Source organism: Callorhinus ursinus, unplaced genomic scaffold (assembly GCF_003265705.2).
Source record: "Callorhinus ursinus isolate GAN/ISIS: 27379988/994484 unplaced genomic scaffold, GSC_fseal_2.0 scaffold2, whole genome shotgun sequence".
NCBI lineage: Eukaryota > Metazoa > Chordata > Mammalia > Carnivora > Otariidae > Callorhinus > Callorhinus ursinus.
In genome coordinates, this window is record NW_027397064.1 from 58,516,923 (window position 1) to 58,640,990 (window position 124,068).

Below are 124,068 nucleotides of genomic sequence, written 5' to 3' on the forward strand. Positions count from 1 at the left end.
ACACACACACACACACACACACACACACACACACCCCAGAGTGTACTGTACTTTAGCAAAATGCCAGTCAACAGACTCCTTCCCTGCAGGTATACTTACTCCCATCATTACAGATCGGATGTAATGGAGCAGAAGCTATTATTTTTCTTAAACAAGGAAGAGTATTTCTTTCTATTCTTTTGCCTGGCATAAGGGGGGAATACGTAAATTTGGCTGCTATTAGACAACAGTGTTTCTACAGCATCTGATTTATTTACAGATCTATCACTGTAGAAATGTGTAAATTGGCTTCTGTAGCTACGAATTGGAAATCAGAAATACTCTAGATTAGAATCATACAGGTACAGGGCTCTTAGGAGACCAGTAAACCAATGATGCTTATCTTGAGAGAGTTCTGTACACATTTCCTGCCCTCCGCCCCCAATTTCCATCCTTTTTGGAATTCCTTTTGAGAGCTGAATTTATTAATACTGCTTCTGTCTATATCATCCTTCAGAGATTCCTTGGATTTTTTTTTTTTTTTAATGTTTTGAGTTTGTCTTTTCAAAACAGAACCATTAGGGAAACAAGGGCCAAAGATGGAGTATTCGGCTGGAAGATGAGTATTCAGGTCAAGCCCTGGGCAGGAGAATAGCCTGGGTGACTGACCAAGTTGAGGAAGGTGTTTATTGTTCCTCAGTCACTGAGATGAGCTATCCCTGGGTAGCTTTCTATTCCAGTGGAAACTTCTGCTAAAATAATTTGTCCCAGTTCCCCCAATCCTCTGCTACCCAGGAGTAGTTTCTTTTTCCCATTCCCTAGAATAGTCACCTTTCTTTTCCAGTGTCACTGCCTATAGCTTAACTGGTACTTCATGGGCTCTATGCTGTGTAGATCGAACGGATGAATTGTTAGTTTTGTGGACTGCCTTTGCTGGTTGCTTTGGAATCAAGGTATTAACATTAGGTTCCCAAGTCTGTTCCCACCCATGCCCCTCTCCCTCGCATCCACCAAAGCCACACACAACAAACAGCCTGGAGGTTTGAGAACTGAATTTTTTTTAACCTTAAAATCTGAATCTATATTGCAAATGCCAGAAAATTCTTAGTTCTCAGGATAACATCATTACCCAGTTAACTAACTCTAGGTCTCCAGGGTCCGCCAGCCTTTCTCAAACTTTGAGTCAGGTATATTTCCTATGCCCACCTTGTTCCCCCCTCCCCCCGCCATTTCCATTCCACTCAGTCCCCATGCTGTTTGAGGGAACACTTAAGGCATCCGTTGTGGGCATTCACGGCCCTGTTTACACAACTGTTTTGCATTGTTTCCTCACTTGTGACAGGGTGCCAAAGCGTGTTTCCTCCGAGACATTCCCTTCTCTGCAATCTATTTTCCTGTTTATGCTCATTGCAAACTACTTCTGGCTGATGAAAATGGACACGTGGGAGGTATAAATCTCCTTGCAGCTGGAGCCATGGCAGGTAACTACAATTTTTTTTTTTTTTTTAAGCCAAAGAACCCTACCCCCATTCTCTTTAAGAAGTACACAATTTCTGTGCACTGTCCGCCTTTATTTCTGGGAGGGTTATTGTTTGTATCTGACTTAGTTTAAATATGATCGCTTTTTCTCCTTTGTGGGATGTGCTGTAATTCTGATGAGAGTTAATTACATTTGCATAATGTGGATAAACAGCGTAATGCAGCTTAGCAACTCAGAGCCAAATTAGATCTGCCCATCTAAATTGGGCTTTCATCATTAACATGCTTCTTAGCCTCCCGTGCCCCTGAAACCTTGGGTGCAGCCAAGCTAAGCATAAAGGTGGAAGAGTTCTTCATCAAATCAGTTGCTTCATTGTAACTCATGTGATGCCCAGGTCTAGCATGCCTCACTTGCTATTTCTGCATGATGGAGTCTACATGATTGGCTCAAAATTGAGCTTTCTTCATGATACTGTCAGTGTTCCTTCTGTCATCGTTCTCGTTAGATACAAATAAGCAGTACTTGCCCGGCAAACGACCCTATACTCAATTGGCATCTCTTCTCTGTCCCTTAACACTTTCTTTAGTAATAGTTGTTTGCGTAAGTTTTATTTTCCGTACTAGGCTGGGAGCTTTTTGAGGGCAAGAGTTTCATTTTTTTCATTTTTGCTTTCCCTTCATGGCCAGCATAGTAATAATAGGAGCTCAGATGTCAGTGGAACAAGTGAAAATCTTCATTTGGTCTGAGTTCCCAAGTTAGACACAAAAGAGATTCCATCTGAAAGAGGAGCCTAACAAATGTAGAAAGGTACTAAGTTTTTTCCTTCCAATCTCACAGGTCTAGCCTTCCTCTTGAAGGAGCTAACTTGGGATAGAAGGGGAGGACCAGGTGTTCTTGGCTGCACCAGCTCTCAGAAATGACAGAGGAAGGAAAGGGTGTGTGTTTGCTCCCCATTACTGCTGGTCCAGGATAGAAAGGTGAAGGGTGAACACCCACTCAAACGTAGTATCCAGATGCTCGGTGTCAGTCTGCCTGCCTGGGCTCATGGTACTGTGTAGCTCTCACTGGGTTCATTCTCCTCTGGTGCCCTGGCTGGACAGCCGGACAGCCTGAGCACTTCCAAGAGTGTAGTGTGTATGGTGGGGTTCTGAGGGTGTTGGGATGGACCGTGTTCTTATTCTCACCCATGATGACAGGGAATGACTTGTGATGGTTAAGAAACTCTCCCAAGGGAGCTCTGAGCCCTTATTTGGGGTCTAGCAAATCCCATGTTCTCTGGCATTTGTTACTTCAGTCCTTTAAAAGCCAGAAAAGCTACCTGCTCCATGTTGGCACTGAGTGTTCCTCCAGCCCCTTTTCCGTACTCAGCAAAGTCTCCCACTTTTAAATGGGGCCAGCAAATTTTCCCCCCAAGCGTTTGCCTCTGCTTTCCAGTCAGCAGCAACAAAACAAAACAACACAACAAAACAACAACAACAAAAAACAGCCAAAGAACAGTCTAATTATGGACAGGTATTTTGCCAGTGATTGATGGAACCAAGTAAACATTTTCATGGAACTGTCAGCGCCGTGAAATTTGCCCCCAGATATTTGATGTTGGTTTTCAGAATGAGAGGTGATTTTTTCTAATTTTTACCAGTAAAGCCTTGCTGGCAGGCCCTAAGAACATTTAGAATTCAGAACATTCCAAAGACAGGCAGTTTACCTAGTTTCATCTGACTACGGTGCAGGGCCGCGTGGAGCGGAGGTATTTGCATCCTCCTGCAACAGCGGCTCCCATAGGTCCCACAGGTCCGCCAGCTCCATCTGCCTAGTGATGATTCAGTGATAGTCATAGACCCAACTGAATATCATCCCTCTGAGGAAGGTTATCTTGCTCCTTTGTCCCCAGCTTTGTTTTATAAGGGAAAGATGTGGTTGTGAAATCTGTCTTGGGTGTCCCACTGCTGATCAATCTCAGCATGACCCCAGGGAGCTCCGGCACAGGGGATGGATGATGAAGCCTTTTGATGACCAGTTCCCCTATTGTTCCTTAACTGGTTGCCTGGCCGCCTCAGCTCCTGTTGTAATGACTTCTGTCATGTAAGCATGTCTGAAAAGAGTCCCAGCCAACTCCCGAGTTAGCCCCTCAAACAGGTGAGTGGATATGACTATTGACATTCACCTTGTGCAGTAAGGCAACAAGAATCAGCAAGAAAACACTACGTTTAGCATTCATCAAATGGGCAGTGTCCTCATTTCTTATTATATACAAAAATACTTGTATCTTATTTGCTGAAAAAAAACGAGGTAAAATCATTGAAACCTAAAAGGGAATACTTGGGAATGTCCTAGTAATATTGCTGCATTTTTTCCTCTCCTAGTTCTTTGGGATCACGCAATGTAGAGTGATTTTCCTAATTCAGAAAGAAAAAAGAATTTTGTTCCGCACTGAAGCAGCTAATAGGCTTATGTATCCTTTTTCCAATGAGTGCCCAGGCACCTATTTATTGGAGTTAGAGCAGTTAAAGTTGCCGGTTGTACTGTTGGCTGTTAGCAGTATTTCTGCTCCTTATAAGGTACTTTGGGTGACTTCAGTGTGCCCTTCTCCTGAAAGGTGTGCCTGCTGCTTCCCTGGTGACCCCTGCTGATGTCATCAAGACAAGACTGCAAGTGGCCGCCCGTGCGGGCCAGACGACATACAGTGGTGTCATTGACTGTTTCAGGAAGATACTCCGGGAAGAGGGGCCCTCAGCATTTTGGAAGGGGACTGCAGGTAAGGGCTACGGCCATGCAGAATGGCTCGCTAGTGTTAGGGACCTGCTCCCTTTACTCACCAACTGGCTTTGCCACAGTCATGTTCAGTATCCTCACTCCCGTCTGTTTTTCAGCTCGAGTGTTTCGATCTTCTCCCCAGTTTGGTGTTACCTTGGTCACCTATGAACTTCTCCAGCGATGGTTTTACATTGATTTTGGAGGCCTGTAAGTGCAGCTGTTCAACTCCTTGTAAAAGAAAGCACCGAAACCAAAATAGGTCTTTGTTCGGCCTGCGGAGGCAGTTTTGGAACTCCTAGAACTGGGTAGGACAGAGAACCCTACAGGACCAGTGCATTTAAAACAGTGGGCTCGAGAAGCTTCGGTATGAGGGGACCATCATACGCAGTGTTAAGCAGTGACTTGGGGAAAGTGAAGGCAAGCAGCAAATTAAACTGTTACGTGAATAAATTATCTTTTTTAGTGTAAGCAAATACAGAGCTTCATGGATTTAGGTCCTTATTATTTGAATTCTATTATATGGCCTTTTCACCAGATATAAGGTAAATTTGTTTTAGTAACGTTTTATGAACTTTGTTTCCAAGACTCAATCAAGACTTTTCACACCTCCGAGACTTCATTATTTATTTTTATTTATTATTAGGTAGGTATAGATGTTCTTAGAGCTAACAGAAAAGAAAAAAAACGTTCAGAGAGAGGTTATGCCTATGGACATAATTACTGGTGAAATCTAGGTCAGAAATTGGGCCACTTGAAGCCTGGGAAGTGCTGGGAAGAAAAGGAATTACTTGTTGAATCTACTGGGTGGGCAAGGTTGTACCTAAAGCAATTAATTGTCAGCTTTTCAGCAGGTAATCAAATCCCATTTCTGGGTGTTCCGCTCATAAACCTTTGACCCCCTTCCTTGCATAAAGGCCAAACATGGAATTAGCTGCTGAACCCTAGGAACAGAGAGACTTCTACAAAGTAGGAAGTTAAGAATAGCAATCTTACAATTCTAGGCTTTTCTGTGCTTTCACATTCTTTAAAAGTAAGAATTATATCTGTGTCTCTTTAAATTTAGTAATAACCATCATGAGTCTAGCACTTAAAAAGTTAACTTTTTAACTCCGTCAAAATAAAAGAAAAATGTAAACTTTTTATGACTAATTTATGCTTAATGCAGAAAACTTGGAGAACGTAAAAGTACAAAAGAGAAAATCACTCACAGTCCTACTTCCCTGAGAATGTTAATATTTAAGTGTATTTTCTTCTGATCTTTTCTCTGTGGATCTATTTATAAATTGAGGCCATTTCTCTTCCAAATAAAAAATATGAATGTGTTGCTTTCCAAGCAGCCATAAATCCTAAGAAATGTAGCATAGATGACAAGGAAGTAGCTGGACAAACACTCCTCTTTGGGGCACATGGGTGAGACTGAAAATGTTCTGTCCGCATGTGCCATCCGCATCAGTCTTGAGCACTCTAACCATTGGCTTTTTCCTATCAACAGCAAACCCTCTGGCTCAGAACCAACACCCAAGTCACGCATCGCAGACCTTCCTCCTGCCAATCCCGATCACATCGGTGGATACAGACTTGCCACGGCCACTTTTGCTGGCATTGAAAACAAGTTTGGCCTTTATCTCCCCAAATTTAAATCTCCTAGCATTGCTGTAGTTCAGCCAAAGGCAGTGGCGGCGGCAGCTCAGTGATGAGACAGCCGTTGAGCGTGGCAAAATGGTGCCCTGGAGAGAGAAGCCTAGAAGAGCAGCCCTGTAATGTATCCCGTCAGCTGCATGGTGCTGACTGAGCTGAGGAGTCAAACTATTCTTTCTATATGACATATACATATATTTGTTTATAAAGTAACCATTTGCCCAGGAAAAAGCAACAACACAGTTTTGAGCTTTAGTGTTAAGTGTTGAAATGTTTTCTAAGCCTTGGCATGGATTAGTGTTCTAGACTGCTTTGCACAGCTTGCACTTAGAGTGACTGTACATATTGTACATCTTTGTACAGAGACATCTTGGCACCTCATCCCAGCAAATCACGTTTATAGAATGTACTGCAGTTCTAAGTGGCTTGAAATGTACAGAATGTTTTGAAAGTGTTTTATTAAGAGTCACACAAAAATAAATGTATTAAAATTAAATTCATTCTCTTATTGGTGACTTACAGCAATAAAGCATCAATATTGGATGTATTTAATTCCCAGCTTGTTTTCCATTCTGGAATAAAAAGGTATTTGCTGATAGGAGGCATAATGAGACCAAGTGCTTACACCATTGAATAAGAGATCCTTTGGAAAAGATGCATGCTCGTGGATGCCAGAGGACCAGGATAATGACTTGTGTGTGCTGATGTGTTTCCATTTGTATTTAACATGTGTGTAGATTCTCCTCTGTTCATCAGTCAAAAGGCATTTCCTCGATAGCTCCTCTCCTGTCAGTGTGCATATGGAAAGAGTGGTGTCCCCAGCATTACTGCCTTAGTTTTGCTTTCCTCTGACACAGCAAGGCAAGGGCCTAGCTTTCAAGATTAAAGGATACTTTGGCTATTTTTCTTCATATGGGTATGATTCCAAAAAAAAAAATAAAATGCACACCAAAATGTATACATGTAGTTGGATTTTCCTTCATAAATACACTGATAGTGCTTTTTATTTTGATTCACTACCAGTTCCAAATAACTCATCATTAGGTTTCCCTCTCTCCCACTTCTGTAGGAAATTATTTGATTTGGAAAGGGCTATGGAAGTGAGGGGGGAGGGAAGAAGAAAAAGAGAAGCTGTATCTTGTGATTTTTAGTGGGTCTAGGTTCTTCCTTATGAATCCAAATCCAAATCCAAACTACTTATTCCAAAAGTCACTCACCAAGGGTGTGATTACTAATTTAGATCTAAACATGCATCTTGACAGCCACATCTGCACTTTACTATGGTTGTGATTTGATGTGTACATCACAATTTACTTTAGCAAAGTGCTTTGGGAAAACATTATTGCTATTGCCAATGAGCCAGGATATGAGAATGTATGCAAATATTTTCAAGGGGCAAACTTGGAGACAGACCCAGTCACTTAGAATCCTCCACGGCACTTATCACTTGATGGCTCACAGCCCTGTTAACACAACCACAGGCTCTCAAGCCCTCAAGAAACGAAAGACTTAGCTTTGAAAGCAAGTTATTCCCAAATGTCTTCAGTTCTCATTGGAATGGACTAAATAGTAGTACAGTTGTTTCACTATTACCACCTGTTAAAAATATTCAAGTAGTCCACGGATATGTTCTTACAAAAGATTCATAGAATATCTGTGTATATAATTGACCCTTGAACAACTTGGGGGCAGGGGGCACCAACCCCCAGCACAGTGGAAAACTGGCATATATTGATTCCCCGAAAACTTTACTAATAGCTTACTGTTGACCAGAATCCTTACCAATAACATAACCAGCCACTTAACACATATTTTGTATATGTATTATATACTGTATTCTAATAATAAAGTAAGCTAGAGAAAAGGAAACGTTTAGAAAATCATAAGGAAAATACATTTACAGTACTGTATTAAAAAAAAATCTGCGTATAAGTGGACCGACCACACAGTTTGAGGGTCCACTGTATGGAGTAAGATATGAAAGGCCCCTCTTCACCTTGCCTCTCCCTTCACCACTCCCTGCCTGAGAGGGAATCACTCATAGGTTAAAGTCTAAATTTGTAGTCTGTTTTTCATACATCTCTATAGAAAAAAGTGTGTATATATTTATGTTTTTAAAACAGGGTTATGCTATGTATGTATTGTTCTGTGACTTTTGTTCATCTAATACCTTTGAGATCTTTCCATGCCCATTCATAAAGATTGGTCTTAATTTTTAATAGCTACATAGGACTGCATTGTATGAGTTATGACACTTTTCATAAATACTCCCTATTAACGTTCATTTTTTTCACTGTTGCAAGCACTACCATAGCGAATGGTATACATCTTTTTGTACATATATTTTGAGTATGTGTGCTGGTATTTCATTAGGATATTTAAAATTGGAACTGATGATTCACAAGATATATGGGTTTTACATTTTTGTATATATTGCCACATTGTTCCTCAAAAAGGCTTTACTAATTTACTTTCCTACTGACAGCGTATGAGAATGCCTCTTTCTTTGTAACCTCCGCAAAAATGGGTATTATCAGTCTTACGTTTTAGGTGAATCATGACAGGTGATCACTGTTGTTTTCATTTTCATTTTCCTAGTTACTAGTAAGGTTTGAATGTCTTTTCATATTTACTGGCCATTGTATACTTTCTTATTGTGGAGTATACACAAAGGACATGAGATGTACATGTATGCATGTATATACACACATATTTTAAAATCAGAAAGCGAACATCCATGTAACTACCCATGCCAAAAAATAGAATAGTTCTAACACCTCAGAAATTCCCACATATCCTCCCCATCATACGCCTTCTCTCCTCTTTAACACCAGCCCTACTCTTCATTTCTTTATAGTTTTATACCTATGTATATATCCCTAAATATATCCCTAAATATTTAGTTCCTATTTTTGAAATTTGTGTGACTCAAATTATATTGTAGTCTTTTGAGACTTGTTTCTTTTGCTAAACATGTTTATAAGACTCATCCATATAATCATGTATATCTATACTTTGCTTATTCCATTATATGAATATATTATAATTTTTCCGTTTTACTCTGGACATCTGAGTGGTTTTTTTTTTTTGTTTTGTTTTTGTTTTAAAGATTGTATTTATTTATTTGACAGAGAGAGAGACAGCGAGAGCAGGAACACAAGCAGGGGGAGTGGGAGAGGGAGAAGCAGGCTTCCCGCGGAGCAGGGAGTCCGATGTGGGACCCGACCCCAGGACCCCGGGATCACGACCCGAGCCGAAGGCAGATGCCTAACGACTGAGCCACCCAGGCGCCCCCTGAGTGGTTTTTTAATTTGAGGATACTGCAAACAGTGCTGCTCTGGATATTTTGTATATGTACTCTAGAGTATGCACTTAAAAAAAGTTTATTTAATCTCTACACCCAGCATGGGGCTCGAACTCAGAATCCCAAGATCGAGTCGCATAATCCCCCAGGGACCCCTAGAGTATGCACTTTTAAAAGGACATAAAATCTTTAAAAAAATAAATAAAAATAAATAAAAGGACATATACTTAAGAGTAGAACCACAGAGGCACAGGTTTGTTAGATTCTTGCCAGATCATGCCAAACTTTTCCCAGAGATTCTTGTACTGATTTACATTCCTCCAAGGGTATATTGGCTTCTTAGTTTTTACCAATCTGTTGGGTGTATAATGTTATCTCACTGTGGTTTTACTTAGCATTTTCTTTATGTCAAATTATGTTCATATATATTGCCACGCTGCTCTTCAAAAAGACTTATTTAGCACACAAGAAGGCCAACATGTTCACTGGATATTTCGATTTCATCTTTGAGTGTAGTATGTGTTAAAGTTTTGTGTCCATTTTTTCCCCAGTACTTTGCAGGGGATTCTGATATATATCCTGGATACTACTCCTTTATGAGTTGTGTTTGCAAAAATCTTTCCCCAACTTGTGGCTTGTCTTTTCACAGTGTTTTTGATATGTTAACATTTTAATATGTTCACATATATATTTTTTAAAGATTTTATTTATTTACTTGACACACAGAGATAGCGAGAGAGAGAGGGAGAGAGCACAAGCAGGGGGAGCGGCAGGCAGAGGGAGAAGCAGGCTTCCCGCATGAGCAGGGAGCCCGATGTGGGGCTTGATCCCAGGACCCCGGGATCATGACCTGAGCTGAAGGCAGCGGTTTAACCAACTGAGCCACCCAGGCGCCTGTTCACATATATTTTTACCTTACGGTTAGCATGTTTTAGATTTCACTTAAAAATTATTCTCTCTCTAGGTCATGAATATGGTTGATATTTTCTTCATAAATGCTTTATAGTTTTGCGGCTCACATTGAGATTTCATCCTACTTGGAAATGTCTTCTGCATGTGGTATGAGGTAATTTTTTTTTTTTTTTGCATCTTTATATGGTTAGTCTCTTGTTCCAGCACTGTTTATTGAAAAGACCTTCCTTTCCCTACTGCTTTAAAGTGCCTTCTCTGTTATATATTGAGCATTGATATGTGCAGACATCTCTTTTTGGACTATTTTGTTTTATTGGTCTTTCCTTGTGCCAATATACACTCTCTTCATTACTCTATCTTGAAAAAAGGTTTTGAACTGTAGTATTGCAAGTCTTTTCACCTTGTTATTCTTCAAGAGCTTGTGGCTTTTCTTGGTTCTTTGCTCTTTCATATCCATTTTAGAAACAACTTATGAATTTCCTCCCAAAGACTAAGCAAACCAAACACACTGAGATTTTAATTGGAGTTGCAAAGTCTCTATAGGCCATATGGGGAAAATTTACATCATTATAGTGGACCTTCTAATCTATGAACATGATATATCTCTTATTTAAGTCTTTTTAATGTCTTAATAAAATTTTATTATCACCAAAGAGGTCTTGGACATTGTGTGTAGGTATATTTGTTTCTAGGTGTGTGTATGTATATATACATACACACACCATATATCATATACTATTATACCTTTTTTAAAAAGTCATTCCTGGTACATAGGAATATAATTGAGTTTCCTCCCCACTTCTTATTTTCAAAAATTACAAACCTGAAAAGTTTGAAGAGGTAGTATGAAACTCTTTGAATATGTTTCAACTAGATTCACTTATCTACATTTTTCCATGCTTGCTTTATCTTTGCAAGTAGTTTTGCTGAACCATTCGAAAGTATGTTGCAGGTGACATGGTACTTCATTCCTAAATATTTTAGCAAACATCTCCTAACAGGACATTCTGCAACCAAACACCATTATCACACATAAAAAAAAAAATCCACAATAACTTCATATTATCTGATATTGTCTAAATTCAAACCTTCCCAGCTACTTCAGAAATGTCTGTTTTTCTGATGTGGATTCTAATCAGTACTGATACATTATGCTTGGTTATGCATCTTTAGTTCTTAACTGTGGAATAGTTCCATGCTTTTTCACTTGTTTGTCAGTCCTTAACATTGTAAAGTCATTTGTCTTAGAGTATCTTACATTGTTTATCCAATTGTTTCCTTGTGGTATGGTCTAGCTTGTCCCAATACTATAAACTGGAAGTCTAGTGGTACGGTGGTTAATTTCTCTTTTTCACAGCTTTATTGTTGAGGTATGCTTTAAAGAGCTACGTAACCATCACCACAGTTCAATTTTAGTACATTTCCATCACTCCCCAAATGTAAAGTATATCATATTATATTCCCACCAGTAATTATGGATACAGTTTTTCCACATTCTCACCAATACTTGTTTTTTATTATAGTTACTCAGTGGGTATGTAGTGATACACATTGTGATTTTAACATCCGTCATTATAGCACTGCCCTAAAGATCCTCTGGGTTCCACTTACTCCTCCATTGCCTCCCCTCAGCCCCTTAACACCTGGTAATCACTAATGTTTTAATTTCCATACTTTTGCTTTTTCCCGAATGTCATATATTTAGAATCGTATAGTATGTAGCCTTTTTCAGATTGGCTTAGTAATATGTAATTAAGATTCCTCCATGTCTTTTCATGTCTTGACTACTCATTTCTTTTTAGTCCTAAATATATCATTGTCTGGATAAACCACATATTTATCTCTTCACCTACTGCAGGATATGTTGGTTGCTTCCAGTCTTAGCAATTATAATAGAGCTGCTGCTATAAACATCTAGGTGCAGGACATAAGTTTTCAGCTCCTTTGAGTAAATACCAGGGAGCATTACTGCGGGATCATATGGTAAGAGTATGTTTAGTAGTGTAGGAAACCACTGAACTATCTTCCTAAGTGACTGTACCATTTTGCGTTCCCACCAGCAATTGAATGAGAGTTCTTGTTGCCCCACATCCTCATCAACACCTCATCTGATGTTAGTGTTCCAGATTTGGGTCATTTTAATAGTAGTGGTTCTCACTTTTGTTTTAATATGCATTTTCCTGATGATATATGATGTGGAACATCTTTTCATATGTTTATTTGCCATCTGTATATTTTCTTTGGTGAGGTGTTTAGGTCTTTGGCTTACTTTTTAATTGGATTGTTTACCTATTTTTAAGAGTTCTTTGTATATTTTGGATAACAGCCCTTTGTCAGATGTGGCTTTTGCAAATATTTTTTTCCATTCTCTGGCTTGGCTTGTCATTCCCCTAACATTGTCTTTCACAGAGCATAAGTATTTAATTTTAATGAACTCCAGCTTATCAATTATTTCTTTCATGGATTGTGCCTTTGGTGTTGTATCTAAAAAGTTACCACCACATCCAAGGTCACCTAGGTTTTCTCCTGTGTTACCTTCTAGGAGTTTTATAGTTGCATGTTTTACATTTAGCTCTCTGGATCTATTTTGAATTAATTTTTGTGAAGGGTGGAAGGTCTGTGTCTAGATTTTTTTTTTTTTTTGTATGTGACTGTTCACTTGTTTCAGCACCATTTGTTGAAAAGACCATCTTTGCTCCATTCTTTCCACCTTTGTCAAAGATTGGTTACTGTATTTATACCATTCTGGCTTCTGTATTCTGTTCCGTCTGTTTGCTTGTTTTTGTTTTTTTTTAACAATACTACTGTCTTGACTACTGTGGCTATATACTAAGTCTTTTTTTTTTTTTTTTTAAGATTTTATTTATCCATTTGACAGAGAGACCGCGAGAGAGGGAACACAAGCGGGGGAGTGGGAGAGGGAGAAGCAGGCCTCCTGCCCAGCAGGGAGCCCGATGCGGGGCTCGATCCCAGGACCCTGAGATCACGACCTGAGCCGAAGGCAGTCAGTCGCTCAACCAACTGAGCCACCCAGGCGCCCTATATACTAAGGCTTGAGGAGGGGTGATATCAGTCTTGTTTTTTTTTTTTTTTTTAAGATTTATTTATTTATTTATTTGACAGAGAGGGTGGAGTGGGAGAGGGAGAAGCAGGCTCCCGGCTGAGCAGGGAGCCCGATGCGGGGCTCGATCCCAGGACCCTGGGATCATGATCTGAGCTGAAGGCAGCTGCTTAACTGACTGAGCCACCCAAGCGCCCCTCTTTTGTTCTTTAATATTGTGTTGGCTGTCTTTTGCCTCTCTATATAAACTTTAGATCTGTTTGATGTTATCTACAAAATAACTTACTGGGATTTCAATTGGGATTTCATTGAAATCAATTTATTGGTCAAGGTGGGAAAAACTGACATTTTGATAATGTTGAGTCTTCCCATCCATGAACATGGAATACCTATTTATTTCGTTCTTTCACTTTGTTCATTATTTATAGTTTTCCTCAAGTAGATCTTTGTACATTTTTTGTTATATATAAACATTTCATTTTAGGGGTGCTAATGATAATGGTATTGTGTTTTTAACTTCAAATTCTACTTGTTCATTGCTGGAATATGGTAAAGGATTTGACTTTTGTACATTAGCCCCATATCCTTTAACTTTGCTATAATCATTTATTAGGTCCAGAAAGGGTTTTTTTGTCCCTTCCTTCAGATTTTCTACATAAGCAATTATGCTCATTTTCAAACCAAAAGTTTTTTTTTTGTTTTTGTTTTTTATTTATTTGAGAGAGAGTGTGAGAGAGGGGAGGGTCAAAGGGAGAAGCAGACCCCCCACTGAGCAGGGAGCCCAATGCGGGACTTGATCCCGGGACTCCAGGATCATGACCTGAGATGAAGGCAGTTTTTAACCAACCACCCAGGAACCCTCAAACCAAGTTTTATTCCTTCCTTCGCAATTTGTATATCTTTTATTTCCTTTCTTTGTCTATAGTGCATTAGCTGGTACTTCCAGTACAGTGTTGAAAAGGAGTAGTGAGAGGGGCATCCTTGCCATCTTTCTCTTAATGGGAAAGCTTTTCCTCTTCCATCTTAGTGGGAAAGCTTCATGTTTCTCACCATTAGGTATAATGTTAGGGGTAGGTTTTTTGTAGATTTTTTTTTTTTTTTTTTTTTTTTTTAAATCAGGTTGAGGAGGTTCTTTTCTCTTCCCGGTTTACAATTTTTTTTTTTTTAATCAAGAATGAGTGTTCAGGATTTTAAATGCTTTTTCTGCCTCTGTTGATACGTTCATGTGATTTTTTCTTTAGCCTGTTATGATGGATTACAATGATTTTCAAATATTGACCAGTCTTGCATGCCTGGGAAAAAAAATCCCAATTGGTTGTGGTATGTAATTCTTTTTATACATTGGATTCAATTTCCTAATATTTTATTGAGGATTTTGCATCTGTATTTATGAGAGATAGTAGTCTATACTTTGTTTTCTTGTAATGTCTTTGGCTTTGGTATTAGGGTAATGCTGGCCTCATACGATGAAATACTCCCTCTTCTTCTGTCTTCTGAGATTGTAGAGAACTAGAATTTCTTCCTTATATGTTTGGTAGGATTCACCAGTGAACTATTCTGGGTCTGGTTCTTCTGTTTCAGAGAGTTATTAATTATTGATTCAATTTCTTTGATACGAACCTATTCAGATTATTTCTTGTTTTGTGAGTTTTAGCAATTGTGTCTTTCAAGGCATTAGTCCATTTCATCTAGGTTATCAAATATGTGGGCATAAAGTTGTTCATGGTATTCCTTTATTATCCTTTTAATGTCCTTGGGATCTAAAGTGATGTTCCCATTTTCATTTCTGTTATTAGTAATAATTCCTTTCTTTTTTTAGCCTGGCTAGAGGTTTATCAATATTATTGATCTTTTTAAAGAACCAGCTTTTTGGTTGCATTGATTTTTCTCTATTGATTACCTGTTTTCAATTCATTGATTTCTGCTTTTTTTTTTTAAGATTTTATTTATTTATCTGACAGAGAGAGACACAGCGAGAGAGGGAACACAAGCAGGGGGAGAGGGAGAGGGAGAAGCAGGCTTCCTGCCGAGCAGGGAGCCCGACGCGGGGCTCGATCCCAGGACCCTGGGATCATGACCTGAGCCGAAGGCAGACGCTTAACGACTGAGCCACCCAGGCGCCTAATTTTTCTTTTCTAATGCTTAGCTTTGGATTTAATTTGCTCATTTTCTAGTTTCCTAAGGTGGAAACTTAGATAAATTTTAGATCTTTCTTCCTTTCTAATATATGTATTCAATGCTAAATTTCCTTCCAAGCGCTGCTTTTATTGCATCCCATGAATTCTGGTGTTATCATTTAATTCAAAATATTTTTTATTATGTTATGTTAATCACCATACATTACATCATTAGTTTTTGATGTAGTGTTCCATGATTCATTGTTTGCGTTTAAAATTTGAGATTTCTCTTTTGACTCACATATTATTTGAAGTATGTTGTTTAATCTCCACATATTTGGGGATTTCCAGTTGTCTTTATCTTATTGATTTCTAATTTAATTACATTGTGGTCTGAGGGTAGATATTGTATGATTTCTATTCTTTAAAATTTTCAGTGTTCAGACGAAACCAGAGAGGGAGACAAACCATAAGAGACACTAAATCTCAGGAAACAAACTGAGAGTTGCTGGAGTAGAGGGGGGCGGGAGGGATGGGGTGGCTGGGTGATGGACATTGGGGAGGGTATTACTATGGTGAGCACTATGAATTGTGTAAGACTGATGAATCACAGACCTGTACCCCTGAAACAAATAATACATTATATGTTAATAAAAATAATTTAAATTTTTTTTTCAGTGTTTTAGGACCCAGAATGTGATCTGTCTTGGTGAATGTTCCATGTGAGATTGAGAAGAATGTGTGTTCTGTTGTTTCTGGATAAAGTAGTCTACAGATTATTGATTATATTCAGTTGATTGATGGTGCTTTGAATTCAACAACATCTTTACTGATTTTTCTCCCTGCTGTATCTGTCCCTTTCTGAGAGAGGGATGTTGAAGTCTCCAACTATGATAGTGGTTTTATGTATTTCTCTTTGCAGGTTTATTAGTCTTTACCTCCAGTAGTTTGATGCTCTGTTACGTGCATACACATCGAGGATTATTATTTCTTTTTGAAGAATTGACCCTTTTATCATTATATAAAACCCTTTTTAATCCCCAATAACTTGTCTTGCTTTGAAGTCGGCTCTGTCTGAAATTAATATAGCTACTCCTGCTTTCTTTTGATTAGTGTTGGCATGGTATATTTTTCTCTATCCATTTACTTCTATGTGTCTTTATATTTAAAGTGTGTTTACTATAGACAACACATATTTGAGTCTTCTTTTTTGATCAGATCTGACAATCTTTTTTATTTTTAAAAAAATTTATTTGAGAGAGGTAGTGTGAGTAGGGGGATCTCAACCAGAGTCCCCACTGAGTGCGGAGCCAGCTGTGGGGCTCGATCCCATGACCCATGATCATGACCTGAACCAAAACCAAGAGTCAGATGCTCAGACAACTGAGCCACCCAGGCGCCCCACAATCTGTCTTTTAATTGGTGCATTTGGACCACTGATGCTCAAAGTGATTATTGATATATTAATATCTACCATATTTGTTACTGTTTTCAATTCTTTGCCCTTTTTCTTATTTTTCTGCTTTTTTTTGGCTTTAATTGGGCATTTTATATGATTACATTTTCTCCTTTTTATATTATACTTTTTTTTTTTTTTTACCTTTTTTAGTGGTTCCCATAGAGTTTTCAATATAAACTTACAACTAATCCAGGTTCACTTTCAAGTGATACTATGCCACTTTATGGGTAGTGAGAATACTTTATAATAACAAAATAATCCTAATTCCTCCCTTTTGTCCCTTCATTGTTGTCATTCATTTCACTTGTACATAAGCATACACACACAAAGTATACATAGTTGAATATAGTGTTTCTATTATTTTGAACAAAGTTATCTATTAGATCAGTTAAAAATAAGAAAAATGAAGGTTTTAATTTTACCTTCACTAGTCCCTCTCTGATGCTCTTCCTTTCTCTATGGATCAGAGTGTTTCAAACCTGTATCATTTTCTTCCCTCTAAAGAACTTCTTTTAATATTTTTTGCAAGACAGCTCTCCTGCCAAAAAATTCCTTCAATTTTTGTTTTGAGAAAATCTTTGTCTTCACTTTTGAAGACCACACTCTGGGTCCTAAAACACACTGAAAATTTTTACAGAATCGAAATCATACCATTCCTGCTTACTTTGAGCTGTGCTACAGAATTTTAGGTTGGTGGTTTTCCCCCCTCTCAACACTTAAATATTTACTCCTCTCTCTTCTTCCTTCCATGGTTTCTGCAAAGTTGGATGTTATTCTTAAATTATTTTTCACCTATAAGGTAGGTAGCAATTTGTCAGCTGCTGTTCAGGTTTTCCTACCCTGGCAATGATTCCCTTGGAGGTAACTGCTCCAGTAGGTTGTGGTTTTCTAGATTTGCCTGTCTCTCCCATTTGGGGGACAGTGGCTTGCACTTTGACCTCACTTCCCTTATGGATCTAGGAAGAGCTGTTTGTTCAGCTTTTTGCTTGCTATTAGGACAGAGTAGCAACTTCTAAACTTCTTACATGCAGGACTGGAAACTGGAAGTCTAGAATTCTTAAAGTGATTTTTTTTTTCTGTCTTCATATATTCTTGTCAAAGAGAGGCCTGTTGCCAGTAGTGTTAACTTGTATATAACTTGTTTTCCTTAGCCTCTGGCAGTTTTTAGCATTTGTTCTGTAGTGTTGGTATTTTGAAATTTTCCTTTTCAGACATCATCTGGTTCTATACTGACTGGGGATGATCCCTTTAGAACCCAAGACTCCAGACCAAAGGAATGTCTTCCACTCGGTTTGTCTCTACATTTTCTCATTTATCTCCTTTCTGTTTAGGTAGATGTAATTTTTGAACCTGTCTCAGTACCTTTTAGCTTTCCTTCATACTTTCTCCATCTGTACTTCTAGGTTGAGTAATGGGAAACACCTTGTGATAATCCTGAGAGCTTTGCTCTTCAGCTGTATCCCTTGACTATTTGGTTTTTTTTTTTTTAATTTAATGGCTCTGATATCCTTCTATGCCTCTGGGATATTAAATAGAGTTCTTTATTCTGTGGATTAAAAAAAAATTTTTGTTGTTTGGGCCTTTCATATTATTGGCTTTCTTGAAATATTTCAGTGATTCATGGTTGCAGTTTATTTAGTTGCTCACTTTTGTGTTGCAGAGTTTCTTTTTGTGGATTTTTTCTTAAGATTTTATTTATTTGAGAAAGTACACAGGTGGGGGGGAGCGAGGAGCAGAGGGAGAGGGACAAGCAGACTCCATGCTGACCGTGGAGCCTGACGTAGGGCTTCCTATCAGGACCCTGAAATCATGACCTGAGCCAAAACCGAGTGGGATGCTTAATCGACTGAGCCATCTATTGGTGGATGGGAGCAGTGGGCTGTGCTGCCAGGTGAATATATGCCAGTATTTTGATTCTGGCATAGGGTGTTCTTCTCCTCTTGACAGTAGGCAAGTACCTGGGGGGCACTGCCCTGCTTCTCCAGTTCCAATGGCTTCACTTACTGTTATGTAATAGGCTGGGTATAGACATCCCTTCTACCTACCATTTGGCCCATGGTTGGGGAATGGGACTTACTTAGCTATTCTGCATCAACTCCCTAATGAATCACCCTGCCCAGCACCCATCGGTACCCTCCTACTCTCTGCATCTGTTGGTTCTAGGTTCTAACCCATTCCTCTGTTTGTAGTAGTCTTTACTGGTTTTGTGTTGTAGTTTCCTCATTTTATTTGCCTATAGCTTTGATTCCATCTGCCCTTTTTTAAAGAAATTATACAGTTTTGTAATTTTCTTTGTTGCTTCTTAATTCACTGAAAATAACTTCATAATATAACATTTTTAGGCATCTTTTTTTAATTATTATTTTTAAAGATTTTATTTATTTGACAGAGAGAGACACAGTGAGAGAGGGAACACAAGCAGGGGGAGTAGAAGAGGGAGAAGCAGGCTTTCTGCAGAGCAGGGAGCCCGATGCGGGGCTCCATCCCAGGACCCTGGGATCACGACCTGAGCGGAAGGCAGACACTTAACGACTGAGCCACCCAGGCGCCCCTAGGCATCTTCTTTGTTACTTTCTGTGGTTTCTACTTCTTTAGACAACAATGGCTTGATCTTTAGCAACAAACCTTCACTTGTTGAAGTATGAAGGAAAGCTCGTACCACGAAATGTCCCACGAAAGGTCCCAAACTGAGTGGTCTGTGCTTACAAACATCACTGATAACTGCTGGCAGATTCGCAGCTATCTGGTCACTTAGCGTATCCAGTGCTGCTGTTTTGGTCTCGAGAAAGTTCTCCCTTTCTTCGTCTACTTTAATTTCATGTCTAATTTTAAATAATTCAAGCATTTTGGGTATGTCACGGCCAATGGAATTTCCAGTTAGTTTTGGAAATTTTTTTTTCAGCTTTTTCTTTAATGGATTAAGCTCGGGCATTATTTCTGGAACAGCTACATAAAAGTCTGATTGAATTTCATCATCCAAAATCTTCCAAATTAGATTAATAATTCCTCCTGCAAATGCAGCTCCACTTTCTTCTGCTATTTTAATCTCTGATGAATTCCTTGTAAATATAGCAACTTTACTGATTTCTGAAACGAATGGGTATGGAAAACAACACTGGCAAATGGCTCCACTTTTTTTTCTTCCCCAGTGCCACATCCAGTGTCAAATCAAGATAAACACCTTACTGTAGATTAGTAAACCCTAGAGTTTAAAATTTCTTAAGTAACTGAATAGTTTCTCCACCACCTATATCTGCCTTGGATATAAGTGCTTTAAGTAGACATCATCCTCAGGTTTGCTTTCCATAAAGGAGTAGAACTATTTTTCTATTTCATCTTTTTTCTCATCTGATGCTTTGTCTTTCACACCTTTTTTTTTTTCTTTGCAGGCTTTGCAGCAGCAGCAAAATGTCTGCTGGGCACCTGAACATACACGGAACAAGGATAAAGAGGTGTCTGATAAGCCGTCTTGGAAAGACTATACTTTTGATGATGTATCAAAACTCTACTGAGGCACCTTATGGCGGCCACCATGTTGACCTTTCCCGATTCCATCTGCTTTTGACGTTTCTGGCATTTTTCAAAATGTCTACTTTTGCTAGCTCCTATTTTTCAGTGCTGTAGCAGATTTTATTTTTCTTCTGCTTTAGCACTTTATATAGGATTTAGCATTGAGAGGGATAGTAGGTGGTTCTGTCTGCCATCTTGATCCAGTCTACCACTTTAAGAAAACAGGACAAAAATTCTTTTGTAGCCTTTCTTTTATTCCAGTTAATTTCCTTGAAAATAACTAGTGTTACAGTGGCTCCTGGGATGGTCCTCTAGTTATAAAATATATTGTACTATTATCATTCACAGAAAGTACTGTTTACAAGGAACTACTGAAATATCAGCTCTTTGCTCTCAAACATGCACAACTTTGTGATGCACCTATCAATACTAAAAAGCAGTTCCGAGAATACTCTAAGGGATCATGAAATAGTTTGTGATAATTGATTTTATTTGCATTGAAAGATTAGGGATAATAGAACTATCTTAAAAACTACTCAGTTGATCAGGATCATAGTGTAAAATGTTCTTTTTGTCCTTTTTTAACAATGAATTATTAGACATGCATCCGTGAACAAAAGCACTGTTGTGGGAGTTGTAGAAATGAGCACCATCTGCCAAGGGACCTGGGAGGAGTCTTGCCCACCTGCACATCCAGTAAGAGGCAGGCAGACCTTGTTACAGGCTGTAGGACCAGCAAAACTGCCTCAAAACTTCTTGCTGCAATAAGGGACAAACCTGGAGAGTGCTGTCCTAGGTGGATATGAATGGATGACAAAGAATTCACAAAAATCCAGACTTCCCAAGAGGAGATTCCAGCACAACATGGGAGCAAAAAACACAAGTTTGGTTCAGTTAGGCCTATAAGAGGAACTTTCACAAAGCAACACTGCACAGGGCTGAACTACCCAGCAGTGGTAACTCCTCTCATGGGGGAAAGGAAAGCAGTGAGTGCCTGGCTACCCCAGTGCTGAGGGACCTTTATAACTGGGGCTAGGGTGGTCTGGGAAAGAGCGAAATAAGAATATCAAAGGACATTAAAGGAATGTAGTTCCTGCTGACAGTGCTCAGGAAGTCTGCCCACAAGCCTCTGGGCATGATTCACCCAAGTTTCACCCCACTGGGTCAGGTCCACGGGCACCTCCAATACCCCAAGGGCTAACCCAACATCTCCACCAACCCTGCAGTCAGCTCCTTGTACATGCTGGAGTGCAAATGCAACAGTAAGTTGAGTAAACACCATCAGAAAGACCAGGTTAGGTGGGCTAGGGAGAAACCACAAACTTGAGCTATAGCACCACCTTCTGGAAAATGAGAGGATTCTAGTAGGCACTGGTGAGCGCTAAGAACCAGGGAAGCCACAAAAGCTTAAGAATTCTTCCATAAGAGGGACAAGAAGAGTGTATGTATCCAGGTATATCTATACAAAAGCAGAGAAAACCCCAAATATAACAGCACCAATGAATAGTATACCCCATCTGAAGGCAACTGGTAAAGATTTAAGGAGATGTCAGCTACTTCAAATGTGAAAGGAGCAAGCCAAAATACAGGAACAGGAAAAATCAAGGAAACACATCATCACCAAAAGAAAATAATTTTCCAATAACCATGCTCTCAAAAGTATGGAATTTTGTGATCTGATAATTCAAAATAGCTGTTCTGAAGAAACACAACGAACTACAAGAAAACTCAGACAATTCAATGTAATCATCAGGGGGAAAAAAATACATGAGCAAAATGAGTTATTTACCCAAGGGATAAAAATCATAAGGAACCAAAAAGAAATTCTGAAGGTGAAAAATTCCATGAATGAAATGAAAAAAAATGCAACAGAGAGCATCTGCAGCAGAATAAAAGCAAATGGAAGATGATAGAATAAGTGATTTAGAGGACAGGAATTTTGAAATAACACCGTGTAGAAAAAAAATGAATAAAAAATGAAGAAAGCCTGTGTGATTAATAGGATTCCATCAAAAGAACAAATATTAGAATAACTGGGGTTCCAGAGGAGAAGAGATGTAGAAGGGGGCAGAAAATAAAAGAAATAATGGTCAAGAACTTCCCAAAAATGGGGAGAGATTTGGACATCCACGTTCATGAAGCTAACAGGACACGCTAGGATCTTAAAGCAAAAAGACCTTCTCTAAGACACATTATAATAAAACTGTTAAAAAGCAAAGATAAAGAGAGAATCCTAAAAGCAGCGAGGGGAAAAAGCCTGTAACCTACAGAGAAACACCTGTTAGGCTATGAGCAGATTTCTCAGCAGAACTATAGGTCAGGAAAGAGTGGAATCAAAGTGTTGAAAGAAAAAAATTACCAGCCAAGAACACTCTATCTGGCAAAGTTATACCTCAGGTATGAAGGAGAAATATTTTCACACACAAAAACTGAGGGAGTTCATCACCACTAGTCTAGCCTTGCAGTAAAGAGTAAAACTCCTGAACGGAGTTCTTCAAGCTGAAAAGACACTAATCAGCAACATGAAGACACAGGAAAACACACTGGTAAAGATGTATATGCAGTGTATGTATATACAGTCAGAAAACTCTAATTCTGTAATAGGGTATTTGTTAACCACTTAACTATAGAATAAAGCTTAAAGGCGAAGAGTACTAAAAATGATAGCTACTATAATTTGTTAATAAACATTATAAAGAGTAAATAATGACTTCAAAATATAGAAAGGAAAAGCAAAAGGATGAAGCTTTTTAGGCAATTGAAGTTCAGTTGCTATCAGCTTAAAATGGACTATTTTACCTATGAGACATTTTATGTAAGCCTCATGGTAACCACAAAGCAAAAGCCTAGAATAGATTCACAAAAGATACAGAAAGGGGGAAAGAAAACATACCACCATGAAAGGTCACCAATTTACAAAGGTATGCAGAAACAGGGAAAAAGAAAAAATGGAAATATGAAACAACTGGGAACCAATTAATAAGATGGCATTAGTAAGTCCTTACCTATCAATAATTCTAAATATAAATGGGTTGAATTCCCTAAAAAGGCAGAGCAGCTGGAAGGATTAAAAAAAAAAAAAAACCCCAACTATATGCTGCCTACCAGAGACTCACTTCAGCTTGAAGGACAAAAAAACTCAAAGTTACAGGATAAAAATTAGCATACAGAATCAGTTTCCATGTCTATACACTAATACTGAAACATCTCAAAAAACAAAGCTATCCCATTTACAATAAAATACTTAGGAATAAATTTAACGAAGGATGTGAAAGACCTGTGCAATGAAAACTACAAGACTTTGATGAAAGACACTGAAGTCGCAAACAAATGGAGAGATACCCCATGCTCATGGGTCAGAATTAATATTATTAAAATTCTATGCTCCCCAAAGCCATCTACAGATTGGACACAAACCCTATCAAAATTCCAATGGCATTTTTCAAGAATTTGAATAATCCTAAAATTCGAGACCACAACTAGCCAAAGCAATCCAAAAAAAGAAAGAAACCAGAGGCATCTCACTTCTTGATTTCAAACTCTGCTACAAAGCTATAGTTAAAACAGTAATGGTACTGACGTAAAAACAGACACAGAGACCAGTGGAACAGAGTAGAGAGCTCAGACATAAACCCTTGCGTACACAGTCAACTAATATTTGACAAGGGAGCCAAGAATATTCAGCGGGAAAACAAGTTCAACAAATAGTGTTGGGAAAACTGGATAACCACATGCAGAAAAATGAAATTGGACCCGTTATCTTACACCACTCACAAAAATTACTCAAAATGGATTAAAGTGTTAGAAGATCTGATCCTGTAAAATTCATAGAAGAAAACAGGGAAAAAGCTCCTTCAATTGGTCTGTGCAATGATATTTTGGATATGACCCCAAAAGGACAGGCAGCAGGGGCAAAAACCAACAAGTAGGATTACATCAAACTGAAAAGCTTCTGCATAGCAAACAAATAAAAAAGAAAAGGCAACCTATGGAATGGGAGACATCTGCAAATCATTTATCCAGTAAGAGGTTAATATTCAAAATACATAAAGAACTCATACAATAACAAAACAAAAAAATCCAATTAAAAATGGGCATAGGAACTAAATAGACATTTTTCCAAAGACATAAATGGCCAAAAGGTACATGAAAAGGTGCTCAACATCACGAATCATTAGGGAAATGCAAATGAAAACCACAATGTGGTATCACATACCTTACTAGAATGGCTATCATCAAGAAGACAAGAGACAACAAATGTTGGTGGGGATGTGAGCGTAAAGAAATGCTTGTACATTGTTGGTAGGAATGTAAATGGGTGCAGCCAATATGGAAAAAAATTATGGAGGTTCCTCAAAAATTAAAAATAGAACTACCATATCATCCAGCAATTCCTCTTCTGGATATATATCCAAAGGAAATGAACAAAGGATTTCAAAGAGATATTGCACTACTATGTTTACTGCAGCATTGTTCGCAATAGCCAAGATATGGAAACAATCTGAGAGTCTATCTAAACAGATGAATGGATACAGAAATTATGGTACACACACACAGCAATATTATTCAGCCATGAGAAAGAAGCAAATCCTGCCATTTGTGACAACATGGATGGATACTTGAAGGCATTAATACTAAGTGAGATAAGTCAAACACAAATACTATATGGTATTACTTATATGTCTATTCTAAAAGAGCCAAATTCGTAAAAGCAGAGGGGCGCCTGGGTGGCTCAGTTGGTTAAGCAACTAGTTGACTCTTGGTTTCAGCTCAGGTCATGATCTCATGATCTCAGGGTTGTGAGATCAAGCCCTGTGTGGGGCTCCATGCGTAGCATGGACTCAGCTGGGACTCCCTCTCCCTCTCCGCTCCTACCCCCTGCTCGCTCGCTCTCTAAAATAAATCTTTAAAAAAAAAAAAAAAAGCAGAGGATAGATTGGAGGTTATCAGAGGCTGGAGGGTGGGGTAATTGGGGACATATTACTTAAAGATACAGACTTGGAGATCTAATGTACAGCATAGTGATTACAGACAATACCATATTATAAATTTCAAAGTTGCTAAGAGGTTAGATCTCAATTGTTCCCACCACAAAAAATTATAATTATGGGACTGATAGAGGTATTAGCTACCAGTGTTTATATATATACACACACACACGTTATACCTGTTTATATATTGTAATATATAAGTATTTCAAACACCGTGGACACCTTAAACTTACACAATCTTATATTTTAATTATATCTTTAAAAAAACCCAACAAACTACTCAGTTGACTTTAGGAGAAAAGGCCCAGCACTGCCCTTAGCTGCCTCATCTTAGAGGGCCTCTTAAAAAATCTATGCCTAGGCCCTCCTGTAGCTGTGCCCCTGAGGGCAGAGACTACAGGGCCAACAGGATATCCCCACCTGGAGCCCATCTAATTCCTTTAAAGACCATGTTCAAGGTACCTGAGACAAATTTCCTGCCTGAACAGCTCCGCTTCCAGGGCCTGCATGAGCCTCTTCACCCAGGTCCATCTTCCCTAAAATGCACCCCTAAATCTATAGGGTGGCCAAGAGGTGGCTATTTTCCAGTAGTTCAAAATTTAGGCATGTAGGCTCAAGAGTCCACAAAAGTTCCTTTGAGGCCTGTCATTCACAGAACAGGTAGAAGAGGAGGAGAGGAATGGGCTGTGGGGTGGTTCTCCTCTGCCTGCTACACTTTGACATGGAATCCTGAAAATTCTCAAATCCAAGCTATATGTACATGCTATGAACATAATTTAATAGCTTGTTTTTATAACAGTGAAATCTTTTGACCTACTGCTTCAGGGCCTGCTAATACTAGGGGAGGGCCTAGGAAGGAGAAAAGTAGTGATTGCTAAATGGATTTCAGGTACAGCCCTAGCTAACAGAGATGCCACAAGGGAGCCTGCTCAGTTGTAATTAAGTCACAGCTACTGCCATCATCTTCAGCCAGTGGAAACTTACTTTGTAGATTCCCAGAAGCCTTAATTGCTCTCTTTCTTACAGAGTTCTTTTACGGTCTTTTAATCATGTAGCATCGTAGGCTCATCTGAATAAAAAATGGACTTGTTGATCGGCTAAGATCATAAAGGCAGTGTAGTATAGTGGTTAAGAACACAGCTCTAAAATCAGGCTGCCTTGGTTTAGTGCGTCGAGAGTCACTTAATGTCCCCAGGCCTAGTGATATGCTGGACCCGGCTTGCACCAGCTGAATGAGAGCCCATTATATGTGTATATTCCCAATTCCATGTTCAGTGACAAACCACACTGGTAGTTTGCTACTGGCCCTGTGGGAAGGGAAACTGGCTACAAATCTGATCCACAGAAATTGGTTCAAATTAGTTTCCGCTTTTGTAAATTAGTAATCCTTTAAAATAGTTATAATTAGTAATCCTTTATAATAGTTCCCACATTATAGGGAAGCTAGAATAAATAAGAATATGTGTGTCACATATAATCATTTAGCAAGTACTCAAATGCTACCAGTTATTAATACTACATGGACAGAATGTACAAAGGCCAGTTCTTTATAAGGCAAAGGAAACTTTGGAAACAAAGAGATACATATTTCCATTAAGGATGAAGTGCTGATGCGAGATCTTTGAAAGTCACCTTCCCAATTCCATTTCTTTGAAACTTACTTCCTACTGGTTTTGTGGTCTCTGTCAATAGAGGAAGCAGGAGGGGAAAAAAAGAAGGGAATCCTAAGTGGTCAAGCCAGAAAGCCATGTGCGGTAAAGCAGAGATCTCAGAATTTCTAAGTGCTTGTTTTTAGCCTCTAACAGCCAAGAGCCCATAAACTTGTAGGAGCTACTGAAGAGCAGTTATTAAACCTGTTAAGAGTTACTTACTCATCACCTCCCATAATAGCAATGCCTCATATTTGTATAATTCTTCTTTTTCACACAGATTCTGGTTTAATTCCATAACAGCCCTGTGAAGCAGTAGATGAGGAAATAAGCTTAGAGAGGTGAAACCATTTGCTCAAAGTTATGATTAACTGAGTTTCAACACAGGTTGACTCTAAGTCCAAGACTCTATATTAGAAATACAAATCTCAGGACCACCATGTTTTGAAGGAGTTTCCCAACCAAACATTAGAATTTAGTAGTCAATTGTTTCCTATCAGTTGATAGAATTCCAACTAAGGTGCGACATCCTGATAGTCAGCTATAGCCTTCTTTGGGCTTTGGATCGATGTGGAGGTATTATTCCAGTTATTCTCGTTACACTATTACCACTGCAGCATTCATTTTACAATCGTGAGGATGAAGGTTTAGAGAGATGAGGAAGAAGAAAACCCAGGGCAGTCTTCTATGAATCACACTGTTCTCCTTGTCTGATTTTCAACACAAAATATAAGTCCTTTTTCTCAATTGATACCAATTCTACTCAAGTAGTCCCTGAGTTTCAGGAGGGGTAAGGCCATTTCTCTTGCCTTTGGAAAACTAAAGGTCCTCCAAAGCCATCTAATGACGCTCAATGTACTGACAGGTTCATGACTGAATCAAAAACATTATTGGAAATGAGGCCCCTTAGGAAGGACCTAGTCATTTTACCATGTTTCTTGCTCAACTGGCATTCATTAATGTCAGGTTTTGACTTATTTCAAAATCACATTTTGGACACAAGACAGCAGAGATCTGCCAATCCAGATGTGAGTTAGATAAAAGCTATTCCTGCAGGACTAATCTTAGGGCTTCCCCTAAGCCTAACAGCCACACACAGGTCAGGTCATCAGGACTGAAGCTCCCCCTTCTAGTGATCATCTTCCTACAGGGAGCACAAGTTATTTTCAAGGGGCCTAACCTTAGGGAAGAAGGAATGATACTATGTGAGTTACAACAGCTGAATAATGCTGTTCCCCAGATTTTTGTGGAAGTGATGAATTCCAGTTCTGCTAACATCTAGCTGGGTAGTCATGAACCAACTTTGTTTTCTCACTAACTTGAAAAAGGGGTTTCACGTGTTCTTTTCTAAGTCTCTAGATATCACAACCCATGTTATATGTAAGTAACATAAGAGCAACAGCTGAGTATAGGCTGGAAATTCAGAGTGGGTCATTTTTTTTCTATTTTCATAATTTGTAATTTTATCATAGAATGTAATAAAACATTCCTAGGAAAAGTATCACTGATTAAGGGCAATTTATATCCCTCAGTTCACTGCTACTCCTAAACATCTGAGGGTTAAATTATGCTGTGATGTCTCAGAATTAAAATAATATTTTCTTTAACACCAAGCCACTTAAATCCTTAGAAGATGTGCTCTTATTACATTGCACAGATGGCTACACAACATGGTCTCTCCATTTTTGTATTCTTAAAAAAAAAAATTAATACAATCCCTTATTTGTGTGGTACTTTATAATTTACAAATTTTCACATACACCATATCTCCTATAATCTTCACAGAAAGTGGATATTTTCCTCACTTAATGAGCATATTGACCCTTGTCCCAGGTGACATTACTGGTAATGGTGGTATCAGGAATAGATTTTGGGTCTTTTGAGCCCAGTGTTCTCTTTCTCATATACCAGCCACACTTCAGCATAGGAGATTTTGTTCCAAAGCATTTCTATTACTTTGTTCAGAAAAAACTTTTTTTAAAAATCTAGTACAAAAATTCACAAAAGATAAAATTACTTGCCATCAAAGCCTTACCGGTGGTATACCTGATTTCTGAAGTCACCAGAGGCAGGTCTCTGCATGCTCAGCACCACGTAGGTGTGTTCTACACCCTACACAATCACTGCCCCACAGCTTTCTGACCAAATCAAGTACATTAAAAGACAGGCATGACAATACATTACCAGAGACCTGAATAAATGACCTCACAAAGTGAAACAGACCTTTCTGAAAGCTTACCTGAGTGCAAGCTGTTCCATCCTCTGACTGGGAACTGGTAATGGAATATTAAGAAGCCAAAACTGAGATTCCTGCTATGAAACTAACAACACAAAATACTGTAATTTTAGAAAAGTTTGTAAAAGATGGCTGATTGGCTATGTTGAAACTATCAGTGGTTAGAAACTACATACTGAAAACTTAAAAACCTAAAATCCATTTGAACTTTAAGAAGTTGGGGAATTGCAAACATGGCAGGCAGAACGAATCCATACACCTAAAGTCCAACAAAAGATCCAGGAGCATTGGCCTATTGAGAAAAGCATTGCAATGTGATGACTATTCAAAGTCGTCCCGTTGGCATTCTGAGTTAGGATTGTAACGTCTTTTCAAAAAAATGTGTTTGTTATATGTGAAAAGGATTTTAAAAATACAACATATTAAGTATAAGCAAATTAGTACCTTTTGGGACAGTAAGATTAAAGAGATTGGTTAATGTTCCTAATTGTAATCCCTGAATTCAAAAGACATACTGAACATAGGTGTTCTTTTATTCTTATCTTTGGGGCAACTTTCAAATTCTTTGATAGCACTAGAAGCCCCCAGAATCTGTAAACCAGGTCTTTAACTAAATAATTTCCCAGCACTTTAAATGAGTCAAAAAGAAGAGCCCCACGTCTTTTTCCCAAACCTGTAAGGCCTTATTTGCCTATCAATCAGCAAGATGATAGCAGGAAAGCAAGAACTCCTTTCCTGTTTCTATGTAGATTAGAAAAAAAAAATCTGAGTGGGAATCTCATCACTAAATTATCAAATGAGGCAAAGCCAATGGCTTTTTACCCTAGACTTCGCCCAAGATTCAGACATGACACTAATGCCACCACCTTGGATGCTATGTCATGTTTCAAACAACTCAGTTCTCACAACCATCGAGCAGCTGGAGCTGTAATAGGAGATCCATCCTCTCCAATATATACCTAATTGTAGAGCTTTTCCTATTTAGAAAATATCACAGTACCAATGTTGAAATACCAAGATTGTGGAAAAGATTTAAAAAGGCATTGCCCAGTAGAATGGGACGATGAAAAATCACATGCTTCATATCAGATTTTCTTTCATTCATTCAAGCCCTTCCTTTCCACATGGTTCAAGAGGAAGAGGTTACAGTCTAACAGTTTATTCAGTACTAGTACAAAAGAGAATGAAATCAGCATTCTTAAAATATTGCAAGACTAGGATCACTCCTAATACTACTTTCCTTTAGTTCCTTCCCCCCTAAATTTTAAGTCATCCGTTCCTTCCAAGATACAGTATGTCAGCATTACTGCAACAATATTTTATATCTAAAGATTTTCTAAACTTTGTAGGGAATTGAATCTATAAGCATGTAGACTCTACCAACGAATTTTTGTGGGGTTTTTTTTTGCCTTAATTATACCAAAAATTATTTCTGAGACTTAGTGTAAACTAATTAAACTGAGTATTCTTCCTCAACACAAACAAGAATAACCAATAATCTTTAATTTCTCGTTCAAAAGATAATAACCAAACAATAAACAAAATAAGAAATTAGCCTGAAAGCTATGGCTTGTTTCCCATTCAGCAAAAAAGTATAACTGGTAATGAATAAGGTACAATTTCCATAACTCGATATTTTTGAAAATTTTAAGGTTTTCATTTGTAAAAGAGTAAAGAGCTATGCTACACTTTTCTAAGCCAGCTTGACTTGTCAGAAGATTTTACATCAATATTGACGGTCTTAGTTCTTCCTTTTTGCCCTATCATATACTCAACCTTAAAGGGCAGTTACTCACATTAAATTTATGTGTTCTTAAAAATGTAGACTAAGTTATATGGGCAAAGGTCCACATTGCATTTGGGGGCTGGGGTGGGGAGGGAGAGAAGTTATTCCTCAAAAACAAAAATTCTGGTGCTAAGTATTTTACTTACCAATTTTATTCTTTCACAATTGAACACATCAATTTTAGTCCAATGAGCATCTGATTTGTCACATCTCTTGATTTCCAACCTTAGTTATAATGATGTTTTCCCTTTTCCTAATCCTTTTTACAAACTGATGACAAAACGTAATAACCAGGGGGTACCTGGTGGCTCAGTTGTTTAAGTGTCTGACTTCGGCTCAGGTCATGATCCCGGGGTCCTGGGATAGAGCCCCTCCTCGGGCTCCCTGCTCAGTGGGAGTCTGCCTCTCTCTCTCCCTCTCCCTCTGTGTGTGCTCTCTCTCTCTCTCACATAAATACAATCTTAAAACAAAAAAAAACAAAGACAGTGTGACCGCTGAAATCAAACTTCTGACTCATAGACATTGCTACCATGAGCTAACTTGAGATGTTTGCCTACTAATATAAAAAACTTAGCTTTGATATATAATAGGCAATTATGGGGTGCTAATTTGTGAAAACTGAATATATAAAAATGGAGAATTGCCTGAAGTAATTACAATCAATAATTTTAGAGCTGGAAGGAAATTTAACAATCATCTAATCCAAACTTAATTCCTAGATGAAAAGAATGAGGCACAAACAGATGGAAAGACTTGGCTAAAATCACACTTCTCATGAGTGCCAGAGCTAGAACTAAAGTTGGGTCTAATATTCCTAGGTGATTATTTTTACATTACACAATACTCATATAGTTTAGAAATTTTATTATTTGGAAATTTATCTTCCAACAGATCTTTGTTAGAATTGTAAAACAACAAAAATGTTCAGATTCTGATATCTATTTTTCCTTCCTAGTTCATGTTCTGTTGAATAAACTTTAGAAGGATAAGAGGTTAGGATCAAGGAAATGGACAATTTAAAGTGGATAAAATACAGATCTGATCATGCTTTCCTCTAATTCTGAAATAGGTTGATTTCAACATTCATGCTTAGATATTTGTCACTTACCTTTCAGACTTGCTTATACAAGGTTGTATGGTAACAGATCTCAAGATGTGGAGTTGATTCAATGACAAAGTTCATTTGAACACTTTTCCTTCATAGCTACTATTGCAACCATGAAATCAATTTCTCTCACAGGAGGTTTCAGTCTCAGAGAACTCACACACATAATAATCTCAATCAATGAAAATAATAGGCAGCTTTCTGTTTATTCTTTAGATGAACTACATCTCAGATGGAACGTAAATACGGGAGAAAAGCAAAAGTTAACCTAGGAGACATTTTTTCACTGACAGGTTAAACATCAGTCCATAATTCATCAAGAGATCTACATTATAATGTATGGCATATTTAAGACACAAAACTTCATGAGACTTGAGGTGGCTGCTTACAACAAGAGCTTAAAGAAAGATATGGGAAAAAAGACACTTTATAAAAGGGATGGGAAAATTAAAATCTCAAGGCTAAATCAAAATGAAAATCTGAAAAGTTAAAGCATATTTGTTTTTATTTATAGACAGTTATCACATGAATTATAAAGAAGAAAAAGGATATTAGAATGGAGCTTGGGTAGATGTATGCATGCTATGGCTAAGAATAAGCAATGTTCTCACATGTTATGGTTAGTGAGGACAGTGTCAGTATAACAGGGAATTGTGACTATTTAAAAATATGCAGAACTGATTTAATCTGTACTTTAGAAATAACTTATATAGTGTTATAAGTTGAAAAGAATTCAAAAGAATAATACCAAATATACACCTGTGTATAAGAATTCAGAAAAGGCTGCAATCTGTAAAGTCAATCAGCTGTATTAAAAATGACACAAATCCAGAACAAGATGCATGTTATATAAAAAGGGACATTGTAAGATTTACTTGCTGCATTAAATCCATGGTAAATCCACAAAATTTCCTTTTAATTAACATTTAGACAGAAACATGCAAATAGTCTTAGGTTCTACTTAGAGACTTCCCCAAATCCTCTAAGGCTACAATATCCCCCTTTCAGGAGCTAAGCAGGTATTCGGGTAGCTGCTTCCTCCTCTGCATCAGCTCGGTTTGCATTAATTTCTGCAAGTGTTCGGCCGAACCGTGCCCATTCATCATTTCGGGGGACAGCAATCTGCTGTTAAAAGAAAGACAACGTTTTATGTACACTGAAATAAATGATTATCTTACCCAGTATTTCAGTTTGTTTTCAAATAATTTTTCCATTAAAAAGTAATAATTGATGTAAATGGTCTTTCCATAATTACAGGGACTATAACAATGCTTTACAACACATTTCAAAACAAAAGATGATGTTTGGGAAGTGTGTTGTGACAGCCTCAGAAATGCTTTTGCTGTTATCACCATCAGTACATGAGAGAATAACAATGATACTCTGTAAATATAATTCCTATGTACTATCTCACAGATTTTGCTGGTTGGGAGGAATTCCTTAAAATTTTTTACTTCTTGCACTGTTCAAATATGAAATAGTTTTTGAAGCATGCTTCAAAGAGCTGGTTTCTTAGGAGTATTTATTTTTGTTTGGAGCATAACTGTTTTTGGTATCTTAATCCCTTCATCAGAAGGTACATTATCTCTTACCACTTCAGTGATCTACAAATAGCTAAAGGGGAAAAGAGGCTCATGATGCTTTTGCCTCCATGAAGCATCCAATGACCAAAAGTTTTTGATAATTGTCATCATGATATTGGTGAAATCTCGACACTGCCATGGTAGGGCACAAACCACTCAGTATAGCCAATGAATGTGCCCACTTCTTAATCTACCATATTAGATTAGATTGGATAGTGATATCCAATAGCTACCAGACACAGATGACTATTCACATTTAAGTTACTTAAAATGAAATAAAATATAACTTTAGTTCCTTCGTTGTGCTAGCCACATTTTTTTTTGAAAGATTTTATTTATTTATTTGACAAGAGAGACAGCGAGAGGGGAAACACAAGTAGGGGGAGTGGGAGAGGGAGAAGCAGGCTTCCCACGGAGCAGGGAGCCTGATGTGGGGCTCGATCCCAGGACCCTGAGATCATGACCTGAGCCGAAGGCAGACGCTTAATGACTGAGCCACCCAGGCGCCCCGCTAGCCACATTTTAAGTGTTTGATAGCCATATGTGGCTAGTGACTACTCGATTAGTGCAGATACAGAGCAATTCCATCTGCATGGACTGTTCAATTGGCTATTCTAAATGATTCAATCTACCTCCCTCCAGATCCAATTACTAGAGGCCATAGGGTGTCCAGAGGGGATGGGGAATCATAAGACATAGCAAAAGAAACAGTGACTAAGGCTTCTTTTAGCTAGGGCTAAAAAGAAGGAAACCACTCCTGAACATTGTGTACAGCCAACCCAAGTACAAAAGATGACACAGAGATGCAACTTATCCTGCTGGATTCAATGATAATGGCTTTGCAACAAGGTTCACAAGTCAAGATTCACATTTCACACAGTCATCAAATAACTCTCAAAAATACTACTTTTGATTTCTACTACCTGGCCCAAACAAGTCTACAAATACAGAAAAATAAGAACTTAAATCTGTAAAGCCCCGAAGTCCATAACACAAAGTCTATAACTCAACCATAACTCCAAATTTCTTCTTCTTGAAGAGTTTCTAATTTCTAGTAATTTATGCTTCAAGAAATAGGGTACTTCCAATGTATGATATTATTCTCAAAATCTGTTGCATGGGGACACAGAACATCCAGTTTAGAAAGAAAATTAATCTTAAGAGTTGCTTCTGTCGTGGAAAAAGTTTTATCTTTACAACCATATGGTTTATACCACTCATGAACCTCAAAAGACTAGTTTTAACCACAAAGATACCATAATTACAATGCGCTGAAAGCTAAAAAGATGTATCAAAATTATAGGCAGTGAGCCCCATACCTCTCCCACGTCATATATGACAATCTGTCCTTCAGAGTCACCCACAGCAATCTCTCTTCCAGAATGGGTCCATCTTACACGATTAAGAGCAGGATTCCCCTCCACAGAAATGCTGGCAGTTGGCACCTAAAGTCATTTAAAATATAGTGCAGTGTTAAAAGTTTGATTTCTATAAACATGTAAAACAGTAACTCTTTCCTCCAATCAGGCTACGTTTTTTAAAACAAAGATGAAAATAAAGAATTTTCCCAACTTTCTTCCTGTTCAGTGATACATTATGAATGACATTACAGTCAGTCCTTGAAAATGGTTTGGGAAAATAACTTAAGTTCTTATATAAGAAATTCTCACATGACTGGATACATACATCATTTTGAAAGATCTTCTCTTTAATAAAGGATTCTTTGTTGTTATTTTAACTTTTTTAAGAAATCAAGCTGTTTGAAAACAGATGGCCAAAACCCCATTTTAAAGAAACATTTCAAAAGCCCTCATAAACAGATTAGGATTCAATTTTAGAGGACAGAAATTACTTTTGTAGCTTGTGACTCTGTCAGCTGAAACCTGTGATTTGATCCACAGTTCCTAGAAACAGTTCATACTGAAGGTGCAGTATGGGTTTTTCCAAAGCTCTTGTTCCCTGTAGAACAGGGTAGGATGATAGCACCAAGACAACGGCACCACCTCCCCGGCATCTGACTGTACTTCTCTTATGCCGAAGAAAAAGAGGTTTATTTGCCACACACAGCGCAAACATCCAATGTTTGACTCAGACTGGAAGCACAATAAAATTTTTGAAACCTGATTAAAAATAATCCTTTTAATTGACACTAGTCATCCCCAGATGACTAATTTAACTCCTAGAATGCCAAAACTGTTACAGAGAAAAACTGTAATTTAGACATATTCTTTGAATTAAGGATTATAGAAAAGATCTAAATTTAAGTGTAACCACAAATCTCAAACACCAAAACCCAAACTAAAAAAATGCAATTGGTACCATTCTAGGTAACTATAAAAGTATAATTAAGCTCAACCATCTAGTCAGGGCTTAATACTTTTTCCTAGGAGTATCTGAATGTTCCTCTTCAAACTACTAAACCAGGAGTTAGCACACTTAACTACTCTTACATTTCTAATACATAACTTCCTTGCCCTGTATAACCAACTATTTTACTTCGAGGGATTTGGATGGCTGCCACCAGAAATATGAAGAAATGTGGGAAAGAGTGGGATGTAGGGTAAGGCACCAAGAGACTTTCCCCTCAGTAACTGTTTCTGACAGAACTGCTAAAACATTACTTCTTACCACCTCATATCAACACAGAATTCAAGGAACATTTTAAGCCTAAGTTGGTAAAAATGCACATACCTAAAAATAAGTAATAGTTATAGTTAAATTTCATTGCCAATAAGTGATTTTAGCATAGTAATTAGGAAATTTTGTGGTTTCTATATTCATTTCATAGTAACAATAATACTGTTTTCAATCCTTCATCAAACAAGTCATCAATGCATTTTTCTTTCATTTAAATAAGTCAGGCTAAAACTAATGTTTATGGATGATAATACAATTCTGTCAAGGCTAAGAGATAATTTAGAAATTCAGAATTAAGGTTACCATACTTCAACAGTCTGAAACTATCTGCTTTACAGCCTGCGAGTGAAAACTATCCCAGCTGCCTTATGAATGAGACTTTGCCAGGACATTACAGACATGATAGTGCTTTTCAGAAGTAAAAGGAAATGCCCCAGTACTCTTGGCAACATTATTTCTCCCTTCAGCATGCATGCTGTTTATTATTAAGGGTACAAAGCTTATTTGGTTTCTTTTTGATGAAGCTACAATCACCGAGCCCTTTCACATTCCTTGGGATAAAAGGAATTTCACAAATTATTCAATAAATCTCCAATTTTCTATTTTTCAATGCAATTTTTGTTATTTTCCTGCTCACCTCTGTGTCATTATTGAGATTCCACAAATCCAGCCTCCCCATGCCATCCACACAAGCAAACAGGGCTGGGTGGGTGGGTGACCACATAACATCATAAACATAGTCTGAATTATCTTCAAATGAATACAAAGGCTTGTTATTCTGAAAGGGAAAAGTTGATTCTTAGCATAGTCAAAATACAACACACATTCAATAGGTATGAATAACATTTTATGATATTTAACTCAGCCTAGAAAAAGTTCCTCTTAATTTGTTTCACTACAGAATTACCTGGAGTTATAAACTAAGAATCAACTATTGGATTGCAGTTTCTTTTTAACTTGCAGACACCATACTGTTTTAAAAAAGGAAAAGAATGTGCTTCTGACAGCCAGAGAAGAGAACAGAAGAGCCTCATCGCTGACAGCAGATACTCACTGGACAGTGTCAGGGAACACACTGAGTCTGAGAACAGCAGCAGAAACTAGGAGAGAGTTCCATGCAATTCTATTTATAAATAAGTGCAAGCAGACTCCAATGTGATATAAGTAAGGTCTAATGGTGCAGTTTGAGTTTTATAAACTCTCAAAATTAACAAACCAAAGCTCCCTTTCAAGACAAAGTCTCACCGAAGAGAAACTGCTGGGAGTAGAATCAAAGTTGTAGCAGAGAGCACAGCAGGGATAAAGGGAAAGAGAAGGCTCCAACAAAACTGGTGGAGAAAAGCAGAAAAGACACGTCTCGGAAAGTACAAGTTGGAGAGAGATAAATATTAACTTTGCAAAAAACACAGAAGGGAGAGCTTTAGCCTAGACTACAAAACTAGAAAAACTATCCTATGCCCATTCCCACCCTTCTAAAAGTAGAGAAAAACTCATTTCACTAGAAGACAATAAGCAACAAAAAAGGATCTTGGTCAAATCCCACACAAAGCTATTGTGGCAGATCTTCAATAATGGTGTCATGACAGTTAAATGGGAAAAGAATGGTAGACAAGATGGATTTGCACAAGCACAAGAATGAGGATGAACCCCTCCTTCCTCAAACCATAACACAAAAAGTACCTCAAAATGTACTGGAAGTCCTAGCCACAGCAATCAGACAACAAAGAGAAATAACAGGCATCCAAATCGGTAAGGAAGAAGTAAAACTTCCACTATTTGGCAGATGACATGATACTGTATATAGAAAACCTGAAAGACCACCAAAAAACTGCAAGAAGTGATAAACAAATTCAGTAAATTCACAGGATACAAAATCGATGTACAGAAATCTGTTGTATTTCTATACACCAATAATGAAGCAGCACAAAGAGAAATTAAGAAAGCAATCCCATTTACAATTGCACCCAAAATAGTAAGATACCTAGGAATAAACTTAACCAAAGAGGTAAAAGACCTGTACCCCCAAAACTATAAAACACTGATGAAAGAAACTGAAGATGACAAAGAAATGGAACACATTCCATGCTCATGAATTGGAAGAACAAATATTGTTAAAATGTCTATAATTTGAACCAAAGTAACCTACACACATTCAGTGCAATCCCTATCAAAATACTTTTCACAGAACTAGAACAAACAACTGTAAAATTTATATGGAACCACAAAAGACCCCAAATACCCAAAGATATTTTGAAAAAGAAAAGCAAAGCTGGAGGTATCACCATTCCAGACTCCAAGTTATATTACCAAAGCTGTAGTCACCAAAACAGTATGATACTGGCACAAAAATAGACACACAGATAAATGGAACAAAAACAGAAGACCCAAAATAAACCCCCGATTATATGGCCAATTAGTCTGCAACATACCAAGAAAGAATATCCAATGGGAAAAAGTCTCTTCAACAAATGGCACTGGGAAAACTGGTCAGATACGTGCAAAAGAATGAAACTGGACCACTTTCTCACACCATACACAAAAATAAATTAGAGTGGATTAAAGACCTAAATGTGAGACCTGAAACCATAAAAATCCTAGAAGAGAGCACAGGCAGTAACTTCTCTGACATCAGCTGTAGCAACTTTTTTTCTAGATATGTCTCCTGAGGCAAGGGAAACAAAAGCAAAAATAAACTATTGGGACTACATCAAAATAAAAATCTTCATAGTGAAGGAAACAATCAACAAAACTAAAAGGCAATCTATGGATGGGGTGCCTGGGTTGCTCAGTCGTTAAGTGTCTGCCTTCGGCTCAGGTCATGATCCCAGGGTCCTGGGATCAAGCCCCACATCGGGCTCCTTGCTCAGCAGGAAGCCTGCTTCTCCCTCTCCCACTCCCTCTGCTTGTGTTCCCTCTCTCGCTGTCTCTCTCTCTCTGTCAAAAAATAAATTAAATCTTAAAAAAAAAAAGGCAATCTATGGAATGGGAGAAGATATTTGCAAATGACATATGTGATAAATGGTTAGTATCCAAAATATATAAAGAACTTATACAACTCAACACCAAAAAGCAAATAATCCAATTTAAAAATGCAGAAAACATGAACAGACATTTCTCCAAAGAAGATGTCCATATGGCCAACAGACACATGAAAAGATGCTCATCATGACTTATCAACAGGGAAATAATCAAAGCTACAACGAGGGCCACCTGGGTGGCTCAGTCGGTTAGGCGGTTGACTTCAGCTTGGATCATGATCTCAGGATCCTGGATTGAGCCCCGCATTGGGCTCCTCACTCAGTGGGGAGTCTGCTTATGCGCCCCTCCCTCTGCTTGTGCTCTCTCAAATCAATGAATAAAATCTTAAAAAAAAAAAAAAAACCAAAAACATTGAGATATCACCTCACACCTGTCAGAATGGCTAAAATCAACAACACAAGAAACAGGTGTTGGCGAGGATGTGAAGAAAAAGGAAACCTCTTGCACCGTTGGCAGGAATGCAAACTGGCACAGCCACTGTGGAAAACAGTATGAAGTTTCTTCAAAAAGTTAAAAACAGAGGTAACCCTATGACCCAGCAATGACACTACTGGTATTTTCCCAAAGAATACAAAAACACGAATTCAAAGAGATATGTGCACCATGTTTATAGCAGCATATTTACAGTAGCTAAAATATGGAAGCAGTTCAAGTGTCCATAAATTAATGGATAGACACACACACACAAATATTATTCAGCCATAAAAAAGAATGAAATCTTACCATTTGCAATGACATGGGTGGAGTTAGAGTGTAAAATACTAAGCAAAATCAGTGAGTCAGAAAAAGACAAATACCATATGATTTCACTCATATGTGGAATTTAAGAAACAAAGGGAAAAAAAAGAGACAAACCAAGGAACAGACTCTTAACTACAGAAAACAAACTAATGGTTACTACAGGAAAGGTACATGGGGGGATGGGTTAAACAGGTGATGGGAATTAAGGAGTGCAGTTGTGATGAGCACCAGGTCGTGTATGGAATTGCTGATTCACTATATCATACACCTGAAACTAATATAACACTGTGCTAACTAACTGGGATTAAAATACAAACTTAAAAAAAGAAAAATAACTCAAAATGTATCACAAAACTAAAAGAGGTAAAACTATAACTCTTAGGAGGAAGCATAGGAGTAAGTTGTTGTGAGCTAGGATTTGCCAATGGTTTCTTAGATATGAAACCCAAAGCACAAACAACAAAAGAAAAAGTCAATAAATTGGGCCATATCAAAATTAAATACTCTTGTGCTTCAAAAAATACCTTCAAGAAAGTGAAAAGACAACATATACAATGGAAGAAAATATCTGGAAATCATATATTTGATAAGTAATTTATATCCAGAACACTTACAACTCATTTATTAAAAAAGGAAAATAAGCCAATCAAAAAATTGGGCAAAGAATTTGAACAAACATTTCTCTAAAGGAGATCTACAAACAGCAAATAATCATTTGACAAGATATTCAACATCATTATCCATCAGGGAAATGCAAATTGAATCACAAGGAGAGATCATTTCACACACTAGGATGTCTATAATAAAAAGGACAGATAATAGCAAGTGTTGGTAAGGAGGTGAGAAATCAGAACCCTCATACATGCTGATAGAAATGTAAATTAGTGCAGCTGTGTTGAAAAACAGTTTGTTACTCAAATGCTAATTAGAGTTAACATATGACCCAACAATTCCACTCCTAGGTATATACCCAAGAGAAATGAAAACATATATACACAACAAAAATGTACATGAGTGTTCACAGCAGCATTATTCACAACAGCCCAAAAGGGGAAACCTAAACATTCATTAACTAATGAATGGATAAACAAAAAGTGGTATATACATATAATGGGGATAGTATTTGGCCATAAAAGGAATGAAATACTGATACATGCCACACATGGATGAACCTTGAAAATATGCGAAGTGAAAGAAGCCAGGCACATTTTGTGATGCCATGAAATGTCTATAACAGGAAGTTCCATAGAAACAGAAAGTAGGTCATTTCCAGGAGCTGGGTGGAGGGAAAGGAGGAGTGACTGCTAATGGATTTAAGGTTTCTTTCTGAAATTCGAAAATGTTCTAAAATTAGACAGTGATGATAGTGCATATCTCTGTGAATCTAAGAACTGTACACTTTAAAAGGGTGAATTTTATAGTGTATGAATTATATCTCAATAACAGTTATTTTTAAAAAAGACATAAAGTGAATTTCTTTAAAAGTGATAGAAATTAACAAAGATATACCTATAAAAGCAGCCCCTAAAGAAGAAAACCAAAGCAATACTATAGAATACAAAAAATAGTAACTCAAGAGAACTCTCCTAAAATAAAAGACAGCTTGAAACTACATATTTAAGAGTATCCTGTGCATCTAGGACAATCAACCCTTTAAAGAAAAAGAAAAAGGGACGCCTGGGTGGCTCAGTTGGTTGAGCGTCTGCCTTCGGCTCAGGTCAGGATCCCAGCGTCCTGGGATCGAGTCCCACATTGGGCTCCTTGCTCAGCAGGGAGCCTGTTTCTCCCTCTGCCTGCTGCTCCCCCTGCTTGTGCTCTCTCTCTCTCTCTGACAAATAAATAAAATCTTAAAAAAAAAGAAAGAAAGAAAAAGAAAAAAAATTTGATCACCCAGGTTTTGTAAGACCAGGTCACAATTAAGGAAAAAAAAAATCAGATTGTCATCAGACTTTCTGACAACAATGCTTTTTGCCAGAAGACGACAGAATAATATATTTAAGGTAATAAAAAAAACAGTGTAAGTCATGGATTTTATATACAGCCAAACTGACCTCTGTAACCCAATAGGCTCTTGTGAATATGAGAATAATGCATCCACAAGCATGCTACTGCAAAATGAGCTTCAGATGACCAAAAAAACCTGAGGAGACAACAACATAAGGATAGGGAGATACCAAGTGATTCATGAGGGTAAACTCTTCTTTACAGAACTATAAACAATCTACAACTATACACAGCAGTATGAACAATACAGTAAGAATGCAAAATCTAGACTGTAAGAAACTCTTAACAGGACAACCAACCTGGTTTCTTCCTCAACAACAACAAAGCAAGAAGAGAGGGAAGGAAGCCCTATCTTAAGAGAGGAATTCAAAAGATGTGTCAATTGCAAATATATAGACCTCATTTGGATCTTGGTTCAAACAAATAAATAGTAAAAAAAAAAAAAATTAAATTGAACACTGATTGGCTATTTAATGAAACTAAGAAATCACTGTTTATTTTGGGGGGTGTAATATAGAGTATCCTAGCTATTTTTTAGAGATACATACTGAATATTTGTAGATGACATATCTGGGTTTGCTTTAAAATCCAGGGGTAGAGGGGCGCCTGGGTGGCTCAGTCGTTAAGTGTCTGCCTTCGGCTCAGGTCATGATCCCAGGGTCTTGGAATCAAGCCCCACATCAGGTTCCCTACTCGGCGGGGAGCCTGCTTCTCCCTCTCCCACTCCCCCCACTTGTGTTCCCTCTCTCGCTGTGTCTCTGTCAAAAAAAAAAAAATCTTTAAAAAATAAAATAAAATCTAGGGGTAGGGAGGAAATGTACATGAACTGTCTCAAACAAGATGGGTCATGTGTTGATAACCATGGAAGCTAGGTTGGGTACCATGGCTTCATTATACTCTTCTCTTTGATTTTGTATCTACTTGGAATTTTTCATAAAAAAGACTTTTAAAAATATTTAAAATTTTCATTCAGATATTATAGTAAATGTCAAGAGCATGACTTAATAGCCAAAAATGTTTGCTTGTAATTAAGAAATTTTTCACAAAACTTAAAAGTAAGCTAGAAACTGAAACTAAGAGGTTTTTTTCCCCTCTCAAGATCACTACTTTCTATAACACTCTTTGGCAACAATGCCAAGTGAAGTCTCACTCTGAAGTAGTGGTTTTCAACATAGGATGGGCATCGCATTCATCTGTAGAGCTTTTTAAATTCCAGATGCAGCCACCCCCATCAGACAATTCATCAGTGTTTCTGGTGTTGCTGCACTAGTGATTCTGATGCACACCATGATTAAGAGCCACCATGCTAAGTTATATTATTCCTGAGGTAATAGTGTACTTCCTCAAGAACATCCCATTTTTAGACAATTTTATGGTCTCCAATCAAGGACTTAAAACAGTTGTTCAAAATCAAAATCATGTTCACATGCTCAACTCTGTAAGCATATATACTGGCCTACATAATTTTCTAAAGAAAGGGTTATCAATAGAAAAATGGGTAAAAGATTTGAACAGGAATGTCACAAAATGGTCAAAAAACACATGAAAGGTGTTTAACCTCATTAGTCTCAAGGTAATGCAAAATAAAACCACAATGCAATGCAACTACACCTATCAGAATTATTAAAATAAAAAAAGGTAGAAAATATCAAGTGTTGAGAAGGCTGCAGAACAAGGGGAGATTTCATATGCTACCAGTGGATTACAAACTGTAAAACAATTTTGGAAAATTGTTTGGCAATATCTACTAAAGCAGAATGTAGACATATCTTATGGCCAAGTATTTCACTCCTAGATATATGCCCAATAGAAATGAGTGCTTATGTCCATCAAAAATACATCTACAAGTGATTCATGAGGGTAAACTTTTTTTTTTTCCAAGATTTTATTTATTTATTTGATAGGGAGACAGACACAGCGAGAGAAGGAACACAAGCAGGGGGAGTGGGAGAGGGAGAAGCAGACTTCCTGCTGAGCAGGGAGCCCGATGTGGGGCTTGATTCCAGGACCCTGGGATCATGACCTGAGCTGAAGGCAGACACTTAACGACTGAGCCACCCAGGCGTCCCAGAGGGTAAACTTTACTTTATAGAAGTATAAACAATGCTAGTAGCAGCACTATTCATACAGCCCCAAACTGGAATCAACCCAAATACTATAGCAGTAGAATGGATAAATTGTGATATACTTACATAATGGAATAGTATACAACTGAGAGAACAATCTACAGCTCTACTCAACAATATGAATCTCACAAACATAATGTTAATAAGCAAAAGCAGCCAGCCACCAATAAGTAAATATTATATGATTCCATTTTTATACAATATGAAGCAAGTTGTATGCAAATTAGATTAAACTTATTTATGTCTTCTTTAAAAAAGATTTTATTTTGGGTGGGGGGAGAGAACACAAGCAGGTGGAGCAGCAGAGGGAGGGAGAAGCAGGCTCTCCGCTGAGCAGAGAGCCCGACTCGGGGCTAGATCCCAGGACCCTGGGATCATGACCTGAGAGATGCTTAACCAACTGAGCCACCCAGGCGCCCCAACAGAATCTCTTTAAAAAGAAATAATTCCAAGGTCAAAAATATCTTCCTATATAACCTGACTGAAGATACGAACTTTTTGAGAAGGAATGTTTCTATTAAAAGCAATGGAAATACAAAGAAGCAGAGTCTTAAAAGAAAAATGAAGACAGTACTCAGTTCAAGCATTGTCCAGGAGAGTCTCAGCCAATGGATTCTAAGAATTACCACCCATGGCAAGGCTATCTCCATGTGAAAAATGAATGAATCACACCATCTTTGCTTGATGCCATTAAACATTCAAATTAGAAAACTTCTTTTGTTCCAATTCCTTGCTCACCAAGCAATCTTCTGATTATAATTTGGCTTCCCACGTGGGTTGTCTACAGGGAAACAATGAGCTGGTCAGGCCAGCATGAGTATCTGGGTCTTCTGGCAGTTGTTTCTCATTGTTAAATTAATAAATTGACCCTCTCCATATCAGTGTTTTAGAAGCCTTTTAGTTCCAGTCAGCACTCCCTAGCTAATCACTCTAGAAGACTGACAAGACTAAGTTTCTGAATACTGGCCAGCAGCAGGTTACTATAGTAAATGCTAACATGGAGGACCGGGTCCCAGCCTTCCCCAAGAAACACTCCAAATTTGAAGCATTTTTTCATTTGAACTTGTCTAATATGTGCACCGTTCCTATTCCAAGCATTAGGAAAATCTCTTTAACCCTGTTTTAAATGCTGGTGTTCTCTGAGAATTAAATAATGAAGCTATTAAAATATAAAAGAGGATTTAAGACATCAGGGATTGTGAATTTCTTTTTATTAACATATAATGTATTATTTGTTTCAGGGGTAGAGGTCTGTGATTCATCAGTTTGACACAATTCACAGCGCTCACCATAGCACATACCCTCCCAATGTCCATCACCCAGCCACCCCATCCCTCCCGCCCCACCACCACTCCAGCAAAACTCAGTTTTCTGAGATTAAGAGTCTGTTATGGTTTGTTTCCCTCTCTGGTTTCGTCTTGTTTCATTTTTTCCTCTCTTCCCCTATGATCCTCTACCTTCTCAAATTTCACATACCAGTGAGATCATATGATAAATTGTCTTTCTCTGATTGACTTATTTCACTTAGCTTAATACCCTCTAGTTCCATTCACGTCATTGCAAATGGCAAGATTTCATATTTTTTGATGGCTGCATAATATTCCATTGTGTATATGTACACACACCACATCTTCTTTATCCATTCATCTATCGATGGACATCTAGGCTCTTTCCATAGTTTGGCTATTGTGGACATTGCTGCTATAAACATTGGGGTGCACATGCCCCTTCAATCACTACATTTTGTATCTTTGGGGTAAATACCCAGTAGTGCAATTGCTGGGTCATAAGGTAGCTCTATTTTCAACTTTTTGAGGAACTTCCATACTGTTTTCCAGAGTGGCTGCACGAGCTTGCATTCCCACCAACAGTGTAGGAGAGTTCCCCTTTCTGAAAAAGGAAAAATCTTGTTTTGCTATTAGGGCAGAGCCAGATCTTAAAGGATACAAAGATACAACAATTTTTAGTAACTCGTTCCTTCTAGTTTATGGGGGCTCAATTCCCTGAGTCAGAAAACCTTTAAAAAAGTAGAGGCCAAAAAGAAAAACATTTAAAGCCTGTTAAATTCACGAATGTGAAGATACTGATTTAAAAAGCTTAAAATGGAATTGGAACAATGTTTCTAAAGAGATTGCCTACTGGGGCGCCTGCATGGCTCAGTCAGTTAAAAGACTGACTCTTGGTTTCAGCTCAGGTCATGATCTCAGGGTGAGATCAAGCCCTGTGTTGGGCTCTAGGCTTAGCAGGAGTCTGCTGGAGATTCTCTCTTCCTACTCTACTTCTGCCCCGCCCCCCCCAACGCCGCAGCGCTCCCTCAAATAAACTTTAAAAAATAAATTAAAAAAAACCCACAAAAAAAAACTAAAAAAAAAAAAAATCACCTGCCTATTATTCATAACCATTGTGTTGGAGAGCACAGAGACTCTATCAAGATTTTTGGCAGGGTAGAAATAAATACCAGCAACACAAGTACCATGAAGTATAAATCCAAGATCAAAACAGTAACACTGGGAGCCATGATATAACCGAAAAAAAAAATATTTACTCAGCAGATTGTTGCTGTTCTAGCCTTCATAGAGAATTACTTGTGTGCAGAAAAGTTAGAATAAAAGACAATCTTCCGATAAAGTTTTAGAGGGCCCTTAAACATGTATAAAAAAGCTCTGTTCTATGTTGGCTCATCCTTTGGCCACTAACACTGGAGAGGTATGTACATGTGTATGTGTGTGTGGAGGGAGGAGACACATGTATCACAGTTGAATGAATAAATGAAGCGCACAGAGGGAAGCAATGCCTAGCTCAATTAGCAAAGAAAGAGATATGCCTGCCTGTCATTCTTATTCAGAAGGCAGTTCTATGTTGAAATACAGCAAAATACCAGAACAAAAAATACCAACCACCAATCAACCAGCTGTGTGAGTACCACAAAAGCAAGCATCAATCAGTCTGCTATCACAGACATAAGTTCTGCTCTTGTTTAGGCAATGAAGAGGAATTCTTCACTTTCCAATCCTGCTGGTAATATATGCAAGGATGGAAGCCTCAAATTTAAAGCTAAAGACTGGCAACTAAAGCCCTGAGATATTAAAATAAATCTACAAATTTATAAAAGATTCTTTTCAACTACTGAAAAAGGAAGCTGGCCAAAAACCTAACAAAGTTGGCTTCCGTGTCTATATAAAGGACTACCAAGGTGAAAGCACATCAAGAATTATAGCTACTTGTATGGTTACCTGCAGCCTATGCAGAAATAGTTGGCTTCACCTCTCCTATTCTACACCTTGCTTTGGTTTTACTAGCTAGATTATACGTTTCTTTGCTTGTGGTTGTAAGAATCTTCTTCTACACTTTTCCACTGAAAACTCTCATTAAAAAAAACAAAAATTCAAGAACAATCCAAGAAAGAAAACAGATGATTGATTAAATGCATTCAAGGCTCTGTCTGATCCCCATGAAAGAGGAAGCGAACATTGCTAAGTGCCTATTACATGTTAGACACTGTGTTAAGCACTTTTCTATATATTTCCCTCATTAGCCTTAAGTGCTATTTTTATGCTCACTAATGCCAAACATGAAAACGCTCAAATTTAAAAGGCAAGCTTTTAGAGGCAAAGTTTTGTAACTCACTTCATATTACATTGAAAGAAAGCATCATGAAAGAACAAGAGTGAACAGTAAGTCCATCCTAGATTTCTGAGGCCAACTTTTGATATATAAATATGAGTTCACTGTAACAGTAAAGAACATCTCTTAAGACCACTAGGTTTCCTCAAAGAAGCTGAAGAACCAAATAGGGTTTCTAAACTCTGTCTCATGATAATATATTCAAAAAGTCAACATTTAGAATAAGGCAAATAGAAACATGAAAAAATACAGCTTAAAATTTAACTTCATTTAAATAGAATCTGATATTCTGATTATGCAGCTTTGCCAACTACAATGTAATACTGCAGAAAAGCCAGATAGAAAAGTCAAGCCTTCTTAAATTTAATACTTTTTTTTTTAAGATTTTATTTATTTATTCATGAGAGACAGAGAGAGAGAGAGAGAGGCAGAGGGAGAAGCAGGCTCCCAAGGAGCAGGGAGCCCAATGCGGGACTCGACCCCAGGACCCCGGGATCATGACCCGAAGGGCTTCTTAAATTTAATATGGGGTCAAATGAAACTACAAGGCCTATCACAAGAAGTAACATTCCCTACTTGGATTTGCCTTGAGACTTTCACTGGAGCAGGTCAATGTCACATTTATCTGGAATTGCTAGAGGATCAGGAATCACTTTATAACATAGTAGGTTTTTCAAATAACTGAAGCTAATTAAAAGCAAAACAAACTAATTTTTTTATTATGGAAAACAAAAATATATATTCATCCCTGCCTTTAACAATATTTCCTTAATGACTTAAGTTTGTTATTATAGCCTTATTGTATAGGACTTATTATACATCCATTATCTGTCTTTTCTCCATTTTCCAGCAGCTCCGTGAGCCACTGCAGCCTCTAAAAGCTCTTCCAAGAGCAAATGTATGGCTTTTGTGTTGGGCTATACACAGCTATGTAAGATGCTATGAGAGATTATCAGGTGCTTTTTCCCCAACTCAATTCAGAGTAAACAGTTCTGTGCTTGAAGAGCCTAAAATGGGAAGACTGGTCTTTGGTTACGTGGGGTTAACATATTTGTCAGCACACTTTTATGAAAACTACAACATCCAGTGGCTCACTCGCATTCAGTGTAACTTCTTAGCAGGTTTAATCTATCAGTGGATCATTCTAAGCTATTAGAAAGCTTTTCGTCTTTCCTGTGTAGTATTAGAGCACCACCTTGTGTCAGAAACCCAAGGAAATGAGCAGCCATCTGGTGTTTTTAGATACCTTAGTTGTCCAAAGTTTTACTGTCCAGTCAAATGATGAAGTGACAAAAAGATGTGAGAAGTCCACTGCTCCAACAGCTGCATGACAATGGATACCAGTAATTGGTCCTTGATGTCCCTCAAACATCTCACTGATTCCAGCTTTGCTATTTCATAAAAGTGAAAATATTAGGAAAATCTCTTGGAAGTAGACTGCTTATAAATACATCTTATTAAGGATTATATATCAGATTTTTACATAATTTCAACCAACCTAACTCTGCTCATAACACATCAGAGTAACTTATGTTGAGTGTTACTCAATCCAGATTTGATAACACTACTAAAACAGTAAGTACAGTTTGAACTATAAAAATGCTTGTTGACAATACAACTCACAAGTCCAATTATCTGAGGTGATGGAATAGAGACAAAGGGAGGCTATATGTAAGAGAGAAAATCTGGGCTACTATTTTTATATCAAAAGCTTTGAAGTGAAGGTGATCTGTATTTGAGATGAAATCTGGACACTCCATTTTTCTTTTTTAAGGAAGCAATTGATAAGGTACAGCTAGACAATTTCAAAACAGATTGAACAGCAGGAGAAATACTAGTCAATTTAAAATGTGTATGTGACACTACTACACAATTATCAGGAAGATGAACTAAAGCTCAAAGTCCAAATAAATCAAAATGGAAAAACAGCTGAAAATCTTATTTACAACTTTAAGGGTCAGTATGTGGCATGTGCATATTATATTTGCAACTACTGAAAGCTACTTCCTACCATTAACTTCTGTGAGTACATGCATACATACAAAACCATAACACACCACAACCCATAAGATCCAAAACATATCATGATCCAAAATAACCTTTTATTTTAAAAAGTATTTAAGTTTTAATTTTATATACCTGAACTCAAATACAATTTGTCAAAAATAATGAGTGGCTCTATGACAAATTTCTACTTAAACAAGGGGCAATTTGTTTTAATGAGACTATTAAAGGAAGAAATTTAAATAATTTCAAATTCCAGTTTAGATTTACCTGCCATGGCGGCATGCTGTGTACACTGAACCTTCTTCACTCCCAACAACAAAGTTGTTGACATCTCCAATAGGGAAGGACATAGATGTCACAGCTACTGCCTTTGACTGTTTATGAACCAATTCCATGCTATCCTATGTAGAAAAAATTGAGGAAATTATTTTCTAAGTTTGCAACTTTTAATTTTCTAAGAAACATTTCTAGTTTTAATTGGTTTATAAACAATTCTTTTATTATAATACTTATACAAATTTACTTTGATTGAAATGAAATAGGTTTGGAAATAAAGTATATCATGACAAACTATATCTAACAGGTCAGATTTATAAGCTGTTATCATAATACTATTATAAAACATTTATGAAAAAACATAAGCTGGGATTTACATGGACTTAAAGAATAACATTTGTCTCAAAATTTCAGTTTTCCAAGTTTAACCTACCTGTGGATGGGAAAGCATGTCCAGACTCCATGAACAAATTTTTCCATCAGTAGATATGCTAATCAGATTGTGAGCATTTTGTGTTCCAACAACATTTACACAATATACAGGATGCTAAAGAGATGTTAAAAGACATTTTCTGAGATTATTTTGCCAAAAAGATGGAACCATTTTTACACTAAAATCACAGGTGTTCTGTTTCACATCAAAACAGTCTCCTATCTTGATGGTATTTTTAATGTGACATTTGATGCTATTCTGTTAATTAATAAAAGCTTGTCTCAAGATATATGAGTTTTTAATAAAACAGATTTCTAAAAATACAAAAAAAAAAAGGCCTTCATTTTCGGTGGCCAACTGATGAAGAATTCATACATCAAAGGAAACACATTCTGAGACTTCTCTGATGGACACTACTAAGCATTTAATGGTGAAGCAGCACAGAAATCTAATGGAAATAACCTCTTTACTACTTACTGTGTGTGCAGCAGCTGACAGCGGAGTTCTCTGCACTGGAGTTCTTTTATTGCTACGGTTATCCCACAGCACAATTTGGCCTGAATATGTACCACCAACAACCAGATTTGGATGAAATTTTGCAAACGTAGCAGACATCACAGCTGACTGTAAATAAGTAAGATTTCTATACTTAAGGTTCAAATGGAAGAAGCCTGATAAGTTATAAAAATAAATCTAACACACAAACATTTTCCCTTTTATTGTAAGGTATTAGAGATTATAAAAAGACGTAAATTCGTTTAAAAATTTCATTTTATTTCAGAATATAAAAATATACCTTTAGAATAGTTTTTGCTTAAGTCAAACGTAATGATTGTTTATATAAATGTATTCAATTTATAAAGAAAGTAAAAAAATTATTGTTTGATTACAGTATTAAATCAAAAGACAACTGGCTCTAACAGTAATCTGACAACAGGGTATAAGCTAGTTTTGATTCAGTTAAGCATTTTTTTCAGAATTATGATTATTAAAAGATTATATAACTTATACAACTAGAAAAGGCTTGCAAATTCTAACCTTCCACTAAACTCACTTTAAAAATCTGCATCTGTTTCCTACTTCAAACATATGTTTCTATTTAAAACTATCTAGTTCCAACTCCTCAGGCCATGTATAAGTAATTCAGTGGGCCGACCGTCTAATTGTTTTTTCAGCAAATAAGTTCATGAGAAACTCCCTGTAGAAAAGACATTATATAAAAGATTTCTTTTATATAATCAATCACAATAACAGAAAATCACAACTGCAAAGGACTTCAGGTGTGATTAAACATAAGAGATGTCAGAAAAGCTACAAAAGGCAGATCATGTTGAACTGAAAAGTCTTCAGTTTTCTGTTAACATCTGTTTGCAAATATGAGGTGGTTTAGTAAATGCCAATCCAATGAAATCATTATGTTGACAAGAAAAGAAAAAAGGCACTTGTCTAAATTCACTAATGAATTCTTAAACTTAGGGAAGACTGTAAGATACCTTTACTATCTTACCTGGCAGTGAAACACATATTCTGGGGTAGTTTTTTTGTATTTCATATTCCATACAAGGGCTACACCATCAGGTTCATGAGGAGCATCTTCATTGTTATTATAAGAAGCCACGAGTAGCTCTGGATACTGCTCACAAGAATCAAGTGGAGAAAAAATTGCTACACATAAGAAATGTTTCACACTCTTAGTGACTCAACTATTTTTATCAAATTATTTTGAAAATACAAATATTTAACATTTCTGCAAGAAAGGTGTCACAAGAGTTATGATTACTGAGGTGTTAGTAAAACTCTAAATTAGTATAGTTAATTATTTAAAGTGTTTTAACATTAAAACATTTTATTAAAACACGCTGCAATTTTAACCAAAGAATATGGTGAGCAACTGAAATTAGCAAACCTGGGTTGTGGCATAAATTCAATTTTGAGTTTTAAATTAAATGATGTTTCCAATCCTTTCTTCCAAAGTATTTAAGATAAAATGAATACAATAACAGAACCATCATCCATTATTACTCTAAATGACATACACTGATTTAATTACACAAAATTTCCATAATTAAAAGTGCTTGTTAATTTTAATTTAAAAACGAGTAACCAATTTTGTTACAATTTACCTGAGATGACCAATCCAAACAACTAACAACACGATGCTTTGACCAACGTTCATCAAAAAATTGTCGATTTAATGACAGTTTAGCACCTGCTTGAATCTCTCTACAGAAAAAAACCAAATCCAAAAAAAGATGTTACAACTTCTCACTCTTGATCTGAAAGTAATTTAAGTAATCTTAAAGTAACATTGCTAAAGCCATAATTTTAGCAATTAAACATTACCCTTCTTTGTCTTCCAAATCTCTTCCACTGTAGTCAAAGAAGATGTTAATCTGCTCAGAAAGCGCTCTTTCTACAATTCTTGTAGAATGGTCAAAGAAACTTAAAAATTCCTCTGAGTGTAAGATTTGTTGCTTTTCTTCTTCAGTCAGCTCATGAGGGGGAGCTGGAAAACAAATATTTTCCTGAAGTCAGTCTAATTTACGTCCGTCAAATCCTGTCAATTCACTAACAGTTTGGATCAATGAATGCCACATACTTTTTTCCAACCAGATTCACCTCTTTCATTTAGAGCATTGTAGTCTACTTTAACACATAAATAACAAAAAAAAAAATAAAGTTAATTCTTTAGGATACCTTTACTATCATTTTCTTCATCCTTCTTTAAAGTTTTCTCTTCTTCAGGTTCAATAGGTGGTTTAGGAGTCACCACATCATCTTCTTCCTCTTCATCTGAAAAAAAAAAACAGAAAAACACAAAAATTATTTTTATGAAAATAACTGAACTTTTGAGCAACAGTTCAGAAGGTATACAACTAACTTTACATAAATGCAAAAGTAAACCACTGATAAGACAGAACAAGCAACAACACAATTTTAAAGAAATAAATAAGTGGAACTTCTTGGTGTTTATACATACCTATGTGGTATCTCTAATAGTCATTCCAAATTTTGTAGCTACGTAAACTGAATTAAGATATATAAGCAACTAGGACAAATTCCTCATGGAAATCTCTAAAAGCTTGCAAGCATTTATCATTCTAGACAGAACAACATGCAACTCCTGCATAGTTTTATGTAGCATGCTGACACATTAATGCTGTAGAATGAAGAAAATCAAATGTCTAAAATAGCCTACAGAGCTGGCTGCTTACTTGTGATCTGAAACCATCAGCGTCTAATGGGTCTTCATATGGCATAAAGACGGCTTACATTAACTCTCAGGTTGCTATTTGAGAGGCAGATTTTAAAGATAATAGCTATGAGACCACATTTTCTATTCTGTCATTTTAAATGCAAGTCTCATTATCTACCATTGCATGATGTGCAATAAGCACTTAAAATAATGTTTTCTTAACTTGGAACAAAAATATATATTGAGATAATATACAATGTTTACAAGAAGACTATTACTAAATCTCCTCTCCAAACCAAGAACTAACTTAAAATCACTTACTTTAAAATGTTATAGAGCATACAACTCTGCATACCTTCTCTTTTACTATATACTGAGACAGATTTTATGAAGAAAATGCTTATTTTTATTGCCTAAACAGATGTGTCATTTGTCTATAAGGGAATGGCAGCAGGCGTCTGCAGCAGAGTGCATCTTAAGTAATGAGACCCTATTCAATAAGGGGACTTGTTATTTATAGTCATTTCCCCAACCCATGTTCAAAATTATCTAAAGCACACATACATGCTCCATACACAAAAGAATGGTCAAGGATGGGAACCAGCTGCCAAGTCATGGTCCCAGCAGCCAGGCCAGCTGACTAGATAGCAACAACCAGATGGCACTGCTGGGATTGTGTCTTTCTGCTACAAGGTGGCAAAGGGATGGCACAACATTCTTCCGCCTGGCTGCTTCCAATCCGGTCTCTCCCCAATGGTGAGACTGTGCAATTACCCACACTCCAGGAGGCCTACAGATAAGCCTTTACCCTGCAAACAAAATGCAGCTTGTAGGCCACACCAGCTGCCAAACCACACACGTAGTGTTAGGTTTGGAGAGCTATGAAAATCTTTCAGTCTATAGTATAAGCAATAAAAATATAGCTGTACCTGTAGGAAAGAAAGCTTTAAATGACACTGTATAATGCACACAATGATACAACCTCCAACTTAATCAAAATGATAATGACGTATGCCAATCCTACATTACATGAAATTGAGCGATTTTTACGTTCTGACAAGTTTACAGAACTAGGATAAATGGCACGAATGATTTCAATATATGCTCATACTTTTGAACCAAATGGTGAAGGTTAAAATTTTTCCTTTCAAGGGCCTCAATCAGCCACAAAGGAAAACAGTAATCACTGTCTTTTCAGCCAGCCCAACCGCATTTGTCAGCCCTTTCTCCGTCAATGCAGCCAGAGCAATCAACCTGCCAAACATTCAGAATGGAAAAACAATCTGAAAATACAGGGTATAATGCACCTGCCAGTGAAAATGGCCATTTCAAGAAAAGCTAGTGATCTCAGTGACCCTGCTGAGGAGGCGGTGGTGCAAAGGGGAAAGAACACGTAAAAGAATTCTTAGTGATCGCCACTCTCTTGCACATTGACACTTCCTTACAAAGCATGCCAATTACAGCTTTTGTGCTACTTAAAAAAATGAAAGCTTTTTTTGGGCAAAATAATCACACAGAGAAACAGAAAGACAGTACTCCTTTTTAGATGAATTCTCATATACAACAGATTATTAATCTGAAAACAGTATAACTGGTGACAATTCTATACTGTACCGCTCCAACTTGAAATTCTACCATAAAATCACCTGTAGGTGTAATGTAATAAAACAGTTTAATTACATTTAACTCAGAAGTTGACTTCTTTTAGAATAATGATATATTTACACTTCAATTAAAAATTAAGTCTGAGAATATATATATATTTTTTCATTTTCTGGCTATCAGTTATCCTAATCAATTTTGTTTACTTGCAGGGTTTACGGTATGTAAATCCTAAAATCAAAGAGGGGGATTTTGAGACACCCTGGACAGGTCTTCTTGAGCACTGTGAATTATAAATTACAGCCTCCTAGCCACATTGTATTTTCCTCCCTCAACTTTGTTGCATTATACGGCTTCTAAGTACTATTTCCAATGACAGGTGTCAAATTCCTGTCATAATGCATATGGTCAGCATTTTAGTGCCAAGTGACCTCATAATCTACATATTTAACAGAAAAGATCTTGTTTATAGACCATCTTTTCCTTCTAAAATTTAAAATGTAGATGAAGTATGTTAGACAGTGATCTATATCTGCCTCTTACATGGCATTTGCTATGCCTATTTGCCCATATAGATCAGTTTAGTTGTAGCTGAATGATGGATTACCAACTATTCAGATACATGTTTTCAGGATTTTGTTTTAGAATTAATGTACCTACCTCCCTTTCTACATGGATGAAAAACTGATCTAAAAACTATGACAGGTCAAAAGATTAAGCCAAATAAAATTTCAAGGAACAAAAATGATCTGCTCTTCTTAAAAACTACAAAACATCGAATTTTTATTATAAAGCTGGTCTTAAACAATTATCTATCTATATATATATATCAAATATTTGGCAAAAATGCCCAGCAGTAATACCAGATTAGAGAATGTTCCTCTGAATAAATACACTCTTTTTAAAAACTAATACGATAGCTACTAAAGGACTACTGACACGATCGAAAATATATCGTAATTCTGAAGATTTTCTAAGCCAGTCCTTATTACATGATAAACTATAATGTATTTAAAACAGAAAAAGAATGCAACAGAGCAGGAAGACTGAAAAATGGGACTGCCATGTCACATCAATTTATTGATGAATATTCATTGCAATATGCTAAGTGGTTAACTCCATGCTTTCTCTGACAGGGAATCTAAGGTTATAAGCTGAGCAGCAAAGAATGCATAAAAGTAGCAGTTACTTTTAAAATGACAAATCTCTTGTCAATGAATGCTAAGACTAGGTTTAATGAACCATTGAATTTTTACTTTGAGTTAACATCAAAATTGTGATGTATTTTGGTGAGATGGAAAGAAAAGCTGCTCTGTAAATTAAGCTGCACCTAGAAATAACACCAAAGAGTGAAATTCCAGTTGTCGGAATAATCTGTTACAATGGAGTAGGTTAATCAAAGTTAAATCATCTGTAAAATGGGTGGCTTTTGTTAAGCTGAAGGAAGGAGTCTTCAGAGCAGGTTTTCTCATCTGTATGTCACATTACACTTAAGAGACATCTAAGCCAAGAATAAGCCACAGAGTACACTTTGAACTATTTTAAAATGTTACAACACATATAACAGGTAATATGCAACATCCTAGGAAATCCTCACTAAACACTGATACTTTTAAGTCTATCACTTACCATGATTAATTCTCATTATCAAGTGAAAAACAAGTCCCATCATTAGTGCATTAATGTTGTTCAGAAAATATGTTTGTTGTCTATAAATGTATTATGTAGTTTCATTATATTGGTGTGCCGTATTTTAAGATCGTTTTAATGTCCTATGGAGTATTCCTTATTTACCAAGTATCCTGATTATTTATGGTACAAAGGAAGTAGCCACCAAGTTCTAAAAATCAGAAAATATGTTGCATAAAAAATGATTTAATTTTCAAAAATTCAACTTATGAATAACTTCACAAAATCTTTCATGAGATTAGAGGGAAATGCTTTAATCATTAATTTTAAAAAATAAGTCAGATATGAAGTTTTCCTTTAATATTTTCAAAATAACCCTTTCATTTCTAGATCAAAATCATTTTGAATCACTTCATTTCAATCCAGTTGTCCATAATTTCATCTACTTATACCTTACTCTTTAAAATCAATATTAAGAGAAACTTGTACTGGGACAAAGCTTCATGAATGGATCAATGGACTCCATTCTTTTTATATTTTTAAATATCTAGAATGATGTGCAAGTTCTCTTGGATTTCCTTAATAATTTAGATCTTCAACAAGGGAAAATATGTAGCAGTCTTTTAAATCAGGAAATATTTTGAATACAGATCTAATGCTAACTTGGGGGGAAAAAAGAAAGAAGTAAAATTTCAACTATGCCATTTACTTTAACACAATTTGTTTCTCTATATGGTCTTTTAATACAAAATTCAGATTTATCTAGGCACTACTGGCATCATTGACGTAGACCCTGATATCTGTAATCTCATAAGTATTACATTTTTCTGATGCCATAATTTCAGATATGCTGATTAAAAGTCTTTAAGATTAAGAACAAATGCTTTAATTTTCAATTATATTTATATTCTCACAGATTCTCTGAGGGTTAAAACTCACTTTTATAGGTCTTATTTATTCTAGAATTTTAGAAAATTCCATTTTGGACAAAGGTAATATTAACCAGGGGGCCCAGAAATTTAGTCTACCTGGGAAGCATGGATTACAGACAGATATTAAGATCATGCAAAAAAAAATTTAGAGCTATTTACATGTAATACTTTTCTACACATTATAAATACTAATCAACGTGTTCCTAAGGAAAAATACCTGGCTACTAAACCAATACCAAAAATAATTGTAAAACTCCACACAGATAAGAAATTGGAATAGTGTAAGAACTGCACTTCACTGGAAATCAAAAGCCAGGTTCTGGTTGTAGCCCTATGTCACCCACACTGTGACCACAGGCTCATCACAATTAACTTCTTCAGGCCTCAATTTCTTCAGGTATAAATAAACTGATAATATTAGATAACATAGGATTTCTTCCTCTTTAAAAATCTATCGAAAAATAGCAACAACAAAAATCCATACCAAAAAGGTAGATAAAAAATAATGCCATTTTCAAAAGAGTTAACAGACTTTTAAAAGCTAAAGGAAGAAAGTAACTTTTCCAGGAGTGTATCCGTGGGCACCATGAGAAGCTTTTTACCTGCCGAGAGTGAAATTGACTGAGGTCACATGTTCTTTGTCAATTTCTTTCACAGTAGGTGCTTTAAGACAGCAAAGCACCTCAGTTCAGAAACAGTACTACCAACTTAAAGAGTAAACTTGAAAGAAGATGGCTAGAATGGTTAAAAAGAAAAACAAGGCAGAATAAAAACCACTGCTTTTTTAAAAGATTAAGATTCAGCCATTTAAAAAAAAATGGTAGAAAGATAAGAGTTAAGCCTAAGACCAATTTTTATCTTCAATTTAGTAACTCATATTACTCCTGCACTGATTACACTGCCTACCCAAGTTTAATTTACTGTCTGCTACACTCAAATTGTAATTTCAGCAATTTTGTCTCATAGTGAGTTTTGGAATATGTTACATAATTCTTAAATGGAAACCAACGAGGCAAAGTTTGAGAACCACTGTATTAAAGCAATGGGTAAGTCCAAGTACAGTTAAGCACAAAGTGTTTTTATTATAAAACCTTAATTTCAGGGTTTTTCTTTCCCTCTTTCTAAAACTTCCACAAATTGGGAAAAGAAACTTAATGGTAAGAGCCCTAGACATGAAAATAATTTTAATAATATAGAAAGGAAATGATCTCATTTTTATAAATAGCTTCAAAGGCTAAGGATGGCCCCATGGTACCAGGATAAATTTCTCATTCTCCTTCATTTATATAACTAAAAAAAAAAAGCAAAGAAAGGATGACCTAGTGCCTTTATATATATAGCATATACTCAATAAAATTGTAGAATCATGAATGCTTGTTAGGTTGCAAATGAATAAACATGGACCTTTAAATTAGTATCTAAGTCTAGTCCACAAAGGAAAATTTTAAAGGTAGTGGTGCTGATGCAGACATACTCATTAGAAACTGGGCTGAGTTCACTTATCTTGTCACTTTCACCTGCGATCAGTAAAGATAAGAAAAATTATATTTAGCACTATGAAAGAACAAAGCTGTTTATTCATTAATCTTAAACAATTACTATAAAATATCCTGATGCAGATATACCAATAAATAAGTTAATTAAACCATGCTATCCTTTAACGAAGTGTTTTTCAAACTACTGGTCTAACTAAACCAATGAATTTAGCACATTATGGTCATTTTTCATTTAAAAAATGAAATATAACAAGAGAAGGGGGGGTGCTACTTAATAAAACTTTTGTTTTGGTTATACATCTGTATCCATGCTTACTGTATTACACTATAAATTGAATTTTTTATCATAGGTTAGTACCATAAGAGCACAAAAATGCTGCTTCAGTGGCAGCATGAGAAAGCTCACCTTAAAATCAGACTTGGTTTAGAATCTTAGCTACACCAGCTATGTGACCCTTGATAAACTATCCCTTTGAGTTTTACCTTCTTCTTGCGTAAATAGAACCTATACTTAACTCTTATAGTTTTGGTGAGAGGATTAGAGATTAAATGTAAAGTGCTTCACACTGTACCTGATATGTGAGCACTCCTTGTGGTTAAAATTTTCAGCTGTTAATTTAAACAAAGTTTGAAGAACCATTACAAACAAATAGCTAAAACTGAAAGATGTTAACAGGTTCAATTTTGTTCAAAGCATTCAGAGGGATACATAGAACACAAAATAACAACACATTTGTATCTACAAAGTTTGTCAACATGGAACTCAAGAAGGCTTTAAGGAGAATCTATAATGGTTTCATTTATGGATATAAGAGCAAATAAAGACTAGAATATGATATAGTCATATTAAAACCAAGAACTGAGACTAATCATACTTTTTCACCCAATTACATCAATAATTATACTGTAGCCCATTAACACTTGAAAATAGCCTATTCCCAGTAGTTACTTCCAGAGTAAATGCATGACAATAAACAATGCAAGTAAGCAAAATCATTCTCCTTAGTAGATAAAAGCAATTAATTCCTTCGCCAAATACTATGTTCTTACTACATGTCAGGCACTATTCAACCAGGCAGGCATTACAGCAATGAAGAAGAAACAGTCTCTATACTCAGAGAAAATCTGGCAAAGAAGTTAAAGTTTGGTGATGCTAAAAGCCTTGCCCTAAATAATTTAAAACTGAAAAGAACAGAGTTTATCTTGTGCTTCTGGATCATCAGCTTATCTAACAAATCATGATCTTTCACATTTTTAGTTACTTACAAAATAAAAACAGGAAAAAATTTTTTTAAAAATGCTAGTCTTATACAGCTATACACTCAAATTAGTTCAATGGCAATAAGTTACAAGTTAATATTTAAATATTTACACACATCTCAAAATAAGCAATTAAAAATGCACATTTCAAATAGGATATAAAATCATATGTGTATATATATATTTATGTGTGTATATATACAGAGAAAATTTTTTAAAAAATACATTCTAGAAAACTGGAAACAAAATATTAATAGTGGTTATTACACAATGGAATCATGACATTTCCTTTATATCCTTTCTGTATTTTTTAATTGAAGTATAATTGTCACAAAAATCCTGTTAGTTTCAGGTATACATCATAGAGATTTGGTATTTTTATACATGACAAAATGACCCTAACAATATGTCTAGTTATCTGTCACCATATAAAGTTATTGTAATATTACTGAATATATTCCCTATGCTGTACATCATATCCTCATGACTTACTTATTTTATAACTAGAAGTCTGTACCTCTTAGTCCCCTTCACCCATTTCACCCACCCCCAATGTCTGCTCCCACTCTGGTAACAGCCAACAGTTTGTTTCCTGTATCTATGAATCTTGTTTCTGTTCTGCTTGGTTTTTTGGTTGTTTTTTAGACTCTACATACAGTATTTGTCTTTCTCTATCTGACTTATTTCACTTAGCATAATACCCTCTAGATCCATCCATGTTGTCACACATGGCAATATTTTATTCTTTTTAGGGCTGAGTAAGATTCCATCTCCTTTACCCATTCATCTATCTATGGACACTTAGGCTGCTTCTGTATCTTCAACTATTGGTTGAAGATTGTTTTCTTCAGATAAATACCCAGAAGTGGAATTGCTGGATTGTATGGTGATTCCATTTTAATTTTTTGAGGAACCTCCATACTCTTTTCTAGAGTGGCTGCGCCAATTTACATTCCCACCAACAGTGTACAAGGGTTCCCTTTTCTCTACATCATCATCAAATCTTGTTATTTTTTTTCTTTTTGATACTACCCAATCTGACAGGTATGAGGTAATATCTCACTATAGTTTTGACTTGCATGTCCCTGATGACTAATGATGTTGAGCATCTTTTCATGTGTCTATTGACCATCTGTAGGTCTTCTTTGGAAAGATACCTATTCAAGTTCTCTGCCCATCTTTTAATTGGGTTTTTTTTTTTATATTGTCTAAGTTCTTTATATATTTTGGATATCAACCCCTTCTCAGGTGTATGATTTGCCAAGTTCTTCTCCCATTCAACAGATCGCCTTTTAGTTTGGTGGATGGTTTCACAAAAACTTTTTAGTTTAATCCCATCTGTTTATTTTAGCCTTTGGTGCCCTTGCCTGAGGAAACCGGTCTAAAAAAATAGGTATGGCTAAGACGATGTCAAAGAGCTTACTGCTTATGTTCTCTTCCAGTTTTATGGTTTCAGGTCTTACACTGAAATCTTTAATCCATTTTGAATTTATTTTCGTATTTGATGGAAGATAGTGGCCTAGTTTCATTCTCTGTATTTTCTAAATTCTCCATGATATACTACTCTAATAGTTAGAAAAAAATTATTTAAAAAAAAGGAATTCTTCACTTAAACTGAATATGATAGGCATTACCCCAAATAGCTTCAGAATGCTTTACATTTCAAACAATCCAAAATGCATTGCATAAGTATGATGGAATAACTAAAAATAAATCTCCAAATTACTAGATGAAGAAAACCAGCCAAATATACTTTTTAAATGAGTCATTGTGCCCTCATTTTGGCTATTTTGCTCACTTTTTTGAGTTAACATATATAATAATGTAGCTTCAGAAAGACAGACATTAAAATACTTGAATATACTGAATATACTGATTAATAAAATATTATTTTCCAGAAATTATGGAATCCTGCAGTGTTCTCCATACTGTTAATTCAACACTTCATCTTTCCTTTTTTTTGTTTAAGTTGCTTATGTCTCGTGATTACCATCAGTGGCTTTTTTTCTAGTAAGACGAGGATTTTCCTCCTGTGAAAGCTATTTTACCAATCAATGGAGCAAGTAGGAATGAAAAAAATGTATCCACAGAAATGAACATTCACATGATCAAGTAAAAAAAAAAAAAGAACCTAGATAAAAATGTTACCCTGATTTCCTCAAAATTTTTGAAGTGTAATAGTATGTATGATAATGTCAACTCTTTTTGGGGATCAAGATGAAAGTGAACAGAAAAGTTTAAGGTATTTATTTCACTTCCATCCTTAGTGGACAGGGAAAGGAGAGTTGTTAAAAAGTACATAGATTGTAAATAGGTATAATCCTAATTTCTTTTGAGGGACATATAAAAATGAAAATTTAAAGATTTTCTTTGGTAACAGCTAAAGGTTTCAAGGATTCTTTTGGGGGGTGCAGGAGGGACAGAGAGAGAGAGGGAGAGAGAATCTTAACCAGACTCCATGCTGGGACATGGGCTCGACTGCACAACGCTGAGATCATGACTTGAGCCAAAATCAAGAGTTGGATGCTTAACCAACTGAGCCACCCAGGCGCTCCAAGGATTTTTTTTCTCCTTTTTGCTTACCTGTAATTTTTGGGCTTTCTGAAGTGAATATTGTTTTTGATTCTCCTTAATGGAGAAATGTGGTAATGAAACTGAAATTTTAAAAATAAATTAATTTAAATATTTGATAAACAAAGTTTTAATGTTTGATATTCCATAGTTAAACAGGAATAAATTTTCCTGGCCAAAGAGAAAAAACATTCCTTATGCACAGACTGCTAAAAGGAAAATTTATTATTGGACCACAGTGCAAAATATCAACAACTCTAAAATCCATAGCTCACTTGGTGGTAAACCTTGACATGACCAGAGGTAAAGGTATTTATAATCATTATTTATCTTACTTAGTTTGAATATTCATATCTTCTGCTGCCAAAATATTAATGCCCAAGTTGCTGCTGGAGTGTTTACTTACAGTACATAGACTTTACTAGTAACTTTTCTAAACTCTGACAAATTCTGAATTCAAATACATATGTGGCTTCAAGGGTTTCAGGTAAGGAACTATGGACCTGTATTAGGGCTATTATATAAATCTCTTTTATGTGTGACATAATTTATTAGCCTAACTGGAAAAAAACAAGAGCTATCATACTAACTTTATGCGTGAATCATTAACTATCTGATGAGATTTTAAAAATTAGTCCCTGGGGCGCCTGGGTGGCTCAGTCGGGTAAGCTTCTGCCTTCAGCACAGGTCATGATCCCAGGGTCCTGGGATCGAGCCCCACATCGGGCTCCTTGCTCAGTTGAGGAGTGTGCTTCTCCCTTTCCCTCTCCCTTTGCCCCTCTCCCCAATGGTGCTCTCTCTCTCTCTCAAATAAATAAATAAAATGTTAAAAAAATTAAAATAAAATAAAAATAAAAATTAGTCCCCAATGTAAAAATGGTAACTCCTGGTTTAAGAATCAAAAGACTTGGGGTGCTGGGTGGCTCAGTCGTTAAGCATCTGCCTTCGGCTCAGGTCATGATCTCGGGGTCCTGGGATCGAGCCCTGCATCAGGCTCCCTGCTCAGCGGGAAGCCTGCTTCTCCCTCTCCCACTCCCCCTGCGTTCCCTTTCTCGCTGTGTTTCTCTCTGTCAAATAAATAAATAAAATCTTAAAAAAAAAAGAATCAAAAGACTCCTGGGGCGCCTGGATGGCTCAGTCAGTTAAGTGGTCAACTCTTGATTTCAGCTCAAGTTATGATCTCAGGGTCCTGGGATCGAGCCTCATGTCAGGGTCTGCGCTCAGCAGGGAAACTGCTTGAGGATTCTCTCTCTCCCTTGCCCTACGCCCCTGCTCCTCCTCTCTCTCTCTAAAATAAATAAATAAATCTTAAAAAAAAAGAATAAAAACACTCGACATTCAATATAATGTCTGTGTATACATCTCTCTGTTACACACAAATTAAAGGCTGCTTATGAAATCAACATAATAGAGCCCTTAGATCATAAAAGCAAAAGTTTTAGAATTAGATCTAGATGTGTTCATAAATATGGATAACAACGACAACATATCAGAATATCATACGCTCTAAAGAAAATAATTTACATGGTTTCATTTACTGTGTGATACATTCTTTTAGGAAGGATTGTGCTCAGTGACAGACATAGATCACTCCTAAGCTTTTCTGATTCTAAAGCATCACATATCAATGACAAAATGAAGATTAAAAACTTAAGTTTATGTCAACAAAATTAAAAACCATATATACAGTTTATACTTTCATTAACTTCTAAAAGAAAAAGGTTTAAAACTCTAAGAAACAAATACATCAATACAGAAACCTTAAAGCATTAGTTTTATGATGTTTCCCTTAGAAAATATGCCAAAAAAGAAAGAGAAAAAAAAGAAAGAATCTATTTATTCAATATGGGAATTTAATGATCATCATATTAAGGATAGATATTCACCTTCTTTGGGTTGAGCCATAACTGGAGTCTGAGTTTCCTTTGTATATGTGACGATTTCTCGAGGAGGAAAGTCAACTTGTGTAATTTTAGCCATTCCAAGTTTAATAGGTCCTCGTCTAAATAAAGTGAAGACAAATGTTTTTAAATACAACAAATGAAACATTTTAACTACATCAAACCATGTTTTTTGGAAAATTAAGAATTAAACATTGTGTATCCAACATTGTAATTTAAATCCCTGTTTTATTCAAGAAATTTTAGATGAACAATGAATTGGCTTTATTTTAACAAAAGAATTTAGAAGATAGCAAAAACAAAAGATATTTCTGAATCATTCAAGATGTTTGTTTTTCACTTTAAAAAGGCAAATAATTTAGTTTCTTAGAGCAAATGTGTGGCTAATAATAGACTAGGATGATAGGAATTTCATCAGAGTGGACTACTAAATATGGTTGGTTATGAGAACTCTTCTTAGAAGGGATATTGATTCCAGACTTTTCTGAAGAGGCAGATACATGGATCTCAGACCACGTTTAGTTTCCTTCACCATTAGGAGACTTAAGCTTTAAGAATGAAAAATAAGTTTCTGTTGAAACCCTTTTTCTACTTATACTTTGCATAAATTAAGAATCATAAAGTCAATTTAGATTTTAAAATGAAATATTTAAACTTTTAAATCTCTAATCTCTGCATGGTCAGTACTGTCCTTGATTCATATACGGACAAACTACAATGCAGATATTCTACACCTGAATTAAAGCGACAGATATTTTGAATACAATAAAACTATTAAAGTCACTTCTGTTTTAAATAGAGGGAACACATTCTTCTTTGACAAAGAGAAGAAGAGAATTATAGCTGAGGAAAATCGATCAAAAGAAAAATATTTTTTATTAGATATATGGATCTTTTCTTGATTTATTAGATATCTAAATGCTAAATCAAATAATACAGTATGCTTACAAGCTCCCAAAGAAGTTCTCAATTATAAGACTATCTTAAAAGGATATCTAATAAAAGCATTGCTGTAACTTCAGAATATCAAGCAGGATACCTGAAATATATACATATATGTAATAATAACTATTTTCTTATAAAACATTTTCAAAATCCTATACAAAAAATTATAATAAAATTAGTACATTGAATGGATTAGTTTTCTCTAAGGTCCCAAATGTGGGCTATAATAAATTTTTAATGTGTTTTCCACTTTAGGAATATCTTAGCTTTAAAGGGAAAAAAAGGTGCATTATCAAAGAATTAAATGGGAAAACTTAAGCAGATTTGAAGTAATCTCATATTCTAAGAATAAAATTTAAAATAAGAAACACTGTATTCTAAATTTTAAGATACAAACTACTTAAAAAGTTAAACACTCACATATCTGAGAAAAAATGGCCAAGCCAAGAACATTAAGAATAAGTTACTAACTTGGCTGCATATAGGGTCTAATTAGACAAAAATCACATTAGAACAAACAAACAAATAAGATTTAGGGGTAGAAGGTTAGGGAGGTAATACCTCACTTATCCAAAAGCCACTTTTCCTGAGAATAAAAAAGCAACTAGGAGTGGGGGCAGTCTCAGGGCAGCCAACAGAGAAGCTTCCCGTTAATGTACAAGAAGCTCATATACTTTTCTTATATGCCCTAATTCAAGGCTTATTTACTCTTACTTTAGACATAATTCCAAAAGGTGTTGGTCACATGATTTAGAAGGTGCAAATTACCAAATTACTATCTGAGTAAGGCACAATGGCAGCAACAAACATAATTTGCACTGGAGACTAGAATAAATAAATGAGTGAATAAATGAATTAAAGAATAAATCAATAGCAATCTGGGGCCACAGTTCTGTTCCTCTTAAAAACCTAAGAAAACATCAGGAAATTTTAATACAGGAAAATAAATTAGTATTTATATCAAGTAACCCAGAAAAGGTTCAATTATATGTAGAAAACGTATCAGAAAAAGTCTGGGAAGTTTGTAATACAGCTTAGAAAATTTCACATCAAAAATACAGACATAATCAAAGGACTTTGGACACTTAATGGATAAACTTAGGGAACCTAGAAAATCAGATACATAAAATATTTCTTTCACTAATGATAGAGGATAAATGAGGTGTCACAGTAAAATATTAACTTTTTCCTTTTCCTAATCGTATAATGTACATTAGAAACTTAAATAAAATTAGGACAATTTCACAAAGAATCAAATTAATTATAAAAGAGGGAAGGTAAAAAAATCTATTCAATACCCCAAATCGGAATCTGAGTGAAGCTGAAGAACTGATGGATCTGTATCCCAATGCAGCGTCCTAAATGGTTGTAGGACAACCATGAAGCGTTAGCAAAAAAGGCCATAAGTTAGTCAAGCAAATACATTCTATGAATAGGTAAAGCTAAAATACTGTTCACAATTAAAAACCTCATGTTCTGGTTAATAGAAAAAAACACCAGGTATCATTCAATGCTCTAGTGCACGCCATAAGCAGAAGGTGGTTAAAGATGTAAACATACAACCCAGATTAGTTAAGACAGTATTTTCAGATTACAGGAAACTAATATTGCCTAATAATGGACAAGAACAGCCAAAGCGTCCAACAACACAAATAATACATTATTTTTGGATAACAAGCTAGGCTATAAAAATAGCTAAAATTTTAATTTTCTTAATTAAAAAAGCATTAGTAAAAACATCTTAGTTAACATATTATAATCTTGCCCAAAGCACTAAATGTGTGCAGGAAATTGTCATATTGGTAAAGGAAACGAATCAACACATAAGTCTTTCGGTGAGAAAACCAAAGACTATTCCACTGGGATACAAAAAAGCTAAAGTTTCCAAAATGTGACCCCTATGTAATTTATGGGTTAAGCACTGCCTTGGGCTTACATGTCATCTGCTTTAGAAAACAACTAAAGATTTCTGTCTCTAGGAAAAAATAAATTTTCCCAGGAAAAATATTTTATGTTCAAAGGACTTACCTAAATTAACTAAACTTCTAGAGAGTATCAATTCTAAATAAATATTTGGTTGTGTTTTAGCCTTGCCTACCGGGTAAATAACTTACATAGGATCTTTTCCACTTAAGCCAAATCTTGTATTACTAGAACAAAAGGTGCTTTATCACATGGGCATGCTTACAAGGTAGCAGTATATAAGATAATTATGTACAGTACTGTATGATACTCATAGTTTCTATTAAAAAGTTAAGCACAATATATTCAGTACTACTATTTTTGGTTATCTATATACTCACATAAGTCATAACAAACAACTAAAACAGCTACAATATTTAAATACAACAAATGATTTCTATATTTTACCTGTCTATACAATTTATCAATAAAAACACTCAGATGAATTGAACTAGAGAAATTCTTCATATTAAAAATATAAAGAAAGACTTGGGGATTTAAACAGGATTGCGTATATGCAAAGAAAAGGTCATTCTGAAGATCTACTTTGTATTAAACTATGAACAGCAACAAACTCAGGCTTTGTTAAATCAGAAGGGGTCCTATTAGGTGCTCTCCAACAAATGTTCTGTCCCCAACCTTTACATTATATGAGAGGTATAGCTGCTATTAGTGACCTACAGCTCCTTGCTGAGGATGTCATTTAAGTCTAAAATTAAGCAGGGGCTCCTGGGGGGCTCAGTTGTTAAGCATCTGCCTTCGGCTCAGGTCATGATCGCAGGGTTCCTGGGATCGGGCCCGCATCGGGCTCCCTGCTCGGCAGGAAGCCGGCTTCTCCCTTTCCTACTCCCCCTGCTTGCGTTCCCTCCCTCGCTGTCTCTCTCTTACTGTCAAATAAATAAATAAATAAATAAATAAATAAATAAATAAAATCTTAAAAAAAAAATTAAGCAAAACTTTGCCTAAAAATATAGCCAGTACTGAAAATACATTGTACAACATACAGAATTATGTTTATTAAAGGCATCAGCAGACATACAAAGTAAAATTCCAATATAATCCAAAAGCCTGAGAGATAAACTGATCAAGAATGGAAAAAGGAAGAAACATGGATTACCCAACTGAGTAACTGTCAGCTAAATTGTAGAGATAACAGAAGTGAATGAGAAAGAGAACTAGAAACTTAATGAAATTCAACTCCAAATCTGCAGAGTTAGAGAGATATCACTTTTCATGGCCTTTTAACATTTATTCATAAATTACAACCAGGCCCAACAGAAATTTTTGGCATTCAGATATGTCTTGATACCATATCTGGTAATGTCTAATATATCGTATCCTACTCCCTGAGTGTACTAATCTGGGACTGTCTTGCCCAGTTAACAGAGTGTGTAGGTTCATACATCCCACACATCTTCATGTATTTTCCTGTGATATTTCTTCATATTCTCTTCATTCTTTCATTACCAACACATGCCTGCTCAATTCAAGTTCATTCAGTTTCATTCTCAGATCTTAGCATACTTTTCAAAAGCCATATATTTAGAAATGCTATTATTTCACTGCCAATAGCACCAATTAATCAACAAGATTATCTCTCTACTATGCAATCTGGAGCTGATGTAGTAGAACTCTTAGTTTTTACTCTTGTATGTATACATATATACACAAAAAAGAACATATGCAGCCTTCTTGAAAATTAATGATTAAAACCAAGTCTGTGCTCTCAAAGGAGACAATGTATGTAGTAAGATTAAAAAGATACCAGGTCACCTCATTCAAAAAGAGGAGTATTTTTTGCTCTCCTGTTAAACTGAGAAGAAACTAAATTTTACATTCACTCTCTAATAAGAACAAACCCCTAAAGATATTTAAATACCTGTTTTCTTGTTTTATAACTTATCATTAAAAATTTATACTTTAAACTTAAACAAACACAAGTTAGCTTGGAACTTTTCAGTACAGTGAATAATATCTTTAAATTAACGATGTAATCACTAGAATATAAGTTCCACGAAGGCAAGGACCATGAATATTTCATTTTCTGTGATAATCTACATAGTATTTAACATTAAATTGGCAATTTGATGAATATGTGTTCTACATACAAATAAATATCTTAACAGTATTTACTCCCTGTACCAATTCACAATATTCCAATGGGTCTCTAATAAACTCTAGGTTTCCCAATGAAACTCAGAAGGACATGTTCTAATTCACATTAATTTCAAAAACCAGGTAGATGGAAGTGCCTGGATGGCTGAGTTGGTTGGGCATCCAACTACTGGTTTTGGCTCAGGTCATGATCTCAGGTGTCATGGGATCAAGCCTCATGACAGGGCTCTGTACTCAGTGGGGAGTCTGCTTCAGTTTCTCTCCCTCTGACCCTTCCCCCCCACTTGCACTCCCTCTCTCCCTCTCTCAAATAAATAAATAAATCTTGAAAAAAAGAACAAAATCAAGTAGATGTTACATAGTTTTGAAAGCAAACTTGCTGATGCAACATTTAAAATAATCTTTCTACTATTCAAAATCAAGAACAGAGTTCAAAATGAACACAGTACAATATCTACATAAAAATAATTTATAATACAATTAAATTTAATAAATATAATAATTCTTTGGGTAAATATTTGTACTACAGTAAAGCTGCAGAAGGCGAAAAAAAGCCTTCTCTTGAAAACACCACTTGCTTATTAGCAGAGGAATATAAACATATTTGTACAAAAATAGAGAAGCATGAAGTATGAAACAAATTTAGTCTTAAAAATGAGTTCAGACTAAATAAATTTAGCCTTTAATCTAGAATATATACTATTTTATAAGGTACTATTATTTCTAAAAAAAAGTTTTGATATTTCTTAAATGGTTTTATTATTTACTTCCAATGACAATACAGCTTAGATTTGCAATTTTGGTTCTATTTACAAAACAGTTTTGGAAAATACATCTCAAATTCAAACTGGTGAGACTTTTTTGTCTTCTAATTGTTAATGATAACCTGATTATTCAGGAATTGGTTAAAATATCGAGTTTATTATATAGCTTCCTTGCTTTTTTCTGGCCGTCTTTTAGATACTCATTACTTATTTATAACTTCAATCAGAGGAACTTAGGCACAAAGAAGATGAGACTTCTCAAGTTTATTTCTTATTAAGAGGTATGTTAAGATGTTAAGGTATGTTAAGATATTTTTCTGAGGAGGACATTTAACTTCCTTGCCCAAAATAAGGATTCTGAATAAAGATTTTAACCATGTTTAATCTCATTTCAACTGACACAAAGAATCAAACAGTATGATGCTGTTTTTAAAAGACTTGCTGTTATTGTGTATGTGTGTATGTGCATGTGTGTGTGGGGGTGGTTCGTGTGTGACCAAGAGGAATAAGTAAAAGTACTTTCCCCAAGACAATCTTTGGAGAGAGGCTAAAATCTCACTGAACTTTTGGAAAGCAAGTCCCAACATGTGTACAGGATCCTAAAACAAATATGAAATATAGTTTTACAAGGAAGACATGAGTATGGGAAAACTAGGCAGAAAACATTTTTTTTTAAGTGAGGTATAACTGACATATAACACTATATTACTTTCAGGTGTACAAAATAATGATTTGATATTTGTATATACTGTGAAATGATCACAATTCTAGTTAACATGTGTCAGCATATACAGTTAACAAACATATTTTTTTCTTGTGATAAGAACTTTTAAGATCTACTCTCTCAGCAATCTTCAAATATGCAATATAGTATTATTAACTGTAGTCGCCATGCTGTACATTACATCCCCAGAACTTATTTATTTTATAACTAGAAGTTTGTAACTCTTTTGAAACTCTTCACCCATTTTGACCATTCCCTGTCCTCCACATCTGGCAACCACCAATCTGTTCTCTGTTATCTATGAGCTTGGATTTCTTTGGTTTTTGGGTTTTTTTTTTTCATTACATAAGTGACATAATTCAGTATTTGTCTTTCTCTGACTTCTTTCATTTAGCATAACGCCCTCAAGACAGTAAACACTCCTGTTTCCTTAGCAGTTATCTCTATTTGATATTTTATGCACTATTATTTTCTATCTTAATTATAACTAGTGACTCAATAGAACACAATTGAAGTACTTACCCAAATTGTTTAGATTTTCAATTACTGAATGGACAATTAAGCACAACAGAGGTTTTACATTATTTATAAACTATTTTACACTATATTTATACTATTTTATACTATCATACACTATTTACACACTATTTACATTGTTTATATTATACATACAAAACATTTACACAATAACCTGTGAAGTATGCTTAAACAGAAAAAAATTAAATTAACGTCTTTATTTTAATATAAAATAATTAGTGTGAAATCAGTTAACTATTCAGTCTAAATTAATCAAGAGGGACAGTTAAAATACTATTAAAAAAAATCCCCTAATTTAAAACAAATAATTTCTATGCCACTTAGATTTCAAAATGTTAATTTTAACATAACTATTTAGAGTTCCTCTAAAGCATCAACAGCATATAGGCACTAAATACATTCTATCATTAAACTATTAAAAGAAATTTACTGTACCTAGATCCCACTGCACCATCTCCAGAGTCTTGGCTTCCAGCTTCACTTGGTGTGCTCACAGATTTGGAGGATGGAGACATAGGAGGAGGGACTAAATAGTGAAATAGACAGGTATCCGCTGTTACTACACGGAGAGGTTGCTCAGCTTATGATGTTTCAAAAGTAATTTAACATGAAGTAATTAACAAAAAAGAAAAAATGGCAAACCAAAAAACAAAAATACATGAATGAAAATGAATAGTAGAAAGAAGAGGAGAAAGACAAAGTTAACAATGCATGCTGACGGCTCATGCAATTTCTCTGGCAAAATGCATTTGGGTTTTATATTAAAAAAAAAGCAAGATTATGAAAGGATGCATCTTCATCCCAGCCAACATCAAATGTGGGTACTAATTTTCAAAGGAGAGCATTCCTTCCCCCCCACTTTCTAACTTCTCACTTTTAAGATCACCAGATTATAAATATTACTTATAACTGTTGTCAAAAATCAAAACTCTGAAATATCCTTCAAAAGTCATTTACCCTTGGTTTTCTGAGATTTTTTTTAAATGTTAATTTTTGTCTAACAATTATTTCAGAAATTAATGCCTCAAATGATTTCATTTTCCCCTTGGCCAATTTAGAGAAAATGACCACAGCTAAAGGAATGGCTCCTTTAAAATGTCCATTAGTTTCCAGCAATTTGGGTGAAAAATGCAAACGGGCCATAAAACAGCATGCCTTCTAGACATGATGCATAACATAAAATGATGCATGCAACTTAAACAAGGCAAGACTTATGATAACTTCCTTACCCCAGTATTCAGAAAAAACTGAAGTGTACAGACAAAGATACAGACACCCAAAATATTCTTAATCCCTTCTTATAGAAAAATACACATTTTTCATAGTATATAAAACAAACAGCAAATGCTTTCCCCTAAATCATCACTCTTAACATTATATATCAACAGTTGAACGTGCACATTTCATGCTATTACATTTGTAAAACATTTTGATTACCATTGCAGGAGTATAGGAGGATCATCACTGCCATCTTCTGGTTAAATTTTACCATAAATGTCCCCAATCCCAAGTATCTTTGTAAAATAATCTTTCAGTATATAATATTAAGTGACTAACACATTTTATGCTGAGCTGCAAGCCCTTCTTTTAATAGTCTACTGAAAAGAAGGTAAGTTCCTAATTAGAAATGAACTGATCTAAAGAACTACGTATTTATTTAAAAATCTATGGTTTGGGGATAGTCACATTCATTGAACCCTTAAAATTATATTTAAATGTTTATACATGATACAATAAAAAAGGTAGGTTTGCTAATCTGACAAAATGTACAAGTATAGTATGATGAGTTACATCTTTTGCCTTTTCTTTTCTCTTGGTAATGTAAACTCTACACTCAATGTCAGGAGTGAACTCACAACCCCGAGTCACATGCTGTACTGACTGAGCTAGCCAGGTGCCCCATGGTGAATTACATCTTAAACACAGGTACAAAACTAACCATCCTTATTTTTCCAATGGCAAATTCTACTGGTAACCAATAGTAAGATTAGAAGAAAAAAAATCGTAACTAGAATGTTTCCTGAGATATAGTGAGTAATTCTTGCTTAAGTTCCAAAGGACTATAAAAACTTAATTGAATGTTTCTAATTTTGTGACTACATCTCTCAGAAACAATGATAAAACCAGACCACCTTCACATAGTTCACAGGTGGATGGCACTGTGCTAGGTGCTGCATGTACAACTCAAAGTAGCTAATTATGATTTGTATCTAAAATAAAAGAACATTATGTCCCCTAACTTCCTTTAGGCTATATTCCTCATCTTTTTGTCTGTTTCTCAATGTGAGGCTTTCCCTAGACTAAGTCCCAACTGATGCAAGAATAAATAGTATCTTACTTGGTTAAAACTACTTTATAAAAAAAGTTACCTCAAATTCTTTATGGAAACAGATTAAACAGTAATTATATGTACATAAATACACTAACCTAGCCAATAAAAGTGTCGGAAATAAAAGTTCCCAAGATAAAAAATAAATTACAGGGGTGATGCTACCAAATTATCATAGTTTATCAGCCAGAAGCAAAGTTAATCACCATGGCATCACATTTGTAATTCAATAAAAATCTCCATCCCAGAACTGTATCGTTTCTCACAAAAGATAGTTTTCAAGCCAGTTTATAGAAAGGACTCATTAAAGACTCAAAGTTATTATCTGGCTAACCCACTTCATCTTGCAATAATAAATAATGTATACTACAGAAGAGACAAACCTAGAAAAAGAAAATTACCATTATTGAAAAGGAGTAATATTAACAGAAAAAAAGGTAATGGTAGTATTGTTTGGTCACTACCATATTTCAACCTAATGAGTCTAGAAAAATCAAAGATTACAGTAATTGCACAATAAGGCAATGCCACCATACTCCCAGATTCAACAAACAACCCCCAAGAACAAACAGCATGCATTCAGGGAGGTTAAAAAAACCTCTGAACTCATAGCCCCTCAAATCTCAAAAAAGACTAAATTTTAGAATTCATCTGTAAATCCAAACAGCTTTGAAAATAACAAAAGCCATTACTAATTAGCTTTTGCCAAGTATCTTGAGATATAATCAGCTTAATAAGAACAGTGATTCAATCACATTACTTTTATTCCAGTTATATGTAAATATATATCATTTTATATATATTTTATATCTATAAAAGAGCCTAAAACAAGGTTTTAAAAGGCACAAAATAAAGGATTTAACATTAACACATGTGAATATCTGAACAAATTTAAACTTACTAGAAGTTTAGAGCAAAGATACTTATTTCCTTCTTTGAGAACCAGACGAGAAACATGGAGTAAATTGAAAAATCTACACCATGGCATTCACTGATCACATTAAGTAATATTGAAAGACTGTGACTCTTTAATTATCTGGAACAAAAACCCAATCAAGAAGGCCTTTCCTACCAGTTTAGATCTTGGCCTTCCAAGGATATAAAATCAACATTGCTGCCTTTTGGCCTGCAAAGGAACACCTAGAATATTTTTAAACCAGAAAGCACCTAGGAATCCACCTATATTTATGATTAGAATTAAATTCGAGTTGACTACTCAGAACTACACAAATGTCTTAGAGATGAAGGATGATGCACAGCCCAATTATTTTTCAAGTAGAAGAAAGCCTCTGGCAAGAAGGGGCTTTTGCCAGGAAGAAGAACCTAGAAAAGGTGAACAGTCAAGGAAAGCGAATGTAGGGAGTAGAAGCTGGTAGAGACAGTAAAATGGAAGGAGTGAACTTCTGAGCTAACCCAAAGATGTAAAGCCTCCTCTAGCTAATCTAGGATACTTAATACTCAAACATAGCCCGGACTACAATAATGCCCCCTTGTGGATACTCTTAGCCTGGAATAATAACATTTAAATAACTTTCATAACTTCCTCTTTTTGTCCTCAAAGGTACTGCTTTTTTTTTTAAATTTTATTTATTTATTTGACAGAGAGACACAGCGAGAGCAGGAACACAAGCAGGGGGAGTGGGAGAGGGAGAAGCAGGCTTCCTGCTGAGCAGGGAGCCCGATGTGGGACTCGATCCCAGGACCCTGGGATCATGACCTGAGCCGAAGGCAGAGGCTTAATAACATCTGAGCCACCCAGGCACCCTGAAAGGTACTGCTTTAAACCTTAACTCTCTTAAATATTAATTTCTCCCCTTCGATGGCCTCTTTCTCCTGGTAATGAAGTTTAAATATCCTCCACTAATCTCTAAATGTTTCGTTTCCTTTATTCTCTTCAATGTAATTCAGAGCATCAGATAAATTTTTTTTAAATATTTTATTTATTTATTTGAGAGAGAGAGAATGAGAGAGAGCATGAGAGGGAAGAGGGTCAGAGGGAGAAGCAGACTCCCTACTGAGCAGGGAGCCCGATGTGGGACTCGATCCCGGGACTCCAGGATCATGACCTGAGCCGAAGGCAGTCGCTTAACCAACTGAGCCACCCAGGCGCCCCAGATAAATTTTTTAAAGAAATTAATAAATAAAAATAAAATTCTGTGGTATTAAAATACTATAATGAACAATTTGTTAAAATTAGGCTAAACTGGAAGAAATGACTTGGTGCATGGGAAGCATTCATTCCATCTAAAAATCAGATTTACCAGTTATAAGATAAAATAAGTACTAGGTATACGACATACAACATGAAGACTATAGTTAACACTGTTATATGATACATAAGAAAATTGTTAAAAGTTGTCATCAGAAGAAGAAATATTTTTTCCTGCTTAGTATATCTGTAAAATGATGAATGTTAACTAAACCTATTATATTTATTTTATAATATATGTAAATCAAAACATCATACAACATACCTTAAACTTACATAGTGATATATGTCAATTATTTCTCAATAAAACTAGGAAAAAATGAGATTTAAGGTATTCAAAAGTTACAAGAATGTGAGGGAAATAAATGAAGCAATATTTATTTTTGACTAGCAAAGTTCTTTTGTTTTTTCCTAGTAAAAGAAAATCCAGATAATAAACTATCATACTAATCAATGTTCTGTGCCCTACTGATACAGACTCAGGCTACAGAGTACTTGACAGTGTCTGTTTTCATCTCTTTACAAGATGTTTAAAACAGTAGTTATACATACAAAAGAGATTCACTTTATTTTTTTCAATCATCAATGCTTAAGAACTCCACACTGGATAGAACATGTCTTGAAAGTTGTACCTAAAATTAACTTTCTTAAGACTGGCCACTTAAATTTAGTAAAAAAAAAAAAAAAAAAAAAAAGCCATGCTTCTTTTATGAAATGTTCAAATTTCAATTTCCACTATGTTTTTTTCTGAAATTTAAACAATCAGATTTTCCTTTTGCTTTTAAAGGAGATGGCTTTTATTTGGCCTTACAAGGTAGAAAGGCATACAACCTAATAATAATTGAACAAACATTTAAGTGTCTAGTCTGTGCTGGACACCAGGGATGAAAATGTGATTTTCTCTGCTCTCAAAGATCTCTGACAAAAAGCAGTCAATTACCAAATAAATAAGAATCTACCAATGATGAGAAGCTAAAAGAGATTTTATTAGCTATATCTTCTTTAAAAAACATTCTTTTCAGAATTAAAAAAAAGAAAAAGGTCTGTTTTAGGAAAAGAAGAGATTGATGTTTTTAATAAATCCTCTTGAATATTCTAGCAGTATTCTTACACTGCTATAATTTAAAAATATTTACTAAATACATTCTGTAGTGAAAAGAAAAACAAGTACCCATCCTGGGTCATGATATAAAATGTATTTTTTATTTTGGTTTACTGTCAAGAAAGTTTGGTAGACACTACCTTCCTCTGTATCCTGTATTCTTCAAGCCTAATTAAAAAAAAAAAAATACTGGAAAGATCTTTAGGAATCTGTCAGAGAATAGAAGAAGGTGAAAACCACACAACCTCTTTAATATGGCTACTATAACCACTATATCTATTATAATGGCCAGACAAGATCTAATAAAAGGGAAAAAATTACAGGCATGGTTCTCTTATGAGTATAGATGAAGAACTCCTAAACAAAATACTTGCAAATGAATTCACCAATCCATAAGAAAAAAATCATCTTGTAACTAAGTTGTTTATTCCAGAATGTAAGATGCTTTTACATTAGAAAAGCCATCATTATAAATCATCAAATTAATACATTAAAAGAAAAAAAAAGCATATGATCATCTCAAAATATGAAGAGACCTATGAATTTGTTGCAAATATTCTGGCAGTTTTAAAGAATGTCCATATTCTTTGTGAATTCCAATCAACAGAAGAATGTAGCGGAACTGATGACTCCCAAGAGTAAGCCATAAAAATAATAGCTTTTTCCTGGCTGTCTTTATCTTTGGATTGCTCACTCTGAAGAACCTGACATTCTGCAAGGATACTCCAGCGCTTCTGTGGAGTGGCCCATGTGGATAGGAACTCAGGCCTTCCACCAACAACAGCCAACACCAACTTGCCAGCTATGTGAGTGAAGCACCTTGAAAGCAAATCCTAGCAGCAGGCAAGTCTTCAGATGACTGCAGCTCTGACTGCCATCTTGACTTCAATGCCATGAGACACCCTGAGCCACAACCACTCAGCTAAACCACTACCAAATTCCTGATAGGCAGAAACTGTGAGAGAGAATAAATATTTATTATTGTTTTAAAAAAATCAAACCAATACAAAAATAAATAGAAAACTTGAATAGACTATAATCTTAAAAAGAGACTTGAAATGGTGAATAACCTCTGCTTTCAACTATCCCCTGGAAAAAAAAAGTTGTAATCCCAGGCAGTTTTACGGTTGAATTCTACCAAGTTTTAAAGGAACAGGTTAACATCTATTCTTTACAAGCTGTTCTACAAAATATCAAAAGGGAAAGCCATCGAATTTATTTTAAAATCATAACCATTATGGCCAATGAACGTGGACAGTACAAGAAAATTACATAGAATACAAAGCCATAGTAATTGAAACTGTGGTTTAATAACATAGAATCAAACAAATTAGGTAACAGTGAAAATACAGAGCCCAGAAATATCATGGATACATGGAAACTGTATGACAAAGTTGGCATCAGAATCAGTGAGGGAAAGGATGGACTATTTAATAAACAGTACTGACAAAATTAGCTAACTGTATGGAGAAAAACTAGATTGGATCCCTACCTCATGCTATATTCAAAAATATAACCCAAACGTCTAAAGGTGAAGGCTGAAACTATAAAGCCTAACAGAAAAAATGTAGGAAAATATAATATTGTGTCTTCAAAGAAAGGATTTCTTAAAAGAAAAAAAAAAGACCAAAATGCACAAAAAAGGGTTATAATTGGCAGGCCTGACTATTATCAAAATGAAGGATTTGAACATATTAAAATGAAGAATTAGGTTCAATGAAAGATACTATAAACAGAGTTAACAGGTAATAGACTCGGAGAAGGTTTTTTTTTAAAAAAACTAAAACAAAGAAGTCCTCCTCTAAAATATACAAGGAACTCCTACAGCAAGATAAAAAACTCTTAATTGTAAATGGGCTACAGATATGAATATGCAATTCATAGAAGAGAAAATAATAGATATTTGAGAAATGGTCGACCTCACTGTAAACAGATGAATTTATATTAAAACATTTTGGCATACCACTTTATACCCATCAAGTTGGCAAAAATTGGAAAGTTGGAGAAAATCAGGTGATGATGTGGATATGGTAAAATAGTTACTTTCTCATCACTAGCAATGAGAGGGTAAACTTGTAGTCATTCTTGAGAGTGGTGCTTAGAATCTAATAAATGTAAGTAAGCTTATACACAGTAACACAGCAAGTCAATTCTTAGGCATAAACCCCAGAGAAACTCTTCCACAGTTCTCAAAGGGAAAGTATATATTCTTTGCAGTGATGATTGTGATAGCAAAGAGATGGAAGCAATCTAAATGCCTATATCACTTGGGGAACAGATAAGTAAAATATGGTATATAATGGAATATTATGCATCAGTCAAAAATAAATAACTAGATCTGTATTCAGCAACATGGGCAGGTCTCAAACGCTGCTTGGCAAAAAGATACAAACAGAATGATACATATAACACAATGTCGTTTATGTGTATAAAACATCTATGCACACATATATATATATGAAAACTTGAAATATGTAAACACATGTAGGACAGATCAAAAGGACATGTTAAAAATGCAAGAACGGTACTTAATGCAAGACTGGGAAGTGGAATGGAACTGGAGATGGGGAATGAGGAAGAAACATACACACTCACACACCCGCCCCCGCCCGAAGAACAGTCTTTTAAGACTCGATAATGGAGGAGGGCCATGAACTGAGAAATATGAACAAGTGAATTCAGTGAAACTGAAATCCTAAAAATAGAAAAGGAAAAAAAATTCCTCTGGGAGGAAAACAAAGCCAATGACAGAAAAACTATCAAAGACTATACAACTATTAAGCAACTTGGTTTAGTTACTATGTTATTAACAATACTGTTCTGATGCATTTACTTTTAAAATTGTAATATGAATGTAAACTTATTAAATAAAGACACATAAATATATTTCAATCTTCAAATTCTACCATTAGGCAAAAGGCAAATGAGGTGAAAGAAATAACAATGAAGCAGACCATGAGAGTGACCAGCTTTTTCATCTTGAAACCTTTTAGAAATATCAGCTCTAGAAATAGTTATGTTATAGTTCACAACAGGCAAACAGCAGTTACTACTTCTGGTATTTGTCCCCTGAGCCAGATGGAATTAGTCTAAATGACAAAGGCCATGTCAAATTAAAATACTATGTAACAATATTCAGGTCAGAATTATTTTAAACAAGTGTTTAATGCTTTCTGACATGAACTAGACTGTCTTCAGTACCTCTACTATTTCAGCTTTTTGGTTCAGTACTGTTATCAAAATGAATGGCCCAAAAAAGAACAAGTCAAATTGCTGCCAAAAGAGGCTACCAATATTATTTCCATTATTAGCAGTGAGGGCAGAAGGCTATTTTTTCCTTCCACTCCTATACCTTTGAAACTAATATACTTCTAGAACTTTGATTCATTATACCTCTCTTTAACCTACAGAAAAAATATAGAGTTAAGATCAGGAATCAGTCATCTTTGAGCTAAATACAGTATGGCACAGAAAACTTGTTCAACAAATGTTGAAATAAATTACTGATTTAACAAGAAAAGTCAATTGGTTGTTCAGTGTATGTTAATAAGTGCACTTAATCTTGCAGCTCTCTTAAACAAACAAAATAACCATGTATTGGCACATGTGAAAAAAGATAATTCTGAATAAAGTATAAGATAAATCATTTTTAAGAGACACAAATAAGAAAAATATGCAAAATATATTAAAGTCAACACATTCATCTCAGATATGTCTGAGCTGAATAGCATCTATTCTTGGCTCTTATAAATGGATATATTCTTATCCTTACCAATGGGGGATTCTGGAGTTAGCCCCATGCTTTGAAGCAATGCTTCAGCTTCTCTTCTTTTTTTTTCAAGATCTGATTCTTCTTGCACAGGCGCAACTGCTTCCTTCTTCTGATCAGTCTATTTTTAAAGTTAAAAATTTAAATTTACATAGAATATGAAACATTTCTGCTTGCCAAAAAAGTGTATTTTAAATAATGTGCTAACACTGTTTACTCTGGGGGGGGGTGACTTAGTTTTGAACACATATAATACTCATTAAGTGAAAACCATTCTCAATAGAGTTCTAGTAAGTAATCTCCAAATGATATGTAATCAAGGAGTTCCCACAAAAGTTTTTACCTAATAAATTCAAAAAGTACAGTCAACTTCTATTTATCTACAGTATGAAATTGTTATCCACAGTTAGGAATTGTGGAAACCTCCCCCAGTGGCACAAAAGCTTAGATATAAGTATCACAACACTATAAAAAAATTATTTAACCGGTAACAAATTTTAAGTAAATGGACAATGTGATTTGTTGAAAATCCAGTATGAATACCTCAAACTTCTGTATGAAGTCTTCATTGTATTTATGCAGTTTTATGTAGAGAATGTTTGTCAAAAATTCATCTGGAGAAAGGTTTTTTTGTTTTTAAATTATAGGTCTTATTTTTATAATAAAAACATGGTTGAATTTAGTAAAGTTAAAATTCACTTTTGCACAACACAAAACATTTGTTATCAAAATTATTGCCAGCTTTTATTTCAGTCACCTATAGTTTTAGCAAAATCTTCCAAGTAAACTAGATAAGCCTCAATAACCTCAGATCATCCAAAACATCTCAAATGAAATTTAAGGCTTCAAAGAAAAAGTTTTATATATACAAAATAGGCTCCGATGCCCTGTTTTGCCTAGACAACTATTACTCACACAATTATCTGTAGTGAATTTTGTCAATCATAATATTCTATGGTACCATTTAAAAAAAAGTCATCCGTGAACTTCATCAAAATAGCTAAACAGGCTGTATTATGAAGTTGACACTTTACCTGTATTATATAGCAATGTATTAGTAGACTCATTGTTTAATACTATTAAGTTATCTCTTGTAATGTTTTATAGCTTTTAAATTAGCTGTAAATCATGTAGTAGATATCCCTAGGCTATTTATGCCACTTATGGCCATCCTTAGAAAACAAAAATCAAATATGCTCTCAGCACTGAAGGGTTTAAGGCTGCAGATACTACTTTGGAATGGCTCTGCCTATTGGACTCATGTTTCTATCAGTTAACTTTTAATCAAACAGCTAACTTAAACCTCCAACAGTCTTACAATAATGTATCACAGAAAGGTTCAGAATAAATGAGAAAACTCTTCAAAGGCTTTTACAGCATCATAGCAATGCTGTACAAAAATTGTACTTTCGATTTTTCTTTTTTTTAATTAACATATAATGTATTATTTGTTTCAGGGGTACAGGTCTGTGATTCAATTTTTTCTGATTTTTCTTTTCCCTTAAGAGATTTCTAGAAGTCCTGGCTATTGGCTAGCAAACAGAAACCTTGGTACTAATGTAACACTTAGGAAACATTATCTTACACTGACCATTTAAAACATATCTGTGGTAAAAGTATACAAATCTGTCCAAATAGTTGGGAAAAATGTACATATCAATACAGGAACAAGTAAAATATCTCCAGCTCAGGGTCAATGTATATTTGCCATACATGATGAAATGGTGATGTGAAAAATCAGAAGACATATCTATCTGGTCTATCTTTAAGGTAATATCAAACCTACTGCTTGGCAAAAATATTTCAAGGAAAATATTTCATGATGAAAGAGATAACAAATTCCCTAATCACTTAAATAATCTATTATATATTTCTCTTTTCTATTATTTATTCTGACAAACTGTTAGCAGTGCAGGCTAGCAAAACATTCAGATAAGTAAATTCAAATTCCAAACTAAGTTATGATATATATGCCATGTTTTATGAGCTATTACAAGGCAGATGTCCCTTCCTTTGTATAATAAACATATGCCTAGAAGAGAAATATGTAAATTGAACTTTTATAAACGAAATCCTCAAAATGCATCAATCTATATGAAATATTTTTATTCAGTACCAATAATCCTATTTTATCAATTTTGTCATTTTCACATACCTGGTTTCTTTAAAGTAAAATTCACCTACACTGCTATATTTGCAGTCACAACTGCTGGATTTTTAACTATTCTGAAGGTATTACATAAAGGTATAAGTATTTGATATTAAACCCAATTATTTTACTTGTTTACTTAAAAAAAATAAAACATACTTCCTTTTTCTTCCTTTCTTCTTCTTTTCTCTTCTTTTCCTCTCTAATTTGGGCCAACCGCTGCTTCTTTCGTTCCAACTCTGCCTTTAATTCACTTTTGTCCGACATGTTTGTGACCTTAAAAAACATATAATCATTTATAATCACCATTATAATCATTTAAAATCAATTATAATGATTTTACCAATCATTAGGTTGGTAAAAGTAGCGCTCTTTTAAAAAAAATTAGTCTTCAAGAAGAGAATTATCTCAAGAGGCCTGTAGTTCACTGCTATCGAAAGACAACATATAAATTCTACTTTTTAAATATGGAAGCATAATATATTACTAAGATTTGAATAACATTATAAAGAAATGTATATAAATATTCAGAGTTGAACAAAGTAGCTGGCATACAGCAAGCTCTTTAATGTTCACATGCCCAGATTTAACACAATGTCTCTGACTCTTAAAACAGAGGACATGGGTTGGCATTAAAGAGCTCTTAGGCTATATGACACAGATCAAATCTATAACCAGAGTTTTGCATTCATCCCTAGAAATTTGATTAAAAAATATGCGGTCAGACAAAATTCCCGTAAATAATGTGTAATACTAATAATATTCAGGACAAGCAAAACACAAAATTTACCATCATTAACTATCAAATATATTTAAAGTAAGTATACTTTAAGTCAAAGCCCAACAGCAAAGTCTGACCGGCTCATCCTCCCAGGCCGGAAGCTCCGTGACTGACAAGTTCACTTTCTCAAAACTACAAGGAAGAGAAAGCCTCTGTCATTTTGTTTTATAGCCTCCACGTTCGGGTACTTTCCAACATACACGGGGAGGGAAGGCGCTGTCAACGCCATGTAGGAATGACTTTTATTTATAAAATGGAGCAAGGCGAAAAAGAGTCACTTTTCCTCTGAGGTCACCACTAAGAGGGCGCGGTCCATGATAGGGCGTCTGGGAGAGGGGGGCCACAGGGCGGGCGAGCAAGCCTCGAGGCTCCGCGGGCCATCCTCCGGTGGGTCAAGAAGGGAAGCGAGTGATCTCGTCTCCCGCCCCGCCCCCCCCGGCTTTCCTGAGTCACCGCACCTGTCTCTCCCCGCCTCTCCCCTTCAGGAGCCGGGCCGGGCAGCGCTGTCAGCAGAAACTGCCAAACCGCCCTTTGAGCCGGGACGTGCGACACAGCAGGCAGAAAAGCCTGGAGGGAAGCACAGTCAACCCACCTGTCAGCTGGCGGGATGGGAAAAAGAGTCCGCCCGCCTGCAACGTCCGGGTAACGTCCCTCTCCTTCACTCCCAACTCCCAAGAGTCGCCGCCACCAGCTCCGCGGCTTCGCGAAGCACACAAAGAGGGTTGGGCGGCGGCTACTACGGCGAGAGCTTAGGGACAAATAGCTTCACCAGAACGAGGTCGCTCCCGGAAAGAAGGGTGGGGCCGTGCTGCGTGAATTGCCGCCCCTCCGTAACTTACCTGTGTAGAGTAGAAACCAAAAGATAAGACAAAGAACCCAGTCAGCCTAGGGGCCCGAAGTGTTTCCACTTTGCCAAAAACTGGAAGAATACGCCTGATGTCCTCCGGCTAGGTAAGCAACCACACCACTCTCGCTTTACAGAGTGACACGACCAGAGAGAACTACAATCCCCAGCTACAAGGGAAACCTGCGTGCCTCGAGCAATGCATTCTGGGAGTTACGGTCAATGGTCGTCGCAAAGTATGCTGGGACGTGTAGTGTTTTCTAGGCTTGCGGTTTCCCACTTCAAGGCCTTGTATCTTCAGTATTCCAAAGAGAAGCTTCCAGCACTTCCCTTTAACGTATTCTGGTCCTCTGGTCAGTGCTCACAATGTTGTATGTGTTATATATTAAGATCTCTGACTCAACATTGGCCGGATTTTAAGAAGGGTTATTTTCCGGTGGTGAACTTATGTATTACACTGCACGTGAAGAACATTTTTTTAGATATATACACCAATTTTAAGAAAAAATGCCTTATAGACGTTTCACGTGGCATCTTAGGCAATAGCTAAAATATAAAACTAAATTTTGAAAATGTGTAACGCAGTCTGTCAGAAATGTGACCATTTGTGTTTAATTAGAAAAAGATTTGGAAGTCTTTACTCAGTTTTTACTAGGAATCTCGTGCAATTGTAAACTTGCTTAGCTGGAATGTTAGAGTTATGAAAATTAGCAATAAAAACTTTTTTTAAGTAGGCGTGGAGCCCAATGCTGGACCTGAACTCAGCACCATGAGATCAAGATCTGAGCTAAAGTCTAGAGTCAGGTGGTCCAACCAACTGAGCCACCCAGCACCCCAGCAATAAAGACTTCTAATTACCCTATTTCTCCTTAGTTTCATCATGTACACATGGAATATTCATTTGAGACTACAAATAAAATGATTACTATTGGAATAAATAAATAGATAAATAAATGTTTTTCAGCATTGCAAATAATTCTTCAGAACTTTGTTGCAGTGTGGTAGGTAGCATTTTGATTTTCTCTCAAGAATTTTTGAAAAGAGAATTTTACGCTCTTGAAATCAATCATTTTATACTATTGAAACCAAGCAAGAATGATTTCCACAGTTGTTAGGTGTTTTAATATACAAAAAAGGAAAAGTTATTGGAATATGAATTTACCAGAAATTTATGGGTCAATACACATTTTAAATTTTCTTATTTAAATAAAGCATTATTTGGAAATAATTAAAGCTAACACCAAAGCAATGTCTTTCCTATAGTCTAGAGCGACATTGCCCAAATCTAGGATTAACCTTTAGGATTCAAGTTCTAAGTCCTTAGGCCTGTGCCTAGTCTTTTCCTTATCTTACCCTGCCTACATACAAGATAAATATCTCAGAAATAAATTCAAGAAAGAAAATTCTTTCAATTTCAAGACTTTTCCCCATAACCTAAAATTTCAAAGAGCCCCATAACTGTACTCCTTTTTTTAATTATGTGATGTTAATCACCATACACTGTACTCCTTTTTGTTTTCTTTCTTCTTTTGTAATATTTAGTTTTCATTTATTAATTTGAAAACTTGTTATTGATTGCCTACCATGTGCCAGGAATGGTACTGGGTGCTGTATGTAAGAGCTAAAATGCATATCTCTGTCAGGACGCTCAGTTCAACTAAATATTACAATGAGATTCAGTAGAGAAGTGATGGAAACACTCTGGAAAAGAAAATTTTCAGAAGGAGGTGATTCCAGAGCTCAATCTTTGATTTTGAAAGACTGAATAGTAGTTAACCAAGCAAAGAAGATGCAGAAAGTTGCCTTAGGAAGTGGAAGGAATGTGGCCAGTGTACATAATATGAGAGCATGGACTACTGGAAAATCTGGAAATAATTCAAAATGGCTGTAGGCTAGGGCAAGAACAAGGGAATGAAGTCACAAGCAGTGGCAAAGTCACATATCCCAGTTTAGAGTCCTGAAGATGATGTGAATCCACTGACAGATTTTAAATAGGAGGATGGTAGGATAAGTTTAGCATATTAGACATTGACCTTTCAAAGTGGGTTTGAAGAAAGTCCGATATGATGATATTTTTGGCCCTTAGACTCATTTCCTACCCTTCTTTGCCAAACTTTATGCCTCTGGGGAGTGACCTCAGCTTCTTTGATGACTCCCCTGTAGTTGGGTTTGCCTAATGAGAGGCTTAAGCATCTTCTGCTCTATCAGAAGGCAGATGGAAGGTGAAATTTGGCTTCTCTTCTCTACTTCTTCCCTCCGTTGATATCTCCAATAGTAGCTTCATTCCTTCCTGGCTACAGCTCTTGCAAGTGGCCCCTCCTCCATGGCTCTACCTTTCACTGGGCTCTGGAAACTTTATTTTCTCCTTTTGTCTCTTTAGCATCCCCTCTGTAGCTAGTCTCCAAGTGCCTCGTCAACTCTAATTTGCTCACTTACCTCTGCCAGCCCTTCTGTAACTGGTCCTTTCATCAGAGTATCTTTATTTGAACTCTGGGTGAACTCTGTTTCTTTCTGAGACCCTAATTGATACAGCTTCATTGAAGGGATGGGAGATGGAGAGAAGAGGCAGGGTAGAGACTAGAAGCAGGGAATATACTTGGAAGGTTTTTAGATGGAGCCAGAAACTACTTGTGTATGAGCCAATGCATTTACGGTGGGAATTAAGAAAAATAGACTGGAGAAATGTTAAGGTTTTAGAACAGTAAAGCAGGTTAGGTACCCCAGTTGGCCTTCCTCCTGAAAAGAATTAAAAATGCAGGATAAAGTACCTTCCTTCTTGCTTTAATGAGCTGGCAAGAAAGTAAAGAGTACTTAGGACAAAAGAAGGTGGGAACCTAGATGGCATATACCTAACTTGGTGAATTTTCATAGCTTGTAGGCAGGAGACCACAAGAGACAAAGCCCAAGGCCTACTCTAGACTGCTATCTCAAAAGGAAACCTCAGAATACATCCTTGATGTGAGAAATCTACCGCCACTCCTGAAGAAATGCCTAGCAACTTTGGCACTGATGGAATGGGAATGAGGAGGCAAATTTCTGAGAATGTGCAATCACAGGTGGGCCCTCACATGGCTTTTCAGCCTGAAATTTCAGTACCTGGATGGTTCATAAAAACATGGGCTGAAAATGTGATTTAAAGTTATCCAGACTTATCATGTACTCAGGTGCCTGGGAGAAGCAAACATGAATCTTTTTGGAGGGGCTCCTCTTATTCCAAGCTTTGAAGAAAATTCAACACTTTGAAGAATTCTACATGGATAAATGTCAAGAAATATGAGCTCAAAATCACAAAACACACAAAGGAGGCACCAAAAGCAAGAGCCAACCAACCAAAACAACAGATACCAGAATAAGACCCACAAAGACTTCTGATATTAGAATATCAGACACAGGATATAAAATAAATATGGTTAACTATTATAAAAGATAAAAGAACTAAAAATATGACTAAAACAGCAGATTTTAAAAAGAACCAACTAGCTCAACTGGAAATTAACAATATACTAACTAAAATAAAAGACTCAAGAGATGAGTTGAACATAGCTAAAGAGGGCAGTACTACACTTATACCAAATCTTGGGCCCTGTACTTTGGAGTCAGCTCTGGCCTTTATGCAGCCCCAAGGAATATGAATGGCTAAGGATATGGCCATTCATATGAAATCTATATGCCCCCTTAGAGATCATACTTCTGACATCAGGGACCCTGAAATTACCACCTCAAATCATCCCAGGCCTGCTTCCGGTTCCTTATGGAGACCTCTTCTCCAGGTCTCTCCTCCTGAGGGTAGCCTGCACTCTCAGGGGGTGGCCTGCACTCTCAGGGGGTGGCCAAGAAATGGCTCTCATAGGACTATGATGGGACTTGGATTTGTAGGTCGGCTGCCCAAGTGTGTACATTCAATGGCCGTTGCAGTATGGAATGGAGCTGAGGATAAAAGGAGAGGGGTTTGGAGTTAGCAGTTAGGAGTCAGCATTCCCTGTGCCACCATATTATAGGGCAGAGCTCTAGGTATCCAAGAATTTTAAATTCAAACCTGGTTTTTGTCAAGATAGGAGGAAGGAATATATTTTATTTAATTTTTTGTTAGTTTGATTTCTGACTTTTAAATGTGTCTCTATAGTATGTGTCCTTTCATTTGTACTTTTTTCCAGGGTCCTAGAAATATTAGGGGTAGATCAAGAAGAGAAAATATTTGTATTGGAAGGTAGTACTAAAGAAATTATCCAGAATGCAGTACAGAGAGACAAAAAGGTAATATGGAAGAAAGATTAGAAACATGGAGGATAGGAAGAGGTTTAACAAGCATCTAATGAAGTTCTAGAAGGGAAAGGGAGAGAGAAGAGAGCAGAGGAAATATCCAAAAAGGCACTTTTTCACAATGGGGAAAAATCACCAATCCACAGATTCAAGAATTCCAATTAGTTGCAAATGGAATACATGAAATCTAGACCTTGACACTGCAGAATGGAACTGTAGAGAAGAAAGGAAACAAAACAAAACAACAACAACAAAAAAGCCAAACCTGGAAATAACCTAAATGTCCATCAACTGACGAACAGATAAAATGCTAATATAGCCATATGATGTTGGAGCACTACTCAACAACAGAGAGGAATGAACTACTCGTATGTGTAATGGCATGAATGAATCTTCAAAACATCATGCTAAGTCAAAGCCAGACAGAAATGACTACATACTGTATGATTGTATTTCTGTGAAATCCTAGACAAGGCAGAACTATGACAAAAGCAAATCAGTTGTTGCCTGGGGCTGGAATAAAGAATGACTCACTGCCAAGGGGGCATAAGGGAACTTTTTAGAGCAATGGAAGTGTTTTGGTTACTGTGGCTTTGTAGTAAGTTTTGCACTCAGGAAGTGTGTGACCTCCAATTTTGTTCTTTTTCAGGATTGTTTTGGCTATTTGGAATACCTTGAAATTCCATATGAATTTTAGGATGAATATTTCTATTTCTGCTAAAAAGGCCATTAAGATTTTGGTGGAGAGTGTGTTAAATCTGTAGATCTGTTTGGGGAAGATAGCCATCTTAACAATAGTAAATCTTCCAATCTACAGTCACAGAATATCTTTCCATTTATTTAGCCCTTTGATTTCTTTCAGCAATATTTTGTTTTGTTTTGTTTTCAGTGTACAAGTCTTGCCCTCCTTGGTTAAATTTTACCTAAGCATTTACTTTTTTAAATGCTATTATAAATGTAATAAGTTCCTTAATTTCCTTTTGGGATTGTTCGTTGCTAGTGTATAAAAATACAGCTGAGTTTTGTGTGTTAATCTTGTATCCTGCAACTTTGCTGGATTTATTTGCTCTAACAGCTTTTTGGTAGATTCTTTAGGATTTTCTACCTATAAGATTATGTCACCTATAAATAGAAATAGCTTTACTTCTTCCTTTCCAATTTGGATGCATTTCTTTTCCTTGCCTAATTCTCTGGCTAGAACGTCCAGTACAATGTCGAATAAAAGTGGTGAAAAAGAACACCCTTGCCTTGTTCCTGATCTCAGGGGGAAAACTTTCAGTCTTGAAACTACTGCTTTTTTAAAAGGTCAGAATACTCTTCCTTTCATTAGAAGAGTAGCCAAGGGCGCCTGGGTGGCTCAGTTGGTTAAGTGACTGCCTTCGGCTCAGGTCATGATCCTGGAGTCCCGGGATCGAGTCCCACATCGGGCTCTCTGCTCAGCAGGGAGTCTGCTTCTTCCTCTGACCCTACCCCCTCTTGGGCTCTCTCTCTCACTCTCTCTCAAATAAATAAATAAAATCTTTAAAAAAAAAAAAAAAGAAGAGTAGCCAAGATTATTCTGTAGAGTCTGGTTTCTCTAAAACCATGTGCAACCACCCCGCTCCCCATCGCCCACTATTATTTGATCCTACGCACCCGGGTAACTACATCAGCTGAAGACTCCTGCTTTCAGGCAGGGAGCTGAAAGTGGTGTGGGAAGTATCCAGATATTGTTTGAAATTTCCATCCGCTTAATTGGAATAAAGGATATGTAAAATCTTTTAGCTAATTTCTGTCTCTTAGTGTCCTAAAATTTCTATCTCATTGTGATTAAAGAATCACTGGCCAAATAAGGATGTTTTTCAAATCCTAAAATCTGATCAAGTAAATAAGGATAGAGCCATAGAACGCAGTACTATGAAGCCATTAAAATCGGCACAGTGGTTCTCTATATGCTGATGGCAAGTAACTTCCAATATAATTTATAATTGGAAAGAGTAGTGTACAGGGTAGTTTGCTTAGAGTTATTCCATGTGTGTAGAAAAGAAGAAACACATCCATGTGTTTACTATTTTTACAAAAATACACAAGAAGTGAATTAATAATGAATGTTTCTAGTTTATCATCTGAAAGAGACTCAATGGAATTGTGGAAAAGTTTATCCATCAGATGAAAGAAACATAACACTTGCTCATTTGAATTTACCTAAGAGAATTTTGTATTTCTGCTGGAATGTTTGTTTTTTATTTCAAAATTTTATCTCCTAAGAATAATGAATGTTTCTAGAGAAGAGGGTTAGTTGTCTTGGGACCTAGGGTAAAACAAAGACTTTCTCCTGTGGTCCATTTAATTTTTTTTTTAATAAGTAAATGTGTAAACAAAAAGCACAAAAAGAACCCACACATATTTTTGTTTTATTTCATTTTAACACTTTAAAGAAATCCTCATTATCAGCATTGATTAGAAAGACTGTAATGGCTAAGAAAAGGCCCCTACTCCAGATATTAGTTCAAACCACTATGTCACTTCTACTTAAATTGGCAGGGCTGAGAGGAGTCATAGTTAGCATTAGTACTGAAGGGGTTTTTTGTTTTGGGGGAATGGCTGGGGGGATTTGCATTTTAAAACTTCTCAGAATAGTTTGTAAAAGAGGGTAGAAATAGAGGGGAAATGCATTTGTTGAACACATTCATATCCAGAATTACACTTGAACTCAATATGCCCACTTATGGAAAATTTTATAAAAGCAACCATTGCAGGGTTTCATTTATATGAAATTTTAAAGCAGGTAAAACTCATCTAATGCTATATAAGTCAGAATAGTAGCTATGAAGGCATGGAGGTACTGACTGGAAAGGGGCATGGGAAGTTTGAGGGTGCTGGTAATGTTACATATCTTGGTTTGGGTGTAGGTTACATAAATTTATATAATCTATAAAATTTATTGTACAATTGTACATATTAAAAGTATATAAATTTTATGTATTTATATAATCTGTAAAAAATTCTACCCCTATGAAGGGTCTTCTTTACTGTATATATGTTATACTTAATAAAATGTTAAGAAAAAAGTAGCATATTGAACTCTGGCACTTTTAAACCAACCAACAAACATATAAACCATCAGAAAAATACAACACCCAAATCAGAAGAGGAAGGAATTTGCAAGGAATAGAAATGTGTTATACTACTCAGTGATCCAGGCATCTCAAAATACTGTAGGGGCTTCAATAAGTCTTTCCCAGGCAGTCTACTATAGCATTTATAAATGTTTGTTGACAACCTTGTGATATACATTTTCATCAAAGTTTATGATGAAATTATGTTGCAAAAAAGAAGTAGTTGCATTAGCAATGCATGAAGCTTTCTGGTAATTATACTTTTAGTGTTCTTGTGTAAAATGTCACTTGTTTGGTTATAACTTTGCTAAAATGAAATATACTAAAATTTAAGATACACATTCCCATGGCCTTTTTACCAGGCAAAGAGCATGCAGCATTTCCCAGGACCTTTTCATAAATACTGTATCCCTCCTATTTTTTCTACATGTTAATCTGCTAATATTTCACTTTGATGATCTAAGTTCATGAAGTTTCTACCACCCTGCCTTTGTGACCTTACATTGTTCATCTTTTGTATGTTAACAGCTCCTTCCAAAGTCATTTGTGTTTTTAAAATTTTCCAGATACTTCCTTCACCTTCAAGAAATGTATTTGACCTTGTCTTTCAGGCATTGGCACAACTACCTATTTTCTTCCAACTTTGGGAACTATCTTAACTTTCCCATTTCCTCTCATGCCTAAATGAAGTTCTTTAAGAAACTATCTTCACTCAAGGGAGTGTTCATGAGCTGGCCAGCAAATCTCTCCTCATAATTTAACAGCATTACTTTTCTATCATCCTTATTATTGTTCTAGTCTGTATTTTTCCCTTTGGAGTGTTTGCTGCATTGTTAACTTAATATAGGTTTTTTTTTTCATTATTTCCTCTACTTGTCTTGATGCACATATTTTCTTTCTTAGTGTCAAAATAAGGTGATGGTAAATTATGAGTCCCTTCTGAGCTGAGGATACTTTTGTAATCTGGTAACCTTTGGCAGGAAGCACATATCCTAGTGAATGATGGAGCACTTAAGAGTGATTCACCACTGAGCATTACAGAAAATAGGCTGAGGGTTCAAAAATTCAAGGCAAGTTCCTTCTCCTCAGCGTGGTGTATATACTGTGCTCTCACTTTTCTACCCCCTATTATGTGGTTAAGAGAGAGGAGGTAATGATGGCTTCTGAAAGTTACCTATAATGCACTCAAAACTCTGTCTGGTGTAATGGTTTTAAAAGGTAGAATGAAAACACAGAAGATCAACAGAAAAGGAATCATTTTCTGATAGAGAAAGCAAGGCTTGCATGCCTCCTGATACACACATTAACTGTAATGGGAATTATGAGTGCCCCATTAAAGGAGCATGTACCCCCCCAAGTGTGCTAGGGAGATACTCTTTCACCCCCAGAATCTCTTGTGTTGATTTGGTTTCTTGTGGTAGAATCAATCTTGTATTATTGTTTTAAGGTTACTACTGGGTATTCAATATGTTGTCTTTTGAGGGTAAGGGTAGAAAATAATTACTGATCGGCAGGCAAAACCTTATTAAACAACCACAAACCCTATGTGAAGTTCAAATCAGACCCAGATTGATTAATTTTCAGGTTAGATGGCTTGACCTGTAATATTCCTCTTTGAATAAATATTTATTCAACATTTGACCTTACTGACTTCAGGCAAATTTCAGCATGGTTATGACTTTCTACATTAACATGGAAATGAACTTCTAATTATACAGAACTGTTGATTAACAACATGTACAGATATGCATAATGGGAAAAAAACTTTGGTTTGTTCAGTGATCTTTCCAGAAATCTTTTTTTTTAAAGGAAGTTGAGGATTTTTTTAAATTTTATTTATTTATTTATTTGAGAGAGAATGAGAGAGAGAGAGCACATGAGAGGGGGAAGGGTCAGAGGGAGAAGCAGACTCCCTGCTGAGCAGGGAGCCTGATGCGGGACTCGATCCTGAGACTCCAGGATCATGACCTGAGCCGAAAGCAGTCGCTTAACCAACTGAGCCACCCAGGTGCCCTCTTTCCAGAAATCTTGATCACTGACAGATGCTTAGCTTTTAAAATGCTGTCTGTGTGGGGGTGCCTGGGTGGCTCAGTCAGTTGAGCATCTGCCTCTTGATTTTGGCTCAGGTCATGATCTCAGGGTCGTGAGATCGAGCTCTGCATTGGGCTCTGCACTGAGGATGGAACCTGCTTAGGATTCTTTCTCTCTTTCTCCCTCTGCTTCTCCCCCAACTCGTGCACATGCACTCTCTTTCTCTCTCAAAAAATAAATAAAAATGTCTCTGCGTATGTATAAATATAATATATATGTAATATATAAATATATATATTTATACACTAGGAAATATTTATGCAGTGTAACACTATCTCCTGAGTTCTCCAGCCATATATCTTAACTCCACTGGATATCTTCTGGAGATCCTACAGGCACCTCAAATTCAACATATCCAAAACTGACCTGTCATTTTTCCCAGCAAGCCTGCTAACTCCCCTGTGCCCAGTCTCACTGAATGAAACCATCATTCCTTCAGTCACACGTGGCCTAAAAAAAGTTGCTAAAAGATATAAGGTGAGAACTGGATCAGCATTAAGCGTGACTTTAGGCTGAGCCAAAAAGGTATGGGTCCGCTTGTCCTTATATTTCCCAAACCCTGGAGCCAAATTAATCTTAGAAACTAGAATAGAAATGAAGGAGTAGGTAGAGTTAGATGATCCCAACTGTCAGCTTCTAGGACTTTGGGGCCAGAGAGGTTATCACATCAGCTATCACCAGGTGCCCTTTGTAACTCTCTAATAGCCCCCTCATCATTTTAACTTACTGCCTACGAAGCTTTTCTCTGCACAATCGCACAATTTAAAAAGAACAGTATTTGTGTCATCAGTTAGGCTGCTTTCAGGTGTTTTCTAGACCATCAAGGTACCTGAGTGAAGACAGTAAATTGCAGGGCGCAGGCCCCTACCTTGCTTGGTGCCATTGTGTCCCCAGCCCTAAGAACAAGTCTAGCCCATGATGGGCTCTCAGGAAATAGTCATTGAATTTTGGATGGATTACAATGTAATTACAGTAGTACTTACTACTTTGGACCTTACAGATTTACAATTCTAATAGTTCAGATGTCACAAACTGGAATCTTGCCTTTCTCATTGTTACAAAGTAAACAAGGAAGATTAGGAGTGAAGCTTGATATATTGTTTTCAAGCAGCTGTATAGCAAAACATTTAGATTAAAATCAATGAATGTACTACTTATAAATTATTTTGTGACATTCAGAGAACTCATGGAAATCAGAGAAAAATTACTAGTATACTCAGAAATAAATAGGCAAAGAAAAAGATAGTTTGCAATACAAATGGCTAATATGTGTGAAAATGATCAATTCCTAGTAGTGAAGATACACAAATTTAAATAAGGAAGTATAACTTTGTAGCTCTCATGTTAGAAACTATTTAAAACTTTTGGCCTCAAGAGGTGGACGGATATTCTTATCTGCTTTCAATAAGTGTACACAATGTTGCTGCTTTTAGGAAAATAATTTTCAGTGCTTGAAAAATGTTTGCATCATTAAACAGTTTGTTCAATATCTGAAAGTCCATCCTACAAAAATAATTTTATTTATTTTTAAAGATTTTATTTATTTATTTGACAGAGACATAGAGAGAGAGCACAAGTAGGCAGAGCGGCTGGCAGAGGGAGAGAAAGAAGCAGGCTCCCCACTGAGCAGGGAGCTTGACATGGGTACTAATCCCAGGACCCTGGGATCATGACCTGAGCTGAAAGCAGACGCTCAACCAACTGAGCCACGAAGGCACCCCCCAAAAATTTTTAAAAATAATATTTACAAACATTTTCATGACCTTTAAAAATAATTGTGAACAATTAGAAGCAATCTGGATATCCAACTACAGAGAATAACTGGAGTCAACTGTGGCATAGGCCACATGGCAGAAACATTTTCCACTGCTGAAATCATGTTTCATAGAGTTGGATGATGTGAGAAAACATTACTGTCTTGTTATAATGGCAAGTGAAAAATGTAAGAATATAAGTTTATATATAAAGTATGACTTCAACTACTTGTAAACAATTATACAGAGGGAAAAAACTAGGGTGAAATTAGCCAATATGTCAACAGTGAATGGCTCTGGGTGATGAGACAGCAGGACCCAGAGGAGGAGTTGGCAAAGAAGAGTTAGATGGTCCTAGAGAGAAAGGTGTTCACACAGGTGTGGATATAAAAACCCCTCAGAAAGATCCAAACATTCGAAGAAAGCATGATGTCATCCATATAACAGACGTAGGAAATGTGACATCAAAGGATATGGCATCTTTAGCAGCTTTTGGACAGTTAAGGCTGAGAAAGGCTTGCCTTGTGGGAAGAATTTGAGGCTGAAGCAGTGTTTGTCAAACTGTGTTCCATAGAATCCCTGAAACCTGTATGAGTATTTTTAGAAAGGCCATAAGCCTCTGATTCAAATTTCTTCGGAGTCTACATTGCCATAAAGACTGCAATTAACTCCATTAACCCCAGTTTCAAAAGTGTGTTGTTTGACTAACTTATGTAAGAAGTAAATGTTAAATGTTATAAAGCTGAATGCGTGAAATAAACCCATGCTGAGAAAATGTGGTCTTACCTATCTTGCGTATCAGGGTTAATGACAATTTTGTTAGTAAAAAGAAAAAAAAAAGGTTCTGCTGTTTAAAAACAGAAGTGGAAACTTCTGCCATCTGGTCCATAGTCTGCCTCTTGGAGCTGTGCACTGTGCAAAAGTGGTGGAAGTGGAGTCAGGGTCTACATCACGAATGCTAATGAGCCTGCGGGTTATCTTGATGGCAACAGAGAATCACTGATGTATTTTTAACCCAAGGCGTTACATGTTCTAATTTATATTTTAAAACGGTTTTTTTTTTTTTTTTAGTAGCTGACTTATCTATTGCATAGGGCTTCAGGGTGAAATAAGGAAAGAAAAAAGAAATACGTGAAAAGTATTTGGAAAAGTGACTATCACATAGTAAGTGTCCACGATGTTTATGTTTTTTATTATTACTGTTACAACTATGACGACTTTTCCAGGGAATACAGGGATAGAGGAAGTATGCGTGTAGGGAGAATCTTTCTCTACCTATACTTCCAACAGACAATTTGAGATTGAGAAACCTTTGGAGCAGTAATTCTTAAACTTTTCTAACTCATTAGAAAAGTGGATGGAAAATGCAATCTCTCCTTGAATAAATTCACGTACACACAAAATATTGTACACAATTTTGTAAATGGGAAAAGGACCCGTAAAAGCCCATTTAGTGTAAGCTCTAGACGTCCTGGGGTGGTGGGACAGGGAGAGAGCTGCAGTTACCGGAGACAGCGCAGGCGGGGCACTGCACGGGAGGGGGCGATAGAACACACACATATTTAAAAGAGGTTTTAAAATAGCCACTAGCCTCATGCAGCCAACATTCACCAAGTAAAAATATGTGTTGTGTCCAGACCTATGTTGAACATTATGGAAAATGCAAAAATCTATAAGACAAGACCCTAGAAGTCAAGGTCTCTTGTGGTGGAGAAGTACTAGCCCATACTCCAAATCCAGAGGCACAGGGCCAGGAGCCAGCTCGTTGGAAGTGGCGCCTGGATGATAACACACATTACTATAAAGCTAATGGTGAATTAAAAACATGTTTATTGAGCTGCTGCAGTTGATAAAAGCACAAAGGAAGGCACCATTAAGGGACTCAACAGTGTAATGGTGGGGAAGACATTCTTAAAAAGGTATAATGACACCGATGGAAAGCCATTAGTCACGAATGCCACTTCTGGATTTCAGTTATGAAGTTCTGTATAAGAAAACACTTCGGGGACGCCTGGGTGGTTCAGTCAGTTAAGCGCCTGTCTTTGGCTCAGGTCATGATCCCAGGGTCCTGGGATCAAGCCCCACAGTGGGCTCCCCCTGTCTCAAATAAATAAATAAAATCTTTAAAAAAAGGAAGGAAAACACTTGGCATATAATAGCATACAAGATTATATCTAATTTGTTACAGAAAACAAGATATACATTTTAAGAAGTATTTTTTTAAATCTCTGTGTTTTCAGGTAAGAGAAGTGGCTAATTTTGAGCAGAAACTGCTGAGTGAAAACCCATAGCATGATAATATGCCAGTTAGGTAAATATTACCAACATGCAAAATTGTACGTGGTATCGTGCTGATTGATAAGACTGTGGCTCTGCCTTAAAGTAATTTGATTAATTCCCAGTGTAATTTGTGGAAACTCCCTCTTCAATGTAAAGCTACATTTAATCTAAAGAAAATTAAGCAGATAGAGTCTCTGCCTTCTACGTATTAATGAATGTACTCATTCACTCAACAACCATTTACACAGAGTGCTGTGTGTGAGGCATGGTCCTGGGCACCAGGAAACAATGTGAACAATACAGCAAGGTCCCTGTACTCCTGAACCATATAGTCCAAAAAAATAATGATCAACTGTGATAAGTGCTATGAAGGAACAAACCTGGTGCAGATAATAACAGACCGAAGATCTTTTAAGATAAGGCGGTCAAGGGAAAGCCTCTGAGGGGTTAGTACAAAGACCTGAATTATAAAGTGGCCAGCCTTGAAAAGGCAAGCAGGGGAAGAAGGAATGGAATTTTTTGGCTACTAGGCAACTGAACTCCTTTCCTGTATTTAAGGCCTTCCCACTATGTGAATCTTGGTAAGAAGCAGGCTTCTCCAAAGCCCACTCTAACTCACTTTCCTAGTCTTCCTTGCATTAGGGTTTAGGTGCATGACCCAGGCTTGGACAAACAGAGTTACCTACCCAAGGCAGTGAATCAAGAGCCAGTGATACCAAGAAGCAGAGCCAAGAATTTTTTTTGGTGGCAATGCCAACCTTCAGTTTCTGGGGCAACGACTCCAGGATTCCCTTGTGTAAGAGAGCTTTGCATTCAGAGGCAAAGGCAACAGAGTTCTCTTCAGACTGGTTCTAGGCGTGATGTTGCCAGAAGTTCTGTTTATCCAGCTTTGCTTGGCTCTTTTTCTTGTTCTCCAAACCTGGTATTCCAGCCTTCCTGGAAATTCTGTGAACCACTCAATATACTCCAATGCATTTCTCTTAGGTTTAAACCAGCCAGGGTCAATTTCTGGTGATTTCGTCTAAGTATCCTGATGGATAGGGAAGGGGGAGTGGAGGGAAGGTATGGGAGTACACTGCAGTGCTGAAGAACATCGCAGGTACGGGCATGTGTAAAAGCCCGAAAATGGGAGGGCGGGTAAGAGAGAGCTTGGAGTGTTTGAGGAACTGAGAATGAACCGAAGAGGCTGGCTTTAGTGAGAAAGGTGGCAAGTGGAGAAAATGAATACAGCCGGTGAGCCAGTCAAGAGCCAGAGCAGGTATCCATAGCAGAAGTCAGAAATGTGCTAGGCCTAGCCTTTTTTCAGGGAGATGTTTTCAGGAGCTAGGACACTAGCTCACGTGTCCTAATCAGATGTGTCTTTTCCGGTCAGCAGGACTCTAACGTGGGGCTGTAGGGTTTTGGTGGGGTGGTTGCCACTCTGCAGTGCAAATTATTCCAAACCATACTCTATTCAGAAGCCTGAGGCTAGGCTTGCCATTTCCAACCCAAAGACCTCTCTCTCTCTCCTTTGAAGTACCAAGATATTCATCTCTAAAGGTATTAATAGTATATATGTTTATGAGTGTTTGTCATATCTACCATTAGACAGCTAACTCCCTGAGGGCACAGTCAGGGGCGGGAGTGGAATGATGACATGCTTTGGACTAAGACAGATCTGGATTTTTTTTTTTTTGGTCCTGTCAATTATAAATCATATGCACTCAGACAAAATTGCTTCACCTCTCTGAACTACAGTTTTCTCATCTGAAAAATGAGGATACTGGTACCTAATTAAGGTTTCCACGCACTCTAAATGACCACACAGTGCCCACAACGTAGCAGGCACTCTGTAAACCACACAGTAGGTACTCTGTAAACATTAGCTCCTTTATTCCTTAATATTTCAGTGAATTGAATAGGATCTTCTGCAGCTAGGAAAACAATATAAAATCCTTCCTTTTTATACTTACTTTATTATAAAATGCTAATTTAAAATAGATTATACTGCTTTCTTAGTTCAGAATTTAATTTTGAAAATTTCTTTTTTCTTTTTTTTTAAGATTTTATTTATTTATTTGACAGAGAGAGAGAGCACACAAGCAGGGGGAGCTGCAGGCAAAAGGAGAGGGAGAAGCGGGCTCCCTGCTGAGCAAGGAGCCCGACATGGGGCTCCATCCCAAAACCCTGGGATCATGAGCTGAGCCAAAGAAGGCAGACGCTCAGCCAACTGAGCCCCCAGGCATCCCCAAAATTTCCTTTTTCTTAAAATGTTTCCTTTTTCTGGAAAATTCTCCTGAAGGGGGTTATTGCCATTCACTCAATTCACTCCAGCAAAGTTACTAAAAAAAAAAAAAAAAAAATCAACATTTTTCCCTTTCAAATATCCCTAAAGAAATAGCATAGAGTATAATTAAAACATTGTGTCTAAAACCAGAAGATAGATTTGTAATCCTGAGAAACAAAGGAAGATATTATTCAAGTCCTGATTGTCTTCACCAAAATATTCCCTTATATAATATTTCCTGGCCTTGAGTCTTTTTCATTTTAAGAACTTGAAACTATATATGCTCTATTGGTTAAACATTAATTAACCAAATATGTAACTCAGCTATTAAGAGGCTAAAAACTTAAAAAACATTACCAAACAAAAACCCTAGAGCTTCCCAAGCCCATTGGCTTGCTGACTTGCTTAAACAATCTAATCTAATGAACGGACGGTCTTTTAGAATTCTTTTCTTTCCTCCTTGGCCCTTAATCCTTTAATATATTTACTGACCTCCATCTTCTGATCTTTTTCTTCCATTTCCTTGGATTTTGGTGTAGTTTCTCTTTTTGAGTCTGGAGTATGTGAAGAAAAAAAAAAGGGTTGCACTGCCAATGCATGATGCTTCTCTTCAAATGGCATATGAGACAAAGCAGTCAGGACAGAGGATTCATCTTTCTTTCTCCTCTATTTACTGTAAACCACAAGAACTTGCAACCAGGGAGAGGCCAGACAAGGAATGTCTTGAGTTACATAAGGGAGTTGTTTAATGTCATTTTTGAAAACCCACACTCCTCTTTTTAAAAACTCCCATATTCTTGGCACTGTAGTAGGACTCCTGGCACTGTGGATACCTACCAGCCCTGGCAACTGGAGCCTCCAGTGAAAACATTATTGCAACTTCCTATGGAGTGAAGGGAAGAAGGTTTTGTTGATGCTAAGGCCAAATGCGAGAAATAATTAAGGACTGAAGAATATTCTTATAGGATAATCAGGCCCTTGTAGTCATTTCTTGGCATGTTTGTTTGCCTTGGAATTCCAATCACTAACAACAGTTCAGATTCTCAGAGAAAAGATTATATGTCTGGTGAATACCTGCAGGCGAGAAAGCTGGCGATGCTTTTTGCAAAGAAAAGCAAAAATATAGCAAGATATATCCAAAGCATGTGAAAGGAATGCATAGGTGAGCGTTTCTTTTTTTTGTACTGCTTTTGAGGTAGAATTGTTTTAGGAGGATTTAAGCAAGGTGACTTTGAAAGACACCTTATCCTCATGTGAAGGGTTAATATTCTTTAATAAGGAAGAGTCAATGTTCAATTCTGCTCTTTGGTATAAGTTTGCATCCAAATAAGTAATTAATTTCTGGAGCTCTAAGACCAAACTCTACTTAGTGAGAGGAAATAAAATCGCTGACTCAACAGATTACTTTAGGGGACTAGAACAATTGTTCTGTCTTTGTTTAACTACAGGTTTCAGGTGGCATGCATCAATGGCTCAGAGAGAATGTGCTTTCATGAAGAGATTTGAACATATTTGTTCACATACTTAAAACTCAACCAGAGGGTGCCTGGGTGGCTCAGTTGGTTAAGCATCTACCTTCAGCTCAGGTCATGATCCCCGGGTCCTGGGATCGAGCTGCGCATCAGGCTTCCTGCTCAGCAGGGAGCCTGTTTCTCCCTCTCCTGCTCCCCCTGCTTGTGCTCTCTGTGTGTGTGTGTGTCAAATAAATAAAAATAAATAAAACTCAACCAAGTTAATGCACATCATGCCAGATACTGTCAGCATACAAACTTCTCCCCGGCGCTTCAGTAGGCTGGCTAGTTCAGTCCAGGTGTACGCGTCTTTGTATCTCTGCGTGTTTAATGGTGCATAGGAATGGATGGAGTTAAGGCATTTGCTTTCAACTCAAGACTGAGGTCCATGCTCAGCCATACTTTAAAAAGTGATCACTACTTTAAATGGAACATTCTGCAAAACAATTAAAACAGAGCACAACCCCCTAAATTCCACTTAAATTCACATCTGATGAGTATGTAAGCCTCTTATGAAGAGGCAATTGTCTTTCGCTATTTTCCATCTTTCCTTTACAACTATCAAATCACTGGAATTAACCCACTGAGACGTCAGACTTAAGGCATCTTACATGTGCCTGGCATCTCGTACATGTTCAATGAATGTCATTACACATTCGTGTCTCTGGATTTCCTTTACCTTTTATACAAACTACACAATTTAAGCTGGTAATGACATAATCCTACTTGATGGAACTGCTAATTGTGTGTGTATAGTTATCTTATCTCCTTGTATTAGTTTCTCATGGCTGCTATAACAAATTACCACAAACTTAGTGGCTTAGAACGACATAAATTTATTATTTTACTGTTTTGTAGTTCAGGGGTCTGAAATGGGTCTCAATGGGTGAAAATGATTGGCAGGGCTGTGGTCCTTTCTGGAGGTGGTAGGGGAGAATCTGTTTTTCTGTCTTTTCCAGATTCTAGAGACTACTTGTATCCCTTTGATCACGGCCACTTTCCACCTTCAAAATTAACAATGGCCAGTCAAACCTTTCTCACACTGCATCATTCTAACACTCTGACTTTCTGCCTCTTACTTCCATATTTAAGGACGTTTGTGATTTCATTGAACAATGTGATTTCATTGAACCCATCACCATCATCATCATCATCAATTCCTTCTTTTAAGGCCAGCTGAGGAGCAACCTTAATTCCATCTGCACCTTTTTTTTTTCTTTAAGATTTTGTTTATTCGTTTGACAGAGAGAGAGAGAGAGACAGCGATAGAGGGAACAGAAACAGGGGGAGAGGGAGAATCAGGCTTCCTGCGGAACAGGGAGCCCAATGCGGGACTCGATCCCAGGACCCTGGGATCATGACCTGAGCCAAAGGCAGATGCTTAATGACTGAGCCACCCAGGAATTTGTGCCCCAATTCCATCTGCACCTTAATTCCCTTTTGCCATGTAACAATATATTCACAAACTCTAATAGTTTGGATGTGACCATCTTTGGAAGGCCATTATTGTGACTACCACACCTCTCAGTCAGACTATAAACTCCTTGTGTGTCATGTTTTTCTATTTCTCATAGCAACGAGAATAGGTCTAAGTATAATTGTGTTTTTGGTTGATTTTTGAACTAACACAGTAAAAGTCTCAAAGGGTGATCTATGGAGATTGGTGGTATTTGATGTTCAGATATTACGCAAGTTGCATTAAAATTCAAGTATGAAAAATAGGGAGTTAAAAAAAACCCAAAGAAATAGTTTCCATTGTCTGTACAAATTTATAATATTTGAAAAAAAGGGGCACCTGGGTGGCTCAGTCGTCAAGCGTCTGCCTTCGGCTCAGGTCATGATCCCAGTGTCCTGGGATCAAGTTCCCCATCGGGCTCCTTGCTCAGTGGGGAGTCTGCTTCTCCCTCTGCCTGCCACTTCCCCTGCTTGTGCTCTCTCTCTCTCTCTCTCTCTGTCAAATAAATAAATAAAATCTTTAATAATAATAATATTTGGAAAAAAAGAAAAGAAATTTGGTGAGAGTGTCTGCAAAAACAAGTGAGTGAGTCAAGAGAAGAGACATAGGGTCTTTGAAACAGAGAAGGCAATATAGGATGAGGGAGAAGGGAAGTCTCAGCATTTAACAGGCATTGAACTAGATGGGAGCTGGCCAACGTGGGTCTCCAGTAGGATGTCAGTAAAACAACTAAAATGCAACTGCTAGATTATTTGATGTGTCTAAATGAACTAGAAGGATGTTTACACTTCTTTCAGAGAGTCTGGGGATGAATCCCAGAAACTTACACAAATGAAAATTTGAGGCAATGATTGCCAGAGAAAACAAATATTGTACCATAAAGAAAATGTCTTTATGGTATACTGTGTAGTCTGCTGTGAATAATGTTAACAACATGATAATAATGTAAACATTGAATACTGATTGAATGAAATTATGTTATAACTACATAGGAAGATAAAGAGGAGACAAAGGAGAGAATATGATGGCAAGAAAAAAATTCTCATTTTCCATTGCAGATAGTCAGATAAAATCTAAAACTGAAGAAATAGTAGCCTAAGAATATTATTTAGAAACAAAGATAAATAGGGGCACTGGTGGCTCAGTCGGTTAAGAGTCCGACTCTTGATTTTGGCTCAGGTCATGATCTCAGGGTCGTGAGATCGAGCCCCACATTGGGCTCTGTGCTGAGTGGGAAGCCTGCTTAGGATTCTCTCTCCCTCTGCCCCTCCCCAGCTGGTGTGTGTGTGCACTATCTCTTTCTCAAAACAAAAACAAAAACAAAAAAGAAAGAAAGATAAACAGGTAAAGGAGCAGATATTATTGGTGGGGAAATTTGTGGCACAGCCCTTACACTATTATTTGACTGCTTAAATTACATGTGTACAGTAACTACAAAATTAAAACAAAAGTTTGTCCACATTTTGTAAAATAAAAAAAATACAAATGCGGGCATAATTTACAAAGGCTAAATTCCCTATACACATTACTCTGTCTCTCTTGCCTATGGCAGGTAGTAGTCCACAGGAACGTTCATTCTAACCAAAGTGATATTTATTTTATTCCTTGATTCTAAAAGTTGAAACACTTCAGCATGATTTAGCCAATTAAGAAAGCAATGAGATAGGCCAGGTAAAGGTCCTGGTGGTGTCTGTACAGAGTGATCAGGAAGAACTGGACTGGTATGGTAAGATGTTTCAGGAAGAATTTAACAGAGATGAAGATGGGATCAATAAGGAAAAAGTCTTGCTTATGTTTCTATCAAACAGAACTATTCTCAGTTGCCTAAGTGTGCCATGTTTTCTTTCTAGTCAGTTCTTTTTTTTTTAATTTTATTTATTTATTTGAGAGAGAGAATGAGAGATAGAGAGCACGAGAGGGAAGAGGGTCAGAGGGAGAAGCAGACTCCCTGCTGAGCAGGGAGCCCGATGCGGGACTCGATCCCGGGACTCCAGGATCATGACCTGAGCTGAAGGCAGTCGCTTAACCAACTGAGCCACCCAGGTGCCCCTCTAGTCAGTTCTTCATATGCATTTATGAACCAACCATAACTAGTTTCATCACTGCTGATAGTATCTTGCATATCAGAAGATGCTGAGGTACCTGTGCTTGTATTATTAACCCTTTTACCTTATGTGTGGGGGACTGCCCATGCTTACTTGGTGGGTTTTTTAATAATTCTCAGAATGACGTAGTCAGAGGAGATAATTCAGTTCAATTCAGCTTTAGCAAAACCTCTTCCCTCCTTTCTGCTATCTTATTTTTTTCCTCTCCCCACCTTCCAGTCTAATTATAATAAGCATTGGTTGGCCAACGATTTAAGCGACAGTGAAACAAGATTGTGGAACTTAGAACTGTCTCAGGAATCTAGCAAATCATGGTTATCCCAGGTTCCTGATTGTGTGAATTTTTTCTTACGTACCAAGGTTGCTGGGCAAGATATTAGATTTACAGGTTCGTTTTCTTCTACTTAGTTTTCTGGGTTAATGAAGAGTCCCTAATCTTCATTACACATTTTCCCACTAAGTTGTGGGGTTTGACTAGTTGGTTCCAGGAAGAGGCGTCTGGAAGCATGAGGCGCTGGAGCAACCAGTCCAAAGAAGCCAGCCAAAGAATGGCAGGATGTGGGGGCAGCCTGAAGCAAAGTGACGGCGTCCAGGACCAAGCAATGACAGTGGCTCCGTTCTATTACAGTTCATTCATTCAGCTGGTACTTACTGAGCATCCCAGTGCCTGGCACTGTTCTCGATGCTGGGGATACATCTGCAGATGCAGTGTCATAATTCTGCCTGATTGTATCTTTTTCAGAGGCAGCCCTGCAAATTAAAAAGAATACAGTTAAAATTTCCACCTCCAACCCAGAGTTCTTACCCGGCTGCATGTGACCCCAAGTTTCACGGGAAAGAGGCTTCCCCAGGAAATTTGCAGTGTTCCCAGCTTCTGATCCTTTAGGGGAAACGAGCTTTATTTCTGCAGTAGTCTGTCTTCTTCAGAGTGTTCGCCCACCCCACCACCTCTTGGGGGAAAGAACTACATTCCATGAAAAGCCACAGCTACCCTGTAGTAGAAATCAGTCCCTAATGATATTACACTTGCACAAATTGAAATGGGGTTAAAAGCTCAGATTGTGGATTCTTAGATTTCTCGCTAAGCTGGAAGCTTTTAGGGGCTCACTTTAAATTGAGAGGCAGAGTTTAGACCCTTTTGTTACTTAAGAGACTGAGCAAATTAGCAAGTCCGAGGCAAATCTTTTTTGATTACTGAACTATTACAAATGCCTCCTGGCCAAAGAATAACCTCTCTCCCAAGGGAAATGTTCAGTGGGACCTTTTGCTTAAATTCATAAACTCTGTTAAAGCAAATCTTTCCCATTTCCATTAAGTCGGCAAATTACTTCTAGGGGAAGAGGATAAAATGCCAGCGGTAAGATGGCTGGACTATACTAACGATGGGAGGTGGGGCTGCAAAGGTGGAGGAAATGATGGTACATTTATGGTGCAGAGAATTTCAGGCTTTTCCACGTGCTGGGCTCAATGTAAATGATGTCACCTTCTCCTCCCCTAGTGAGAGGCAAAGTTATCAGGCTGCAGAGGCTTCACTGAATACGTTGTGCGGCTGACGTTAAAATGACTACAAGGTTATTTCTTTCCATATCTATTCCCTTGGAAATTTTTTCAAGATTTTATTGTAGATGGGGAAAATGCATAATGCTACAGGAAACAAAGCCCTAGACACATTCTTGCTACTGGATTATTGCCATTCTATCTCAGTGCTGATTGAAATCCAAGACTTGGTATCAAAGCCTTAATGAGATGCTGGCAAATATCTTTCTGCCCCACTGGAAATGTAATCTTTCTATTGAACATTTTGTCCCAGTGAATTTTATCTGCAATAGCATTTTGCATTTGAATCAGAGAGGTCAGTGCTTGATAGCAGACCATGTGGTGCTGGCTCTGTTCACTTTGGGATGAAATTGATCCCCGAAGGTGTTGAAAGTACAGCAGCGAGTCATTATATATAATTAGCTCATTTTTTCATTCAGATGATTAAAGTCATAATGGCTGCTCAATTTGTTGTATTTCTAAAAATCAGATTTTCCTATCAAAATGACTTACCACTTCCCATGTCCACAGTGCTTCCCAAATATAAAGAATGAGTATATTGTTTCTTAATGCATCTTCTATACTCGAATTACATTTACTTTAGGAAACCCATGTATGTCAAAACAGTTGTCCCTAAAAGGGTCATATTTTCCACATTTTTCTCAGTTTTATTTGAATGAAGTAGCCCATGCTGTGAACTTAGGCTAAAATTTAAAGTTAAAATACTCTGCTTATTGTCTAACCATTAGTGTCTCCTGAGCCTTTGAACTGAGTTAATCACCAAGCAAAGTGCTAAATTGTATTCTTATTTGCTAAGGTTGAAATAGCAGGAAAGGGAGCATCTAGCTAGTGGTCTTCCATACGGATTACAAGCAATAACAAAACATACTTGCCAATATTTGGCTTGGTAGTTAATTTATTCCATATCTATAAGCAATAAAGCATATTTCTAGAATAAATGTTATATATGTGTATGTATATGCATATGCATATACATATATATATACATATTTTAAAAGTAAATGTTTGTCACCAAAATATAAAAACTGTTGCTTTTCATGCTGTACTTGATATCAAAAGATTGAGCATTTAACTGCTATGTGGGTATGGCTTTTACAAGTAAATTTGCAAATCCAAAAGGCCTAGCATATTCTACTTTAAATTCACTTAATTTAAGTAGTGACAGCTTACTGTTCTATGCAATATGATCAATTTAATAAAAAAATGAATAGAATTACTAGAGAGATTTGCCTATATTAACAGACCAAAACATTGGGCTACAAACCCAGTTATTGGGATTCTGAGTATAGAAGAAATTCAAGAAAATGATCCATTAGTAAATAAAAGAATTTTAACTTTGAGTAAAAATAAGACCTATTACAATCGGTTATGCATCTGTTAAATATAGAGAAAGAAAGTGAAAATTCTGGTATGATGATTTAATAGGCCAACAGAATTTTCTCTAAGTAGAAAATATACTTCATAAAAATATTTAAAGTGTCTACTGAATTATGCAATCCAAGTTTAAAAACTTAACATTGTACAAACACTTTGAACCAGCAATTCCACTTTTCAGAAACTATACTAAGGAAATTAGGAATTTAATAACGAGGTATAAAGGAATTTAGTTACAATTATCACAGTGCTGTTAATTATAACAACAAAAACATTGGAAAAGTCTAACAATCTCGCACTAATGGTTTAGTTATGCACATTGTAATATAAAACATATAGATCCTATATAATGGAATACTATGTAGCTGTTAAAATTACATTGTAGAAATATAATTACAGAAATGTATTTATTGACGTGGAAATATATCTGTAATGTTATGCTGCCTTAAAAAATGCAGTTTATACAATTTATACAATACAGTTTATATGTACGGTCCCACATACATGAATATACGTATGGATGCATATGTGTATGTTTTCAGGAAAAGTAGCCATCAAAATAAAGTGTGATTTCTAAGTCATGGGCTATGTGTGCTTTTAATTTTCATTTTGTTTCTCTTTTTTTGATTTGCACATTTAAAAAATTAAAACAATAGGAATGAATTGCCCCATAGTGCCAGAAGCGTTATATTTTATTCCAGCTACAATTAAACCTGGCTTTGTCATCATTCTCTTAAAACCAAGGGAATCCAATCAGTAAGTCTCTGACCCCCTCCCTTTTCTTGGAAATATAAAAGAACTCCCAGGAGTTCTTCCCAGAGAAGAGCCTCTGCTATTGAGTTCATTGTGGTTGGTGCTCCTGATTCTCCTCCCCAATGTAGCATGTTCCTTTTTTAAAAAGTAAATTACCTGGTTATATTTTTTATTTTCAAAAATGTGCCTGATGTCTTTATTTTGAAGATATTGACATTTAAACTTTATTTAAAAATTTCTAAGAACAACAACAAACTATGCTTAACACTTTCACGCAATAAATGGTACCAATGAAGGTACAATCCTTGTCCCCAAGAAACATAATTAAATTAGCTATTTTTTAAAAAGATTTTATTTATTTATTTGATAGAGAGAGAGAGAGAGACAGCGAGAGAGGGAACACAAGCTGGGGGAGTGGGAGAGGGAGAAGCAGGCTTCCCGCTGAGCAGGGAGCCTGATGCGGGACTCGATCCCAGGACCCTGGGATCATGACCTGAGCCGAAGGCAGATGCTTAATGACTCAGCCACCCAGGCGCCCCTAAATTAGCTATATTTTACTGCTTCTTGGAGAAAGGTGAAAAGCAGGTCTATAGACAAGAGAGATTTGTTCAGGGTAGTCTGCTACATTTCTCCCTCAGCTCCCACCACTTCCCGTATCCACCTTCCCCAACCCTTGCTGCTAAGGCAATGCTGGGTGTTCTGATGGTCAGTTGGACCAAACAACATTAGATTGAAATCCTTCTCCAGCTGAATGGACAAGATTTAACGCCAGGAGATCACTGGACAGTCTGGAGATGGTCCCTAACATTGACAGCACCCCCCAGACTCAAAAGAGCTTATCTACAGAGATAAGCAGACTGAAGGCCAAAAGAGCTGACACAGTAAAGACCATCCTGGTAACTGTTTGTTGGGCACTTGGCAGTGACATTTGTCACTGTCCTTGTCACACTACTGTGTCCTTTCAGTAAGAGCACAACTTAATTGGATATAGGTTGCTTTGTTCATGGTTTGGGTTTTAGATATTTAGTTGAGATTAACAAATGTGACCCCTAATAATGACTGTCCGGAATGTAATGGATTGCTTTGTAAGTGAGAAGTGGTCAATTGTCTTCCATCCTCACTAAAGGCAGGATGGGAGACTGAATGACAGTCTGAGAAAGTTCAAATGCCATTTCAAAGAGCTAGTCACTTAGGTTTTGATTACCTGTGTTGCTCCTCAGTGTTAAAATCTACTCTTTATTAAGCACTTACAATGCCTTTGGTTCTGTGCTAAATATTTCACATGCTTTGTTTCTCCACTAAGTTTGTACAATGACTCCATATGGTAGGTATTACATCCCCCAAAATACAGGTGAAAGAACTGATATTTAAAGATTTTAATTCTTTTTCATGTTTACATAGAACAAGTTAAGTGATGGATCCAGGTTTGTCTTACTTCAGAACTTGATCATTAACTGCTGCTTTTAAACCATTTAGGATGCTTTTGGCTGTAAGAAACAGAAAAACCCCAACTCGAGTTGCCTTAAACAATAACCAAAAAATGCCATAACTAACATAACCAGAGGTCAGAGAGAATGGAACTCTCCTGGGCCCCAGCTCCTCCTCACAGGGATCCCCTTGGCTCTGCCCACCCTCACCTCCTATGCTTTGGCTTCATTCTCAGGCTGATCCTCAGATGGCTCATCAGCCCAGGCATCATATCCAGACAGAACAACATCCAGAGGAAGAAAGGGACTGTATATTTTTTGTCTCTCTTTTAAGAATAAGAATGAGACCTTTCCTGGAAAGCTCCTCTTCTCCTAGAAGAATTTCTCTCACGTCTATTTTACCAAAAATAGGTCACATACACAGTCTTAAACTACTTCCCGAGAAGAGGAACAGGATTACTGTGATTGGCTTAGATTCAATAAGGGGTGGGGGACGGAAAGATTCTGATGACTTGGGAGCTTAGACCACTCTACCGCAACTGTTATTAATTAATTGGAATGCTCACAACCAAATTTTAGGCCTACCACTAGCAATGTCATAAACTTTGGATATTAGCATTACCCCAAGCTTTATCTTATTTTCTACCTCCGTTTTCTCACCTTCTTGGTTTTTTAATATATTGAAATATGTGTTTTATTATAAATGACACAAATCTTTTTAGAATGAGATGGAGTAAAACCAGTAATGATTAGCTATTTAAACACTTAAATTTAAAAACAGTGCTATTTTATTTCTAACCTGTTTCATTCCCTGTAAACTTCTTTTGAAGGAACAGGGCTAGTACAAATTATATGCATACATATGACATTTCTGGACTATTCTGCAAGGCTGAGTTATGTTTTTAGGAGGAACTCCCTCATAATGATCATTGCTAAGCCTAGGATCTGAGTGAGAAGGGAGGTTATTGGATTTCCTCTAGAGGTGTCTGCATATACATAAGATTAACACCCTACCTATTTGATTGAAATAGTTTTGCTGGATGAAGAGGGCTCAATCAGTCAATTATTTATTCAAAACCCACTTCTTGGAGTGTCTCGGTGGCTCAGTTGGTTAAGCATCTGCCTTCAGCTCAGGTCATGGTCCCACAGTGCTGGGATTGAGCCCCATGGCTCCTCAATCAGCAGAGAGTCTGTTTCTCCCTCTCCCTCTGCACCTCTCCTCAACTTGTACTCTCTCTCATGCTCACTCTCAAATAAATAAAATAAATCTTTAAAAAAAAAACCACCTCTTATTTTTCTAGACACTGAACAGGGTAGGAAAGTATGAGGTTCAGATTCTGTCCAAAAGAACTTAAACTGGATGGGGAGACCACAACCCCTACGTAAAACAATCAAAGTCACATACACTACATGATTCAGGCAACTGTGGCAACTGTGGCCATCGGCAATGAAAGGGGTTGGGCTGCATATAATTTTTTGGTTCTGATAGTGCCTTAACATTCTTTAGTCCTACGATGCTTCTAACACTGTGAATCTGTCATTATTTCCTCTTTCCATGTCTCTATACTGAGATTTAAAAAAGTTTAAGAGATGGATCTAAAACAGTATGGAAAGTCTAGAATCAACACAGACTCTGCGAGATCAGGACACTCAATTGATGGATTTTGTGGGTGTTTTTGTTAGGGGGAAAAGTGAAAATCACAGCAAAAGAAGCTTATGTCAGGTTGGGATTTATTCAAAACAGAAGAAACCTTCCAGGTCAAATTGTGTGGTCTTCTCCTAAGCCCTTAGTATCCGCAACTAACAAATGAGGCCCCAAGATGGTCAGTTTTAGGCACCAAGAGATCCTGCTATACCAAAAAAAGATTCAAATATGTTCACTGTGACATACTTATGAAAGAAAGCGCCAGGCATGCAGTAGGTAATCAATAAATATTTGATGTAATTCAATAAATTGAGTGAGTGAGTCAATAAATGAATGGATAAATGAATGCATGATTTTCATCCAAGTGTTTCAGGCTGGGTTCCCTGTTGAGCAGACTCAGGAGAGAGAGAGAAGTAGGAGGGGAAGGGGATGTGGGTAGAGAAAGAAGAAGAGGAGGAGTCAGTGGAAGAGAGGGAGGAGGAAGAGAGGACGATCAGAGAAGTTGAGCTCTGGTATAGTCTGAGATGAAGACCTCATCTCACCACAGCAGGGCTCTAGAACTGGAGTGTTTTTGCAGCGTTGCTCCAAGCTGGGCCAAGGAGGCCTGGCCTCTACATACCCTCTGATCACTTTGATCCACTTTATATCCACTCTCCTATGGGCTGTCTATAGAAGGAAGCTTTAGACAAAGCAGTTCCCCAAAGAGGCAATCACCAAAGAAGGCTGACAGGAGAGACCGCCTTCTGGTAGCCCCACCAGTAGTTGGAGAAATAAGTCTGCAGAAGATTGAATAGTGATCATCAGAAAGATATATCCACATCCTTACTCCCACAACCTGTGAATGTGACCTCATTTGAAAAAAGAGCCTCTGCAGATGTAATTAAGTTGAAGATCTCTAGATGAGATCATCCTGGAATGCCCAAATGGCCCCTAAATCCATGACAAGTGTCCTTAGAAGAGGCAGAAGAGAACACACAGAGTGTACACAGGAAAGAAAGCCAGGTAGAGACAGAGGCAGAGATTGGAGTTCTGCAACCAAAAGCCAAGGAACACCTGGAGGCACAAGACGTTAAAAGAAACAAGGATTCTATTCTCAAGTCTTTGGAAGGAGCGAGGTCCTGTTTCACTTGGATTTCAGACTTCTGGTCCCCAGAACTGGGAGAAAATATGTTTCTGTTGTTTTAAGCTACCCAGTTTATGGCATTTTTCCCCATCATTCCTAGAAAACCAACACGAAGTCCTTCTTCCTGAATGAGTATTTGGGTAACTCATTGCAGTGTCTACCAAAACTAGGATTGAGAAAAATGGGGTTTCTGGTTAAAATCTATGAAAACTCAAACATCCAGTATTGGAGTATTCCAATTCAGTTAAGGTTTTTTGGGGACGGGCTGCTCACAAGAAGTGATACAAAACAGACACTGACAATCTTAACAATCGTTGTATGTAACCACAGAATTATGGTCACAAAGATTCTGAGGCTGGTGTCTGTTCTCAGCATAAAATGACCTAATTAACTGGCAGGACCCCTGTAGAATTCCTAAAGAGGAAGGCTTAATTGGTATTCTTTCCGAGAGACCTACTTTACATTCATTCTTACCTAGAAATGGTATTTTTGCTATAGTATATCTTATTTCCAGAAAGAAATATTTCTTGTCCTAATGTGGTAGCTGTGCTGTTCCAAGCCTTTGCAGATGTAATTAAGTTGAAGATCTCTAGATGAGATTTCCAGAAAGAAATATTTCTTTCTTGGGCGCCTGGGTGGCTCAGATGGTTAAGCGTCTGCCTTCGGCTCAGGTCATGATCCCAGGGTCCTGGGATCGAGTCCCGCATCGGGCTCCCTGCTCCTTGGGAGCCTGCTTCTCCCTCTGCTTCTCTCTCTGTCTCTGTCTCTCATGAATAAATAAATAAAATCTTAAAAAAAAAAGAAATATTTCTTTCTTTTTTACAAGACATTTTACAAAAAAATTCCAAATTATACACATTATGTGACTATAATTGCTTATAAACTGTGTATGTTATAATTTAATTATATTTTGAATAAGAGATTTGCACTTTTGTAAGAGCATTTGGTATTTAGCCCCAAAGTTACTAAAAAAAAAAAAAAAGGAAATCAAATAGACATGGAGGGTTTTAAAATATTTACATTTCAACTAAAATAAAGGAAAAAAAGTTCCCATATTTTTCTTACAGAGAATTAAAGCAATCGTTACCATTCAGAAATAATGATCCATCAAGAAAATTACATTTGTGTTATCTGAAAGAAGAGAGGATATATGTCTATGAAATATAAAGTATAGAACTAAAGTTTCATTGAAAAACCTGGAAAATCATCATAGCTTATTTGTGAAAAGGCTCTTGCCCTCATGAAATTTTGAGGTGTTCTTTACATAACTGAATTGTTTCCCTTCATTGTTGAGTGTTACAAGGCAGAGAGGTCTAGAATTACTGTGTTATGAATGTGACTGAATTGGTTTCAAAAATATTTCAAAATAAGTAGTTAAGAACGGAGGACTGAAATTCTCATTTAACAATCAGTATTATTTTAAATGACTGCAAGATTTTTTTTTCACATCTAGGCAGTACTAATTGGTCACACTGAACATGAAGAAATGTTATATTTGGAAATGTTAAAAACATCAGTTAAAATATCTTGATACTTGGGCTTCAGTACAGTTTCCTTGATGCTTTTAAGTCCAAGAAGCCCTTTAAGGAAAAAGAAAGTGAATAACAAACAGCAGGAGGGAACAAATAAAGAGAGGAGGAAGAGGTGTGGGGAAGGAAGACTGGGGAGGTGGGATGAAAGGAATCAAATTAAAAAGCACAGAAACAAATGGGACAAGCATCCAAAGAAGAGATTTCCAGTCTTAAACTCTTCTAGAGAATAGAAAACCCAAGAACACTACTTAACTCATTTTGCAAAGCAAGTGTTGCTGTAATACCAAAGGGCAGATATAGGCACTCTAAAGATAAACATTTACAGGGCAATTTTTCTCATGAACATGGATGTACAAATTGCAAATATTGGTAGCCTGAATTCAGCAATGCATAAAAAAGATAATAAACCATGATGAGATCAGGTTTATTTCAGGAAAGCAGAATTAGTTTAACATTAGAAAATCTTTTTTATCATTGCCCTAATTAACAAAATGAAGGAGAAAGAGCACAAGAATGTTTCGATCAATGTAGAAAAAATGTTTGACATACAGCAAGAAGAATTCATGATTTTAAACAATGCCTAGCAAACCAGGAATGGGAAGGAACTTTCACTCTGGTAAAAGGCAGCTACCAATTACATAGGGTAAACATTAAATGTGAAATGTTTCCTGTCCTCTCTAAAGTCCCCCTCTTTAAGGTCATGAATAAGACAGGGATGCCCACTGTTGTTACTACTTCCAGTTCAATATTGTATTGGAGGTATAATGGGAGAAGGAAAGGAGAATAAGAAGTAAAATTGCCAATATTTGGGGGGATATGTTTGTCACATAGAAAAATCTAAAAGAACACACAAATGATTACAAATCCAGACCACCCCAGTCAACACATTTCTAGAATCCACAAACAGAAAATGTAATTCTAAATATATTCATCATCTAAATATTATATTAAAAACACCTATGAATAGATATTAAATGAAAATATTAAATGAGACTTAAGTAAAAAGAAAAGAAATATGATAATCATAGGAAGAGAGAATCAGTATCGTAATGGTATAAATTTTCTCCAAATTGATCTAAAAATCAATGTAATTCCAATTAAAATCTCAACGGAGCTTGTCAACAGAACTTGGCAAGCTGATTCTAAAATCAGGTATGGAACAGCAAAGGTCAAGAAATACCAAGACACTCTTGAAGGATAACAAAATAAGGAAACCAGCTCTACCCAAATATTAAAACTTAATATAAAACTGTAGTAATTAAGCCACTATGGTACTGGTGTAGGGGTAAATAGGATGTAGGGTCCAGAAGCTGACCCACACATATGTGGAAACTTGCTCTAGCGCAGAACTGGTATTACAGACCACTCAAAAAAGGAGAGTTAGTTAATTAATGGTACTGGAGAACTGGATACGCAAATAGAAAAAAAGAAAAATGAAATTGGACTCCATTACCTGCACCATACCCCAAATTTCAATTTCAGTTTGCATTGAAGATTCAAATGGGAAAAGTAAAATTTTTAATTTTTAGAAAAAAATTATGGAAGAACTATTTTATTACCTCAGTTTTTTAAACAAGATACACAAAGTTCTAACAGAGGAAGTTTGATGTATTTTATTACATTAAAATTAAGAACCCCTGATTATCAAAAGGCCACCATTAAGAAAATAATCCAATAGGCACATAAAAAGATGCTCAGTATCACTAATCATCAGGGAAATGCAAATCAAAATCACAATGAGATATCACCTTATACCTGTCAGAATGGATAAAATCAAAAACACAAGAAATAACAAATGTTGGGTGAGGATGTGGAAAAAGGGGAACTCTCTTACACTGTTGGTAGGAATGTAAATTGGAAAATTTATGGAAATTATGGAAAACAGTATGGAGGCTCCTCAAAAAATTAAAAATAGAGCTACCATGTGATCTGGCAATTCCTCTAGTGGGTATTTATCTGAAGAAAAGGAAAACACTAATTCCAAAAGATATATGCATCCCTATGTTCATTGCAACATTATTTACAATGGCTAAGATATGGAAACAACCCAAGTATCCATGGATGGATGAGTGAATAAATAAGATATACATACATATACATATACATACATATACATATATATGTCAAAAAGACAAATACTGCACGATCTCATTTATATATGAAATCTAAAAAACAAAACAAACAAAACAAAACAAAACAAAATGCACACATAGATACAGAGAACAGACTGGTGGTTGCCAGAGCAGAGGGGGGTTGTGGGGTGAAAAGGGTTAAAAAATACAAATTTCCAGTTATAAAATAACTAAGCACTGGGTGTTACATGCAACTGATAAATTATTGAACACTGCATCTGAAACTAAGTATGTATGATATGTCAGCTAATTGAATTTAAATTAAAAAAAATAAACAGGGCTCCAATAACTTGCAAAAAAATAACTAAGTTGTGGGTATTTAATGTACAGCATGGGGAATATAGTCAATAATATTGTATTGATTTGCAGATTGTAACTACACTCGTGGTGACCATTTTTCAGTGTATATAAATGTCAAATCACTATATTATATACCTGAAACTAATATGACATTGAATGTCAAGCATACCTCAATAAAAAAATGAAAAGACTGGGGCACCTGGGTGGCTCAGTTGGTTAAGCGACTGCCTTCGGCTCAGGTCATGATCCCGGAGTCCCAGGATCGAGTCCCACATCAGGCTCCCTGCTCTGCAGGGAGTCTGCTTCTCTCTCTGACCCTCCTCCCTCTCATGCTCTCTCTCTATCATTCTCTCTCTCTCTCTCTCAATAAATAAATAAAAATCTTTTAAAAAAATGAAAAGACAAGTCATAATGTGGAAGAAGATTTTTGTAACACACATAATGAACAAGTTATAGGCATCCAGAACATATAAAAATGTTAAGAAATCAATATAAAAGATAAGAACAACCCAATAGAAAAATGAGCAGAAGGCATGAACAGGCATTTCACAAACAGGAAATATGAATGCTCAATAAATGTATGAAAAACATGCTTAACCTCATTAGTAATCAGGGAGACACAAATTAAGATCATAAGAAGATATCAGTTTTCATCCACCATATTGGCAAACATTTAAAAGTCAGAAAATATCAAATGATGGTAAGGATATGATGCAACAAGAACTCTCATATACTACTGGTAGGAATATAAATTGATATAGCTGTTTTAGAAAACAGTTTGCCATTATCTAATAAAGATAAAGATGGGCATCCTCTCTGATTCCATTCCCAACAGAAATACATTCATATGTTCATCAAAAACACTGATACTCGTATTATCTAAGAATTAGAAACAACTCAAATGTCCTTCAACAAAAGGATGGATACAAAATGGCCATATGTTCATCCTCTAGACTCCCATGGAACAATGTAAATGAAATATGACTGCTCAGATCAAAAGCTGAGTCTTATAAACATGATATTGGGAGGAAGTTGAGAGGAAGAGCAAGTTGCAGAAATAAAAAATACATTAAATGGAGCCCAAAACATGCACAACTAAGCCACATATCTTTTAGCACTGCAGCTCTATGTGGTAAAGCAATAAAGGTAAAACAAGAAAATCATAAGCACAATTTCAGGATAACGATTATCTTTGAGTGGAGGGTAGGACTAGGGAGAGGCAAATAATGGGCAAATGTGCGTACATGGGAGTTTATTTTATTTTTTTATATAAAATATACATGTATTTTTAGTTTATGAAACATTTCAAAGAGAGAAAGCTAACACCACCTCAGCTACACTCCTAGAACCAAAATAAGTCTGATTTTACAAATGGGGCAAGTGAGGCCCTTACTTGTGCTTATCAGATTAATCTGTTTGTGATGTGCTGATATTAATAACCTGAGGAAAAAGGAACCAAAAACCACAAGAAAGAGGAAGTTATAAAGTAGAACAATGGGAAGAAAGAGAGAGAAGAGAAAAGAGGAAATTTCCAGATAGGACGGCTTTAGAAATATGTTCTGGTGTTTTAAAAATCTGACCACCACCTCTTTAACCAACTTGCTAAAAAATAATGCATCACCAATCCACATTCTGTAATGCAGAGAGTAAACACCTGCCTCGTGTCTTATCTCTGGAAATCACCAGATACAAAACACTGACTACCTGGGAGAGTCCATAGTCTTCCTCCATTGGCACATTTTTGTTTTTATTAAGACAATATTTTTTAGAGCATTTGTAGGTTTATTATCCATTTACCTACTGAAGAATGACTTGGTTGCTTCTGACTTTTGGCGATTATGAATAAAGCTGCTGTAAACATCCATGTGCAGGTTTCTGTGTGGACATAAGTTTTCAATTTCTTTGGGTAAGGGCCGAGGAGCTCAATTGCTGGATTGTATGGTAAGAGTGTGTTTTGTTTTGTAAGAAACCACCAAACTGTCTTCCACAGTGTCTGTACCATTTTTGCATTCTCACCAGCAGTGAAGTAGAGTTCTTGTTGCTCCACATCCTTGTCAGCATTTGGTGTTGTCGGTGTTCCAGATTTTGGCCATTCCAGTAGGGGTATAGTGCTATCTCATTGTTGTATTAATTTGCATTTCCCTGATGACCTATGATGTGGAGCATCTTTTCATGTGCTTATTTATCATCTGTACACCTTTTTTTTTTAAGTTTTTTTTTTAAATGTTTTATTTATCTATTCATGAGAGTCAGAGAGAGAGAGAGAGAGAGAGAGAGAAGCAGAGGGAGAAGCAGGCTCACCACAGAGCAGGGAGCCCGATGTGGGACTCGATCCCAGGACCCCGGGATCATGACCTGAGCCGAAGGCAGACGCTTAACCATCTGAGCCACCCAGGCGCCCATCTGTACACCTTTTTTGATGAGAGGTCTATTAGGGTCTTTGACCCACTTTTTAGTCAGGTTGCTTTCTTGTTGAGTTTTAAGAGTTATTTGTATATTTGGGGTAACAGTCCTTTGTCAGATGCAGCTTTTGCAAATATTTTCTTTGTGGTTTTCTCATTTTCTTTTTTTTTAAAGATTTTATTTATTTGAGAGAGAGAGAGTGAGAGAGAGAGAGAGAGAGCACAAGAGGGGGGAGCGGGAGAGGGAGAAGCAGACTCCCTGCTGAGCAGGGAGCCCGATGCGGGACTTGATCCTGGGACTCCAGGATCATGACCTGAGCCGAAGGCAGTCGTTTAACCAACTGAGCCATCCAGGCGCCCTGGTTTTCTCATTTTCTTGACACTGTCTTTCAAACATCTGAAATTTTTTATTTTAATGAAGTCTAGTTTATCAGTTATTTATTTCTTTCATGAATTGTGCCTTTGGTGTTGTATCTAAAAGGCCATTGCCAAGCTTTTGAATTGGTGAGCACATGGAGATTCTGGGAGGTGGTGCAACTGGACAGGGCATGGAAGCTTCTCCCCACTTTCCACATACCTTAACATATGCATCTCTTCCATCTAGCTGTTCCTGAGTTATATCCTTTCACGATAAACCAGTAGTGTAGAGGCCCCAGGGAATGGTGGAAAGATATGGGCTCTGAGACCAGTCTTAGGCTTTGATCCTGTTTCTATCTCTTCACAGCCCTGAGGCTTTGGGCAGTTCACTAACTCTAAGTCTCACTTTTCTACATTGTAGGATTCTAGGATAATCTGTCTGGCATATAAGAAATAATCAGTAAATGATAGACACTCCAAACTGGCTAACCCAACCTCAAAAAAAAAAAAATGTCATTGCTATACCCAAGGTTATGTAGGTATTCTCCTATGCTATCTTCTAGCAGTTTCATAGTTTTGCATTTTACATTTAAGTCTTTGATTCATTTTGAGTTAATTTTTGTGAAGGTTATAAGGTCTGTGTCCAGATTTCGTTTTGCATGTGAATGTCCACTTGTCCGAGCACCATTGTTGAAAAGATTATCTTTGCTCCATTGTATTGTCTCCGCTTCTTCATCAAAGATCAGTTGACTATACTTGTGTGGGTCTATTTCTGGGCTGTCTGTTCTAATCCATGGACTTATTTGTGTATCCTTTCACCAATACAAACTATCTTGATTACTGTAGCTTTCTAGGAAGTCTTGAAGCTGTGTAGTATCAGTCCTCCAATTTTGTTCTTCTTCAATATTGTGTTGGTTATTCTGGGCCTTTTGCCTTCCCACATACACTTTAGAATTAATTTGTTGATATCTATAAAATAACTTTCTGGGATTTTTATTGGAATTGCATTAAATCTACAGATCAAGTTGGGAAGAATTGGCATTTTGACAATATTAGGTCTTCTTACCCATGAACATGGAATATCTCTCCATGTATTTAGTTCTTTGATTTTATTCATCAGAGTTTTGTAATTTCCCTCATATAGAACTTGTAAATATTTTGTTAGGTTTATATCTAAATATTTCAATTTTCAGGTGCTAATGCAAGTGGTATTGTGTTTTCAAATTCTACTTATTCATTGCTGGTACATAGGAAAGTGATTGACTTTTGAATATTATCATGTATCCTTCAACCTTGCTATAAATTGCTTATTATTCCAGGTATTTTTGTCAATTCTTTCAGGTTTTCTACATAGACAATCATGTCATCTGTGGTGAGAAGGGACATCCTTGCCTGAGCTTAGTAGGACAGCTTCAAGTTTCTCATTATTGAAGATGATGTTAGCTATAGGTTTTTGTAGATATTCTTCATTGAGATGAGGTGTTCCCCTCTATCCATAGTTTATTGAGAGTTTTTATCATGAATGAGTATTGGATTTTATCAAATGCCTTTTCTGCATCTATTGATAAGATCATGTGATTTTTCTTTTTCAGTCTTTTGATGTGATAGATTGCATTGATTTTTGAATGTTGAATCAACTTAAATACCTGAGCCACAAGCACATTTTAACACTGATTGATTATATTAGTTAGTTGAGACCTTGGACCTGGAAAGGATGAAAGTTAGGGTCAGGTAAACTAGGGAAGTGGTATGGCAGGGAAGGAAGAGTGCCCAGGAGGATGGGTGTGAAAATTCCAGACTGGGGGAGGAATAGGTAGAATGAGAGAGCAGAGGTGACGGGGACTGGAAATCAGGCCCTGGGGAAGAAAGGGATGGTTTTGTCCAAGATAGACCTAAGCCTGAAAAAAAAGAAAGGGAAAACAGATCAGCGCTATTTCAATGCATACTCCATTAATTCTGTGTGTGCATCCATTATGGATTTTGTTATAAAATGGTGATAGAAAACTATAAAAATCTAACATCTACCCAAGGTGGGACTATAAGATTCCTTTATATGTAGTATGATTTTAGAAGGTTGGAGATGATCTCAAATCCTGGCTAAAACTCCATAATCCCTATACTAAGTGTCTGAAATTCTGTTACTAGATGTCTTCATGAAGATATGTCTCTTTCCCTCTGCAAAGAAAATGGCAGGTGTTGCTTTCTGGAAGCTCTTTTCCTTTGAAGGTAGAAAGTTTTATGGGCTGAGCTGCTGAGTAATAGTCTAGAAAATGAGCCCAACATAAAATTTGAAGGACAAGTCATAATGCCATCAAGTTTAGTGAGAGGAAAGCGGTGGCAATTTTTCAATATGCAGACTTTCATCCAAGAAAATAAAAATGTTAAATAGAATTTCAGTGAGACTGTTTTGATCAATTACCCAAAAAAATATCATGTTGTACTACATAACACATAAAGCCTCATGTATCTCAACAAATAAATGCATTTTGCATTGCACTTTGTTTCCATGTTTCAAACAGTTGACTGAGAGTTTTAAGTAAAAACTTTTTTTTTTAATCTATTTCAAAACTTACCCCTGGACCAACAATGGCTTGCCATGGGTAATATCCAATATCTCTCTATTCACATGTTTGTATATGTGATTTTTTACCCTTTATACTATAGAGCAAATATTGAATGCCACTTGATTGTCAAATTATTATTAAATGAAATAGAGGTTACTTTATATATTCACCCAAAGTGGTATTTTTTTAATGTATTGCCACAAAAGTAAACTAACAATGAACTCTAAACATTTCCTGCACATCAAATTAGCTTCTAATTTTTTCAAAAGACATATACATTTGACACACTTTCAAAAGACATACTATGGCATTTTAAATTCACCTATTTTGCAGTTTAAACTATTTTATGTACCTTTTTTCATGGGTCAAAGTTATCAACATAATTATCATTTTATTGGCTGAAGAGTATTCCAGGACATTGATATCCCTTAGATGGTTTTGGGAAGTTCATTGGTACAAAAATTCTTTTCATCCCATATCAAGCATTATCTGGTGCTCAGTTTTGTCTTCTCTGTCCCTACTGGTTCTCTTTCCTTTACCTCCTTGAGCCTCAGCCAGAAGCTGACAGCATCCTCACTGTCAGACACACACACACACACTCAACCAGAGCTTGGACAGAACAAAAAGAACACATCAGTGGTATCTAATTTCCCATGGAGACTGTTTGGTCTCTGGAAAATTCTGTTTTCATGGATGCAAAGAATCATATGTTCTCCTTCAACAGCTGTAATTAACCTGAGAGATTCTTTGCTGCCCTGTTGGATATCTCAGCCCCCTCAAGATGCACTAAGGGGAATCATGTAAGAGGTCCAA

At 36.5% G+C, this 124,068-nt stretch overlaps 2 protein-coding genes and 1 pseudogene across 9 annotated transcripts in view; 1 reads left to right on the plus strand and 2 right to left on the minus strand.

Annotated features, from left to right (window-relative positions):
- The window catches only part of SLC25A12 (solute carrier family 25 member 12), a 196,309-nt gene extending 189,500 nt beyond the window's left edge, over positions 1-6,809 (plus strand). For all 3 annotated transcript variants that reach the window (XM_073882481.1, XM_073882490.1, XM_025850337.2), the window contains exons 15-18: positions 1,322-1,460; positions 4,056-4,214; positions 4,330-4,420; positions 5,706-6,809. In XM_073882481.1, the coding sequence (XP_073738582.1) occupies positions 1,322-1,460; positions 4,056-4,214; positions 4,330-4,420; positions 5,706-5,907 (591 nt within the window). In that variant the 3' untranslated portion in view covers positions 5,908-6,809. The remainder of the gene's footprint in view (positions 1-1,321; positions 1,461-4,055; positions 4,215-4,329; positions 4,421-5,705) is intronic.
- Positions 6,810-19,098: 12,289 nt separating this feature from the next.
- Positions 19,099-24,811, minus strand: LOC112836124 (large ribosomal subunit protein uL1m-like; annotated as a pseudogene).
- Positions 24,812-32,168: 7,357 nt separating this feature from the next.
- On the minus strand, positions 32,169-85,421 carry DYNC1I2 (dynein cytoplasmic 1 intermediate chain 2). Of its 6 annotated transcripts, none has more exons than XM_025850372.2 (17): positions 85,264-85,421; positions 83,803-83,919; positions 81,498-81,615; positions 72,521-72,611; positions 67,282-67,341; positions 65,024-65,139; positions 53,149-53,244; positions 52,795-52,957; positions 52,575-52,674; positions 51,959-52,084; positions 50,929-51,075; positions 50,452-50,565; positions 50,010-50,143; positions 48,982-49,126; positions 36,839-36,979; positions 34,884-35,009; positions 32,169-33,106 (listed from the first exon to the last, which is right to left on the minus strand). In XM_025850372.2, the coding sequence occupies exons 2-17, from the start codon at positions 83,908-83,910 to the stop codon at positions 32,993-32,995; spliced, it is 1,899 nt and encodes a 632-aa protein (XP_025706157.1). In that variant the 5' UTR covers positions 83,911-83,919; positions 85,264-85,421; the 3' UTR covers positions 32,169-32,992. The 6 variants fall into 6 exon arrangements, with proteins under 6 accessions (XP_025706157.1, XP_025706175.1, XP_025706149.1 ...); XM_025850390.2 differs by lacking the exon at positions 85,264-85,421 and adding an exon at positions 85,017-85,171 and having other exon boundaries at positions 32,169-33,103; XM_025850364.2 differs by lacking the exon at positions 85,264-85,421 and adding an exon at positions 85,017-85,171.
- Between the last annotated feature and the right edge of the window lie 38,647 nt (positions 85,422-124,068).

Excerpts from the sequence above, each read along its gene's own strand:
- DYNC1I2 (XM_025850372.2), bottom strand. The coding sequence starts at position 83,910 with ATGTCGGACAAAAGTGAATTAAAGGCAGAGTTGGAACGAAAGAAGCAG. Across the intron at positions 65,140-67,281 it reads CACTCAGATTCCGATTTGGG|ACGAGGACCTATTAAACTTG; the intron begins GTATTGAATAGA and ends CACTTTATTTAG. Across the intron at positions 35,010-36,838 it reads ATCTCAATAATGACACAGAG|GTGCCAACTGCCAGCATTTC; the intron begins GTGAGCAGGAAA and ends AAATGACTTTAG.